The 109,258-nt window shown below is 37.1% G+C and overlaps 3 protein-coding genes and 3 pseudogenes across 5 annotated transcripts in view; 4 read left to right on the plus strand and 2 right to left on the minus strand.

The window, feature by feature from the left end:
• Positions 1-5,882, plus strand: part of LOC140142476 (uncharacterized) — a 22,073-nt gene extending 16,191 nt beyond the window's left edge. For all 3 annotated transcript variants that reach the window (XM_072164461.1, XM_072164463.1, XM_072164462.1), the window contains 3 exons: positions 224-315; positions 937-1,030; positions 4,468-5,882. In XM_072164461.1, coding sequence (XP_072020562.1) covers positions 224-315; positions 937-1,030; positions 4,468-4,679 — 398 coding nt within the window. In that variant the 3' untranslated portion in view covers positions 4,680-5,882. The remainder of the gene's footprint in view (positions 1-223; positions 316-936; positions 1,031-4,467) is intronic.
• Positions 5,883-16,443: 10,561 nt separating this feature from the next.
• On the minus strand, positions 16,444-48,611 carry LOC140142481 (calmodulin-like protein 4). Its single transcript, XM_072164467.1, has 5 exons — positions 48,528-48,611; positions 48,399-48,429; positions 20,391-20,534; positions 18,197-18,379; positions 16,444-16,723 (listed from the first exon to the last, which is right to left on the minus strand). The coding sequence occupies exons 1-5, from the start codon at positions 48,528-48,530 to the stop codon at positions 16,620-16,622; spliced, it is 465 nt and encodes a 154-aa protein (XP_072020568.1). The 5' UTR covers positions 48,531-48,611; the 3' UTR covers positions 16,444-16,619.
• On the minus strand, positions 24,176-29,973 carry LOC140142480 (uncharacterized). The gene is made up of 12 exons (XM_072164466.1): positions 29,801-29,973; positions 28,961-29,263; positions 28,326-28,399; positions 27,939-28,089; positions 27,513-27,755; positions 26,940-27,016; positions 26,617-26,807; positions 26,226-26,345; positions 25,661-25,882; positions 25,371-25,529; positions 25,012-25,201; positions 24,176-24,661 (listed from the first exon to the last, which is right to left on the minus strand). Exons 2-12 carry the CDS (start codon positions 28,996-28,998, stop codon positions 24,357-24,359), a joined length of 1,770 nt encoding a protein of 589 aa, XP_072020567.1. The 5' UTR covers positions 28,999-29,263; positions 29,801-29,973; the 3' UTR covers positions 24,176-24,356.
• A 136-nt stretch (positions 48,612-48,747) lies between the features above and the next one.
• Positions 48,748-92,990, plus strand: LOC140142483 (leukocyte elastase inhibitor A pseudogene; annotated as a pseudogene).
• LOC140142482 (leukocyte elastase inhibitor pseudogene) lies at positions 84,238-88,698 on the plus strand (annotated as a pseudogene).
• A 1,110-nt stretch (positions 92,991-94,100) lies between the features above and the next one.
• On the plus strand, positions 94,101-95,951 carry LOC140142484 (leukocyte elastase inhibitor pseudogene; annotated as a pseudogene).
• The last annotated feature ends 13,307 nt before the right edge of the window (positions 95,952-109,258 follow it).

Raw genomic sequence — 109,258 nt, forward strand, 5'->3', positions numbered from 1 at the left:
GCCACTTCTGGGGGTTCAGTCAGTTCAATAGCTATTAATATAGCCTTGAATTGTTTGTCTGATCTTGTTTTGGTTTTAATTTACCTGTCCCATGAGAAAACTGCCTGCCCAAAATGATGGGTGGACGGGTGGCTAGCTAACACCCTGGGTCAACTACTCTGTCTTATTCATTCTGCATTTAATTTTTGAAAAATTGATTTTAAAGTGATTGTCTAATTTGTAGATGAGAGTCCAGGAGAAGATGATAAAGAACCAGAGTTTGCTGCCTTAGCTGTCATTGATGCAGACACCGTCTCACAAGCTGGCGAATTAGCTGTAAGTAAAGGGTTTCTTTCACCAATCTTTGCACAAGAACAAAATGATAATGATACAAATTACAGGGAATAATCCAAAATAATTAGGGTGATTATAACTGATGCATGCTTGAACCACATTTCGTACTTTAGTTCTCAAAATTACACAAAATGACTCGGGCAATTATCGTAGTTGGGTGATGATATATAATCCGAGACAGAATTAAAAAAAACTAGTAACACACAAGGGACCCAGTGGCGGCACCAGGAATTTTTTTGGGGGGGCATTAGGGGGCAAAGTGAACTTCAAGGGGGGCAAAATCAACCAATTTTGCGCAAAATTAATGCAAAAATGGACATTTTTGTAATTTTTGTTTTGTTTTTTTTTTTGGGGGGCAAGAGTTCTGACTGGAGGGCATTTGCCCCATGCCCCCACCCAGCGTGGTGCCACCACTGAAGGGACCCCTACCCAAACCACCCAGATGGGTTAGGGTTTATAAAGGGAAAATACTTTTGCATTTTATGAGTGAAACATAATAGAGCTATGTGAAGGATGCTTGCAGGCCATGCAGCAAGTATAACTTTCTTAACGCATTTTCTTTTCTTGAACATATTTAGATTGTTTTGTTATTTTCTATCCTAGGAGATGAAGACTGAGAGTACAGAGCTTGCTAATGCTCCGACACCACTGCCACTGGACGAACTTGCACCCGCACCTAACATGGATGATATATTTGGTATGTTTAGCACTGAGGAAACATAAATGTTTCATTTTATGACATTGGCAGTCAGGATAATAATCAAATTTTCATATTTTGTGACTTCAGTGAATAGATTCATCAGGTTTGTAAGACATATCAATTAGAAATTTTCGCTTGACAAAACCAGTAAGTTTTTACTTACTCTCTAATATTTCGTCCTACACGTCGGAGGACTTCTTCAGATGTGAAACATCTGATCCACTTTCCCGGGAAACTGACTTCCGGTTGTGATTGGTCTTGTTTCCAGTCTTCAAATGTGGGTCATATACGTGACTTAGGAAATAAGTGCCTTCCTCTCTGACTTCCGGTTGTGATTGGTCTTGTTTCCAGTCTTCAAAAGTGGGTCATATACGTGACTTAGGAAATAAGTACCTTCCTCTCAACTCAAGAAATGGGTGACTAACTTATCCAAGCACAAACTGTCGGAACCGGAGGAGAATGTACTGCAAAAAGGGCTCAATTTCGCGGTAAGTTGCGATCATATTCCCAATGAAGAATTTATTGTTGCCACGGAAAAAGCTTGCAGTTTCATCCCTGCCGATGAAAGACCGGCGCTTAGAGCTGAAATAGTAGGTGTACTGAGAAATGCAAAGCCTCCTCAGTCTAATATCACGAAGAGGAGAGGCTAGCCATCAATTCCCTCAAGAAAAATGACTCGATCTTGATAATGAAGCGCGAGACAAGGGTAGGTCAACTGTAGTCTTAGATAAAGGAAATTATGAAGAGAAGGTGCATGAAATGCTGAAAGATGAAAGAACTTATGAAAAACTAAAGGCTGACCCCACCCCAAAGTACAAGCGAAAGTTAACTGCCATCCTCGCTAGACTTAAGAAAGAGAACAAAATTGATGAGAAGCAATATAAGCTTCTGTACCCTACTACAGCAAATACTCCTAGACTTTATTGCACTACGAAAATCCACAAGCAAGGCAACCCTATACGACCAATCGTCGATTATACAGATTCCCTCGGCTATGAGACATCAAAAGCCCTTGCCGATTTGCTCAATCCATTGGTCGGTACCACGGAACACCACGTTAAAAATTCAAAAGAATTAGCGGAGGACTTAAGTGGAGTATGTATCGAGGAAAATGAAATATTTAACTCACACGACGTGGTATCCTTGTTTACCAATACCCCAATAAACGAGGCTTTAGATGTGGTTAAACAAAGACTGGTAGATGACAAAGATCTCAAAAAGCGCAATTCAAACTTGAAGTTGAAGATATTATCGAACTCCTTGAATTTATTCTCACCACCACATATTTTGAATTCAGAGGTGCCATATATAGGCAACGGTTTGGCGCAGCGATGGGCAGCCCAGTCAGCCCCATAATAGCGAATTTATTTATGGAATTCCTGGAACAGCAAGCAATCGCGACTGCCCGATTGATTGTAAGCCACGGTATTAGGCGTCGTTATGTGGATGACGTGCTTGAAATCATAACAACAGGTGAAGTCCAGAATTTAACTGATCACTTAAACCAAGTTGACAAAACGGACAGTGTAAAATTCACGTCCGAAGAAGAGAAAGAAGGGCAAATACCATTTCTCGACACGCTTATTGTTCGGAAACCTGATGGTACGGTAAAGCTCCTGGTATATAGGAAACCAACCCACACTGACCAATATCTCAGTTTTAAGTCAGAACACCCTCTCCATCAGAAAATGGGTGTGGTCCGAACTCTATTTGACCGTATGTACAGCGTGGTCACGGAAGAAACGGATAGAGAAAATGAAGAAAAACATGTGCGTGGAGCCCTTAAAAACTGTGGCTATCCAAAAAAAAAACATGGGCAGTAGACCAAGTCAAAGAAAAAATGAAACAAAAATCTAAAGCGACTGTGAAACCTAGCGCTAAGAAAGATCAAAAGATTGAGGACAAAAGCAAGGGGATGGTAGTGCTCCCTTATGTCAATGGAATCTCTGAACGAGTTCAAAGAATTTTCAAAAAACACAAAGTAGACACTGCAATGAAGCCCCACCAAACCCTCAAAAAGATTTTGGTCCATCCAAAGGACAAGAGAGACAAACTTAAGACAGGCAATTGTATTTATGAGATCGGCTGCCAAAATTGTGATCTTAGTTACGTTGGTGAAACCTCTCGGTTGTTCGGGATTAGGCTCGCAGAACATCAAGCGGAGGTTAAGAAAGCGAATGACAAAAGGTTCACTCGGTCAGAGCGAAGGACATCGGAACAAGAACAAACGAAGTCAGCCATATCTGATCATGTCGCTAGAGCAAATCACGTTGTCAACTGGGAGGACTCCAAGATACTTGGCAAAGAACATATCAGAAGATCCAGAGAAGTACGAGAAGTGATGGAGATCAGAAAGAGGGGGACAAAGACCATGAATAGAGAGGAAGGCACTTATTTCCTAAGTCACGTATATGACCCACTTTTGAAGACTGGAAACAAGACCAATCACAACCGGAAGTCAGTTTCCCGGGAAAGTGGATCAGATGTTTCACATCTGAAGAAGTCCTCCGACGTGTAGGACGAAATATTAGAGAGTAAGTAAAAACTTACTGGTTTTGTCAAGCGAAAATTTCTAATTGATATTTTGTGACATTGACATGCCGTCGTTTTGGTGACATGTGTCAACATTATGCAATTATTCATCAGTATAATTCAAACAAATTACTCCCTCCATTTAGCAGGAGGTAGTACATGTATACAAAATATGTATATTGAGCATTGCACTAAATATTTGGGATGCATTGTGTGGAAGATTAAGGTTGCGTCTTCCAAAGGGTGTATGGATTTCATTTGGAATAGCCCATTCCTATCTCTGTGACAGGTGGCAACATTTTTGTTAAAATTTCATAAATTTTGATATGAATTCAACTACATTTTAATCATAATAGTATGTTATATAATCGGCTATTCCAGAAATTAAAGACAATCTCCTAAAGAAGACATGGAATTCCCAAAATTTTTTACCATTTTTTGCTCTGGGGACTCCCAAAAAAATTGTCATTATTTTCACAACCCTAAAGAAGACATGGGAATTCCCAAGAAAAAGACACCAAAAATGTTGGCAAAAATTTGCTTGTCTTCTTTAGGGACACTGGGAATTCCCAATTTTGTAAATCATTTTATTGTCAGAATGGGAATTTCCATTTTTTTGGATACAATTTTGGTCTGGGAATTCCCAAATATTTATGGTACAAACTTACATGTCTTCTTGGGGGGGGGGAATGCCATTAATTTCTGGAATGCTGCCCAATGCTCATTTCAAGGACTGACCCATCTTCAGATACCAAATCTTGGATTCTCCATCTTTGATTGTTTCAACGTTACAAAGACCAGGTTTGAACTTCAATTTAAATGAAGCATATGTGTAAAGTTCTTTTTGAAAAAAAAACTTGTATCTTCAACTAAAAAGATCAACAATAATTTACACTCCACAGGTAACATTGAGCAGTTGAAGCAACAACACGAAGAACAACAGAAGGAGTATGAGAAGCAACAAGAAATTGCTAAAGCTCGTGCAGATCAAGGATTGCAAGATAAACTTGCGCAAAGACGAAGCAGAAGACGACGTATGCAGGCCAATGAAGCTGAAGCTAATGCGCTGGGAGGCACCCCAAATGGTGGAAATGCATATTATGATATGATGTGATGTCATAAACAATTATGTGACATGATCAAGGAAAATGAGTCGGATGTCGCTAATATTGATTTTGAGATATTGACAAAGAAAGTTTTAAAATTCTTTTGTTTTATATTGTTTTCAGTGATTGATTAATTGACATAACTTCGCACAGAAAAGTAGTATCAACATGGGGTTTTCAGTTTCTGAAAGCTCCAAGTGTCCTCTTTTATAGAAACATATATAAAACTCATTTTATATGGGTCGACATGTGATTCATTCCTCTTGATCATGTCACATATTGTGTGTTCATTTATTTGAAGATGCAGTTTTAGTTGCTATTTGAATTCAAGCCATCATGCACATGAATTTTGATTTTTTTTTCCAACCCGATTTTGCTATATATATGTAATAGTTACACATTTCAACTTGCAACTAAATGGAATCAGCCAATTTTGCTGATTGGTTACCAGAGTCATTTTGACATAAGTTGTATTATGACATTAAGATTCCCGTAGAACACCATGTTAAATGGACAATATAGCCAATGGGGTTTCTTTCACTTTAACTTGTTATTTTGGCTTATGATGGACAGAAACCCTTCCAAGCTGTTATTTGCTAAAATTATTTCAGCATTTTGGGTCAAGAATAACAAAATTAAAATTTGACGGAACTCGTTCATTATGGCTTTAATACATCAGCAATGAAAAGTTGATATTTAGGCTTATAGGTTAATGAAACCTAAGAGCTATTATTGCTGGCATTGATATCATTTCGGTACCTATGCACCATATGCAGTGGGGACATCCCACAACTTGGGCTTTAGTTGCTTCCTGGTTGCCTCTCTGACAACTATTTTCGGCAAAAAATTGTTTGAGGAAGGCTGAACCTAGTATGAGTACAGGGTGTTTCCCATATCAGAATATAGTCACCAACAGAGATAAACTTGGAATGTTGCATTTGACACATGTCAATCAGACCAGATATGCTGCACATGCCATCAACCAATTACAGCATATATGGACACAAAATTCTGCTGGCAGCTCTGAACCCAATAATGAATGCATCATTTCATTCTTAAAAAGCAGTAAGAGAAAAATAATTACAAGTTTTTGTAATTCTTATTATTTTCCTTGGTCTGAAACAATACCATAACAGGTAAGTTGTCCAAAGACGTGTGATTTGATATTCACCTTCACTTTAATCACCTTGAAAATATGTAAACATCCTGCACATAAAGCTATTGTTAAAATTGCCAGTGAACATCATTTTTAGTTGTAAGTGGTCAGCTCCATGGACAAGAAATTACTCCTTAGCTGACTAATTTGGGAATTTTAGTTGATTTTAATTTTAATACTTCCCAACTCATTTGTTGTAGATGGTTACAAATATGACAAAACGACTGGCTTTTGATTAATTAAATGAACAAAGTAAAAGTGTAAAACAAGACATTTTCTTGTAAATGAAAAGTTAATAATTTCACAAGTGACAAGAGTTTTAAAAATGGGCAAAATTATCAATTTATCAAAAATACCATGTTGTAAAAATAGTGTGCTCTGCGCTAGTTTTCAGTGAACATTCCAGGTAATAAAAATCCAAAGATGTATTGTGTATTCACCTTGACTTGTATATTAACACCTTGATTAAAATGTGACACAATTAAGCAAAATGTGGACAATCAAACCACAGTATCTTTTGTGGGACATGAGAGCACATCAGATACATCAAGTTACATTCTGAATACAATGAAGGTCCTTCTGATATCAAATTTGTTTTTTTAAATGTCCGATTTGGTGTCTGATGTGCTGTCAGGTCCCACAAATAATACTGTGCAAATGTTGCTATCTGATTCCTTAAATATGATTAAAAGTTCATTATCATGATGTTAAAATCGAATATTTGACAACATTGTCCTCATTTTGGCAGATTGAAATTGTCAGGATGTAAGTGCCTTATAGAATATGTAATATATCACTGTCATCTGTATACTGTGCACTATGGGTAAGTGCTGCCATTCAGGCAAGACTCTCTTTTCAAGCTTGTTTTTCATTCCAGAGGACAATATTGTAACCCTGCAGACCAAAGCCAAATGTATGCAATTGAGGACCATTTTCACAAATCTTTCTCAGTCCACAACCACCATTACCAATGGTTTAGTACAAACAAAACATCCATGTTTTTTGGGGTTTTTTTTGCAATGAGATGCAGGTGATGGATTTAAACACTACAGTTTGTGGCAGAGAGGAACGACAGTTGTTTACACTTTGAGAGCGTGCACAGCGTAAACACAGGAATTGGTTCTGACTGGCTGATTCAATTGTCTGACAATCATAACAACAGACCGATATTCTGATTGGCTGATTATGTTGGTCTGTACAGATCAGCACGCTTGAAGGGAACGCAAAGCTCCATGTATGTCGCTTATTAACAGGGCGCTCACGTCAATCTGAGCAAGGGACTGCCGTTCTTCTCTGAAATAATGGCAATAATGAAAATATGATTGAATCGGATTGAATCACATATTGTGACTTTATTTGACTAATGCAAAAACCCACCCATTTAGTTTTAGAAAAGCATTCATAAATGGCAATCAGAATTCAATATGATATTTTTGTATACATTATATTATATGCATGTACCTTGTATTATTACTTTGTATATAGTGTAAAATATGTAAAAAGATTTTAGTTCACACTACTGTCTATCACATCAGCAAAACCAAAGACTCAATGGCATAAGAAAAGTAGATGAATGAAGAAGTGAAATAGATTGTTAGGCAAAAAAAAAAAGATTTGTCTCAAAGCTTGCGCCTGCATTTGTAAAATCGTGAGATTTGAAAAAACAGAAATGCAGATATTTTTTTTTATTTCAAAAAATAAAATTTAAGTTTTTCGGAAAACCGGAAAAATTCGTGAAAATCAGATTTTTTCTCAAAATACCATAAAAAGTCGGGAATAAAAAAAAATCACATTTCGCATTTGTTTTCAAACCACTTGTGAGCTTTGAGACAAACCTTTATTTTTTTTGGCCTTATGGGCTTGGAAAGTTAATGTATAGTTTTGTGGATTAGTCATATTAATCATGTATAAAACTGAGCAACATTGAAAGGTACAAGTGTAGCAGTCAATGGCAGCACTCAGATATTTTTGGGGTGGGGTGGGGGAAATAAAATTTTGGGGTAGGAAGAAAGTGAAAATTCACAGATTATAAGTGGGGAAGCCCAAGATTGGGGAAGCATGACACCCCTCCCCCTGGTCACCTGGTGCCACCTTTAGTACCAGTGTCATACTTGCAGTTTTGTTTAGATTGACCATTAATTGCAATATCATGACAATTTATTATTTGTTCAGCTTCGATGACACCTGTTACTTTCAAAGAGGTATTAGAGTGGTTTGATGAGACAGGTGCTTTGTGCAATTCCTAGCAAATCTAGGCTGTATTGATAGCAGATTTATTTGCTCCATCGCATTCACACACACACCCCTCAGACAGTGAATGGAATTTGTCCAGTGTAATTTCACAAAGGTGTCACTGTAGTTGGAACATATAATAACCCTATGCAATGATTTAAATTATCATTATGCAAGAATTACCCTCTATTTATATGATTATATGCAAAAGAAAAGAATTGAAAAATGTATAAATTAAGGGGTGTTGTGCTGTAATGATAAAAATAGTTGAGATGTCTTTTTTCGATTATTTATGTCCATCAGGCTGAAGATCAGTTGTAAATCTGTATAAACATAGACTTATGTAATATATTGTAGCATTATTTCAAACAAACATTCCAGCTTAAAGTACCTTGAGATGTGTATTATTAATGTAATCATGTATTATATTTTTATTTTTAAGATGTATAAAGTTTTACTGTACTTGTCCTGTCACACAAGTCAAGACCGAGTTATAGCGCAACATCTTTGCAGGTGATTTTCCATTGCGACAGGTGCAGCAGCATTTTGCGGCCAGCTTCTATACTCGGCTCCTAAAAATGGCCTTAGTGTCTTCTGCTGCAGAAAACATCACAGGTGTTGATCCTGGTGGATGACCCCTCCCCAAAGGAGGATGGTCATACAATCATCCCCCAATGTTAATGCCTGTATGTGGGTTTCTGACCAAATTAAACTCATATTTGGTTATTTTAGTTTAAAAAGTGCCAATGTGCCAATTTTTGTGCTCTTACTTTTCCCACCATATTTCACCATTTTAACTTCAATATGGCAATTTATTCCTTGTGCATGGTTCTGCTTTCACTATACTTACGAATTTTTTACAATCACCCCCCCCCTCCCCATGTCAAAAAAAATCTACATGTACACTACTGGAAATTGTTGAGTAGGAGAACAAATCCTCAACAAAGCTAATCACTTGAGTGGAAAATCAGAGCAGAGTACCAAAAATACAACTTTGTTGCAGTGAAAAATCACCCACAAAGATGATATTTCTCAGCCTTAATGTTATGCAGTCATTTAGACTGCAAACTAAACTTATGTATAAAAGTTGACTTCAATATCTTTGAGTAGTGTTTAAGGAATGAATAATTTGTGGGTACGTTTAAGTTACACTTTGATGGGGAGGTAATGTTGGGATATTCCAGTTGAAATTAGAAATTCAGCAGATTCTACCAAAGATAGTTGTAAACAAATGTGTATAAATCAAACTTGATTCTCTTAAAATTTGTGTTTACACAGTAAAGATTGGGTTCATGAGAATGAAACGATCTCTACTAATATTGCTAGAATCAAGGTTGATTCTTACACATATGCAATGAAATTCTGGTGTGTTTGGAGTGAAATTGTACAAAATTCACATGTACTGAGATGTTGATGCATCTAATACACTAGGGGTGTATTAGATGCATAGACATTTCAGTACATGTGCACTATTTTATACAATTTCTCGAACAACCTATTTCATACACAAGACAAAAATCTTTGCTATTTTTATAACAAAATTGTCACTACAAATGTTGGAAAATGCAAACAAATATAATTGAATCAACCCACAAGAATAATGTATGTGTCCCAAAGCACTGTGCAGTACGCTGAGTGCAAGCCTGTTCATTATACACAATTAATATGCATTTTTCTAACATTTGCTCTGATTGGTTCTTGCTATCTGAGAGTGTATGAAAAGATAGTGGTAATTGAAAAATTTAAATATGCTAAAGTTTCAAGAAGTAAATATGATGATATCATGCATTCAAGATTCATAGTTATGCAATAATACTAAAGCTGAATTTATACTTGATCATGAGCGATTGCGATGCACCACTTTTGAAGTGATGGGCAATCGACAAATTTTGTGATTCATTGCTCATTGCTTTTGCATTTATACTTTAACTTATTACGGCAATAGCAATTGCAGACGAAAATTAAAATGTTCTAAATGCCACAAAATACATTTTAGCTGTCAATAATTATTGCTTTGAAATAATTCGTCACCGAAAGTTTAATCAAGAAAGGTATATTAATTGTTAGTTTGGAAATAATTGGTTGTTGCATTCAAGTGTCAAGCGATAAAAAGTTGAGATTTCCTCAACTCGCAAAAGCGACATCATTTTTGCCTACGCGATTTGTATTGATTGATCGGCTTGACGCTCTGAAAATGGAAGTAAACACTGAGAATCACTTTCCTGCAAAAGCGATCAAGTATAAATTCACCTTAATACATGTACAGGAATACATTACGTTTGATGTACAATACTAGTCCATTGCCAGTCATTTCTTAGGTTAACACAGATGCTGTAGCTTAGATCTTTATGGTTTCCCCTAAATGTAGGGGTGCTGGAAAGATACAGGATTTTGTAACACATCAGATACAGCGAAAATCTTGTTCTTTAAATGTGTGTATGGCACATATGCGGGTTAAAAAACTACTTGAAAGTTTCAAGCAATTTCATGTATTATAACTTAAATACTTCCGTCCAGTAGAATTGGTGCAATTGAATAAATTATGTGACAGAAAGGAATACAAAAAGTCCGAAGTAAATGTTGTTATTGTCTTCTGATATTAAAAATATTTCAATATTAGATTTATGTGCATAGTCTGTCTCATCTCAAGTTGAGAGTAATGCCATGTTGGATTTCGTAGTGGCAGATTTGAATACCTGTTACCTACTTTACACATGCACTAACCTAATGGTGCAGGCCCAGCGCGGGGTGTATACACACACATAGAAGGACAATTTGTCCGTACGCTGGGGATATGGTACTGCGTAAATGCACCAATTCGAATCTGCCACTGCGAAATCCAACATGGCGTTATTCTCAACTTGAGAGGAAGCACAGTAAAGGAACTGTATAATTGGGATTGCTATATTCCAGTACATCAAGACATGGGGGGGGGGGGTATATTAGCCCTAAAATTCCTTTGAAAGAATGTAATAGCAGGATAATCCTCAATGGCATAAACTAGATGCAAATGCAAACTATAATTTGCTCATTGGCGTACAATTGGTAAAAAAAAAGACTCATTACATCACATAAATGGAATTGCGAATACGCATTGCACAATGTGTGACTGGCGCATGTGAATTGAGCTAAAGTTCATTGGACTTGATTGATGCACGTGGGTACAAAAGCTGAATAATTTTTGCCAATTATATTATAAGCAAACTATCCATACAGGGTGACCTTTTCATCATCGATCAGAATCATAATGCGCAACATCGCTGTGACTGATGGGCTAATTTGTGGATGCGTACCACATGCAAACTATTGTATGGGCATGAAACTTTGTGGGTACAGTCATCATTTAGAGCCAAATTTTTGGACGGTCATTTTGGGGTCACAAGGGGACATCTGAGGTCAAATTAGTAAAAACTGTCGGATGGGCATGAGACTTGGTGGGTACAGTCACCATCAGCCAGGTAACTGCCCAATCGAGAACCACCAACATTTAGGGATCAAAGGTCAAATTTCAATATTGGTCCAATCAAGCTCAAATTGAACAGGCAAATCACCATGGGTTGTTTGCAGGTTCATTTACTTCTCCCAAAAGTAATCGCGAAAGCAGGTGGTCGCGAAAGCAGGCGAGACTCGTGGTTCGAGAACTGCCTTGTTTATTGATTGATTGATTGATGAGGCACATAGCAGATATCACTGGCATAAATATGAACACAAGAAACGCAAAACATTTCATCTGAAATATTTTATTCAATTTTTGAGGTACCAGTATATACAAACAAGTTCTATATTTTCATTTCAAAAATGATTTATAAATATTACAAATTACAAATTTATATTTGGTCTTATGTAAATTTATACATATGTATATTTCATTTGCTAGGTTTAACATCAAGGCCCCATATCAAATTGTATCTTTGGATAATTAACAAATAACTTGCTTGAATCTACAAGGATTGGTTTTTTTTTATGATTTGTAACAAAAGCCCCTTTTTGAATATTATTCAATTGAGCAATTATCTGTCACAATTTCAGTGACACCTCATGCATACTGTCCTGGGTAAGATTAGGCCAATGTTCACAGTAATATTCAAAGTAAAGTACTAACACCTATTACAATACCTTGAGAGGTTCATGGAAATTAATGAGGTGTCACCGGAGCTGATAAATAGATAATAATTTCAAAATTCTAATAACTAAATTCCCAAATCTGCATAAGTTCCCTAAACATAAATAATTTACTGCTACATATACATATAAAATAGAATAATTTGAATACAATATATCTTTATGAGTTTGAATATTGATTTGTTATTTTAAGCCCGATCCTGACTCCACATCGCACCGCCATGCGATGCTGGATGCTATAAAAACTGTAATCTTAGCCAGGCTTTTACAAGCTCTGTGTTGTAAATTCTCATCATGCGGTAGAAATTTATTTCGGTCCGCAATGGAGTTGGAAAATGTTCAACTTTTTCGCATCGCACAGCGATAACGCAGTAATGCACGCGCTTGTGATTGGCTGCTGGAAAATCAAGGTCTGTAGAATGACCTTAAAAGGAGATGCAGACCCCACATGATTTTCAAACATCGTGTGACGAAATTAAAATGTACATTTTAATTTCATTGCGCGATGCTGCGATGTTTGCAAAGCATCACAGCATCGCATCACGCTGCGAAATGGAGTCAGGATCAGACTTAACAGTGCAATGCCACAATGTCTGATCCCCTACTCACTAATTCAAGAGATTTTATGAGTAACATGATGAATGAATAGATGAATCAATATTCAGCAGTATGCCAAACTCATGATGATATAATATCAAAGATAGAAATATATAGTATACCGTATTTCAATACAACATTAGGCAAAAAAAAGCCAACATGTGATTGTTCTAACATAGCCTGCTAGTGGTTAAGCCAAAAATAGGACATTTTACATGAAATTCTAATATCTCTACTTAAGTGGAGACATCAGCTACATGTATTTGAATAGGGCTTCACCTTGCCAAATTATCATTCTAAACATACACAATGACTATTTTAATAACTTATCCTTCACTTTTAAGCAATTTTACACAATTATAATTTTAACACTTTCACTGGCATCACTTATTGGGCCTTCAAGAGGCACAGTGGATGTACTATACAGATATCATGGCATGGTATTCTGCTCTTCGGGCATGAAAACTGGTCTTGGAAAAAAAACCACTGAAAACCATGTTTTTTTAAACCATTTTCAGTGAATTTGATTCAAAAATAGGCTGAAAAACACTGAAAACAATTACAAAAAATGCTGAAATCAGCTAAAACGCTGAAATTTTTCATGCCTGGCTCTTGATTGAATTGACCATGGATTCGCATGATCACACACTGAATAGGGCCAGGTATTTATCCAGACTCTATATCCACTTTGCCTATTACCTGAAACTTGTGACTTACGTAACCCTGGTTACTTATTTGGTAACCCAGGTTACCATATGTGATGCGATCAAGCAAAATCAGTCGGAACTCGGAATATTGATTTTGAGATATAGCCAAACAAAGCAAATATTTCCTTTTGTTTCCTGTTGTTTTGGAAACTCCTTAATTGCTCATATCTTTGGAACTGGTTGTTCAATTTCAATGGGGTTTTCTGCAAAATCCAGCTCTACTATCCTATAAGAAACTGAAAATTCAATATTTCCGAGTTCCAACTGATTTTGCTTGATCACATTACATATGTTTACATTACTTATGAAAGCAATATTAGTCTCCTACACACAACATTTTGCCAATGGCAACTTATAACGCCGTTTCCGATTGGCTAAGGAGGGGACTATTAAACAAAGTCTATTGAATGAAGATTGAAAAAATGCTGCATCCAGGAGCTTGAGTGAATTGGATTGAACTGTGAGAATAGCATGATCTGAGCATGATCAATAGCCGAAAACCCACTGGTATTGCGTTTAGTGTTATTGTACAGCACAACAATTTTGACAATGTGTGAATATTTTTACCCAACATAAGTGATATTTACGAGAAACTTTCTGGGCAAATATGGATGATGGGGATACATGTAGCCATGAACTGATAAAGATAAGTTTACGTCCGGGTTAAAATTGCTCATGAATTTGAAGCAATCAATTTAATTAACCAAATGAAACTTCTAACACATTGATCATGCCTAAATATAATTCTAATAGTGGTAAACGTACATTTATTGTAAGAGCTGCAAATTTATGGAATAACTTACCACCATCATATCGTATAAACCTTGAAACTCTGTCTTTGCATCAATTCAAGACGAGCATCATTATTTCTGCTAAATCATAATCATTTATTATCATATTGTATGTATTTTTGATTTATATCGTTCATGTACTTGAGATGCATTATTTTCTTTCTTTCACATTATTATTCATGTTCTTGTATATATTTTAAACATCATGTTATTTTGTAAATATTCTGTAAAAATGTTGTAAATATTGTTGTATGAGGGCCTGCTTGGAAAGCAGTGCTTGCCACTGAAGTAGTTTAAATCCCTCAATAAAGATTTCACAAATCAAAAAAAAGCCTTCGTGCTGGATGATGCCATGGGAAAAGAGTTAGGCAATCAAAAAGGACTTATTTATTATCATTGGCAGACTGTTTATGTGGAGCGGAACCAACTAGCTGCTGAGGAGACTAGGCAATTTGTGACCTGCTACCACTAAATGAGCATGTCAAAAGTTGGTAGTTTCGAGACGTCCTGGCTGCTGCGTTGGTGTTCTTTATTTCACACGCACCTGATCAAGCTAATAGTATGTCCTTTGAGAATGGGGGCACATTGGGCCATTCAGGACTGACATACTACTGGCTTGCTCAGGTGCGCTGCAAAAAAGAACATCAAATTAGCAGCCAAGATGTCTCAAATACCAACTTGTTTTCGTGGTAGCAAGTCATATTGTTTGTATTTCTACGTAAGAGATCACACAAAACATGATGCATTGTTAATTAATAGTAGTACTGATATTAAATTGTTGAAATACAATTCACAGCAACATATTTTTACAAAGAATTGTGTGAATTGACTGATTTTGATGGATAAATATAATTTACATGATATTTCATTTTCCCCACCTTTACATCTTGCTCCCTACTATAGTCTGTAAGGCTTGACATATGAAGTAATGCTACTATATTTTGTGACTTGTTGAGTCTTGGTTCATCCGAATTAAATTTATGACTCACTTTCAGCCAAATAGGATCTTTATTTTGTTGAGCCAAATGTTACACTATTTCATGTTATTGTTACTGATGTTTATAGCGGCTTAACTTAAACCTAGCCTGTGGACACCACAACCCTTGGCTATGCCAGTATGCCACTACACTTTGTTTCACCTTGGGTTTGGTAGTAACCTCAGTGCTTTGATGCTGTTGCATTTCAAGCATGTCAAACCGCCCTTGTATGCATGTGTATACATTCTATGGGATTCATTTAGTGTGTGCTATTTGGATACTGTGACCCGCAAACTACGCACCTACGTCACTACCAAACTTGAGGGGAAACAAATTAAAGTATAACCTAAAGTGTGCAAAAAGTAACGCAGTTGTTATAAATACGCATATAGCTTCAGAACTAATAATTGTTTTCACAATATTTCAATGTACAAAGAAGGATGAGTTATTTACGTGCATTTTGATACCACATTTGTCAAACAATGTCAAAATTAACAACACAGTAGTGCTTTTAAAGTAAAATACCCAAATTTAAAAGTTGCAGATTACAGGGGATGTATTACCCTACATTATCTATCTTTGCTTTGACTTCAAATCAATACAAATAGCTGTAACTTTTAAATTCAGGTATTTTTCTTTCAAAAACAATGCTGTGTTGTTAATATTGAACGAAATTGGACAAATAGGGTATCAAAATGTGCGTAAATAAATCATCCTTACTTTTATGTTGAAATACGGTTAATTATTAGTTCTGAAGCTATAGCCATATTTATATCAGCTCTGTGTTATTTTTTGTGCAGACAGGCTTGTGCTGATGTTCAAAATTTGTTGCACTTGAGCAGTGCAACACAAAATTGGTAATTATTTCATATGTCATCCTGGTTAGATAGAGTATTGGTAACATAAAGTCAGTATATCAGTTGTGTTATTGAGCAATTTCACCTTACACCACCCATGACATAATACAATCATGGAGTACATGGGTGATGAAACCACAGAGGAGTAAGATAAGACAGAGCGCGTACCACCAGTCAAAGTCCCCATGTATTGTATGGTACCAGTTCTCGCATATTCATGAGGGCCGATTGTTCGATCGTGCTGTGTCAAACAATCACGCCAGCGCTGCGTGCCTTGGCAGATATCGCGATAGAGCGTATGCGTGCTTTTCGCGACACGCGATAGACCATGAAAATACGCGGTAATTGCATAGCAGTCTCGCCTGTCGCATTTCATGGAACAATCGGCCCTCATTATCGGATGAGGCGGAGACTTTGACTGGTGGTACGCGCTCTGTCTATCTTACTCCTCTGTGGATGAAACATAAGATTACCCACAATTCAATATCTCAGTCCTGGAAGTACATACATTAAGGCAGGGTATCAGGAATTGGGTTGAGGACTTGAGCGACAAATTCTTTATAAGGAATGCCAGCTTTCTTCTGAATACCCAGCTCTCTCAGCAAGGAGTCAACTGTGGAAGACAAACAAAAATACAGTATATTATTAACCCATCAATATTAATGCTGCAGGGCAGTGGGTAATGGTGGAAATTCCCTAATATGTGATGCGATCAAGCAAAATCAGTCGGAACTCAGAAATATTAAATTTTCAGTTTCTTATCGGATAGTACAAAGCATTTACAAATCTGGATTTTGCAGAAATCCCCACTGAAATTGAGCAATCAGTTCCAAAGATAAGAGCAATCAAAGAGTTTCCAAAACAAAAGGAAACAAAAGGAAATATTTCCTTTGTTTGGCTATATCTTGAAATCAATATTTCCGAGTTCTGACTGATTTTGCTTGATCGCATCACATATGGGAATAATGTCAAATGTTTTTTGAAAAAATTTCAATTTTTTCCCAATTTTTTTGATTTTGTTCTCATTTTCCTGTTCACATGGCGCTCAAAGGTAACACTGTAATGCTTCCAAGTTTTTGCTGCTACTTTTTTCCTGAAAATAATCAGATTTTCTATTTTCCATATAAAAAATACAAGGATAGTATCCAGCAAATTCCTTCAGCAATGTCTGTCTGTCTGCTCTTTATAATTATAAAGAACTGGGTCATGCCATGCTAGGAAGCTTGATCAGCGAATGAGGTGCCGATATGATGACAACGTGTTTCAATTAGCCAATCAAAAACCCACTTCTGTGTTTACGCCATAAACAGAATCAAATCGGCAGATCACTGAAGAACCTTGCTGAAAACTATGGTAATTAGCAAAAGAATTAAGGTACCAGTTATGTTTATCCCCTGTTTACCCTAAACAAACACATATGTGTCATAATTGGAACCAGCAGCCAATAGCTGCATCTTTTAACTCGGATTTAAAACCTCATTCATTTAAATCGTTCAAGAAATAAAGACACAACAATCCAAAACCCAAGGAAGATGCAAATTCAAAAGCTGCAGTTTGCTCCATTGCATGCCCTTTTGATTTGTACACAATGCGTTCTCGAACAAGAGTACTAGCACCATGTTTCCATTGATTAGCATGTTATAACAGGCATCATGCTTTCATCGATAAGAACACAAAAGTGCAACTTTTCTTGTTTTCTTGGTTAGGTTTTAGATTACCGTTTCTTTAATTCTCAACCAATTTCAACAAATAAGGTCTTTAAGGGGTGAACATAACTGGTACCTTAATTCTTCGGCTTACTGTATAGTATTTCTCCTGAAATTTCATTCCCCCCCCTTCATTGCAGTGGCGGCGCCAGGAAGTTTTGTGCGGGGGGGCATTAGGGGGGCAAAGTGAATTTCAGGGGGGGCAAAATCAACAAAGTTTGCGCAAAATTACCGTAAAAAGTGGACATTTTCGTAATTTTTTACTGGGGGGGAAACAGGGGGCAAGAGTTCTGACTGGGGGGGGCATGCCCCGATGGCGCCGCCACTGCTTCATTGGATCTGTCGATGGGCAGTTTTTGGATCCTGTCTAAACCCCTTACCTTCTCTTTCTGATATTTGTTCTCCAAATCTTGTCATTGTATTCTTGAGTTCTGCTACAGGAATGGATCCCATCTTCTGTTTATCTGACATACGGAATGCTTCCAGAATTTCTTTTTGTGCGTCTTCTGTCTTCAACTGGTTGTTCATCACCATCAGAAAATCATTAAATTTGATTTTACCACCTGAAATGATGAAGCAAAGTTGGATAGGAAAAAAATGACGACAATAATAATGAATTTGTAATATATTTGCCATAAAATTACAGTTCTAAATTAAGGCTGGCATTTTCGGGCGGACTCGCGGGTACATTTGTACTCGCCCGAGATTACATTACAATTTTTTTAAGTTATTTTTTTTTGGTTTTGTAGTGTCCCTGGACCTAGACCTAAATGCCAGGATCATTCATGGTTGACCTAAAAAAAAATTTGCATGATGTTTTGTGTTTTTTTAATATGAAAATTGATACTTTGTTTTCATGTCATACTCTATTAATGGTATCAAAATGCATTCAAATTCATTTTTTTTGGGCACAAAATTATCCGAAAATGCCAGGCCTATTCTAAATCCAACTTCAATGGAGTCATTTTGTGGTATGTCATGTGATATAAATAGCAGGGACTGTCTTTTGGAATATGTAGGAGAGCATTGCATTAAAATGCTCCAGAAGAGCTGTTTAAAAATAGCTCTTCTGGAGTCTTCAATGAGAGCTGTTTAGAGCATTTACAATAGAATGTAAGGAGAGAAATACACAAATACATGTGAAAACCTGTAAAAAATGTGAAACATTTCCACTTTTTGCAGCCATTTTGTACAAAATTGGTTGCTTTTGCTCCCCTGAAATTCACTTTTTCCCCTATTCCGCCCCCCCCAAAATCCCTGTTGATGCCACTGTCTGGTTTTGATTTGTGTGTGTGTTGTGTGTGTGAGTGTGCTATTACAAGTTTCCTCTTTTAAAATCTAACCCTAACCACACTAAAGGAAAACTTGGGTGCATGCATCCCACATGATGCCATGTTGCAATCACCTTAAGCCATATATATGCAAGGAAATGCTGGCCGTGCCAGCTAAACCCCCGTGGCTACTGGACTGTGATCTTGTGCTTGACATGTGAGGGGTCTTTATGTTCGATTCCCAGGGTAATAAGTGACTTCTTTGTTCAGCTTCTCTCCTTTTTTGTTCCTTCTTTCCCTTTCGATAGCCATGGATCATACCCCTTAACCCCTTTGGATCCACCGGTGGTTGGGTTAGGTTGAGCTAATGAAAATCTCGACAATTTTTCCTTGGCCTATGCTATAAAATCAAGAAGATCATAACAACAGTGGTGTAGTGTCATAGGTGCAGCCTCAGGACCCCCTAAGGGGCTGTACAATAATTATGTGTACCCCGGGGTGGTGAATTTTCAAAATGGTCTGCCAAAATCGCTTCCCCCCCTTCGGCCGTGCCAAAAATCTTTGCCCCCACTTTTGACGTGCCAAAAAACCTTTGTCCCCCTTTTGATGTGCCAAAAATTCTTTGCTCCCCACCTTACACACGCAAGATTTTGGGGAACCCGAATTTAAAACCTTAAATTGTCTAATCATATAATGCGAGCGCAGCGAGCAGGAAATGCATATTTGAATGTGTTCCTAACGTTTTCCTACACCTTTTTAGGGCGTAATATAGAAATGGTGCCCAAAATATCTGTGCCCAAAATCTCTTGCCCCCCCTTTCGACCTGCCAAAAATTGCTTGACCCCCCTTTTGACCTGCCAAAAAATGCTTGCCCCCACTTTTGGCCTGCCAAACAATCTTTGTCCCTCCCCTATAATTCACCAGACCGGGGTAAACATAATTATTGCACTACCTAATTGATTTGAAAATTTAGAAAATCACAGATTAAATTGCTGAAAAATGACACCCCACCTCCATCAGGCCTGGTGGCCCAATAGGATGACTTATGCTACAGCACTGCCATAACATATGTGCCTATCCACCACAAACTAGTCGTAAAGTCAGCATTTTCCATTTTGAGATTTCTACTAGGAATTTGACCTTTGATGAACCATAACTTCACTTCTAGATGTCCGATGAAGCTGGTTGAGGTGTCATTGTAAAGCTGAAAATGCATTCTTTCAAAATCTGCAATAAACAGAAAATGATCTAGAGCCGACTTTACTACCATTTCGTGGTGGATGGTCACATATGATGTATTTACCATGTTCATACTGCTTGCGATAATCTTTGATTTCTTCTATTGTTGGATAGCTGCCTAGTGATCTCATGACTACAATCAAGTCTTCACCACGTATTCCATCCCGTCTTTCAGATCTATCGTACAGAGAAAAGCACTCTTTGTACTCTGCAATAAACAAACAAACAACAAATATTTATGAGATATGCTTGCTTACTGTAATGTGCCTCGAGCAATTTAATTTGATCAGTTATTTTTGTTTATAATTTTAAGTTATTTCATGAAAGTTGCGAATCTCCTTTGTCATGTAATTCATGACTATTTATGGATTGGGAATTTCCTACAATGTAAAATGGATATGATATCATATTGGAAATCCCCCAGGAAGTGGGGTGAAAGGTTAATGTTTTTATGTTTGGGAATTTCCCAGATTACATCATATGTTGTGAAGATGTGAATGAAGTAGTGGGCTATTAATACAAGGTGGTTCTCGAACCACGAGTCTCGCCTGCTTTTGTGACCGCCTGCTTTTGCGATAACTGTTGGTAGAGAGGTAAATGAATTTGGCTGTTATCGGCTGGGCACGATTATCTGGCTGATGGTAACTGTACTGTACCCACCAAGTTTCATGCCCATGCAACAGTTTTTACTAATATGACCTCAGATGACCCCAGGTGGCCCTGAAATGACCTTCTAAAAATTTGGCTTTAAATGTTGACTGTACCCACCAAGTTTCATGCCCATACGACAGTTTTCACTAATTTGACCTCAGATGACCCCTGGTGACCCCAAAATGACCTTCCAAACATTTGGCTTTAAATGTTGACTGTACCCACCAAGTTTCATGCCCATATGACAGTTTCTACTAATTTGACCTCAGATGACCCCTGGTGACCCCAAAATGAACTTCCAAAAATTTGGCTTGAAATGTTGACTGTACCCATCAAGTTTTATGCCCATACGACAGTTTTTAATAACTTGACCTCAGATGACCCCTGAGTGACCTCGGATGACCCCGTAATGACCTTCCAAAAATTTGGCAAAACCAAAGAACTATTTCATCAAAGTAATAAATCAAAACAGAAAGATGCTTCCTTTACGAGTTATCACTCATTGAAAGTGCTACTTTGCTATAGTTTACAGGAAAGCGACTATCTTAAAGTCCTCATATTTCCTTAATTACATGACCGATCAAGTTGTTATTTGGATATGTGATGCACAGTTGAAAATTAATTATTAAAAGATTTGGTGACCTCAGTTGACCTTTGACCTTGTATGTGACCTTTGACCTCACGAAATTGGATAAAGTATGTTCACCGCTGTTCTCGACCCGTAACTGAGTTCACGCGTGACGTCACATCCGCTTTATTATTTTCCCGCGCAAACTGATCGCTATGTTGCTAAAAGTGCCGCACAGTCATAACAGGGAGCATCGGATCATATCTCATAACTTGAATTTGCCTCGGAATTGCGTTTTACCGGCTATATATTTTTTTTTATCAATAAAATGGTTATATAATTGTTGAAGTTTGTTGGCTTATATCTTTTTACTTCATAAACTTTCTGATATTTAATATTCCCTTTGAAAAGAAGGATTTGTTGATTTTTTTTTGATATTTTTGCACCAAAAGCACAGTATTTATCGCTTTAAATTAATTATTGGCGTGGTTTAGCCGGAATAAATTTTGAAGTTTTCATTTAAAACATCCTTTCAACTTCACAATGCAGTTTACGAAATCCGGGTAGCAGATTTTATTTTCTTGTACGAGTCTTAGATCCTCAGGCCTCATTTACCCGCATGCCGCACGTATAAACGCCATTTCATGATTTATAAAACTTACCGTCATCACTAATCCCAGTATTTATTCTGTATTATTATTGTTGATTGTTTATATTATTGCTGATGCTACATGCTAGTCATGTGAGCTCATGTACGTACTTGATGGGTTATGCACGGTCCTGCAGCCAATCAGAGAAGAGTGTCTGGTCCATGTTGCAAACTTTATTACCGAACAGACGCGCACATGTGTTACAGTTAATATTTGCACAGTGGACGACGGCGCGGTGTTAAACAACGCAACACGATCGTGCTGTTGGCCATGTTGGGTGATTGCTGGTGAAGTTCTGAACGGAATATAACTGAATGCTGATTTAACAGAAAGATAAACCTGTCTTAAACGCAATTTTGCAGTAAACATGCTCCGGGAACTTACTTCATAAAAGGAAAAGTTTGTTTGCCTACTGCTTTTTTGGAAAGAGTGTGGAAAGTCAAGTATCGCATGCCATGGACGTGATGAATATTTGAACCTGTTGAATGTATGGATTCGACTCGAGTGCAGTGCATAACGGGATAAAAAGGCTTAGTTTTTACCTGTGCTAGGAATAATCCCAGATTAATAAAGGCATATGAATATGCAACCCGGGGATGTAACCTCATGTTTTCCAATTGATTCAAGACAAGTAATATTTGAAGTACCATGTGTCGAGTGATCAGGATAATAGCTGTGGTCGTGATTATGGAATTGGATGATAAGCCCGGATAACCTCAAGTTCCAATTGATTCAAGACTCCCAAGTGATCAGGATAATAGCTGTGGTCACAATCATTTTAACTGGAATTGGATGTCAGCCCGTGGATAACCTCAAGTGAGATTTCCAATTGATTCAAGTGATCAGGATAATAGCTGTGGTCACAATCATTTTAAGGAAATGGAATATGTCAGCCCGTGGATAACCTCAAGTGAGATTTCCAATTGATTCAAGTGACCAGAATAATCATTTAAACTGGAATTTTCAGGGCTCATATTATTTAATACATGCTCATGACTTTGAATGACTCATGCTGATCAATGCAATGGTAAGTAGAAAATATTTTTTGAGGCTGTCATGTTGCTTTTTAGGACCTTTGAAAGAACTTTCAACTGGAGGCTTTTTTCCTGCCTTCACAAAAACTTATGTGGGTGTCATCATTTTTGACATATTGAATTGAAGGGGGGAGGGGAATACCGTTTTAACTGTGTTAACCTAAAAATACATTGGATATGGTCATGGTTCAAGGCTGAAAAGGGGAAAGATAGAAAACCATGACATAACGTAAGCTTTAATAAGTATCAATTAAAAGAGTGCATTTTTGTTGTTGTCAAGTTTGAAAAATATTATTAAAAATTTCAACATGCCAATTAATTATAATTATAATAGTATTATACATTTGGCAAAAATACAATCATGGTGAAACTTTACATCAAATATACACAATATTATTTATCATTATTATTATTATTATAATACATAATAAAGAAATGTATAATAATATGTTCTGTTACATTGTTTACACTATATACATGTGCATGTACATTCTATTATCTTACAATATAAATCTCTATTGAGGCCTATAGGATATACAAATAAATATTTACATAAATATGCTTACAATTATAGGCCTAAAATGCTTATGATATAAATATTTACATAAAGATATATACATTATTAATTACAGTTTCTACAATAACAATATTTACAATTGTACATACATTTGTATACACATGCATTTATACCTGTATATTTATAATATTTAGTGCGTCCATTAGGCTATACATTATTATGCATTATTAATATTATACAGTAAATGTATACATTAATTATTATTATACATTATAAACATTATATACATATGTATTTATTGCATTATAGCTATATACGTACAAAAATATGATTATATACATTTAATATTATATACATTGCATACATTATATTTTATTATACAATACATCACTATACATTATTTACATGTATTTATTTCATTCATACCAATACATTACTTTTATACAAGTGCTATATACATATTTATACATTTTTCATTTATTTACAAGTTATTTACATTATACATACATGTACATATAAATAATATATATTATACATCATATTCAAATTAACATACAGTCACACATGAAAAAGGAAAAACCTGTCTAAAAAGTAGTTGTTCTGTATCAATTTACTCCTCAATCATTTTGCGTGTTACCGGGCTGACCTTGATGAGATGTTCTTCCATCACACTACCTAAATGATGCAGCTCTGGATCCTCCCCCTTCACATTCTTGACTCCTTGCATTCTTCTGCCAATTACATTGAATTCGTGGTGCAGTTGTTCACCACCCTGTTCCCCCATCTTCCCCAATCCAACTCCTGTTCTCTGAATAAAATCTGTTACATGATGTAACAGCAGGTGGAATTTTGGTGTAAATTTGCCACCTCCAAATGTATCCTTGTAGTAGCCAGCTAAGTTGTGTATGTTGATTTCTGCAAAAGTAAATAGATCATTGATAAATATGTTAAATGTAGATAGGGCTACAATGTCCAGATGCCACACTAAAAAAATTAATACACATGTAAGGAAATGAAAAAAAAAAAAAAAAAAAAAATATTTTATGGGAGGACAGACCTTTCAAGTAGGGTTGGTTGGTCATGTGTTTTGTATTCTTCTCTGGAGGCTAAAATTACTGTACCCTAAAATGCCACCAAAGATTTTTTTGGCAAAACATACTTTCCAAAAATGTTCCAATTTTGGATCATAAGGGACCGTTCACAAACACTTGTTGGGGGGCCATAAATAAACTTATATAATGACTACCAGTATGCAATGTACCAACCAAGTCTGGACAGATCTGCAGCGGAGATTGACTCAGATTTGCTGTAGCCCTGGTGGCACAAGCTGAAGGCCTCAAACAGTCGTGTGTACTTCAATTTGATCATTTCGGCAAAGTCAATGACCTCGTCATCAGGGCAGATCTCCTTAGCAGCAATGCATATGTCATCTAGTAGTTGACTGTAGTTCTCCTTCTGCAATTAAAATTCAGACATGGATCTTTATCATCAGAATTTTTTTTTTTTTGTATTTCAACATACATTTTCAAAGTATAAATTTACAGATCTTGGGGATTTTTATTAATTTGCCAAAAAAAATTATTTATTTTCACCTTATTTATAGCAAGTAATCTTGTTTTAATACCTTCAAACACTTGTGGACGTGGTTACCCACGAATGTCCCCGAGTACCAGGCTTGTCTTCGAACCTTAAATTTCTTTAAGCTCTCATCCATCTTGTTCATCAGTGGATTTACTGCCTCATCGAGTTTGTTTGCCAGCTTGATATCTTCAGCCTCCTTTTCCTGTAAAATTATATAATATAAATGAATAAAAATGGGTTAGTAATGTAGGCCTACTTTTATAAATCTTGTTTTTTTCTCTTTCCTACACTCTTTCATCCTGACTCTCTCCCTCTATTTCTCTCTTTCCTTACCAATTTCTGAGCCTGACTGTGCAGTTTGGATATGGCCTTATTTTGCTCTTTGTGTGTGGGTGATACTGTTGAACTCAAAGACTGATACACAAGCTGACATTCCAAGTCAATATACTCTTCTCTTATCTTCTGAGCTTCATCTTCTTTGCTCCTAACTTGCTTCAGTAACTCCCTGGTTACCTTGACATGTTTGCCAAACTTGGTTTTTTCTTCTTCAGAATTCTGTTGAATAAATATAAATATTTTGTTTTAAATAAACACTTAAGTAATAAATTAAATGTCCAGGTGCATGGCATAAAATGTATTTATTTGAGCTATCATGCCAACCCTATGATGGAGAGAAACAACATCATTTTTCAAATAAGTTGATGTAGTGTTCGGTTTGTTTGATTTTGTATGATTTTATATGACATTTGACAAGTGCTGGCTTGGTATTATGTACCGGTACAATTATATTTTCCTAACTTGGTCAGATTTTGTTGCTCATTTAATGATTGACTTCATTTTTTTCAACAACAAAAAATACATACAACACCAGTTAATATGTATTATGTGTGATACCTACCTCATCCTCTTCAGCAAGTTTATCAACAATCAGGTTTCCAAGTTTCCCCACATCATTTTCTAGCAGGCTGTAAAACTTATTCCATAGTCCCAAGCTTACATGTAGCCCTGGTATGCAAACCTGTAAAAAGATATTAAAATAAAAGTTGACAGTCACATTTGGCAATTAATGAGTCTACTGTTCCAGACCAAACAAGCAAACATGTACCCGGTACATTGTAAAAATTTGTAATTTTAACATGAACTGCAGAATTTTAAATATATGGTATAACTATAAGTTAATATTACAATAGATCGAACAATGACGAACATAGTCAACATACGATGATACGATCACTTTTAAGGCACGGTATCTCATTTTTCATCTCATGCAGTGTTCAAAATTAATGTACCTGCTCAAGGGGAATTTTGAAGAAGGGTTGGTGTGATACGCTATGGTTCTGTTGTTTGGCCTCTACTGTAAATGCCTTTGCTTCCACTCTTTCAAAATCTGTATGAATTGATTCCAGAGATCTTTGTTCATCCTCTTCTGCTTCGTCTAGCTTCCCTCTCTTGGCATGGCACAACATACATGGATATGTTGCTGAAATAAATAAAGCATTATTGAGTGAAAATACCATTAAGTTTAAAAACAAGAATTGTGCTGTTCATTATCAAGTTGGTGTATTAATCTGTACATTGGTCAAATTATACATCTCAGATGATAATGTCTTACCTGAAGCACCCTGCAATCCAAGAAGTTTGCATATTAGGAGGTAGTCGGCACACAACCATGGAACGATTTTCTTGTCTCTGTGATGTGAAAAATTGAAAGAAACATAAATTTGGATCAATTTTTATATCTTTGGGAATTGTTTTCTTATTTTATTTTAATACAATAAATGTGTGCATGTTCTGGAAGTTACCTTTCACAATAAAACAGACACATAAAGATGGCAACCGCTAACTCTCATGTTTTGAACTGCATTGACTTGACAGTATAAATATTTACCTGCGTTAGGCCGTTAGCTCATGAGGGGATGTGAGTGTGTAAATCTAGGCAGTCAATTAGGCCTTAAAAAATTGTTTGATTGGTGTAACATTAAAAACATTTAGGTAGGTAAGTAGGTAGGGATTTTTTTTTACTCTTAAAGCTGTAAATTGCAATTAATAAAGGCCTTGGCCTTGGAACATTTTTTTTTTTTTTTTTTTGCAAAAAAAAACCAAAAAGTCAGGGTCAGACATATTTTAGTGCTGGTCGGATTACGCCAATCAAACAATTTTTTTACGCCTTAGTATGAATTATTACCTCCATGTAGCAGTCAGCAGTCCATTAACTTGATTCACAAACCTGTCCAATGCTATGTGCAGATTTGGTAGTGATTCATCCGCTGCATATGCGCAGAATACTGTGCTGTTTCTTCTGGAGTTGCACTTCTCTGTGTTTAGAATCTGGTAGTAGAATTTAGTTGTTCCACCGCCACCATCTCCACCTATCTTCACCCAAATCTCATCGTTTGGTATAGCATCATCCCATGTAAGAAGATCAACCCTGGTTTTAAAAAAAGGATATAATATTATACGGTATGATAAATGTAAAGTTATCCAAGAGAGCTAGGGATACTGAAAGAGGGTAGGAGAAAAAGAGAGGAGAGATGTTTTCTTACAATGTACTTTCCAGAGCAGTTAAAAAAGGCTTAAAATAATAAAACAACAACAAAGCTGATCAACTAACCTGTCTAGCTCATCAAGTGTGTGTGTGATGTGGTCTTGTAGATCTGGTATGGAAACCATGGGGGCCAGTTTTGTAATAGTCTCATCTTTCTTGGTTTCTTGGTCTTTTTCCTTGAAAAAGAAAGGTAGCATCTCTTTCTGTATGTTACACCCTGTATGAAAAAAAACCCACTTTTATTAAAATCATAAAATATTGTGTATGCATTTGCTAAAAAATAAAAATGAAGAACTGGTCCTTCCACCTATAGAACAAGGTTTTTTGGTCTCCAGGATCTGATTAAAAAATAACATTATTAAACATCCATCAATCTATAGTTCAAAATCATTCATAGTGTCTTTTTGGCAGCCATGATTATTATCAGCTATTTTTATAAAGTGTAGTACTCACCCTGTAAAATATCTTTCTTTGCTTGTCTAGTTTTGGCCTCACACTGCATGTGAATTTTGTAAGCACACAACCATCTGTAACATAAATCAATATATAAATTTAAGAAAAAAAATTAAGGTACTTGTACATTGTGTAATGTATGATGCCTGCATACTGGAGATCAAATGGATTGCTCAGTTACAAGTACAGTTTTCACTTTTCATATAAATCATATATACGGTATATTTTATTTGTCTATTTTGAAGATGGAAGGTATTTACAGTAAGGCGACGAAAAAAAGAAATCCTGCTCTACGGGTGGGTGGACCTTTCAAGTTGGGTCGGCCGGTCAGCCTTTTTTTTTTTGTTTTTTGAAATGACCAACTAAAATCTTTAAATAATTTGCAATTTGAGAAAATACAAAAAAAAAAAAATTTGTTCCTAAAATTTCTGAAATTTGGGTCGGCATTCATTTGTACAGGAAAAATTTGTTCCCCAATTTGTTCAAAATCTGGGTCAGTCGGGCCCGTAACAGGGTTTTCTTTTTTCGTCGCCTCATATCAAATTTTTTCATTCATTATCAACAGCACATTGTACGTTTGAAAATTATTATATAAATGCATTTAATTTTGCTCTGAATGAAAATACAGCAAATACCTTTTGAGCTTCCTAAGCTCATCCCAGCTCCATCCCATCTGGGTTTTTAAGGCTAATTAAGTGGCCACTGGGGATTCTAATTTTCAGGAGACCGTATTCTATCATCATCTCCTTTAGCTCCTGATTCGTTTTTCCTTTAAGTAGCGCTGCAAGCTGGAATGTGGCAGCCTCTGCGTCATCTTTCGTTGGACTGCTTATATCTTGAATATCTCGTTCCAGTCTCTTCCTCCTGTCCCTCACTGTTTGTTGACTGGCCTTGTTGCTCGCGACTTTAGGCTTTACCACCTTTTTCAGCACAAATTTCTGCAAATAATTTATAAACAATTATATTTTACCTGCTGGTAAATATATAGATGTAACCACTCCAGTATAATCAGGGAGGGGCTAGTTAGTATCGGTACTTGAATTTTTAAAAACTTCCTATCTCAGTCGCTTTACTTACGGTACTGCATGATTCAATGAAAGAAATGGATTCTAGTATATAGCAATCATTACGAAAATCGATTCTGGTCGAATCTGAGTCCCGGTGCGTCTGCACTACTAAAAGTATTTAGACCTGTCTGTTGTCTATGGTAGAGGACAGTAAAAAAAACACAACATAAGAAAATAAATGACATAAAATAGATGCGGGGCTGTGCAATAATTATGAGCCCTGGTGGGAGGGTTAAATTGGGGGGAGCAAGAAATTTTTGATGAGCCAAAAAAAATGGGGGGGGGGTGGGGCAAGCAATTTCGGCAAGACAAGAGGGGGCAGGCTGAAAAGGGGGGAAGCAATTTTTATGATAATATTGTGACTTGAACCCATTTAGTTGACACAATTTACAAGCACAGTATACTTACTGGACCACCTGTTGGCAGTTCAACGGTTTCAGAATTTGTTGACTGTATAATTCCCTTGATGATGCTTGTAGCCACAAGTTTGAGTTTTTTTGTGGGTTCAGCTGCTGTTGGTAGTGCATGCTGCTGTTGGTAGTTCATTATGGTATTGCATGCTGATTCTAGATTGTCCATCTCATCTTGATGCTTTTTGTAGCTTTTCTCCTCTTAGCTGCAACTACTTGCGGCTTGGGTGGGCGACCACCCAGCTGTGTGGTTGTGATTAAATTACATGCTACACATGAATCTGTGTGAGGCTCCCATTGCATAATGAATTTTGACGAACTAGGACGACTCAATGAAGCGACACATGTTTTGCAGATATATTTGGGGTGAATTAGGGCGTCATCAAGGGTAATGTCTATATTATAAACATCCTTAATTCTGACATCGTAGCTCTTCTTGTCGTACCCGAAGTAATATTTCGCCAATGGCTGTTTCACACAACGTTTGCCGCATATGCGGCACAGTATTTTGAGTGCTTTACGATGCTCCTCCATCTCAATCGATAAGTATCTGATAAGTAATTGCAAAGTAAAAAAAAAAGAACAAATTAGCAATACCATTCTGTGACTGATGCAAAGATGTAAATCAAAATCTATCATCAGTGTACAACTTTGACAATCAAAAATTTACTCATTTTACTGTAGGCCTACTTTTTGGATTTGGATACTTTTACAATACCGATACTAAAACTAAAGCAAAATACTTGAACTGAGAGTAAGTGTTGGTCACTCTTCATCACATAAATATCCTGTTTAGGGATTATACAGCATTATCTAACTCCTCAAACGTTTGAAATTTGAACTGATTCAACACATGAACATATACGTACGGTAGGCCTACAATGTACTATACTTTTTTATATGGTTTTTTGTTACAAAATCTGAATATCATGCTTTAATAATGCTACTACCCTAATGATTTTACAATGAGAATTGTTTAAATATATATAAACTTAATGCTTACTATCCAATTTAATGTTAATTCAAAATAAAATTCGGTTTATGTTGTGCCTTTCCGTATTAATGACAAGGTTGCAAAATTCGGAAACTTTACCTTTGTGCTAAAATAATGCCTTAATATACACGCTTATTTGAGAACATAAATAATCTGCTACCCTGATTTCAGGTTATAGACAAGCTTGTTTATATGTTAAATTTTTATTTAATACAAATAGATATGAAATGTAAACCACGCAAGGTAGTAAAAACTTACCATCAATCAGTCAGTACCGCGAGTATCGACGAATGTGTAGCGTTACTGTGTACCGGCAATGGTGGATGCATACGGACTTGGCGCAAATTAGACCGATCACATTTGCAAAAAATTTATCCCCCACATCGAAACCAAATATACTGACTAGTTGCTTGAAATGTATTCTTTTCAGTATATCAAGTAACTTTTGCTAAAATGACGAAAAACTGAAGTTTGCAGCTTGTTTGTCTGCTCTCTTCCGTGTTTACATTGTTACAAGGATATCGCCATGTTGTACCCGCCCTCTCGTGATAGTATAAACGACTGCGCATTTACGGATAAGTCTACGGCGGCGCTATAACTGAATTATCGCTGTGGGGCGATATGAACAGCGGTGTGTTGCGCTGAAAAATCAAATTTGGCAATACCAAAGAACTATTTCATGAAATAAATCAAAACAGAAAGATGCTTCATTTACGAGTTATCACTCATTGAAAGTGCTACTTTGCTATACTTTACATGGAAAGCGACTATCTTAAAGTCGTTATATTTCCTTAATTACATGATCGATCAAGCTGTTATTTGGATATGTGATGCACAGTTGAAAATTAATTATTAACAGATTTGGTGACCTCAGTTGACCTTTGACCTTGTATGTGACCTTTGACCTCACGAAATTGGATAAAGTATGTTGCGCTGAAAATCTAATTAGGTCGAAGTACCACTGGCCACGCTTAACTCCCCACCAAGTTACGTCACTGTACCCCATACGGATCTCCAGATAATCTGTTCACAAGGTATTTTGCTTATTACGCATATATTATGCAAATTAGGTACTTAATACCATAATTTACGCTCAAAATCTAATCAGGTCAAGAACCTCTGGCCCCACTACTCCACACCAAGTTACGTCACTGTACCCCATACGGATCTCCAGATAAGCTGTTCACAAGGGTTTTTGCTTGATACGCATCAAATACGCATAAATTATGCAACTTAGGTACTTAATTACCATATTTTTCGCTGAAAATCAAATCGGGTTGAGATCCTCTGGTCATACTACCCCTACCACGTTATGTTGACCGTACCCACCAAGTTTCGTGCCCATACGACAGTTTTAGTCATTTGACCTCAGATGACCCCTGGATGACCTCAGGTGACCTTGACGCACTAACCAATACAAACTTGTTCTGTCTGGGGTGAAGATGCACCCACCCACCAAGTTTGAAGAACGTGCGACCCCTAGTCTCCGAGAAAATAGGTTTTTGCATTTTATGCATAAATTATGCAAATTAGGTACTTAATTACCATATTTTGCGCTGAAAATCGAATCGGGTTGAGATCCTCTGGTCATACTACCCCCTACCACGTTTCATCATCATAGGGCTTATGGATCTTACGGATCCCCAGATACAGCTCCATAAGGCGGATTTCTTCAGATTTCCAACCATATTTGTAGAATCGTTCGCATAAATTATGCAAATTAACAACTAAATGCGCATACTTTTCACAGAAAAACTAATCAGGTGATCAGCAGGTGTGTATCATTCCTGTCACCAGGTTTCGTTACCATGCGCCCGACGGATCTTGAGATAGTCTGTCCACAAACTCCGCTATCAATTTGCGCTGATTTTTGCATAAATTATGCAAATTAGCTATGTTAATTTGCATATTTTTCACCGAAAACATACGGGTACGGAGCAAACTTGGATACCCTTCCTCCCACCAAGTAGCGTCGCCGTAAGTCTTACGGTTTCTCAGATACAGCTCCGTACGGTCACACATACATCCACACACACACACACCCACACAGACGGACGGACAGACAGAAATAGTGATTACTAAGTCCCATCCTGAACAAAGTTCAGGCGAGACAAAAAAGGGGACACTTTGGTGTTTAGTATATAAGAAAATGTACATGAGTTTTGACAGATATTGTTAATTGTTAGGGGCCGTCCATAATTCTCGCCATTTTCACTTACATTACAAAGCGTCACGTAAGAGGGAGGAGGGGTAAAAATCCTGGGCATGTGTGCGTAAGAAAATGGCGATTTGTTTGAGCAATAAAAAAAATGAAAGTGAAAAATTATGGTATTTTCCAATATTTTATTCATAAGTTATAACCAATTGTTCAATTCGTTTGAACAATTTCTTTAACATGCCATGCAAACAATGATTTTCGCTTTAATTTTGAGTCTAATATGCAGCAGCACAGTGGTCCTATTAACATTATGCTTAATTTATTTCATACCAAAATGCTTTAAAAAGTAGCTAGGATCGATGTGTGGATTGTCAATGTTGCAACAAAAGACATGGAACCCATAGTTTATGTTGCAAGAACATACACCAAACATGCCAAAAGGATGTCCACCTCCCCCCCCCCTATATATGATTTGATGCCGGGGGTTCTAAGTGGAAAAGAGAGTACATATGTTCAGCAGATTTTGGAGTGCATTAGTCATTTAGTTTGGATTCGAGCTGCATTTTAAGCTATATTTTAATTTATTGCTGGCTTTCGATTTCATGAAAATATGGTTTAAAAAGGAAGTTCTTTTTAGCATTTCTCAACTTATCTGTAAAAACATTAATCATGTTAATCCAGGACCAACTGTCCTCCTGGAACATTAATATAACCCTAACCCTAAACATAATCGAACCTTTTACCTAAACTCTAACTACAACCCCAACTCAACATCTCAATTTTACTATTAGTAGTCGTGGAAATCCTTCGCCATTTAATTTGTACGTAACTTGAGTAGGAGCATTGCTGAGATCGGATTAGCGACGCGTAAGTGAAAATGGCGAAAATTATGGACAGCCCCTTACAGACTACAGTGTTGTTGTGGGTAATTAATGTGCTTACAGTCCATACGCCTTCAAAGAAAGGAACTTGCGACCCATACATAATCATATGTAGTCATACTACTATCCAGTAATATACGTCTAGCCCTCTTCTTTTGTTCCATTATCTATTGTATTTCTTTTGTTTAAAGTCTGGCCAACTGTCGATTATATCAAGTAATGTGGACAGGTCAAGATAATCTGGACAGGTCAAGATAATCTGGACAGGTCAAGATAATCTGGACAGGTCAAGATAATCTGGGTCAGGTCAATAGATTTTGAACAAGAGAAGTACATGTTCATATTTAGAAACACTGGCCACATTATTTGACTTTTTGGACATTTCAACAAACTTAAAATGCATCAAAGTTTAATATATTTTACACGATCAGCATAAATCATTATGCAAGTTTATGCATATTATATTTAAATGAAGATGGTAAACAATACTTGTGTGTATTGAATGACACCAAGAACACCTTTATTGAATAATGCAAATTAGTTTGTATTATGTCTCTTAAAGCCTGTATAATTAGGACGAGGATGTCAATCTACCTTTGTCCTCCCTCTCCCAACTAACGCAGATTCCGACAAAGTAGGTAACAAAACAAGAGCCATGAGGTCTTACAAATTAAGTTCAACCAAGGATATTTGCCCCTAAAATGCAGTACATTACAGGCCACAAGACTAGATGTAGAAAAACTACAACAATCTGCGGCCTAACCCCAACCAAAATAGGTCGAGGAGGGTACCCAGGAATATGCGTTGATTTGGTTCAGGACATTTGTTCTGTAAGTATATTAAAGATAAATATAAATTCTATGGTGTTAAATGAGTTACCGTCATGTCTAGGTAAAACACACCCACTTTGATAATTTGACCTTTGAACTATTTACATATATTTATTATTAATATTACGAATATGTATAAAGAATTAATAAGGCTATCGAGTGGGACAGGACCACAAGTGAATTGAATAGAATCTCCCGTTAAAATCAATGCTGTATTGATTTGATTAAATCACTTGCAATTGACATAGACTCGAGCATAGGACACACGGGAAGAATATTACACTGTCTCGGTGTGTTTTTATTTGTGGAAAACCCGAAACGTACACAAGATAATCATATCAGCTTTTCCAGTTTGTCTTTTGGAAAGCGAATAAACCATAACAACAAATTCGTTTATTTTGGCTCACCGTATATGTAAGATAAGCGGTTCAAAACAGACCATTACCATAGATAATCGGTGTCTTGTTGAGGTATGGTTAGCATGTTAGTCGCTCGGAAGGCTCGACCCCTTGAGTCTCGCCTTAACATGCTCACCATACCTCAACAAGAGACCGATTATCTATGGTAATGGTCTGTTTCTCACCCTTTATCTACTACATAATAGAGATGATCTAGAATAACTCAAAGTGTGTACCTATTCCAAGAATAAAGTTTATTTTATCTATACAATAAACAAATTTACCTCCTGTGAAAGAGGCTAACCCTGGTCCATTATAGCTTGTGCTTGGACAAATCAATATGATTGATTTATTGATTGGTTGCCTAGTAATGGCTTTATATAAGCAGGTGTATATTGGCTTTATATAAGGACCAATGAGGTTTAAGGTCTATTGTTTGAAGTAGCCAATGGGAAGTGTTTAATAACCTTCTGACACTGCCAGTGGTTTAGGGATTAGGCACATTTTTATCTGTCATGGAAGGAGAAAGTTGTGTCTCCAATGTGAAGAAAATTTTCCCACCCACCACACCCAAAAATTTAGGTCATATCCCAGTATTCAATACCTTTGTGGACAGTCAACTGGGAGCATTCAATTTGGCTGGGAAGGCATCCATATCGTACGGGGTATAGAGGTACATAGACCTAAAGGGTATTGGAGCCTGCGTTTTAATGGTAGCTTCTGGGCATGGGCAAATTACCAGGAAGAGGGGGTTAAGCTGACCAAGGGAGAGGATTCAATAAGTGCACATTTTAACTTCTCTTGGAGAGGTTAGGCCACATTTGGGTATACAGATCTAGGTGTTCAGGAAATCCTTTTTCAAAAAGGGTTCTGTAGCTTGCCGGTTAATACATTGCTGTTAACTTCTTTAAAGTTGGGCCACACTTGGCGAGTGTGGAAAGGGCTTGAGAATACCCTGGAGGGCCCGTATCTTACATGAAATTAATTTGGGTTAACTTCTCTGCAAGAAGAGGAGTTGGGCCACACTTGTGTGTGGGCCAGGGAAATTCCCCGGAGGGCCCCGTATCTTATGAGGAATTAATTTGGGTTCACTTATGCGAAAAGAGTAGTTGGGCCACACTTGCATGTGTGGGGCCGAGGAAATTCCCTGGAGGGCCCCGTAGCTTACGAGGAATTTGGGTTAACTTCTTTGCGAGACAAGAAGTGGGGCCACACTTGCGTGTGTGCAAAAGGGCTTGGGGTAATACCCTGGAGGGCCCCATATTCATTAATTCATTTTCATTCATTCATTTCTTTCATGCATTTAAAATGTATTGTACAAGGAATTAACTTGGGTTAACTTCTCTCTGAGAAGTTGGCCCCGTATTAAATTCATTCATTTTCATTCATTCATTCATTCATTCTTCATTGCATTTCATTTATGCATCTTACAAGGAATTAATTTTGGTTAACTTCTCTATGATAAGATAAGATTGGGCCACACTTTGTGTGTGTGCAAAAGGGCCCGGGAAAATTCCCTGGAGGGTTCCGTATCTTATACAAGGAATTAAGTTGGGTTAACTTCTCTGTGAGAAGTTGGGCCACACTTTGTTCCGGAGAGGCTCCGTACCTTACGGGTAAATAGTGTAGGCATGAGCTCGGGAAATTATCGGGAGGGCCCGTATCTCACGGGTGAGTAATTTAGGAATTGGCTCGGGAAATTCCGGGAGGGGCCCCAGATCTTACGGGTGAGCCAACACTGTGTGTAGATGGGAACAGACTCTGTATTTACGGGGAAAGTAAAGACTATCCAGGTCAAAAATTGTGGCGGTAAAAAAGGGACAGGGCCACAAATTTAATCTTGAATCCAATTATATGGAAATAATTGGATCACCATAGGTAATTGTATAAGTGTTTACAAATCTATAATAAATTACTGAGTTTGGCGAATTGGTAAGGCTAAAAACTTCTACGTTTTACATTATTTTGGGAAACGGATTTTTGCGTTGTGTAGAGTAAAGTTGTCCGCACCCCAATAAAACGTCCAATTTTGTTTTTGTTTACGTTAAGGGTGTCAAATTATGTTAATTAGTTTCAAAGGCAGGGCAAAGGCAGTGGCAGCGGTCCTGCATGCTAAAATTTTTCACGCCAACACAATACACTACATGTAATGTTGACATAGCCTGAATTAGGCCTTCTATCCTGTCATCGGTGTGAGGATATTATGCCTGTAGTCTCAACTATTACATGACACAGTAGAAACTCAATTAACATCTATTGTTTATTCAACTAATTGATCAACATTAGCATGTATTCTGTGTTTTTATGGAGAACCTATAGTTAAAGTGAAACTTTTGAAGGACAAATTAATCAGGGTTGCAAAACCACACCATGAATAGGCCTACTCTGCTTTGTGGTAGTGCTATGTTTAATGTTATCAGCATAATGTATGATCAGGTATGATCATAACTTTATATGAAATAGAGTGTAAGGAAATGTGAATAAAATTGTTTCAGCTGCACAGTGGTGTAGCCAGGACTTTTTCAGAGAGAGAGAGAGAGAGGGGGGGGCAAGGAAAATTTCATGGGGGGGTTGTCATAAATGGGCTAAAGAGTACGACAAATTTATCCAAAATGGGCTAACAAATAAAAAGTACAACAAATGCATAGAAATTTAAAATATCAGATCAGCCAGCATGCCACAGGGGGCCAAGAGGGATGTGAATAAAATTGTGTTCATCTGCTCAGTGATGTAGCCAGGACTTTTGCAGGAGGCGGGGGCAGCAAGGTACATTTCAAAATGTAAAAAGTACTGTAGAAACAAATGCATAAAAATCTTAAATATCAGAGCGACCAGCATCCCACAGGGGCAAGACATGATCTAATTGCAATTTCAAGCCATTGATTTATATGGAAAAGATACTAAATATTATACTTCTAAGTTCTAAATGATCATCTCCTGTCATACCATTAATCACATTTAAAAATAAAACATTTACATGTACACAAAATGTACAAAATTTACCAACCGCGAAAGACCCTGACCGCGAAAGACGGGTGACCGCTAGTAGTAATAATTCGTAACTAATAAATTTGAGAAATAGTGCATGAGAAGTTGAACGAAATATGTCAAATATCCAGATTACTTTCCTGAATGTTTCCGGCTTCAGGAAAGTAGGATTAATGTATATGCACTTTTCTAAGGAATTTATATTAAAGGATTGACTCAATAAATGTATGTAAACTTCTCGGGAGAAGTTTTCTCTTGAAAAGTTAAGCCAAGTTTGATGTATTATAACGGTACCCTTTGGGTCCGTATTTTATTGGATAAGCTGAAGTTAAATCCAATTCTGGTTTACAAATAAATGGAGATACTCCTCACAGATATGCCAGCAAAACTTTTGAGTAAAATGTGCCTCATTTCATCTGGGGGTAAATGAATATTCTTCTGTAGACTGGCTAAAGTCTGGTTTATGAAACAACACATCTGCCAGTGCCAGTATAAGTGGAAACAGGGGATTGCAAGACAGGCCTATTTCCATAAGAAATTGTGTGAAAGGTAAAAAGAGCACCATTTTGGAGATTGTCATCAGTGCAAGGATTTTATGCAAAGGATATTTAGATCTTCAGTGGACTTCACTGAACAGTGATCTTCACAGGACAAGTGAAATCTAGTTGGATTCGCTGAAGCATGATACAGTATAAAGCAATTTCAGAAGTAAACACAGTCGATCACGGCGGGCGATCACATCAAAAATGTTGCTAACATTGTACTTCAACAAAATTTTGGACTGTTCAAAAGAGGCACTCTTTACTCAAAAGATACAGCACATCAACATAACTTTCATCCAAATTTTGAATAACATCCTTCACAAAAAAAATTATAGCAACATACTTTAGCATTAAATGCATTCCTATCGTCCAAATTCAAAACTAGAGTTCTCAAGTCACATCTGTTACTTTCATATTCGGCAAGGATGACAATTTTTGTCCTCTTTTTCTGTTTACAATCAGAGAAGTAGACAAAATATCTGTTAAAACTGTTCCAGTAAATCTAAACACTCAAATCAACTATTACGGCACCAGGAATTTGTTTGGGGGAGGAGGCAAAATGAATTTTTTTTTTTTTGGGGGGCAAAATCAACAAATTTTGATATAAAATTGGATTGATTGAGCCCATATTTATTGGTCGAGCTATGAGTTTTAAAATATTGGACGAGACGTAGTGAGTGAAGATGGCATTTCCGGGTGTTCCGCCTTCCGTACATCGGATGCATAAGTGCAATTTGGACCCACAAAAAATCAGCTTGGGACCTGCAAATTTCAACTACGGTACTGTATTCATTCCAATAAGCGCCCATCCCCCAATAAGCGCCCACCCAGGGTATTTTCAATTTGGTAAAGGGTACCATTATTAAATGTTGAAGTGACAGATAGATGTCGATACATTGAAATAGCTGCAGGACTACGGTACAAGTCCAATGCGTAAACTTGCAGTAATACATTGTACATTTTCTGCATCAGAAAAGCTAGTATTAGAACGTCTCAGGACCCTTCTATAACATATATGTAAATTCGTCTCTAATAAATACCCGTTACGAAAAAAATTTAGGTATTAAAACAAGGTAAAAATAAGCGCCCACCCAAAATGACTTTGTTAAGCGCCCTGGGCGCTTATTGGAATGAATACGGTAAATGGGATCTGAATGGGCCAACATAAAAAAGTGGACCCGCTTATTTGAGAGCAAACTGTGAACCCTGTTAATGAAAGGTGTATTCAAATTTGCCATCAAACTGCATCATATCAAATTAAAGCCCTTGAGTAAAGAAAGCCAAAACTGAAAACCGTTTTGACATAGCACTTTCCATAGCAAAATTACATCTTGTCAAAGATTGACTTTCATCAAAAATATTCAGCCAACATTTAATGCATCAATTAAAAAACAAAACAGCATAGTCTCATGATAGTGCAGCTTTTCTATCACAATCCCTCTAAAATTCCATGTGCGATTTTAAGTTTTTTTCGGTTTTGGACCTAGGCCTAAATGCTAGGATCATTGATGGTTGACCTAAAAAAAAAATTAATAAAATTTGCACAATGTTTTGTGTTTTTTAAGAAAATTGATATTTTGTATTCATGTCATACTCTATTAATGATATCAAAATGCATTAGTCAACCATCAATGATCCTAGCAATTTAGGTCTAGGTCCGGGGACACTACAAAACCGGGAAAAAATAACTTAAAAAAAAAAATGCGCCCACACCTTGAGTATGCTGCAGGGGCTTGGTGCCCATACAGGAAGAAGAACATAATGTCCTTGGAAAGAATCCAAAGGCAAGCTGCCCGTTTTTGTAAAAGGGAATACTCAAGAGAAAAGGGAACCGTCACAAAACTTCTTTCTGACCTGGATTGGGAGACACTAGAAACCAGAAGACTGATGCACAGACTTTCATTGCTTTATAAGATCCGCCATGAACTAATTGACATCTCCATGAGTAAATATCTCACACCAAATCCAAGATCAAGCAGACCTCATAACCAGAAATACATCAAGCCAGCAACCAGAATTGATGCATACAAATATTCATTTTTCCCCGCATCAATTGAACTGTGGAATAAACTGCCTGCCGAAGTAGTTGAAGCAAAAACCTTGCAGAGCTTCAAGTCATCACTGCGCAGCCATTGCAGTGATGTTCAACTTAAAATAAGGGCATTTCGTGATCCACAACCTCATCCCCCCACTTTGCTCAAAAAAAGTTGAGATTTTTATATCACTGGAAACCTCTGGCTACATAATGTATATGTACAAAATATTTCTTGCAGATTAATTCGTTTAGCAAAGATATCGTGAAATTTGAATTTCGTTCTGGTGCACCAGAACGAAATTACAACGTATTGTCTATGGAGCAGTGTAATACACATAATCATGCATAACTCGCAAACGCAATATCGGAATCAACTGAAATTTTGGGAATATGCTTTTTTCGTGGGTATATACTGAAAAATGTCATAAAAAGAGGATGCTAGGCAGGATCACGAAATACTCCTTTAATACAATTCATTAATTTTTTCTGCACATCTCCATGCGAGCTCATCGCATCGGTCAAGTTGACTTTAATATATATGCTTTTAGCACAACATCGGCTAATTGCTTATAGACAGATAATGGGACAAAGAGACACAAAGTTTGATACAAGGCATTCACCTGCCACACCGAAAGTGCTTTTATTGCCATTACTCACTTCCAATATATAATAATCTTAGCTCAAGAATGTATATATAACTAAGCATCAACAAATATCAGATTTAAATTCTTACTATCAAAAAAGTTATTCAGCATTATACTTTTATAAACCAAACAAAGCTATTAAGCATTACTAACAAAGACTTGTTATCAATTCCAATTTAAATTTTTGTTAATGATTCAATCAAATGGTGGAAAAATGATCAAAATAATCAAATCATCCTACCCAGATCCTTACTATTCCTTGCTGCCACTAATGTTTTTGTTTTATAATAATTACAACAAAATGTACCAATCTTACTACTACCTCATAACAATTATCTCATTAATCATCATTATCAATATCAGTATCTTCCTTTTATACTATACTCCACAATTTGAATAAACGATTTGCTATAATAAAAAGGTTATGCAAACAAATTTTTCATCACGGGTAGAAAAGGGGACCTCAATTCTACCAAAGAGTTCCCTCAGGATATAAAGGAACTCTGCTTATAAACTAAATATACACCACGGGTAGAAAAGGGGACCTCAATTCTACCAAAGAGTTCCCTCAGGATATAAAAGAACTCTGCTTTCAAACCAAACATATACACCACTGGGTAGAAAAGGGGACCTCAATTCTACCAAAGAGCTCCCTCAGGATATAAAGGAACTCTGCTAATAAACTAAATATACACCACGGGTAGAAAAGGGGACCTCAATTCTACCAAAGAGTTCCCTCAGGATATAAAAAGAACTCTGCTTTCAAACCAAACATATACACCACCGGGTAGAAAAAGGGACCTCAATTCTACCAAAGAGCTCCCTCAGGATATAAAGGAACTCTGCTTATAAACTAAATATACACCACGGGTAGAAAAGGGGACCTCAATTCTACCAAAGAGTTCCCTCAGGATATAAAGGAACTCTGCTTTCAAACCAAACATATACACCACCGGGTAGAAAAGAGGACCTCAATTCTACCAAAGAGCTCCCTCAGGATATAAAGGAACTCTGCTTTCAAACCAAACATATACACCACCGGGTAGAAAAGGGGACCTCAATTCTACCAAAGAGTTCCCTCAGGATATAAAGGAACTCTGCTTTCAAACCAAACATATACACCACCGGGTAGAAAAGGGGACCTCAATTCTACCAAAGAGCTCCCTCAGGATATAAAGGAACTCAGCATTTTACTAACCCTTTTTTACTTCACTTGCAGCATAGACCCATTGAAATATATTCCCAAAAGGAAGATTATTTCATGATACAACTGAATATACAATTAACAAATGATTCCAAACAAATTACCATCAAATTAAAATCAACATAATATTATTTTGTTCACCTGACAACAAAATTTATATTTTCCCATTACTTCACCCCTATTTGGGTGGGTGGGTGGGACAAAAACCATCCTTCCGTGTGACAGACAAAAACCAAATGATACCATGCAAATACTAAGCAAAGAGAGCATAGCCAATGAAGATGCTGGAAAGCTGATAAAAATGCTGTTTCTAAGCAACCAGCACCCATGAAGCATTATGAATGACAAGGAACTTTGCTAGGAAGATTTGGCTGCTCTTAAGGACCCTTAAAGATGCATGCATGGCTAACCAAACCCTTGACCCATTATCTACTTAAGCAATTGGAAGTTTTTAAAAGATTCATAAATTCACTTTTTCAAACCTTATTGCTTATAGACAGATAATGGGACAAAGAGACACAAAGTTTGATACAAGGCATTCACCTGCCACACCGAAAGTGCTTTTATTGCCATTACTCACTTCCAATATATAATAATCTTAGCTCAAGAATGTATAACTAAGCATCAACAAATATCAGATTTAAATTCTTACTATCAAAAAAAGTTATTCAGCATTATACTTTTTATAAACCAAACAAAGCTATTAAGCATTACTAACAAAGACTTGTTATCAATTCCAATTTAAATTTTTGTTAATGATTCAATCAAATGGTGGAAAAATGATCAAAATACTCAAATCATCCACCCAAGCACATCGCTCTCGATGAGCTTGCTATAACCCTCCCTCCCTCCCTCCCTCCCTCCCTCCCCCTCCCTCCCTCCCCAGGTTAGTGAACATCATATTTAACTTGTATTCATGATGTGAGCATGGTTGCTAGGTGTTTTGTTTTTGTTTTTCACTCAACAAAGGATCCATGCTCTAGGCAAAATTATTTTATATAATATGCGGGCACAGTCTCAAGGGTCTGTGGTACAGGCCCTAAGTTGTGAATTGTTTAGACTTCACTCACTACTTGCACCAAACAAAACTGATAAACTGATCACTTGCACAGTAATAATTCACGCGATACTTTGGAGAAACCCCGGGAAAAGACAATCACGGTAGCAGCGGGCTACAAAAACTTGGAAAAAAAAACCAAAAACTGCTGAACAATATTTTTGGAGAAAAAATTGAGAATGTACGGAATACGATGACCCCATGCTTTCTACCCCATGTCAACCTGGTGATTGAATTCCGCACTGTATCAGAGCACAGTTGCAACTCTGGGTATCTGACAGCTTTTAAGCTGTCAGCAGCAATTGTTTAGGTTATTTTTTTTTTTTTTTTAAACAATTCCAACAAAACAAAGAGTATTCAAATTTTTTTACTTTACTGTGTGTGCTCTGTAGTGCGACCGGACCTGGATTGATCACAACCACACAACGCCCGACGCCATAGGACCTATTTGTTATGGTGTAACATGAAAAATTCAAATATGGTAATTCGCCAAGGGCGCTCAATGCCTATATTTTCATGTTGCTTTAGAGACTATGGATAATATGCATGCAGCAACCAACAACTCAGTGAATGTATAAATTACAGTATTCTTGAATTACTTTTTCCCCTCATTTTGAAAAATAATACTAGTAATACTAATTCATTTTGATTACCGCGAATACCGTCATTACAAAATGTAGATCAGTGAGCTTAAATATTTTGCACTCAGACCTTCAGATAACTTACTGCATCAAATTAACTCTTACTAATTAATACTTGAATTTAACACAGTTGTTTGTCATTCTTGCTTGAATGGAAATCCATTCCATTGATTTGAATAAATTCTGAAATCATTGGGCATATAATTACTTTACCAAGTGCTATTTACCCAAACACCCTAAGAAAATAGAATGACTCCCAACCCAATTTGACTGAGAATCATTGAACCAATCTGCATTGAACACTATGATTTTTGTTGCCTTTTAGTATTGGTGATTGAGACTATTCCACTCTTTGTTCACTAATAGGCTAACAATTTAAAGCTGTTCTTAACTTTGAAAGAATCTCAAAATCTAAAATGCATTTTCCTTCCAATTGGATTCACATTTCTTACTGGAGAATCAAACAACTTCTCTGGATAACTATAAACACCTACAGGAATATTGAAACAGGCTATCAGCACTTTTAAATGAGATATTTTCGAGGATATAGTAAATTGTTATCTTCTCCCAGACACAACGGCAATATGACAAGAACATTTTATTACTAGTAAATTAATGAAATAAAAGGTATGATTAAACAAACAGAACCATGGATCAGGTAATACAAACTTAACCAAATTTAAATTAAAAGCATGCAGAGATTAAAGAGTTACAATACATGTAGTCATAACAAGGTGGGTGACTGACAAAATAAATAAACAATTTGAGAAGATAGTGATTCTTGTCAAGATCTAGTGCATGTAACAGGAATAACGCTAACATATAAACATCCAGTCATAAAGCAGTATGCAATTTTTAACCAATTTAAATATATGTCATATTGTTATATAATACTAATGACCATTTGTTACATTAACCTAATTTAAGTAACTATGATTTGTATGTGTATTACACAAAGTATATCTAGACTAATTGTAGCTGCACTTATATCCAGATAATTAAACAAAAATTTAAAAAATACATTACAGTACATGCAATACCTTCATTTAAATCATATATACATTTTGTTTGAATTCTGATACCTATTATATTTTCTTGATGATTAAATCCAAGTCACTTTACTGATGGTCCACTTCCGATTTATGCAATTTATTTCAGCAATTTTGTGTCATTGTCTGTAATAGTCTCCATCCCCATATTTAGTTTCATTTTCGATTCCTATAGAATTTCCTCCATTGTAAGGAACAGCTTAGACAAGTAGCTTTTGTGCTGTTAACATCAACATAAAGTTTATGATCCCAATGTCAATCACAGCATTCCCCCTCCACACTATTATTGTATGGACACCTTCAAAGAGTAGTTTTTGCTCTGTTAACATCATCATCGAGTTTATATGATCGCAAATGTCAATCATGATGTTCCACCTCCACACACATAAGCATGTTCCCATCACATTGGTACCAAAGTTCAGTTACATTTACACATGATGATAACACTTGATGTCTGTAATACTGTATGGCCATGTATCTAATTTGTTTGCTATTGATAATTCAATATATATTCGCATGATCATTTTTTGCCCAATCATCATCCTCATGCATATTTGCAATTTGCAACCGGTATGTGCAATTTGTCTATTTAATGTTCTCACAGTCACACAGAAGTGGGCTGCAGGAGTCTCTCCCCACAGCTGATCAACCTTGTAGGGCAGTCTAGCTGATGCATATAAATGTTTGTCACTTCAGAACTGACGGTTTTAATTCAACACTCTCGATGTCCCCAAAAGTCAACATCAAAATCAATGTTAGTATACATCCCATCCAGCATTCCAGCTCATACCAGCTCTGAAACAAAACACAAAAAACAGACAGCAAAGAGCAACAACGCCAGTGGGATATATCCACTAGACTATATAGGCCTAGTTGTTTTGTTGTTTTTTACTTCTACAATGACAAATGACCTGTTGAATGTAACTTGTCCAGGGTGATTGTTACCAGTTCCAACTAACAAACAGATCAGGGCCTACAATTGTATTTATAAACATACCAGCCATGTTTTTCCATGCTCAAACGAGTTCAAAAACAACATACTTAATTGCTTATTAATTTTGTAATTTATTCCAAGTTCCAAATAAAAGACATAACAGGGTCTACAATTGTATGCATTAACATATCAGCCATATTTTTTCCATAATCATACTTTTTACATTCATTCCAAGTTCGACTGATGATAGAACAGGGCCTACAATTGCGTTTATAAGCATCACCCATATTTTTCCGAGTATAGAAGCAATTTACCCAACTCTCAAAATACTTGCCTATCGCATAAACAGGAGAATTATAATGCTCAAGATAACCGAGCACTTTTTCCATCTACACTCGACAATAAGAGATCTTAGGCTTACGCCTCTGAAAAACTAGACAATTTACTTCATTTATAATCAGTATTGAATCAAATTGAATCTACTCATAACTAAATTAGTTGAATTAAAAAGTACTTGCCCATTCAGAAACATCTTCCACTATGCAAAGTCCAGCTATCGATGATACGCTGTAGATCTGCATGTTGTGCTGTGTCTGCTTTTACTCTAAACAATTACTAAAGCAGAGCCAATAGTCATCACCATTGAAGCAATCTATAGTAGACCCACAACAGTACTTAGTTTGTAAAGTAAAACCCTGATCATATCATTGTGTGAAAATACACCAGAGAACACAAAACAAAAAACCATCCTTCCGGTGTGACAGACAAAAACCAAATGATACCATGCAAATACTAAGCAAAGAGAGCATAGCCAATGAAGATGCTGGAAAGCTGATAAAAATGCTGTTTCTAAGCAACCAGCACCCATGAAGCATTATGAATGACAAGGAACTTTGCTAGGAAGATTTGGCTGCTCTTAAGGACCCTTAAAGATGCATGCATGGCTAACCAAACCCTTGACCCATTATCTACTTAAGCAATTGGAAGTTTTTAAAAGATTCATAAATTCACTTTTTCAAACCTTATTACCAGAACCAGACCCAGAACCAGATCTATTCTTTATAAATGCAAATCACAGTTCATACATACGCGCTATATAACGGCGCGCGTGATTGGTCGAGAGCCGGGCATAAACAGCGTTTATGCCCGGTGGCCCGGATGTACCCTGAGTAAAGATAGTCACTTGCGCTAAGCATCAAATTGGTCACTTATCGCTCACTGTTCAAAATGTGACATCTACACCAATTACAGTCCCCGAAACTGTCTACTTTTTAGCCGACCTCAATTCCGAAACATTTAGTGATAGTTAAAAATGCGATCCTCAACCCCCTTTGGACGAATTTGTAGAAATCTCCGCGGAGTCTCCGTGTCTGAAATTCCCGGTACAAACATCGAAAATGTCGCAAAATCTCAGTTCCGTGATGATACTATATCCGCATCGCTGTTTTCATACATGAATATGCATATCTCTGACCCCTGTAAGGTCAAAAACGTGGCGTTGATTTCAACCCATCCGATCCACCGTTTAATAAGCAGCTTGATACTGACGTCATATCTGAGGTGACCAGGAGGCAGGAGCTACCATTTTGGTAAACTGAACTCGACTCGTGCGTTCTTTTGGTTCACATAAATCGAACAAAATTTTCAATAACGGGTAATAGTATGATTTCAATTTTTATTAATGAAGTTACTTGTAGTTTTGAGGAATGACAAAGTTGTTTTTGGAAACTTAGATGTTTGTTTCAACTGATGATGTAGGATCGCAAGGTGAGTGAATTCGTGAAGAGATTTGCTTGTTTGAGTGATAGTAGGATACGGGATGTAGGCTAGTCCTCTGTGTTTGACCGCTCCGACGCCTCAATTCACGACGTCTCAATTGCACCTGCTTACCAGACAGCAATACTGCGTATTGCTGAATGGAACCAGATATAGCCCGGATGTGCGATCTCGGGGTAAAGAAAACGAAGGAAATTCATCGTTTTTTATGATGTTCCTTGTTATCTTTTGTCATTATTTTGATGAAATAAGAATCACAAAATGTTCTGGTATGTATGAACGGGGTTCATTCATATATTTTCATGACTAAACGGTTGTTTATGCCCTCGGGCCGCAAGCGGCCCCTCGGGCATATAAACAACCGTTTAGTCATGAAAATATATGAATGAACCCCTAATTCACACATTATATACACGTTATAAATTTATATTGTTTTTTAAATAATTTTATAATAAATCTACTTACCATCTATCTGTTTTTGACTGAAAACATGAGCCTGCAAAGACACAAAATACATCAACACATTTAGTAATAGTTGTCAAACATGATAAGTATATCTACATTAACAAATATATTATAAATAAATAAGCTTACCATCTTTGACAATTCTTGTACTACTCGGCACAACCTGTATGAACGAATCAATCAATTAACCTTTGACCCATGAATCACTGGAGGGCGTGCCTCCCATTTCTTTCACAAACTTTATGGATTCACTTTCTATATAGGGACACCCAGTAACGTACAGTCCAAGTCTGTCATTGAGACTATTATTTAGCTGCTGGTTTGTTTACGTGCACTGGCAATGGTGCAATTCCCGTATTCGCATTGCAACAGTGAAACCTGCTGATCGAACATCGCATTTCCTGGTTGACATTGACAGCATTCTTTCGGATCTGGGAGTTTCAAATATTGCACCTCACCTCAACTAGCTACATCTTGAAGTCGACGAAGTCACACAGCACTGGCAGAAGAAAATTACAGTTTGAAAGTAGGTTAGGTATTTTCCTACATTACTTTGTTATTTATTTTCCATGCATTTCATTGATTCTGTGTGTTTACCTAGCTGGGGGGTTTACACCCCCAGCTAGGTACTGTAATGCTCTCCGCTCCGATTCTTACCTAGCCGGGACACCGGCTAGGTCTTGTGATGCTATCGGATCTTTACACAGCCGTGACGTTAGTCACGGCTGTGTGTTTTTTCTTACAGGTTCTTTCTTCTTTCTTTCTGCCGACCACTACATTTGCTCTAGCACTTACATGCTTACACCGATTTTGACCTAACTTGGTCACAACCATCATTGACCAAGCCCCTACATGTCATATGAAACTCGTGGAGTCAAAGGTCACGCAGGGGTCATAGGGGTCAAAAACGTGATTTCAACTCAAAATGCTTCTTCTCTCACAGATTACGTAGGACATTGACACCACTTGCACACATGTATTGTTATTATCCAGTGTCTATGGGGTCCTCACAGATTTGGGGTCAAAGGTCACGCAGGGGTCATAGGGGTCAAAAACGTGATTTCAACTCAAAATGCTTCTTCTCTCACAGATTACGTAGGACATTGACACCACTTGCACACATGTATTGTTATTATCCAGTGTCTATGGGGTCCTCACAGATTTGGGGTCAAAGGTCATTAAGGGGTCACTTCCGGTATAAAAAGAAAAACCTTCAAATTTTTTTATTTGCTAAGAAAAACATAGGACAGTAACGGTATGTTCACACATAAATTGTAGTTACCCTGTGTATATGTGGTATTTTTATATTTAGGGTCAAAGGTCATTAGGGGCCACTTCGGTATAAAACGAAATACCTTTAAAATGCTTCTTCTCCCACAAATTACGAGGACAGTGACACCACTTGCACACATGCATTGTTATTACCCAGTGTCTATGGGGTCCTCACAAATTTTGGGTCAAAGGTCATTAAGGGGTCACTTCCGGTATAAAACGAAAAACCTTCAATATTTTTTATTTGCTAAGAAAAACATAGGACAGTAACGGTATGTTCACACATGAATTGTGGGTACCCAATTCATATGTGGTATTTTTATTTGGGGTCAAATGTCATTAAGGGGTCACTTCCGTTGTAAAACGAAAAACCGTCAAAATGTTTTATTTGCTAAGAAAAACATAGGACAGTAATCGAGTATGTTCACACATGAATTGTGGGTACCCAATTCATATGTGGTATTTTTTTATTTGGGGCCAAATGTCATTAAGGGGTCACTTCCGGTCTGAGACGAAAAACCTTCAAAATGCCCTTCTACCACCAGTAACATAGCAAAGTGGTGCCACATGCACCCATGCATTGACATTAGCCAATGTCTATGGCCGTTTTCATATATTTTGGGGTCAAAGGTCATTAGTGGTTACAACACGGCTGTGTTCGTGGGTTAGACCACAGCTTAGTCTAGTTCTTTCTTCTTCTGGCAACAAATTCAAAATGCTTCTTCTCCTACATGTTACATCCTACAATGACGGCACTTGCACATATGCATCGGCTATATCCAGTGTCTATAGGATGTTCACAAATTTGGGGTCAAAGGTCATTAAGGGGTCATTTCCGGTATAAAACGAAATATCTTCAAAATGCTTCTTCTGCCAAAAATTACATAGTACGATGATGTCACTTACACATATGCATCGGCTATATCCAGTGCCTATAAGTTATTCACAGAATTTGGGTCAAAGGTCATTAAGGGGTCATTTCCGGTCTGAAAGCTAAAAATATTCAAAAATCACTGCTTTTACAAATTACATAGCAGAGTGTTGTCATTAGCACACATGCATTGCTACCAACCAGGGTCTTTGGGGTGTCTACAGTTTTGGGGTCAAAGGTCATTAAGGGGTCGCTTCCGAAAAAAAAAAAAAAATCATCAAATATGTTCATTTTTTTAAATCTCAAAACGTAACCAGACCAGAGTGATATAAACTTCATATAATGCATTAGTGTTACCCGATGTATGCACGGTATTTTTTTTTTTTGGTCAAAGGTCATTTAGACGTCATTTCCGGTTTTAAGCTAAATAACTTCAAGAATTTTTATCTCCATAACTAAGCATAGTATATTTTTTAATTTAAACTGTAACAATGCATTTTCTCGGTGTATATAGGATTTTTTTTATATTGGGGTCAAAGGTCATTAAGGAGGTCAAACGTCAAATTTGCAAAAAAATGTTTAAAATTACGGAAAAGTAGCTGTATCTCAGCCTATTGAAGACGGATAAAGCCCCTACATGCTACAGTGATGCACCATTAATGGTGTGAGATGTCCATAATAGCCGCTTAGCCGGTCAAAGGTGAAACTTTAAGTTAAGACTGGCATTTCCGGCCCGGCTAGGTCCAGATCTGTAACCAGATCTAGTTCTTTCTTTCTTCTTCTTCTTCTTCTGGCAACAAACTTCAAAATGCTTCTCCTCCTACATGTTACACCCTACAATTACGTAACTTGCACATATGTATCACCTATATCCAGTGCCCATATGGTGCAAACAGCATTGGGATCAAAGGTCATTAAAGGGGCATTTTCGGTATATAACCAAATATCTTCAAAATGCTTCTTCTGCCACATATTACATATTACAATGACGTTACTTACACATGTGCATCGGCTTTACCCAGTGCCCATACCTTGCACACAGAATTGGGGTCAAAGGTCATTAAGGGGTAAAATCTTACAATTGCATTATCTGGACATCTGTAAGGAGTATGGGGCTCAAACTCGATACAATAAATCTCATGACCAGGGGAACATTTTATGGGGTCAGGTCAAAGGTCATGCAGAGGTCAAATTTTAGAAACGCATTTCCTGGACATCTGTAAGGGTGCAGGGCTCAAACTTGGTGGCAACAAACTTAATGATCAGGGGAACATGTTGGAACACTTTGCAGGGGTCAGGTCAAAGGTTATCTGGGGTCAAATCTTTATAACTTCATTTTTTGGATATCTGCAAGGGGTATGGGGCTCAAACTCAGTGACAACAAATCTCATGACCAGGGGAACATTTTGCAGGGGTCAGGTCAAAGGTCATGTAGAGGTCAAATTTTCTAAATGCATTTTCTGGACATCTGTTAGGGGTACGGGCTCAAACTCCACAACAACAAACTTACTGACCTGGGGAACATTTTGGAACACTGTGCAAGGGTCATGTCAAAGGTCATCTGGGGCCAAATCGTAGAATTTCATTTTCTGGATATCTGTAAGAGGTACGGGGCTCAAACATGGTGACAACAAACCTCAAGACCAGGGGAACATTATGGAACATCATGCATAGGTCAGGTCAAAGGTCATCTGGGGTCAAATCTTAGAATTGAATTTTTTGGACATCTTTTAGGAGTACGGGACTCAAACTCGGTGAAAACAAACCCCATGACCAGGGGAGCATTTTTGGAATATTTTGTAGGGGTCAGATACCTCCACAACACCAACATGCCCCAGCTAGGTTTGTGGTCTATGACCACCATTTGCCACTAGTTTTATTTGTAATTGTATCAATCAATCACATGATCATATGTGGGGGGGGGGGTCTCAACTGTGGGTGGGGATGTGCAACTAAATGGAGTTACCCTTCAGGAAAAAGACTCGCACTCATATTTGAATTTGGGTGTAGAGATTGCAAAAATAAATGAAAAATTTAAATGGAACGAACACATTGTCGATGACCACATGACAGCAAAGGGGAAGATATCATCCTCTTTTTCAGTAGATATGCACAAAGAAAGATTATTCCCAAAATTTCAGTTGATTCCGATTTTGCATTTGCAATTTAAAAGTAAGAATGTAATTTAAATTTCACAATATTTTTGCTGAACAAATTGAAGTAATATTTTGTACATTTAAAGGGCTGAGTATTTTGTGATCCTAACATCTGACATTTTTCAGTAGATAACAAAGAAAAAAGCTTATTTCCAAAATTTCAGTTGATTCCGATTTTGCGTTTGCGAGTTATGAATGATTAAATGTGTATTACACTGCTCCATATAGACAATGTGTTGTAATTTCGTTCTGGTATACCAGCACCAAATTCAAACTTCACGATATCTTTGCTAAACAAAAAAAAACGCAAGAAATTTTTTGAACATAAACATTATGTACACAGAGGTTTCCAGTGATATAAAAATCTCAAATTTTTTTGAGAAAAGTGGGGGGATGATGCTGTGGATCACGAAATGCCTAAATATGTACATAAACATTTACGTAGCCAGAGGTTCCCAGTGGTATACAACATTTTCGCGCACATTTCAGCGCAAAATCAATTGAAAGAACATTTCAAGACCGATATTCAACTTCTAGTAACCAAAATTAATTAGTTGTATGTAGGCCTTATTTGTCCAAAATTTCACAAGAATTGTTTCAAGAATTGAAAATTCTCGGTGGGGGGTAGGGGCGCCAATTTTGTTTCTTGCCCCGGGCGCTACCAACCCTAGTTACGCCACTGTCTCATACCAAGTCATTCATCATTTTAAGATTGGAATTTATTGCACACACAATTTTGGACTCGCCTAAGTTCTCCACCTGGAGTGTTGAGCCGTAATTTTAAGAACTGGGTCCTGGACTTAGAAAAACTACCCAACTTTAAACCAAATTTGACGATAATACTATAGACCAAAATTATATTTTGGAAAGTTTGTGCAAATTTTGCTAGAAATTGATGAAAAATGGATGCTTTAATTACGACTGAGAAAATAAAATGGAGGGCCATGATGATAATTAATCATTCAATAAGCCAAAATGGCTGAAAATGTACCCCTGAGTTTATGGCTGAAAATGCACCCAAACCTGCAGCACATCCTCATAGTCCTTTATTAGTTCGAGGACTTTGTACAGCAATTTTGCACAAAATTGATGATTCCTCCATGCCCCCCTCCCCAATATTTATGGTGCCATCCATCACGGGTGAGAAGTCAAAGTTGTTTTTGGTGCATTACATGGGGTTTGATGTGGGAGCTGTGTGTGGGGATGTGTTGCAAGTTGTTTGGGTAGAGAAAGTGACTAACTATAGTGCAAGTTATCATATTTTGTGGTTTTAAGGATATGAAATGAAACATTTAAAAACGTATTTAAACTAGAGCGGTTACCGCACCATAGCTGAACCATGGGGCTTCGGCAATATATTGTGGTACATGTATATATATGACCTTTGACCCCTTTATGACCCCTTAATGACCTTAAATGAATATTACATTATTTTAAACATATTTAGAATGTCATAAGGATCATTGCATTTAAATTTCAGCTCAATTGGAGCATTTTGAAAACTTGACCTTTGACCCCTTTATCACACCTTAATGACCTTAAATGAATTTAAAAATATTTTAAACATGTTTAGAATGTCATAAAGATCATTGCATTTAAATATCAGCTCAATTGGAGCAGGTTTGAAAACTTGATTTTTGACTCCATTATGACCCCTAATGACCTTAAATGAATATTAAAATATTTTAAACATGTTTAGAATGTCATAAGGATCATTGCATTTAAATTTCAGCTCAATTGGAGCATTTTCGGTTAAAATGACCTTTTTTGACCCCTGTGGATGACCTCTGACGTTAGGAAATATTTGTATTATATTCTTTGCTCCTTCCTCTTTCATTTGACATCACTCGAGGTTCAGACCTTTGTGGCATTTAAAGATATGTCCATTTCAGACCAAAAGGTTAGTTAGGGACCTACAATCAAGTGCAAATTTCCCAGGGACACTTGTTCACATTTCTCGCCCTCTGTTCAATAAAACCGGTCATATGAAGTTCACCATGTGATATTTTATTTGTATAGTTTCCAACCTATTTCGAATCCCCACCCTCCCACAACAACCAATGTTGGAGCAAAAATATAGGCAATTTAAAAAATGAGGCGTTTGGTATACAACATTGAATAAGGGGTGCGGGGAGGGTCATTGAACTATGAAAGTGTCCCAGCAAATTTGCACTTGATTGTATAGGGGCAGTGGCGTAACTAGGGTCGGTAGCGCCCGGGGCAAGAAACAAAATTGGCGCCCTACCCCCCCAGAATTTCAGTTAATTCTTGAAAGAATTTCGCGCGAAAATTTTGACTTTCATCACTTGGAGGGCGCAGAATCGATGCTGGCCCTGGCTGAATTGGTCAATTTGGCGCCCCTAACGGTAGCGCCTGGGCATGTTGCCCCCTGCCCCCCTAGTTACGCCACTGTATAGGGGATGCGAAAAAATAATCTATTAATATCAATAAAATCGCCATAACTCTCGAACACGTTGTTCGATTTTCATAATTTTTTCAGTGATGTCAAGATAACTTCATTATGCATTACATGATTAGCCAATTTTTACAAAATTTATTAAAATAAACATTTTTTGAATGTCAAACCCTGCAATGCATGCATTTTTCAAGGAATATTTGACACATTGATTGCTTATATTAGAGTGGACATATAAATTCTCCTTTGGAAGAATTTACAAACATAATAAAAGCAAACCAAATAAGAAATTAAGAAAATATAGAAACAAATAGAACAGAATCATGATGTTTGTCTCATCATTGATCTTTCAAACTCATTACCCTATTTCAAATGCTATTATCGGAATGCACGTTAAACTCTTTAATATAGGCCTTCAAATACCCATCACAGACACGCCAATTCAACGTAACAATGCCATGCCAAAAAGTGTATATACAATTATACAGTTAGCATCCTGGACAACCGATTCTTTTGTTATGCAAGGCTCACTCAGTCATTTAATGAGGCAATACAAACGATCGAATTTGGTGTTGAAATGAGCTAAATTTTTAGTTACACCTTTTCGATGTAAAATTAATTTTCTCGGCCAAATGAAAAGCAATCATTTTCATTTTTTCAGTAAATGTCAGGAAAAATTGTAGTGCTTGATACTGTATTTTTTTTTCAAATTCTAGTGTTAAACTTAGGCGTGAAATTTAGTCATTTAGTGTAAGATTTTCGAATTTGATAGGCTTAAACTCTGCCTGCGAGCCTTTTTTTGGATCACCATTTTAGCTTTTCAAAGTAAGATAGTTCGCTAATGAAGGATTTTTCCCAACTTTCTAACGCACATCACCGTGAGCGATATATCATAGTTTTGTCAGAATTTGCGTTTTCATTTCACCATTTTTACTGCCGGCTGACCATTTTTCAAAATCAACGAGTGAAATCTAAGGCTAATACTATAGCATTGTGGATCGATATCCCTGGGTTTAATAGGAATACCGGCATGGCTACAGTGTTGCTAGAACTTCAATATAGCAAAGAAATTCCCAGGCCTATAGCGCTCACTACTGATCATGTTTAACCAGAACACTCAATTGGGGATTTGGGCTACCAAATCGCTGGTCGGGCAATTTGCTTTCAATGGAAAATTGACCTGGATAAACAACAAAGGAAATATCGACTATTTCTGCTGGTTGCTCTCGAGATAAAAGTACTGAGTTAGACATGTTCGAGCATGAAGGGAAAAGGGTAAAACAAAACGGAAATTCTGACAAAACTATAATATATAGACCCACACGATGTGCTTTACAGAGGTGGGAAATATCTTTCTTTAGCAAACTATATTAGTTTGAGACGCTAAAAAATGAATTCCGTAAAAAGCTCTCGGGCGAACTGAAAGCCAATAAAAATCAAAAATATCACACTAAAAGACACAATTTGTCAATTTGATGCTTAATTTTAACACCAGGATTAGTAAAAAAAATGTATATCCAAGCACCAAGTTTTTAACTGACATTACTGAAGAAAAAAAAAATTGCTTTATATTTGACCGAGAAAATTAATTTCATAGCAAAAGGTGTATCTCTGCATTGTGCTGATTTTAACATGTATCGATCGACTTTTAGCGCGACTAAGCATTTCTAAAGAATCGGTTGTCCAGGTTGCTAACTGTATATACAATTACACATTTTAAATGTGCTTATTGGTATTCAAAAAAAAAAGAGATAAAGAGTTTAAAAGGAAACATATCGGCGACAATGAGCTTCGAACCATAGCCCTCATGATCACAAGGCAGTAAGCAAACCACTACACCATGGTTGAGCTGTTGTTATTCATGCGAATTTATTTATAACAAGGATAACAAGAATTAATGACGCAATAACGGTCTACCAGAATAATATAACTTAAAAGGTAATATATATTTATTTAACATTATGGTAGACCGTGCACATTTGGCTTAAATGGAGGAATAATTACTAATAAACATATCAAAGTTAGGAAGGTATGTATAATGTGACCGTGTATATTCAAAATATACGTTAGATAAAAGCTGAATACGACCAAAGCATGAGTTTTAATGAATGAATTCATTAGATCGAAGCTCAATAACACAATACAGTAGCATTGCAATGATAGGATTAAATACGCTGAAATCGAGTGCAATTGTCATCAGTCTCCCGGTGGCATATAGTTACTGGTCTTGCTTCTCACCCCCGAGATGTCGAGTTCGAATCCATGTAATGCTATTTTTCTTTCTTTCTTTTTTATTTATTCTTTTTGTCTTTCTTTCTTTCTTCTTTCTTTTTCTTCTTTTTTCTTTTCTTTCTTTCTTTCTTTCTTTCTTTCTTTCTTTCTTTCTTTCTTTCTTTCTTTCTTTCTTTCTTTCTTTCTTTCTTTCTTTCTTTCTTTCTTTCTTTCTTTCTTTCTTTCTTTTTTCTTTTTTTTCCTTTATGTTGCCAATTGACATTTACATTTACCAATGAACTAAAAGGAAACAATTGTTTTCTTTTATGATTTTTTTTGTTATTTCAGTAGGTATTTTTAACCGATTGTACTCTATATTTCCAATATGATTTAATTTTGATTAGTTTTAAATTGTTTTAAAAGTGAATTTTGAGATAATGCGCTTATACCGTAACCACCCGGGTATAAGCCCACCTTCAGGTATAAGCCCACCCCCTATTTTTCAAAACATTCTGGGAACAAGGGTGCACTCGGCTATAAGCCCAGTACTAAATGTTGGCCAAGTTCATAAATCAAATCAATGCTTTTCTCTCACATTAAGAACAAATATAAAAAAATATCAGTTGGTAATTAACATTCCACACTTAGAATTTTACGAAATTGACATACATGTAGATGATAGAAATTACTAGTACATTGGGCATTATACAAATGGGGATGATTAATTTCTTATTTCTAAATTCAAGTACTACATGTAGCCCTCCCCGGTTATAAGCCCACCCCCATTTTTTAAGTGAAATCTGCCATCTAGGGGGTTGGGCTTATACCCAAGTGGTTACGGTAATAGCAATCATGTGTCAAATATGCCTTAAATAATGCATATATTACAGCGTTTTGATACCTAAAAATATTTAGTTTGACAAAAAATTACAATTAAAGTAACCAAAAAATGCGCAATGTTATTTGTTTTAAATTAGTGAAAAAATTATGTCAATCGAGCAATGCATTTGCGAGTTATGGTAATTTTACTGAAAGTAATAGATTATTATTTGTCTTTCCCAGGGACACTTGTTCATATTTCGCGCCCTCTGTTCAATAAAACCGGTCATATGAAGTTCACCATGTGATATTTTATTTGTATAGTTTCCAACCTATTTCGAATCCCCTCCCTCCCCCACCAACCAATGTTGGAGCAATAATATAGGCAATTTAAAAAATGAGGCGTTTGGTATACAACATTGAATAAGGGGTGCGGGGAGGGTCATTGAACTATGAAAGTGTCCCAGCAAATTTGCACTTGATTGTAGTAACCTAGTAACATACACTGTTATAGGCTGATACCATTTCATGGTTCAGCAAAAAGACGTATTTACACAGCCGTGACGTTAGTCACGGCTGTGTCTTTTTTCTTACAGGTTCTTCTTTCTTTCTTTCTTTCTTTCTTTCTGCCGACCATTCGCTACTTGCACGGTTCCGCCATTATGCACTATGTGCGGGGAGAGCCTCGAACTGGCAGCATACATGAATGGGAATTGAACTAGTCATAACGTTCTGTGTAAGGTTACATAATTCTTCCTTTCATGTATGCTGCCAGTTCGAGGCTCTCCCCGCACATAGTGCATAATGGCGGAACCGTGCAAGTAGCGAATTACATTTGCTCTAGCACTCACATGCTTACACCGATTTGGACCTAACTTGGTCACAACCATCATTGATCATGCCCCTACATGTCATATGAAACTCGTGGGGTCAAAGGTCACGCAGGGGTCATAGGGGTCAAAAACCTGATTTCAACTCAAAATGCTTCTCTCACAGATTACGTGGGACGGTGACACCACTTGCACACATGCATTGTTATTATCCAGTGTCTATGGGGTCCTCACAGATTTGGGGTCAAAGGTCATTAAGGGGTCACTTCCGTATAAAACGAAAAACCTTCAAAATTTTTTATTTGCTAAGAAAAACATAGGACAGTAACGGTATGTTCACACATAAATGCCAGTTATCCTGTGTATATGTGGTAATTTTTTATTTAGGGTCAATGGTCATTAAGGGGCCACTTCCGGTATAAAACGAAATACCTTTAAAATGCTTCTTCTCTCACACATTACGTAGGACAGTGACACCACTTGCACACATGCATTGTTATTACGCAGTGTCTATGGGGTCCTCACAGATTTGGGGTCAAAAGTCATTAAGGGGTCGCTTCCGGTATAAAACGAAAAACCTTCAAAATTTTTTATTTGCTAAGAAAAACATAGGACAGTAACGGTATGTTCACACATGAATTGTGGTTACCCAATTCATATGTGGTATTTTTTTATTTGGGGTCAAATGTCATTAAGGGGTCACTTCCGGTCTGAGACGAAAAGCCTCAAAATGCCCCTTCTGCCACAAGTAACATAGCAAAGTGGTGCCACGTGCACCCATGCATTGACAGTAGCCAATGTCTATGGGCGTTTTCATATAGTTTGTGGTCATTAAAGGTCATTAGGGGTCACAACACGGCTGTGTTCGTGGGTTAGACCACAGCTAAGTCTAGTTAAAACTTGTTCTCTAAAATCAATTAAATTAGCAATTAAATATCCCAGTGAGAGAAATGTTGGTGCATTGAATATAGCTTTACATAATTATTTTTGTACAATGTATGTCACAAATTGTCAGAATCCCTTTAAGGGAAGGGGTATGAACGTTTGGACAGTATTTATTATGGGACATTAGAGCACATCAGACATATCGAATTGCATTCTGAATACGAAGAATGGCCTTCTGATATCAAATAATTTTGATTTTTGAAATTCGCAATGTAATACACATTTTATGGCAAATCATTAAAATTGATATTTTTGATATTTAACAGTACTCAAGTAAACTTTATAAATCTGATGATTTATACCTAAAGTGTATGTAGGTGGGATGAAAAACCGACGATCAATTGAAAATTTTGACCTTTCGTATTGAAGATATGGATTTTTTTCCCAAAACACCAAAAAAATAGGTCTTTTTGGAAAAAAAATCCATATCTTCAATATCAAAGGTCACAATTTTCAATTGATCGTCGGCTTTTCCTCCCAGCTACATACACTTTAAGACTATATCATTAAATTTATAAAATTTACTTAGAGGACTGTTATATCTCCAAAATGTGAAAAATATCAAATTTTAATAATTTGTCATACAATTTGAATTATATCGTGAATTTCATAAAATGAAAATTATTTGATATCAGAAAGACATTCTTCGATTCAGAATGCAATTGATAGGTCTGATGTGCTCTCATGTCCCACAAAAATGCTGTCAAACGCTTCAAAACGCTCATTCCAGTTCCCTTAAGGATGTGGCAATATTTTCTGCCAGGAGTGTATAGTACCGTACTGGTAATCACTTTTTCTGTCTGTTGCTCGTCCCTGACCATCTGTCTGGAGCTGTATCTCGGTATCTGTAGTGTAACCCTATCAGGACGCTACTTGGTTGGAGATAAAGAATATAAATTATGCAGTTGTGCTCTGTACTAGTACAATTTTGGTGAAAAATATGCCGATCCGCCAGGCACAGTGTCAACACCCTGTATTATAAATATTTTTTTCCATACAGCTCAATACTCCGTTGAAATCAATATTCTATTATTGACACAGATAAAGAAAGTTTCCATATGCATTGTGTTATAGGACGGCACCTGGAACTTAACTAAATGGGCTAAACGCATTCCTTTATACCTATAAAGTATAATTGTCATTCTCAAAATTAAATATATCTCAATTTTTACATTGGTTTTCAAATTGTTTACATTAAAAATGCAGTAAAAGATATCCACAGCAAGCTGCAAGGCCCCGCTAATTAGTGTACTGCTTTTCGAGTGAGTGTACTGGAAACAAAACCCTGGTTTTACCTGAAAACAAATTTTTTCTTGTAATAGAAACATCATATGGGGTACTAGAGCATGCACAAATCGTAATAATGTGTAGAATATAGAAACGCTGTGGTATCTCATATGATAGTCATGGTATGCTTAGCCTGAGTTGCTCGGCCTATCTCGAACAAAATCGCGATGCGTAGCTGTTAAAAATCGAGAGGATTCGCTGTACTATCACGGCAATTTTTAACATGAAGATATAGGGATGATGACGATGTGCCAGGTGCATGTTAGCAAAATCTGGTTGAAGGAAACTTCACACACATGGCCTAATTAATTTTTTTTTGGCAAAAAGTGTGCAATTGCATAATTTATGCAAAACTCTTCCACAAAAATTGTTGACAATACATTCAACCTGGGGTGGGTAAGTGGTAGGGATCAGGGATTATTGGGATATTGGGGTGAGGTGGGGTCATTCCCTATTCCAGAAAAGTACAGCGCTAATTTCATTTTTTTTTTTTTGGATTAAAAATATAGTACCCTGTTTTGCCAGATGAACCTAGCTAAATCCCAATCCTTAATTTCTAACTGGCAATAAAAGTCAAATTTGAATATTTTTGCAATTTGAGGAAAATGGACCAAAATGGGCTACAATCTTACAATTGTAGTCACAAAATTCTAGACTCGGCACAAAGCTAAGCATTCAAAATCCTGAGTGATATTTGCCACAAAAGGTAGACAGCCTGACTGGCTGTGACTGAAACAAAAACATGTGAGTTTTACTTGAAAATGAGGTGTTGTAAAAAACTAATGATGTAACATAGACATAGCTGGATGATGTTTTTGCATTTGTTGGAATCGGTAATTGCTACACAAAATTACATAATGAGTGCAACTTGCTCACAATGGCTGCCTTCTGATTTTGGCTTTGACATGATACAGAATCCATAAATATATTGCATGAGTTAGCGGTGCTTCTTTGGATACTTTTAGTTGACAGATTTAATCTCTAGAAGCCAGGAGTCAGCTCAAATGCAAGAGCACCTACCAGAGACGTACTGACCGGCGGTGGCGGGGGGGGGCAAATGGCTCTAAATACCAGGGCAAAACCTTCCTTTGACCTGGTTTTAGGCTACAATTGTCCTAATTTTGGCCCATTTTACATTACCACCCCCTTTTCTTATGCACCCTGGCAATTTGGGTTAACATTTAACAATTGTTGACAACCACCTGTCAGCGGGGCCATACCGGTACTACCTACATTATTGTGAGTCCCTGGCAATTGCCCTGTCAAGCTTTACCCTCAATCCCCTATTCTTGCCCAAAGCAACTGAAAAATTCAACTTTTCTGACTATCATGTCCACCCTACTCCGCTTTAAGTGTTTTTTGTTTGTTTTTTGTTGTTGGAAATATGAGCATGTTTGACCTACATCTACCAGGATACTCAGTAAAGTTGCCAAAAGGCAATTTCTGACTGAGAATACAATATCAACTGACGCCGGTCATCAGACACAAATTAAAAACAGACCTGTATTGTCCAGAAAAAATAAGGAATGCCACCAGTGTTTTATTGAAATTCAAATAGCATATGGCAGCTATCTTGTTATGTAACTTTTTTTATTTATCTGGAATACATGAGCATGTTTCCTGGTGACCTTTAGCCTACACAATTCTGTAAATTATGCACATAAACAAATAATCATAAATGTGTTACACAAAATGTTATTACTACCGTAGCATTAATATTAAGAATAATTGTGCCAGTTTGTGAATGGCACCAGAAATATGTTTTTAGTTAAATGCATGGCTTTTTTTGCGCAAATCTCTCCTTGAAAAATTATTCTTATTATTAATAAGTGCAAGTAAATGTAGAATACTACTGTAGATAAATATAGGTTTGGCGACGTTTTGGGCATTTGTCACAGCCACTTATTTGCATACATATAAAGAAACAACATTTTGTAAAAACAAAAACAAAAGACTTGACATTTTGAAGTTCAGAAGCAAACTGTAAGTGCAAGAATGGGAGCAGGTTTGAAATACTAGAAATCTATTAGTCTGTTATAAGGTCAAAGGTCACAACCTGATTGAATGCCATCTGAAAATTGTTATGTAGGAATTGAAGTTGCTGGTTTCAGTGCCTTTTCTGCTATCTCTTCTAACATGCTTATCACATGGTACATGCATAATATTTTAGTGAAATTGAGACACACTTGTTAAAATTAAAAAATGCACTCTTGGCAAAAAACAATTGCAAAGGTCCAAAATGGAATATACCCCTTCAGCAAAATGCTTTAAGAAAACCCTGATCAGCAGTAGACAGCATAAATGTGTAGTTGCTATCAGTAGTAGGCAGCAGGATTATGTAGTTGCTATCAGCAGTAGACAGCAGAAATGTGCAGTTGCTATCAGCAGAATTATGCAGTTGCTATCAGCTGTAGACAGTAAAATTGTATAATTGTGTAGTTACTGCAGCTGTAGACAGCAGAATTGTGTAGTTGCTATCAGCAGTACAGTAGACAGCATAATTATGTAGTTGCTATCAGCAGTAGACAGCAGAAATGTACAGTTGCTATCAGTAGTAGGCAGCAGAATTACGCAGTTGCTATCAGCTGTAGACAGTAAAACTGTATAATTGTGTAGTTACTAGCAGCAGTAGACAGCATAATTGTATAGTTGCATCAGCAGTAGACAGCAGAATAGTGTAGGTGCTATCAGCAGTAGACAGCAGAATAGTATAGTTGCTATCAGCAGTAGACAGCATATTTTTGTCTCGCCTGAACTTTGTTCAGGATGGGACTTAGTAATCACTATTCCTGTCTGTCCGTGCGTGTGGGGGTGTGTGTGTGGGGGCGTGTGTGTGTATGTATGTGTGTCCGTCCGGAGCTGTATCTGGGGAACCGTAAGACTTTCGGCGACGCTACTTGGTGGGAGGAAGGGTATCCAAGTTTGCTCCGTAACCGTATGTTTTCGGGGACAAATATGCAAATTAACATAGCTAATTTGCATAATTTATGCTAAATCAGCGCAAATTGATAGCGGAGTTTGTGGACAGACTATCTCAAGATCCGTCGGGCGATGGTAACGTAAACCTGGTGTCAGCTATGATACACATCTGTTGATCACCTGATTAGTTTTTCGCTGAAAAGTATGCGCATTTAGTTGTTAATTTGCATAATTTATGCGGAACGATTCTACAAATATGGTTGGAAATCTGAAGAAATCCGCCTTGTGGAGCTGTATCTGGGGATTCGTAAGATCCCTAAGCCCTATGATGATGAAACGTGGTAGGGGTAGTATGACCAGAGGATCTCAACCCGATTCGATTTTCAGCGCAAAATATGGTAATTAAGTACCTAATTTGCATAATTTATGCATAAAATGCAAAACCTATTTTCTCGGAGACTAGGGGTCATACGTTCTTCAAACTTGGTGGGTGGGTGCATCTTCACCCCAGACAGAACAAGTTTGTATTGGTTAGTGGGTCAAGGTCACCCAAGGTCATCCAGGGGTCATCTGAGGTCAAATGACTAAAAACTGTCGTAGGGGCACGATACTTGGTGGGTACGGTCAACATAATGTGGTAGGGGGTAGTATGACGAGAGGATGCACATTAGTACCCCCCCCCCCCCCATGTGGCCCCTCCCACACACTCAAAGTGGGGGGGGGGGGGTCAAAAATTTAATGAAATATTGTTTTTATATTGCGCATTATATATATCAATTTCGGTCATGTAGGCCAAGTCATTAGGCCAAAAAAAGACTTTGAAGAATGTCTCTCATGTACAAAAGTATAGGAAACTGAAAATTTAAAACCACCTTTTTAGGGTGAAGGAAGCATTTTTTCAAAAAAATGTCTAAAACGGGTTTTTATGTCAAAAATGTCTCTGTTGGGGTGCTACATCGAGTCAAGGGGGCGCAACACTAAATAAGCGTCCCATAGGATAACGTGTGATTTTGGCCTACTTCGAGCGCCATTCCTGGCGTCCCTGCAATACTTGACAAAATAAATTTGGTATCAAATTAAAGCTCTGTTTCTGTAGATTCCAAAACTTTTGTCGGCATATATCGATGACCGTTGACTTTTTTCGCTATTTCGGTGCAAAAAATATGGCCTAAAAATATACTAAATTCACCACTCACATTTCAAAATCGGAAGTTGTCTTCATCCGCCACAGAGAATTGCTTTTGAGATAAAATGTCCGGTTTTTTCTGCATGTTATCATTGAAGACACTTGTCGAATTCATATGAGCTGATATTGAGTGATTTAAAGTGAAAATGTCGGTAGATATGGTTGCTACAATCTCATACTCACTATGGACTATATTAGCCGAATTTCGTTCTTACATAAAATGCGTAGTGATTTAGTGTTGCGCCCCCTTATAAGGATTTAAAAGTTTTCAAAATCCACATTTGTCACTTATTAATTAAATTAGAGACAATTTGTAGCTCAACACCGAAAATTTCATGTCTCTGCGACATTTCGCTCAAGAGAAATGTTGTTTTAAAGATCAGTGCCGAAACGCGGAAAATCGCATATTTCGACTTTTCCTCCAATATGCGAGAGTTTGCACAAAACTCACTAAAACTAGTGACAGACAACAATTTAAGCACGTCTTTGAACCAAGTTTAATTTCTTTTCTAGATTATCTGTCTTGCCATTTTGTTTTGGAAAGCACTTGTTAATGAGTGTGAAGTACAAACACCCCCCGTTTCAGTAGTACAACAATTATGGTCTTTTTGCATAGGCCTACTGAATATGCAGCAAAACGGCTTCATGCAGATTAACAATGCCTATTAACTTAAAAACCCATTTTGAGCCTTTTGAAGATTTTTGGATACAATTTCTAGACTTTGCAGGCGCCTGCTCGGCCAATAAAGCATTTTTCCCAATAATAATTCATCAGGGTGACTTTTTTTTTTTTTTATTTATCATCATGATTGAAATAGAACACATTTCATGACGCGCATTTCTTATTTTACGCGAAGAATGTAAAAAGAACGCGCTCATAGCAGTTTTCAAAATCCACATTAGTCACTTATTAATTAAATTAGAGACAATTTGTAGCTCAACACCGAAAATTTCATGTCTCTGCGACATTTCGCTCAAGAGAAATGTTGTTTTAAAGATCAGTGCGAACGCGGAAAATCGCATATTTCGACTTTTCCTCCAATATGCGTAGAGTTTGCACAAAACTCACTAAAACTAGTGACAGACAACAATTTAAGCACGTCTTTGAACCAAGTTTAATTTCTTTTCTAGATTATCTGTCTTGCCATTTTGTTTTGGAAAGCACTTGTTAATGAGTGTGAAGTACAAACACCCCCCCTGTTTCAGTAGTAACAATTATGGTCTTTTTGCATAGGCCTACTGAATATGCAGCAAAACGGCTTCATGCAGATTAACAATGCCTATTAACTTAAAAACCCATTTTTGAGCCTTTTTGAAGATTTTTGGATACAATTTCTAGACTTTGCAGGCGCCTGCTCGGCCAATAAAGCATTTTCCCAATAATAATTCATCAGGGTGACTTTTCGTAATCCTTATTTATCATCATGATTGAAATAGAACACATTTCATGACGCGCATTTCTTATTTTACGCGAAGAATGTAAAAAGAACGCGTTCATAGCGACGGCCGTTACAAGGGGCGCAACACTAAATAAGCGTCCCATAGGATAACGTGTGATTTTGGCCTACTTGAAAGCGCCATTCCTGGCGTCCCTGCAATACTTGACAAAATAAATTTGGTATCAAATTAAAGCTCTGTTTCTGTAGATTCCAAAACTTTTGTCGGCATATATCGATGACCGTTGACTTTTTTCGCTTTTTTTGCGGTGCAAAAAATATGGCCTAAAAATATACTAAATTCACCACTCACATTTCAAAATCGGAAGTTGTCTTCATCCGCCACAGAGAATTGCTTTTGAGATAAAATGTCCGGTTTTTTCTGCATGTTATCATTGAAGACACTTGTCGAATTCATATGAGCTGATATTGAGTGATTTAAAGTGAAAATGTCGGTAGATATGGTTGCTACAATCTTATACTCACTATGGACTATATTAGCCGAATTTCGTTCTTACATAAAATGCGTAGTGATTTAGTGTTGCGCCCCCTTATAAGGATTTAAAAGTTTTCAAAATCCACATTAGTCACTTATTAATTAAATTAGAGACAATTTGTAGCTCAACACACATTTCATGTCTCTGCGACATTTCGCTCAAGAGAAATGTTGTTTTAAAGATCAGTGCCGAAACGCTTGAAAATCGCATATTTCGACTTTTCCTCCAATATGCTAGAGTTTGCACAAAACTCACTAAAACTAGTGACAGACAACAATTTAAGCACGTCTTTGAACCAAGTTTAATTTCTTTTCTAGATTATCTGTCTTGCCATTTTGTTTTGGAAAGCACTTGTTAATGAGTGTGAAGTACAAACACCCCCCTGTTTCAGTAGTAACAATTATGGTCTTTTGCATAGGCCTACTGAATATGCAGCAAAACGGCTTCATGCAGATTAACAATGCCTATTAACTTAAAAACCCATTTTTGAGCCTTTTTGAAGATTTTTGGATACAATTTCTAGACTTTGCAGGCGCCTGCTCGGCCAATAAAGCATTTTTCCCAATAATAATTCATCAGGGTGACTTTTCGTAATCCTTATTTATCATCATGATTGAAATAGAACACATTTCATGACGCGCATTTCTTATTTTACGCGAAGAATGTAAAAAGAACGCGTTCATAGCGACGGTCGTTATAAGGGGGCGCAACACTAAATAAGCGTCCCATAGGATAACGTGTGATTTTGGCCTACTTCGAGCGCCATTCCTGGCGTCCCTGCAATACTTGACAAAATAAATTTGGTATCAAATTAAAGCTCTGTTTCTGTAGATTCCAAAACTTTTGTCGGCATATATCGATGACCGTTGACTTTTTTCGCTATTTCGCGGTGCGAAAAATATGGCCTAAAAATATACTAAATTCACCACTCACATTTCAAAATCGGAAGTTGTCTTCATCCGCCACAGAGAATTGCTTTTGAGATAAAATGTCCGGTTTTTTCTGCATGTTATCATTGAAGACACTTGTCGAATTCATATGAGCTGATATTGAGTGATTTAAAGTGAAAATGTCGGTAGATATGGTTGCTACAATCTTATACTCACTATGGACTATATTAGCCGAATTTCGTTCTTACATAAAATGCGTAGTGATTTAGTGTTGCACCCCCTTATAAGGATTTAAAAGTTTTCAAAATCCACATTAGTCACTTATTAATTAAATTAGAGACAATTTGTAGCTCAACACCGAAAATTTCATGTCTCTGCGACATTTCGTTCAAGAGAAATGTTGTTTTAAAGATCAGTGCGAAGCGCGGAAAATCGCATATTTCGACTTTTCCTCCAATATGCTAGAGTTTGCACAAAACTCACTAAAACTAGTGACAGACAACAATTTAAGTAACGCCTTTGAACCAAGTTTAATTTCTTTTCTAGATTATCTGTCTTGCCATTTTGTTTTGGAAAGCACTTGTTAATGAGTGTGAAGTACAAACACCCCCCCTGTTTCAGTAGTAACAATTATGGTCTTTTGCATAGGCCTACTGAATATGCAGCAAAACGGCTTCATGCAGATTAACAATGCCTATTAACTTTAAAACCCATTTTTGAGCCTTTTTGAAGATTTTTGGATACAATTTCTAGACTTTGCAGGCGCCTGCTCGGCCAATAAAGCATTTTTCCCAATAATAATTCATCAGGGTGACTTTTTGTAATCCTTATTTATCATCATGATTGAAATAGAACACATTTCATGACGCGCATTTCTTATTTTACTCGAAGAATGTAAAAAGAACGCGTTCATAGCGACGGCCGTTACAAGGGGGCGCAACACTAAATAAGCGCCCCATAGGATAACGTGTGATTTTGGCCTACTTCGAGCGCCATTCCTGGCGTCCCTGCAATACTTGACAAAATAAATTTGGTATCAAATTAAAGCTCTGTTTCTGTAGATTCCAAAACTTTTGTCGGCATATATCGATGACCGTTGACTTTTTTCGCTATTTCACGAAGCGAAAAATATGGCCTAAAAATATACTAAATTCACCACTCACATTTCAAAATCGGAAGTTGTCTTCATCCGCCACAGAGAATTGCTTTTGAGATAAAATGTCCGGTTTTTTCTGCATGTTATCATTGAAGACACTTGTCGAATTCATATGAGCTGATATTGAGTGATTTAAAGTGAAAATGTCGGTAGATATGGTTGCTACAATCTCATACTCACTATGGACTATATTAGCGAATTTCGTTCTTACATAAAATGCGTAGTGATTTAGTGTTGCGCCTTATAAGGATTTAAAAGTTTTCAAAATCCACATTAGTCACTTATTAATTAAATTAGAGACAATTTGTAGCTCAACACCGAAAATTTCATGTCTCTGCGACATTTCGCTCAAGAGAAATGTTGTTTTAAAGATCAGTGCCGAAAGGCGGGAAATCGCATATTTCGACTTTTCCTCCAATATGCGAGAGTTTGCACAAAACTCACTAAAACTAGTGACAGACAACAATTTAAGCACGTCTGTGAACTAAGTTTAATTTCTTTTCTAGATTATCTGTCTTGCCATTTTGTTTTGGAAAGCACTTGTTAATGAGTGTGAAGTACAAACACCCCCCTGTTTCAGTAGTAACAATTATGGTCTTTTTGCATAGGCCTACTGAATATGCAGCAAAACGGCTTCATGCAGATTAACAATGCCTATTAACTTAAAAACCCATTTTTGAGCCTTTTTGAAGATTTTTGGATACAATTTCTAGACTTTGCAGGCGCCTGCTCGGCCAATAAAGCATTTTTCCCAATAATAATTCATCAGGGTGACTTTTCGTAATCCTTATTTATCATCATGATTGAAATAGAACACATTTCATGACGCGCATTTCTTATTTTACGCGAAGAATGTAAAAAGAACGCGTTCATAGCAGTTTTCAAAATCCACATTAGTCACTTATTAATTAAATTAGAGACAATTTGTAGCTCAACACCGAACATTTCATGTCTCTGCGACATTTCGCTCAAGAGAAATGTTGTTTTAAAGATCAGTGCCGAACGCAGGAAAATCGCATATTTCGACTTTTCCTCCAATATGCGAGAGTTTGCACAAAACTCACTAAAACTAGTGACAGACAACAATTTAAGCACGCCTTTGAACCAAGTTTAATTTCTTTTCTAGATTATCTGTCTTGCCATTTTGTTTTGGAAAGCACTTGTTAATGAGTGTGAAGTACAAACACCCCCCCTGTTTCAGTAGTAACAATTATGGTCTTTTTGCATAGGCCTACTGAATATGCAGCAAAACGGCTTCATGCAGATTAACAATGCCTATTAACTTAAAAACCCATTTTGAGCCTTTTTGAAGATTTTTGGATACAATTTCTAGACTTTGCAGGCGCCTGCTCGGCCAATAAAGCATTTTCCCAATAATAATTCATCAGGGTGACTTTTCGTAATCCTTATTTATCATCATGATTGAAATAGAACACATTTCATGACGCGCATTTCTTATATTTATAGAAGAAGGTAAAATGAACGCGTTCATAGCGACGGCCGTTACAAGGGGCGCAACACTAAATAAGCGTCCCATAGGATAACGTGTGATTTTGGCCTACTTCGAAGCGCCATTCCTGGCGCCCCTGCAATACTTGACAAAATAAATTTGGTATCAAATTAAAGCTCTGTTTCTGTAGATTCCAAAACTTTTGTCGGCATATATCGATGACCGTTGACTATTTTCGCTATTTCGCGGTGCAAAAAATATGGCCTAAAAATATACTAAATTCACCACTCACATTTCAAAATCGGAAGTTGTCTTCATCCGCCACAGAGAATTGCTTTTGAGATAAAATGTCCGGTTTTTTCTGCATGTTATCATCGAAGACACTTGTCGAATTCATATGAGCTGATATTGAGTGATTTAAAGTGAAAATGTCGGTAGATATGGTTGCTACAATCTCATACTCACTATGGACTATATTAGCCGAATTTCGTTCTTACATAAAATGCGTAGTGATTTAGTGTTGCGCCCCCTCAAATGTTCGGAAGATTATTTCGGGGTCATCTGAGGTCACCCAGGGGTCATCTGAGGTCAAATTACTCAAAACTGTCGTATGGGCATGAAACTTGGTGGTTACAATCAACATTTAGAGTAAAATGTTCGGAAGATTCTTTTGGGGTCATCCGAGGTCACCCAGGGGTCATCTAAGGTCAAATTACTAAAACTGTCGATGGGCATGAAACTTGGTGGGTACAATCAACATTTAGAGTCAAATGTTCGGAAGATTATTTCGGGGTCATCCGAGGTCACCCAGGGGTCATCTAAGGTCAAACTACTAAAAATTGTCGTATGGGCATGAAACTTGGTGGGTACAGTCAAGATTTAGAGTCAAATGTTCAGAAGATTATTTCGGGGTCATCCGAGGTCACCCAGGGGTCATCTGAGGTCAAATTACTAAAAACTGTTGTATGGGTATGAAACTTGGTGGGTACAGTCAACATTTAGAGTCAAATGTTCGGAAGATTATTTCGGGTCATCCGAGGTCACCCAGGGGTCATCTGAGGTCAAATTACTAAAACTGTCGTATGGGCATGAAACTTGGTGGGTACAGTCAACATTTGGAGTAAAATTTTCGGAAGGTTATTTCAGGTTCATCCGAGGTCACCCAAGGGTCATCTGAGGTCAAATTACTAATAACTGTCATATGGGCATGAAACTTGGTGCAGTCAACATTAAGAGTCAAAGTTTCGGAAGGTAATTTCGGGGCCATCCAGGTCACACAGGGGTCATCTGAGGTCACATTACTAAAACTGCCATATGGGCATGAAACTTGGTGGGTACAGTCAACATTTAGAGTCAAAGTTTCAGAAGGTAATTTAGGGGTCATCCAAGGTCACCCAGGGGTCATCTGAGGTCAAATTACTAAAACTGTCGACGGGCATGACACTTAGTGGTTACAGTCAACATTAAGAGTCAAATTTTTGTAAGGGCATTTCGGGGTCACCCAGGGGTCATCTGAGGTCAAATTACTAAAAACTCGTATGGGCATGAAACTTGGTGGGTACAGTCAACATTTAGAGCTAAATTTTTGGAAGGTCATTTTTGGGTCATCCAAGGTCACCCAGGGGTCATCTGAGGTCAAATTACTTGAAACTGTTATATGGGCATGAAACTTGGTGGGTACAGTCAACATTTAGAGTCATATTTTTGGAAAGTCATTTCAGGGTCATCCAAGGTCACTCAGGGGTCATCTGAGGTCACATTACTAAAAACTGTCGTATGGGCATGACACTAAGTGGTCACTGTCAACATTAAGAGTCAAATTTTTGGAAGGGTATTTCAGGGTCACCCAGGGGTCATCTGAGGTCAAATTACTAAAAACTGTTGTATGGGCATGAAACTTGGTGGGTACAGTCGACATTTAGAGCCAATTTTTTGGAAGGTCATTTTGGGATCATCAAAGGTCATCCATGGGCATGACACTTGGTGGTTACAGTCAACATTTAAAGTCAAATTTTTGGAAGGTCATTTCAGGGATATCTGAGGTCACCCATGGGTCATCTGTGGTCAAATTTCTAAAAACTGTCACAGGGGCATGAAACTTGATGGGTACAGTGATCATTTAGAGCCAAATTTTTGGACAGTCATTGCAAGGTCATCTGAGGTCACTCAGAGGTCATCTGAAGTCAAATGACTAAAGACATGTACAGTCAACATTTAGAGCCCAATTTTTGGAAGGTCATTTTGGGGTCAGTAGGGGTCATCTGAGGTCAAATTAGTAAAAATTGTCGGATGGGCATGAGAATTGGTGGGTACATTCACCATCAGCCAGGTAATTGTGCCCAGCCGAGACCCACCAAAATTTAGGTCAAATTCCAATATTGGTCCAATCAAGCTCAAATTGAACAGGCAAATCGCCATGGGTTGTTGCAGGTTCATTTACTTCTACCAAAAGTAATCGTAAAAGCAGGCGATCGCGAAAGCAGGCGAGACTCGTGGTTCGAGAACCGCCTTGTTGTAGTTGCTATCAGCAGTAGACAGCAGAATTGTGTAGTTGCTATCAGTTGTATGCAGCAGAATTGTGTAGGTGCTATCAGCAGTAGACAGCATAATTGTGTAGTTGCTGTCAGCAGCATACAGCATAATTGTGTAGTTGCTATCAGCAGTAGACAGCAGAATTGTGTAGTTGCTATCAGCAGTAGACAGCAGAATTGTGTAGTTGCTATCAGCAGTAGACAGCAGAATTGTGTAGTTGCTATCAGCAGTAGACTGCAGAATTGTGTAGTTGCTATCAGCAGTAGACTGCACTCACTGCAGAATTATGTACACCAGGCACAAAAAGAAACTCGTCAGTTATATTCATCCTTGCTGTTCAATAAGGCCAATGAAAGTCAATTCCTTGTTTCCCGTTACACAATTTTTCATGACTGTGCAGGTGACCATTTCATTTTTCATTATTCATTATTTCATACCATTTCATTATTGCATCTGTTACAGGTGTAAACCAATAACTACCTATGTATACATGTGATAAATCACAGTTTGTAGTTTACAGATGTAGTTTACAACCACATGAAGGTGATTGTACAACTATTATTAAAAGTTTCACAATATTTTCACAAAAAGTGCGGGACAGAGAAGTGAGTAGGTATTCATTATTAATTCATTATTAACCATATGCCATGCTCCTACTGCAAAGAAAATCCCTGAAAATCAACAGAAAGAGATTTATGATATATTTAAAACCACAATTATTTATTGGTATGTTAAAGTTTGTTAGAAATCAATGTTTTATTCAAAATAATGAAATATTTGCCCAGCAATTGGTTTTGAGCGGAGTAGGGTAACGGGAAACAAGGAATCGACTTTCATTAGCCTAACTTGATAATTTGGGATTATTCTGAAATATACATTTTGTTAATTGACTTTTCTTTCTCATTTGACACCCTGCTCGTGAACATTGAGCAAGAATTGACTAAGATATCCTCCTCCAAACTCTCAAACCCCAAAATGAAAAGTTGCAATTTTAACGATTCAATTGTGCCTGTTACACTGTGAGCTTTTATTGATTGGCATGATTGGCCTGTGGTGCTTGAGTGCAATTCAACGATGTGAAAATCGTTGAAAATGCAACTTTTGATTTTGGGGTTTGAGGCTTTGGAGGCGCATATCTTGGTCAATTCTTGTTCGTTTTTCACGAACAGGGTGTCAAATGAGAAAGCAAAGACCAAATAACAAAATGTATATTTCAGAATAATCCAAAATTGTCAAGTTATTGAACAGCAAGGATGAATATAACTGACGAGTTTCTTTTTGTGCCTGGTGTAGTCGCTATCATCTTTAGACAGCAGAATTGATTAGTTGCTATCAGCAGTAGATAGCATAATTGTGTAGTTATCTATCAGCAGTAGACAGTATAATTGTGTAGTTGCTATCAGCAATAGACAGTAAAATTGTGTAGTTGCTATCAGCAATAGACAGTAAAATTGTGTAGTTGCTATCAACATTAACAGTAGACAGCAGAATTACAGCTGTAGATAGCATAACTGTGCAGTAGCTATCAGCAGTAGACAGCAGAATTGTGTAGTTGCTATCAGCTGTAGAGAGCAGAATTGCATAGTTGCTATCAGTTGTAGACACTAGAATTGTGTAGGTGCTATCAGCAGTAGACAGCATAATTGTGTAGTTGCTATCAGCACTAGACAGCATAAATGTGCAGTTGCTATCAGCAGTATATAGCATAATTGTGCAGTTGCTGTCAGCAGTAGACAGCAGAATTGTGTAGTTGCTATCAGCTGTAGACAGCAGAATTGTGCAGTTGCTGTCAGCAGTAGACAGCAAGAATTGTGTAGTTGCTGTTAGCAGTATATAGCATAATTGTGCAGTTGCTGTCAACAGTAGACAGCAGAATTGTGTAGTTGCTATTAGCAGTAGACAGCAGAATTGTGTAGTTGCTATCAGCAGTATATAGCATAATTGTGCAGTTGCTGTCAACAGTAGACAGCAGAATTGTGCAGTTGCTATCAGCAGTAGACAGCAGAATTGTGTAGTTGCTATCAGCAGTATATAGCATAATTGTGCAGTTGCTGTCAACAGTAGACAGCAGAATTGTGCAGTTGCTATCAGCAGTAGACAGCAGAATTGTGTAGTTGCTACCAGCAGTATATAGCATAATTGTGCAGTTGCTGTCAACAGTAGACAGCAGAATTGTGCAGTTGATATCAGCAGTAGACAGCAGAATTGTGTAGTTGCTATCAGCAGTATATAGCATAATTGTGCAGTTGCTGTCAACAGTAGACAGCAGAATTGTGCAGTTGCTATCAGCAATAGACAGTAAAATTGTGTAGTTGCTATCAGCAATAGACAGTAAAATTGTGTAGTTGCTATCAACATTAACAATAACAGTAGACAGCAGAATTATGTAGTTGCTATCAGCTGTAGATAGCATAACTGTGCAGTAGCTATCAGCAGTAGACAGCAGAATTGTGTAGTTGCTATCAGCTGTAGAGAGCAGAATTGCATAGTTGCTATCAGTTATAGACACTAGAATTGTGTAGGTGCTATCAGCAGTAGACAGCATAATTGTGTAGTTGCTATCAGCACTAGACAGCATAAATGTGCAGTTGCTATCAGCAGTATATAGCATAATTGTGCAGTTGCTGTCAGCAGTAGACAGCAGAATTGTGTAGTTGCTATCAGCTGTAGACAGCAGAATTGTATAGTTGCTGCTATCAGCACTAGACAGCATAAATGTGCAGTTGCTATCAGCAGTATATAGCATAATTGTGCAAATTGCTGTCAGCAGTAGACAGCAGAATTGTGTAGTTGCTATCAGCTGTAGACAGCAGAATTGTATAGTTGCTGCTATCAGCACTAGACAGCATAAATGTGCAGTTGCTATCAGCAGTATATAGCATAATTGTGCAGTTGCTGTCAGCAGTAGACAGCAGAATTGTGTAGTTGTCATCATTTCACATTACATATGGCACAAAAAGCTTGCCTGGCCAAGGTACATGCTCTTCATCTTCTCTCTGTCTTCCTTCCTTCTTTCCTTCCCCTTCACCAAAAAGTACCTGGGGTGTTAGGTTTAAAGGAGCACATCAGTTTTAGTGTATAACATCCTCCCCAGATGTCGTGCTATTGTACAATTACCAGAGACTTTCTACAATCACCAATAATGTTGACAGCAGACTTGTCTTGGCATGGTGCTGGAGATTTCCTGCCTTTGTACAATGTATACTATTCTAGGATAGGTTAGACTGTCCCACAGTCTCGGTTCGGTCCGGCCTGGATAATGGAACGATAGGCCTACATAACAACATAATAGCCTATCAAAATATGCCATAGTCCTTCACCCCCGATTCTAAATACACAGCGCCCAAAACCAATTCACAGCGCCCAAAACCAATTCCTCTTTCTACACAAATTGATGCCACTACACTAATCACACCTCCTATATTGAACGCTAAATTTCAGTGACCGCTCCCCACGCCGAGACTGTACCAAAGTGTTAGAGATCTCACTTCCAAAAAATCGTTCAACTAAGCCCGTGATTCTGGTGTCAATTATATGATAGCCCCGCCCCAGTTTCAATTCAATTATGGTAGCACAAAGCTATGCCGTGTATGTAATGCGCTGTGCTGGGCGAGCTTGGGACACTTGTAAACAACTGAACGGTATTGAGCTCATCTGGCACGCGTACGCGGTCTGGGGACATGGTATGCGCAAGGCAACAATAAGTTCACTGCATAAATAAATCCTATTCATGATGATTTTATTTAGCAAGTTGAAAATATGATGTTTAAGGTTGTATTTAAAGGGGCATTTCGTGATCCACAGCCTCATCCCCCCACTTTTCTCCAAAAAAGTTGAGATTTTTATATCACTGGAAACCTCTGGCTACATAATGTTTATGTACAAAATATTTCTTGCAGATTAATTGTTTTGCAAAGATATCGTGAAATTTGAATTTTCTGGTGCACCAGAACGAAATTACAACGCATTGTCTATGGAGCAGTGTAATACACATAATCATGCATAACTCGCAAACGCAAAATCGGAATCAACTGAAATTTTGGGAATAGGCTTTTTTCGTGGATATGTACTGAAAAATGTCATAAAAAGAGGATGCTAGGATCACTAAACACTCCTTTAAAAAAAGACTATGCAAAGAAAGTGTTAACATGAAGGTCTTGTTTGCACGTTTTCTCTTCTCATAGTTCTACAGTTTCTCAGGGCTATTAACGTGTTTTATCTGTCATGAAAAGGCCGTAAGCTAGTGTTAAAAATGCGTAGAAAATTACTCTAAGTTTAATGAACATTATGCATAAATTTATACACTAAGTATGGTAAAAGATAAAGTTTTTAGGCCTATCTATTGTGTCGATCAGCATTTCTATCTTATTTTAGCCAATATATCAGGATACTCAAAGTACTAAAACGATTTATGCAGCCGTATTATGGCCTTTTTTTGGACAATCTCCCTCCCTTCAGGGGCTGTGCAATAATTATGAGCTGGGGATTTCCAAATAGCGCACTCAACAATCTCTTGCCCCCCGGCCTGCCACAAATCACTTGCCCCCCCAGTTTGCATATGTCAAATTGGTGGGATCCCAATTTGCAAATTTTAAAAGGTCTAGATAGGACCTACCTATATTGGAAGAAAACATACTTTACTATGGGGCAGTAAAAGCAAAGATAAGGGACCTCAGGGGCCCGTAAATGGTAAAGAAAAGATACCTTGTAAATGTAATGTAATTAAGGCATATTTTCTTTGCTTTACTAGGCCTATATACGGGCCACCAAAGGTCTCTTTTCTTGTCCATTAGGCCCAAGGTATCTCTTCTTTGCTTTTTACGTGCCCTCTGAGGTCTCTTTTTTCTTTTTATGGGTCCATTAAGGTATATCTTTTCTTTGCTTACATACTCACTGAGGTCTCTTTTCTTTCCTTTACGGGCCTATGGTATCTTTTCTTTGCTTTTTACGGGCCCACTACGGGCTCTTTTCTTTGCACAGGTCCATTATAAGGTCTGTTTTCTTTGCTCTTCTTACGCGTACGGCTCATAAAAATCAAACAAATAGCGGGCCCGTAAAAAAAAGAAGAAAAAGAAAAAGAGACGTGCATTGAAAAAAAACCCAAGATAGCCTTTGAAGCACATCCTCTAATAAATATTTCACTTGATTTTCTGTTTGATCATCCTCGATATAATGAAATCTTTGAGAAATCAGGAGAGTGCAGCTTAATCGTGGGAACACTAATTGCACATTTTCGCCCGCATTGTGCCCATCAGTTTATTATTTGATCATTTACCTAAAAATTGGCAACTTTTCCGCGCTTCGCACGGAGTTTGTTTCAATATTCCTATGGTTTCAATAAGTCCAATCTGGGAGCAAAACTCGCTAATTCAAATTGCAAATTTTGACCAAGTTAACGATTCATACTTGGATCATTTTAGCTTAAATTGGCTTAAAATTGGCAATTTTTTTGCACTTCGTGTGGGAGTTGTTAAGAGACAGGGGCGTCGCCAGACCTTTTTCATTAGGGGGTGTATAAGAGTCAATGATTGCCGACGAGCCGCTAGCCGTCTGTGTGCCAACATACCAAATAGGCCTACTAGAGCGGTTGTCACTATATAGCTGAACCATGTTGCATCAGCCGGGGGGACTTTGTTTTCATTTGACACCTTGGGGATCGTAGGCATATACCTTCTTGGCATTTCGCGCAGGTTTTTTTTCATTTCTTGGACAAGTTTTTCCTATAAATTTATTGTGACGTGATTGGGGCTCGAGCAAACTGGCATATGAAAATATTGAGAGAAAAAAATCAGGACTCAGCGGGGATTGAACCCCGGTCGCTGGATTACCGGTATGCCAGTTTGCTCGAGCCCCAATCACGTCATTTAAATTATAATTTCTCGGCCTTGCATCGTTTATTTCCGATCCTCGCATATATTTATCTGTGTTTCGCATTGTCTTACGCCCTGCCAGGTGAAGCATATAGGCCGCCTCCTTCTTCATTATAAATTTATTGTGTTAAACATGTTTAACAAAAATTGGTAAATGTCGAAAGCAGAAACGAAAAATGGTAATTTGTTTGACCACAACGCAGGGGGGTGTCTGAGGGGGGGATGTTCCTCCTGAGGAGTAAGAAACTTGTGCAAAATGAAGACCTAATTGAAGCAATTTGATGGACCATTTTGACACTATAGAGTGTACAATTTTAGTTCGAAAAAGCCCAAAAAATTGTGAAATGAGCGGTCCATGAAACCTTTTGCGCGAATTTCGTGGACAAGTTTTCCCTATTATTGTAGGCCTATAAATTGTGTTAAACAAAAATTGGGAGATGTCGAAAACAGAAGCGGAAATGGTAATATGTTTGGCCACAATGCAGAGGGGTGTCTAAGGGCGGATGTTCCCCCCTTAGAAGTAAGAAACTTTTGCATAATGAAGACCTAATTGAAGCGATTTGGTGGACCATTTTGACACTATAGGCCTAGAGTGTACAATTTTAGCATGTTTAGTTTGAAAAGCCGAAAAAATTTGTGAAATGGGCGGTCCATGAAGCCTTTCGTGCTAATTTAATGGACAAGTTTTCCCTACATATTAGCTTATATAAATTGTGTTTAACATAAATTGGAAAGTGTCGAAAGCAAAAAATGGCTACTTGTTTGTGCACTACAGGGGGGTGTCTGAGGGGGGATGTAAGAAACTTTGGCTAAATGAAGACCTAATTGAAGCGATTTGGTGGACCATTTTGGCGCTATTTTGTGTAAAATTTTAGTTTGAAGTCTGGCAAATATTGAAAGCAGAAGCGAAAATGGCTACTTCTTTATCCACTTGAGGGGGTGTTTGAGGGGATGTTCCCCCCTCAGAAGTTGCGAAATTGTTCAAAATGAAGGCCCAATTGAAGCCATTTGGTGCATCATTTTTACACTATTTAAATCATTGCTTTACAAGACTTGAGAGTTGAGACTCACAATATTAAAGCATGCATGTATTGGTGTTAAAGTCAGCACGGAGTCCGTCTTAATAATAGGCCCTACTGACTTGGTGACAAAATGTGACGACGGGCCCTGCATATTGGCGGGCCGGCAGTAATTTTCACATGCTTTTAGGACGAGGACCCGCCTTCAAGCAATGCCTAAAGTAATTGCAGGCCTATTATGAGACCTACTTCCGATCGACCCGACTGTATGTTTTTTAGGCATAGGCCTACTATACGTGCAATGTTAACTTTTTTTCTCCTCCTTTTTTTCTTATCTATTTCTCTTTTTCTCCTTTTTCTTCTCTTCTCTCCTCCTTCCCCCTCTTTCTTTTTCTTTCCTTTTCCTCCTTCTCCCCCATTTCTCTGCGAATTGCCGACGGCACGATTTTGCCGACGGATTGGCGAGTGTCACCCCCAGTGGTGGCGCTTACGAGGGCAAGGGGCATTTACCCCAAAATATTTTCCATCCCCCAGTCCCCCCCCACTTTTGAGGCAAAATCACGTAAATTTCCACTTTTTATGGCAATTTTGCATAAAATTTGCCAATTTGGCCCCCTGACAATCACTTTGCCCCCCCCCCGAAAAAAAATTCCTGGCGCCGCCACTGCCCCCCCCCCCCATACCGCCCCCTCTAGCGACAGCCCTGCATAGATAGAATTTTAGAAAACTCCACAAAATGAGGAATCTTTACTCCTTTTTTTTGGTGCAAATTTCCTTCTTCTACGCCTTCTACATCCCCATGAAAAGCCAAAAGTAAAGCAAATATAAATGAAGTAAAAGAATATTCTGATTTATGGGCATAATTGTTTTATTCACAAGGATTTCTCGATTTATAGTAGCCCTTTTTCTTGGTAGGTTAATTTTCCTTCACCGAAGACACACTATAACTTCACCGCCCAAAAATGAATTAAAAACAAACAAAAACAATCAAACAATATTTTGGACATACTTTCTTTCAATGTTTTTAATACTGTTTGCCAATTGTTCCGTCTCCAATCCCACCTCAAAATCCTTCGGGAACCGATCCCATATTCCATTCAGCAGTAAAAAAACAGACCTAAAACCCGGGCCTACAACATTAAATATAATTACTGGTAACAAGTTACTCCATTCTTTAAAGTTTCAAATCAGTAGTAAAGACACTGTACCACTGTCAAAATCAATCAACATTACGAGTATTGTAAATATACCACTCGACTTGACTTAGTCCTATTGTCCATATGCGTACATGTGCGCGTGCGGTTTGCAAATGTTTGCTCATTATTTATCAAGGGAAGCTTCTTCGAATATCGCCACGCCGCCAAGCTGTATTGATTGGTCGGTAATTGTAGACGCTTACACAAACGCTGGCACAAACGGTGAGAACACGGACGTGGTATATAGAACGATTGCGTGACTCCAAATCCGTAAAAGTGAACTCCCAGCATTTTGTGGGAGCTGGAAGTCAAATTGCTTACAGACTGGGAGGGTCCGTGTATTGGGTTGATTTTTAATGCTATGTAATCTACATTACCAGTCGTTCTCCACGGACCCGAGGGAGGGTCTAGGATAGGTAGACCATAGTTAGAAACTCATGCTATGGGTCTAATGTGCATATTCTTTATTATTTTCAAATTTCATATTTTCTTTTAAATATTTTCCAAAAAAATTCACAAATTTTGTACCAGTATAACAATGCAGTGAATGGGAAATTCTAGTTTTCTTTAGAAAGATGCAGGGAAAATTCGCTGCTGGTTTAGCTAAACTATACCATGGTCATTTTTTCATCTTTACAAGGGGTAGACACTGGTATAATGCCATTAAAACATCAGAAAAAAAGTAACAAATAGCAACAAAATTGTCAAAAATCGTTTTTATCATGAAATGGTAGGAGTAACTTCTGCTATTTGGCTAAATTAAATTAAAAATATATGTAAACAGCACCCTCAATTTACACACAGATATACAGTTTAAAGTATGAAAATAACACAAAACAGCAGATGAATAAGATGAAAAAGAAATGAAATTCTGTGTTTTAAAAGAGCTGAAAATATATGTACATATCAGTGTGATAGTTGTCGGTATTATCCAGGTCTAGTATAGTCATTTGTTTTTTGGACATGGAAAATGTATTTATATAAAGATTGAGGTCTACAATTTAAGAGTAAATCAAGACACAAACTCAAAATGTTCTCTTGAATTATGTTCTCTTGTAGACTGATCATCATCATGACCACTCAAAGAAGTCAAATAGCTGCAAAAGTCAACAACCAATTTGGTCTGCAGTTGTATAACTCTATCAACAAACATCTTGGAAGTGATGACAATGTCTTCTTTTCTCCTCTGAGCATTACCACAGCTCTTGCAATGACCTACATGGGAGCCAGGGGAGACACAGCTAAACAGATGGAGAGTGTCATGAAATTAGAATCACTTGGCAAAGATGTCCATCATGCTCTCAAAGATCTAAACTCTGAACTTATCCCAACCTCACCATCTCTGCAGCGTACTATGTACCAGTTGAAACTAGCCAATCGTTTGTATGGTCAAAAGGGTTTCAACTTTTTGCCTGAATTCCTTGCATCTACACGCGATCTATACAGTGCCCAGCTTGAAGCGGTGAATTTTGTCACAAAGACTGAAGCTACACGGAAAGCCATTAACTCATGGGTAGAAGAGCAAACAGCAGGAACGATACAACAACTTCTGGCACCAGGAGTTCTGTCACCCGATTCTCGTTTGGTTTTAATCAATGCCATATATTTCAAAGGTGAGTGGCAGGAGCAGTTTGAGGAACACAATACCAGAGATTTGCCCTTTCACATCTCGACATCAAACACTGTGACTGTCCCTATGATGCTCCAACAGGAGAAATTCAAATACTACCATGATACATCTCTGCAGTGTAAAATTCTTGTCATGGGTTACAAAGGACACAAAGTCAACATGATGGTAGCTCTTCCAGATGAAATTGATGGCCTAGCAAAGCTTGAATCCACCATCAATGAGGAAGTCTTAAAATCGTGGAGTTGCAATGGAAGAAAAGTGAAGTGCAGAGTTACCTTTCCAAAGTTCAAATTTACCAAGAGCTTCAGTCTTGTAGATCACCTCAAACAGATGGGAATGTCTGATTTGTTTCAAGATGGCAAAGCAGATCTCTCAGGGATAGCAAAAGATGATGAGCTTGTTGTGTCTGAAGTTATCCACAAAGCATTCCTTGATGTCAATGAAGAAGGAACAGAAGCTGCTGCTGCAACAGCTGTGATTATGACAAAAAAATGCAAGCGACCAAGACCAGAACTCCAGAACTTCAAGGCAGATCATCCGTTCATATTCTTCATTTGTGACAATACTTCAGGGGCTGTCATTTTCATGGGCCGTGTCATGTGTCCAGTTATTGAGTAACTATTAGCTTCCGAATTGGATGGACTCATATCTAAGCAATCTGTAGGAGGTGGTGTGACTGTATTTGAACATTTTGCCCTTGGTGGAATTTTCTACCCTTCAGGACTGTCATTTTCATGTCAAGTTTCCAGCTATTTTGTAACTATAAGCTTCTGGATTGGCCTATAAAGAAGGACATGTATCCCCCTTAAAATTTGACCAAAATTTTGTATAAGGCTTTAATCATAACAAAGATCACCTACATGTTATTACCTGTAGTGGATCTTTGTTTTTACACAGTCATGTACACCCGGGAGTACACCCAACATATATATATTGGGTTTGGGATAATTATTAATGTTGTGCACCTAGGGCTTAAGGGCTAGCATTTAATATTATGTCGAATAAAGCATGTTTGTAACAAAAAGTTCATGCATCGTTGAGGGAGATTATACTCTACATAATATGTACAAAAACAAAGTGAAAATGGGTGGCTTTGTTTCTACTGGTCAAGTAATATGGTACTACATGTTTAGGGGTTGCAAAAACAATGATCATTAAGGAATAGTAGTTTCTGCATCATCTTGAACTTTTCGTGAACAAATTAAAAGGAGGACCAATGACATCCACATGCTATCAGCATTAGTACCCGGGGGGGGGGGGGTACTCAGTACAAATGACCATACAGGGACGTGCCGTAAACATGGGTAGCATTTTCGGCCTTCTGGTATATCAATGACCCCTTTTTCAAAGCCTATTTTGGTATATGAATGGGTCCTTTTTTCAAGATTTTCTCAATTTTTTCGGAAAACAGCCCAATTTGTCCTTAATCTAGCCAAAATTTTCCCAAAATTTTGGGAAAATTTGTAAAAACTAAGACAATTTTGGTTAAATTCGGCTGAAATTTTTGACTTTTGGTATATCAATGGGTCCAAATTTCTTGAAAAATTGGTATATTTATGGGTCCACTTCCAAAATCTCAGAGGCACGTCCCTACCAAAACCAAACTTGAGTACCCCCCCCCCCCCCGGGTTTAGTACATTCTTGATTTTTTTTATTGGGGTTGTAGCATACAATATTTTGACATCTATTTTATCTAGCATCCATATAAACTTCCAACAACTTGGCATTCACACTAAATAAAAATAACATAAACCCCAATAATACATAGAGGAAGTATTATGTACTTTCCTATGGGACATACACGTTATGCTTCTCATATCAAAACCGTTAGAGCAATATTTTTTTCTGTCTGCAAATACTTTCCAAAATGTTGTTTTTATAACATTAAAAATTTAGCACCCCCCCCCCCAATTAATGTGTAATAATATAGCTATATGTGTAGGTTATTAAACTAAGTTTGATGAAATTTGTGTCAAAAATTCCTATCCTTTTCTGTCTAGTAGCCAATTGCATGGGGATTTGCTTCTAATTGGTGGTCTTGTTATGGTGGTGCCATATTGGTCATTCGCATATTTATAATAAATATAGTTTCCCTCCCTCTCTATTTCTTTCTCTTTCGAATACCTAGGGGAATGGGAATTATACTGTGTCTCATCTCAAGTTGAGAGTAAGGCCATGTTGGAATTTTTAGTGACAGATTCAAATCGTGCGTACTAACCTAATCCTGCAGGGCTTATACACATGCCCGGAAGGGCAAGTTGTCTGTACGCTGGCGACGCAACCACTTAAGCACACTGATTCGAGTCTGCCAGTACAAACTCTAACATGGCGTTACTCTCAACATGAATTGAGACACAGTATATTCATTTGTTTTCTGACAGTGAAAATGTATTTCAACAACTCTTCCTATACCTTTGTACAGGAGCCAACTATTGTTAATCCATGATGAATCCACACTCTTACCGTACCGTAGCGTATACGCGAACGCGAGCGAGACTACGTGTTACGCGAGAGCGCGTAAAATTTGTCATGCCTGGAACCTTTGTGTGTATGCAAACTTTCAATTTGAATTCAGTATTTTTCAGGTAGCGGCTAAACATTGCTGTTTTATTCTGTAGTTTTATTGCTGATATCAACAGAGAAATCATCAAAGTTTTTGTAACGCTGAGTGGCAATGATTGACTGACATTCCTCGTAAAATAATTGTGAATTATACGATCTTTAGCTTCTTTTCGTTGTTGAAAGGGATTCAATCATGTTTCACCGTTGTTCACCGATTAACAACTCGCGTCCGGCGCAAAGCTGCCCTCGCGAAGTAAACCACGCAGACGCATCGTTGTTAATCGGCGATGAACAACGGTGAAACATGATTGAATCCCTCAATAAATATTGAGATCTATAATTTGGGAGTAAGTCAAGACACAAAACTCAAAATGTTCTCTTGAATTATGTTCTCTTGTAGACTGATCATCATCATGACCACTCAAAGAAGTCAAATAGCTGCAAAAGTCAACAACCAATTTGGTCTGCAGTTGTATAACTCTATCAACAAACATCTTGGAAGTGATGACAATGTCTTCTTTTCTCCTCTGAGCATTACCACAGCTCTTGCAATGACCTACATGGGAGCCAGAGGGGACACAGCTAAACAGATGGAGAGTGTCATGAAATTAGAATCACTTGGAAAAGATGTCCATCATGCTCTTAAAGATCTAAACTCTGAACTTATCCCAACCTCACAATCTCTGCAGCGTGCTAATTTGTACCAGTTCAAACTTGCTAATCGTTTGTATGGTCAAAAGAGTTTCAATTTTCTGCCTGAATTCCTTGCATCCACACGTGATCTATACAATGCCCAGCTGGAAGCGGTGGATTTTATCACAGAGACCGAAGCCACACGGGAGGCCATTAACTCATGGGTAGAAGAGCAAACAGCAGGAAAGATACAACAACTTCTGGCACCAGGAGTTCTGTCACCCGATTCTCGTTTGGTTTTAGTCAATGCCTTATATTTTAAAGGTGAGTGGCAGGAGCAGTTTGAGGAACACAATACCAGAGATTTGCCCTTTCACATCTCGACGTCAAACACTGTTACGGTCCCAATGATGTTTCAACAGGAGACATTCAAATACTACCATGATGCATCTCTGCGTTGTCAAATCCTAGGCATGGGTTATAAAGGACACAAAGTCAACATGATGGTAGCTCTTCCAGATGAAATCAACGGTCTAGCTAAGCTTGAAGCAAACATCAAGGAGGAAGTCTTAAAATCGTGGAGTAGCAATGTGAGGTCCGAGGAGTGTAGAGTTACCTTTCCAAAGTTCAAATTTACCAAGAGCTTCAGTCTTGTAGATCACCTGAAACAGATGGGAATATCTGATTTGTTTCAAGATGGCAAAGCAGATCTCTCAGGGATTGCAAAAGATGAGCTTGTTGTGTCTGAAGTTGTCCACAAAGCATTCCTTGATGTCAACGAAAAAGGAACAGAAGCTGCTGCTGCAACAGCCGTGATGATGATGTTGGCATGTGCCATGGGGATACCAAAAGAACCAAAAACTTTTAAGGCAGATCATCCCTTCATGTTCTTCATTTGTGACAATTCTTCAGGAGCTGTCATTTTCATGGGTCGTGTCATGCATCCAGTTATTGAGTAACTTCCAAGTATTGGCTTCTTATGTGTTGGCTTCTGGACTTGTAAAAAGTAGGCCATGTATCCATGCAGTGACTGGTAATATGTAGTAATGAGATGTGGCTAGTAACTGTATAAGTTTTAAATGTGCATAACACTGTCTGAGAAAAAAAAGCGCAGTGATTTTTAGTGCGCTACGCACAGGCACAACGCCTAGACGTTGATCCACAAGCCTCAGCACACAAGCCTCGACACACTTTACAGAACCAATATTTAGTTCAATATTTTGCATGCATTTTGCTGTTGTGGCAAATTATGAAGTGTTCAAGTCTTTATTGGCCACCATAAACATTCTATTAAAATATATTTGAAATTGGCTAAGGGATGTTAACAAATCTTTGACTGATTTAATGCGGGCCTCTAAGTTTTATTTTTGTACCATTTGGTGACAAATTGTTAATGATAATCTTGATTCTTTTAATTTAATTGTTTTCTTTATAGTAGTAGTAGTGGTAAATCTTTATTTATTCAGGGTTACTCAGTTCAGTAATACATACTGGTCTCTCCATGAGACCGTGATTAAAATTATACAAAATATAAACATTTAACATATTAGATCAAATTCAACATAGCAATAACAACATGTATAATGAAACAAAATTAAAAGATAATTACTTGATTACAGAAGATTTAAAAGTATTGACACTCATATTTGACAGCTAGGTTGTATCTAACATCAGTTAGAAGTTTATTCCATAAGGTTCTACCTCTATAAAGGAAAGTACGTTTCCCTTGTATGATTTGCCAGACTGGAATTACAAGTGAATTTGATGATTGGCTATGGGTATTTTTGGAATGAATGAAGTGAAAATAAATTTAGATGACAAGTAAGATGGCGCATCATGTTTTTAAACATGATGCGCCATCTTACTTGTAAAACATTTAAAAACAAGCAAATTAAAGAAGCTGATTTTTCCATCTTTTGTCAAGTTTATCCCAATTAAGGGATGCCATTAAAACATCAATTGGGGTTCTGATATCAGCAGATAACAGTACATGAGCAAGCTTATTTTGAAGAATTTGAAGAGAATTTGAGTACTCAACATGCATAGATGTTAGACCAAACAGGACTGCAGTTTTAAATAGTGGCCAATCGCATGAGGATTTGCTTTTACTTGGTGGTCTTGCCATTGTGGTGCCATATTAGTCATACGCATAATAAATATAGTAAAAGCTAACTGCTTGCACTTTTCCATCCGTCTCTATATTTCTTTCTCTTTCAGATAGCCATGGGAATGGGAATTATGCTGTGTCTCGTCTCAAGTTGAGAATAACGCCATGTTGGATTTTGTAGTGGCAGATTCAAAATGCATGCGCTAACCTAATCTCACGGTTTATTATATACACACATGCAGATGGGCGACTTGTCCATACGCTGGTGATGTAACCGCATAAATGCACTGATTTGAGTCTGCAACTACATTGAAATCAAACATGGGGATACTCTCAACTTCAGATGAACTATATTCATTTGTTTTCTGACATGAAAAATGTATTTATATAAAGATTGAGGTCTATAATTTGGGAGTAAATCAAGACACAAACTCAAAATGTTCTCTTGAATTATGTTCTCTTGTAGACTACTCATCATCATGACCACTCAAAGAAGTAAAATAGCAGCAAAAGTCAACAACCAATTTGGTCTGCAGTTGTATAACTCTATCAACAAACATCTTGGAAGTGATGACAATGTCTTCTTTTCTCCACTGAGCATTACCACAGCTCTTGCAATGACGTACATGGGAGCTAGAGGGGACACAGCTAAACAGATGGAGAGTGTCATGAAATTGGAATCACTTGGAAAAGATGTCCATCATGCTCTCAAAGATCTAAACTCTGAACTTATCCCAACCTCACAATCTCTGCAGCGTGCTAATTTGTTCCAGTTGAAACTAGCCAATCGTTTGTATGGTCAAAAGAGTTTAAATTTTCGGCCTGAATTCCTTGCGTCCACACACGATCTATACAATGCCCAGCTTGAAGCGGTGGATTTTGTTACAGAGACCGAAGCCACACGGGAAGCCATTAACTCATGGGTAGAAGAGCAAACAGCAGGAAAGATACAACAACTTCTGGCACCAGGAGTTCTGACACCCGATTCTCGTTTGGTTTTAGTCAATGCCATATATTTCAAAGGTGAGTGGCAGGAGCAGTTTGAGGAACACAATACCAGAGATTTGCCCTTTCACATCTCCACATCAAACACTGTGACTGTCCCAATGATGTACCAACAGGAGACATTCAACTACTACCATGATGCATCTCTGCGTTGTCAAATCCTAGGCATGGGTTACAAAGGACACAAAGTCAACATGATGGTAGCTCTTCCAGATGAAATCAATGGTCTAGCTAAGCTTGAAGCAAACATCAATGAGAAGGTCTTAAAATCGTGGAGTAACAATGTGAGGTCAGAGGAGTGCAGAGTTACCTTTCCAAAGTTCAAATTTACCAAGAGCTTCAGTCTTGTAGATCACCTGAAACAGATGGGAATATCTGATTTGTTTCAAGACGGCAAAGCAGATCTTTCAGGGATCGCAAAAGATGAGCTTGTTGTGTCTGAAGTTATCCACAAAGCATTCCTTGATGTCAATGAAAAAGGAACAGAAGCTGCTGCTGCAACAGCATTATGGGGATGTGCCCCGGGGATACCAACAGAACCAAAAACTTTCAAGGCAGATCATCCTTTCATGTTCTTCATTTGTGACAATTCCTCAGGAGCTGTGATTTTCATGGGTCGTGTAATGCATCCAGTAATTGAGTAACTTCATGTGCTGGCTTCTAGACTCGTAAAAAGAAGGCCATGTATCCATGCAGTGGTAATCTATAGTAATTATGAGATGTGGCTAGTGACTGTATAAGTTTTAAATGTGCATATAACCCTTTCTGAGAACTAATATTTAGTTGAATATTTTGCATGCATTTTGCTGTTGTGGCAAATTATGAAGTGTTCAAGTATTTATTGGCCCTATAAACCATTCTATTAAAATACACTTGAAATTCGTTAAGGAATATTAACAAATCTTTGACTGCTTTAATGTGGGGCACCTCTAAGTTTTATTTTTGCACCATTTGGTGACAAATTGTTATTGATAATCTTGATTCTTTTAATTTAATCATTTTCTCTATTGTGGCCAATCGCATGAGAATTTCCTTTTACTTGGTCATGGTGGTCTTGCCATGGTGGTGCCATATTAGTCATGCACTTCTCCATCCGTCTCTCTATTTCCTTCTCTTTCAGATAGCCATGGGAAATTGAATTATACTGTGTCTTATCTCAAGTTGAGAATAAGGCCATGTTGGATTTCGTAGTGGCAGATTCAAAATGCATGCGCTAACCTAATCTTGTGGTTTGTATGTATACACACAAGCAGATGGGCGACTTGTCCATACGCTGGTGACGTAACCGCATAAATGCACTGATTTGAGTCTGCAACTACATTAAAATCAAACATGGCATTACTCTCAACTTCAGGTGAACTATAATCATTTGTTTTCTGACATGGAAAATGTATATAAATATTGAGGTCTTCATGTATAATTTGGGAGTAAATCAAGACACAAACTCAAAATGTTCTCTTGAATTATGTTCTCTTGTAGACTGATCATCATCATGACCACTCAAAGAAGTCAAATAGCTGCAAATGTCAACAACCAATTTGGTCTGCAGTTGTATAACTCTATCAACAAACATCTTGGAATTGAGGATAATGTCTTCTTTTCTCCTCTGAGCATTACCACAGCTCTTGCAATGACATACATGGGAGCTAGAGGGGACACAGCTAAACAGATGGAGAGTGTCATGAAATTAGAATCACTTGGAAAAGATGTCCATCATGCTCTCAAAGATCTAAACTCTGAACTTATCCCAACCTCACAATCTCTGCAGCGTGCTAATTTGTACCAGTTCAAACTTGCTAATCGTTTGTATGGTCAAAAGAGTTTCAATTTTCTGCCTGAATTCCTTGCATCCACGCGTGATCTATACAATGCCCAGCTGGAAGCGGTGGATTTTATCACAGAGACCGAAGCCACACGGGAGGCTATTAACTCATGGGTAGAAGAGCAAACAGCAGGAAAGATACAACAACTTCTGGCACCAGGAGTTCTGTCACCCGATTCTCGTTTGGTTTTAGTCAATGCCTTATATTTTAAAGGTGAGTGGCAAGAGCAGTTTGAGGAATGCAGTACCATGGATTTGCCCTTTCACATTACAACTTCAAACACTGTAACTGTCCCTATGATGTACCAACAGGAGACATTCAGCTACTATCATGACAAATCTCTGCGATGTCAAATCCTTCGCATGGGTTACAAAGGACACAAAGTCAACATGATGGTAGCTCTTCCAGATGAAATCAATGGTCTAGGCAAGCTAGAAGCAAACATCAATGAGAAGGTCTTAAAATCGTGGAGTAGCAATGTGAGGTCAGAGGAGTGCAGAGTTACCTTTCCAAAGTTCAAATTTACCAAGAGCTTCAGTCTTGTAGATCACCTTAAACAGATGGGAATATCCGATTTGTTTCAAGATGGCAAAGCAGATCTCTCGGGGATCGCAAAAGATGAGCTTGTTGTGTCTGAAGTTGTCCACAAAGCATTCCTTGATGTCAACGAAAAAGGAACGGAAGCTGCTGCTGCAACAGCCGTGATGATGTTGTTGGGATGTGCCATGGGGATACCAAAAGAACCAAAAACTTTTAAGGCAGATCATCCCTTCATGTTCTTCATTTGTGACAATTCTTCAGGAGCTGTCATTTTCATGGGTCGTGTCATGCATCCAGTTATTGAGTAACTTGAAGTATTGGCTTCTTATGTGTTGGCTTCTGGACTTGTAAAAAGTAGGCCAATATGTATCCATGCAGTGACTGGTAATATGTAGTAATGAGATGCGGCTAGTGACTGTAAAGTTTTAAATGTGCATAACACTGTCTGAGAAAAGAAAAAGCGCAGTGATTTATAGTGCGCTACGCACAGGCACAACGCCTAGACGTTGATCCACAAACCTCAGCACACAAGCCTCAACACACTTTACAGAACCAATATTTAGTTCAATATTTTGCATGCATTTTGCTGTTTTGGCAAATTATGCAGTGTTCGGGTATTTATTGGCCCCCATAAACATTCTATTAAAATATACTTGAAATTGGCTAAGGGATGTTAACAAGTCTTTGACTGATTTGATCATGTTGATATGGGCCTCTGGGTCAATTAGTTTTATTTTTGTACCATTTGGTGACAAAATCGTGAATGGTATGATTTCATTTGAAATGTTTGTTATATTCTGAATATTGATTATCTTGATTCTTTTAATTCAATCGTAACAACCCAGCAGTTAATGCAAAACATTTTACAGGAAACATTTAAATGTGGGGTTATAAAGGGTATAAAATGTTTTAATAACATTCAGAAAGCAGTTTGAAAACTTCAGGTAAAATTTATGTGTTGACAAATATTTTCCAAATATGTTTGCCAAAAAATATTCTACAATAACATTTTAACAACATTTTAAAAATGATGAAGAAAGTTAAACGATTACTCAAAGCGTGTTTTTGCTTACCTGAGAGCTTTCGGAATGTATCACTATTCCTTGTTCACTCGGTTGATGGACTGGTGAATATGATGCTTGCTACTGGTCAGAAACAGTCGGGTGTCTGGTACTGACGGAGTAGGGATATGTAGGCTCCAGAAAGTCTATGGCGACCCTGGTCCCGATTCAAGTCACTTTTATTAGTCCTGATGTGTATGGAATCCTTCACGCCCCTCCGGAACCAGTCCGTTTCTCTATCGAGGATTTTAGCCCTGTTCCAATCAACAGTATGACCTGATGATCTCCCACAGGCGAGGTGGTAGTGCTGGGTCTGCGGTGTTCAGCGATTCGGGTGTTCAACTGACGGGCTGTACCAGACACATGACTCACGTCACGGTCCGACGGTTTCTGACCAGTAGCAAGCATCATATTCACCAGTCCATCAACCGTGTGAACAAGGAATAGTGATACATTCCGAAAGCTCTCAGGTGAACAAAAACAAGCTTTGAGTAATTGTTTAACTTTCTTCATCATGACTCAACCAAAGCAGCTAAGTCTACATCAACATTTTAAAAATGTTATTACAGTGTTTTCATGACCTTTCAAGTTAAAACTTGACATTTAAAACATTTTGACCAAAACCAAAAAGTGTTTATAACATGAAGAGCTTTGTTTCAAAACCCCTTACATCCACTTTTGGCCAAATTGAGTTATTGGCATAATATTATAGTGTGGGTAAAAATACACATTTTGGTGGTTGTTTGACCTTCATACTACCTTCCCTTCGGAGTTATCGCATATTTCCGTTTGGGAAATCTTAGGAATTTCCGAAATCTGAACTTAAAATAAATATAGAATTGTTTTGTTTAAAAATTTTTGATGTATAATGGTAGCCTAGAATGTTCTTTACCTATTAAAACCAAAAGGAACTGTTTTTGGGTCACTACATTTGAAAAAAATCATTTTAATTAACAAAAGGTGTAGCTTCGAAATACCCAAAAATGCCATTTTCCGAATTTAATTAAAAATTCATAATTAAAAAAGTAAATGAGATATTTCAATTTTTCTTTTTGATTTTCAAAGCATTAGTCAAGTTACATAATGTAGTGCAAACAAATGGGCTCAAATTTGATTGCAAAGGTGGTTTCTAGAAAAGGGGTAAATTTATTTTGTTGCAAAACCCTTACATCCACAAAAGGTGCGATATAAAAGAAATAATAAAATAAATAGGAAGCCTTGAAAATTGTCCCAAACCTATTCTTTTAGTTTCTATTCATCAACACTTTATCCAATCCCGAATTGAATCAAATCGAACAAGTAATACTTGCACAATTAAAAAAAGCTGTTTTTCTCAAAAAGTCAAAAGTGGATGTAAGGGGTTTTGCAACAAAGCTCTTCACATGTTGATAACATTTTAATAACATTTTTTGTGTTTGCTGGAAAAGGAAACCTAATTGTCTGTACACGTGGTAGATCTTTGTAGTTTACAGTTGAGAGCACAATGTGTGAGTTTAGAGTGTAATTTGATATCAAATCAAGACTTTTAAGTCAAATTTGTAAAAACTCAGAATGTACCTTTAATTTCTTTTATAGACTGCTCATCACCATGACAACTCAAAGGAGTAGAGTTGCTGCAAAAATCAACAACCAGTTTGGTCTACAGTTGTATAACTCTATCAACAAACATCTTGGAAGTGATGACAATGTCTTCTTTTCTCCTCTGAGCATTACCACAGCTCTTGCAATGACATACATGGGAGCCAGAGGAGACACAGCTAAACAGATGGAGAGTGTCATGAAATTGGAATTACTTGGAAAAGATGTCCATCATGCTCTTAAAGACCTGAACTCTGAACTTTTTCCGATTAGACTATCACCATCTTTGCAACGTCATGCTAATTTGTACCAGTTGAAACTAGCCAATCGCTTATATGGTCAAAAGGGTTTCAAATTTTTGCCTGAATTCCTTGCATCCACACGCGATCTTTACAATGCCCAGCTGGAAGCAGTGGATTTTATCACTGAGACCGAAGCCACACGGGAAGCCATTAACTCATGGGTAGAAGAGCAAACAGCAGGAAAGATACAACAACTTCTGGCACCAGGAGTTCTGACACCTGATTCTCGTTTGGTTTTAGTGAATGCTTTATATTTCAAAGGCAAATGGAAGGAGCAGTTCAAGACATACAATACAAGGGCTTTACCCTTTCGCATTACAACTTCAAAAACTGTAACTGTCCCGATGATGTTTCAAAAGGAGACATTCAGCTACTATCATGACAAATCTCTGCGATGTCAAATCCTTGTCATGGGTTATAAAGGACACAAAGTCAACATGATGGTAGCTCTTCCAGATGAAATCAACGGTCTAGCTAAGCTTGAAGCAAACATCAATGAGGAAGTCTTAAAATCATGGAGTAGCAATATAAGGTCAGAGGAGTGCAGAGTTACTTTCCCAAAGTTCAAATTTACCAAGAGCTTCAGTCTTGTAGATCACCTAAAACAGATGGGAATGTCTGATTTGTTTCAAAATGGCAAAGCAGATCTCTCGGGGATTGCAAAAGATGAGCTTGTTGTGTCTGAAGTTATCCACAAAGCATTCCTTGATGTCAATGAAGAAGGAACAGAAGCTGCTGCTGCAACAGCTGTCGTGATGATGGCACAATGTGCAATGGTACCAAGAGAACCAAAAATCTTTAAGGCAGATCATCCCTTCATGTTCTTCATTTGTGACAATTCCTCAGGGGCGGTCATTTTCATGGGTCGTGTCACACGTCCAGTTATTGAGTAAATTCAAGTTTATATATGTGACCCGCTCTGACAACACCAGGAACAAATCGCATTTTTGACATTTCATGATTTGAATAAAAATGTTAAGCACTAGACAATAAGCTTTAACTTTCAAAGATATGATAATTTTGTAAATGATACCTTGATTTTTTTCCAAATTGCTATTCTGAGTATTGGGCCAATTAGTTTCCTGTCTTACACAGGAATGAATTGGGATTATCATAGTTCAACTGTTATTTATTGATTAAATAAACCTATTTTTAATAAGTACTTTCAATGATTTAGTCCACTTTATCCCACAGTCAAATACCATGAAATTAAGAATCCCAAATTTCATTTTTTTATGCGAGTGTCATTTTTAAAGGCCTTTAACTAAAAAATATGTCTGGCGACTTGTTCCGGGTTTAGTTGGAGCTGGTCACCAGAAAAAGGTCAAAAATTTAATCAATAATCCATGTAAAACTAGAGCGATAACCGCACCATAGCTGAACCATGTGGCTTCGGCAGTATATTGTGGCAGGCCAATACCTACAATTGAAGCATTTTGAAAACTTGACCTTTGACCCCTTTATTGCCCCTTAATGACCTTAAATGAATTTTAAAATATTTGCAACATGTTTAGAAAGTCATAAGAATCACTTGCGTTTAAATTTCGGCTCAATCGGAGCATTTTGAAAAACTTGACCTTTGACCCCTTTATTACCCCTTAATGACCTTAAATGAATTTTAAAATATTTGCAACATGTTTAGAAAGTCATAAGAATCACTTGCGTTTAAATTTCGGCTCAATCGGAGCATTTTGAAAAACTTGACCTTTGACCCCTTTATTACCCCTTAATGACCTTAAATGAATCTTAAAATGTTTTTAAAATGTTTAGCATGTCATAAGGATCATTGCATATAAATTTCAGCTCAATTGGAGCATTTTGAAAAACTTGACCTTTGACCCCTTTATGACCCCTTAATGACCTTAAATGAATTTTAAAATATTTGCAACATGTTTAGAATGTCATAAGGATCATTGCGTTTAAATTTCAGCTCAATTGGAGCATTTTGAACAACTTGACCTTTGACCCCTTTAGGACCCCTTAATGACCTTAAATAAATTTTAAAATGTTTTAAACATGTTTAGAATGTCATAAGGATCATTGCATTTCAATTTAAGCTCAATCGGAGCATTTTTGGTTAAAATTACCTTTTTTGACCACTGTGACCCCTGGATGACCTCTGACGTTTGGAAATATTTTTATTATATTCTTTATGTTTTTCTCTTTCATATGACACCACTCATGGGGTCATACCTTTGTGGCATTTAGAGATATGTCCATTTCAGACCAAATGGTTAGTTAGGGACCTAGTAACCTAGTAACATACACAGTTATAGGCTGATACCATTTCATGGTTCAGCAAAAATCAAATACTTTTGAACATATTATTCCTTGGATCAGGAAAGTTACTCAACTTTCCTGCTTGGATAACATGTTGTTTTCCACAAAAGCTGATTCTTCTGAGCTGTAATTGAATTTTCCATTGAAATAAACATGAAATTACCTCTAGCTGAAAATGTTTTGATGTATATTAAGTAGATGAAGACAAACACATGAAAAAGCTACGCCATTCTTATTTGCATGCACAGAAATTGTGACCAAATCAATGGTTAATCAGGATATTTTCATTTGAAATAAATAACCTGTGAAATCATTGTAAATCTAAAAGATATCCAAATTCATGAAATAGATACATTTGTAGGATTGTAGAATTAAAGTTGATTAGATTTTTTTAATTGCCAAATCCAAAAATACTCTAGTTTAGATTTTCACCATCTTGGCTGATGGCTTCTTCAAAATGACCACTGGGAATCCACTTTTCCTGTGGGATTGCAATTTTTGCATCTCTGTAGGCTTATTATAGTTCTTATAATTGGATTGTATATAAGGTCTAGAGAGTCCCTATTGACGGTTTTGTCCCCCCCCCCCTTCTAATCCAAATTGCATCATTTGTTTGTTAATTGGTTACCGTCTTTCTCTTTCCTGTGTTGAGTAATTATTCTGCTACTGACATTATGAGTATATTTTAATAATATTTCATTAGATTGTACATTTTTTGGTGATTGTTTATAGCAACAAGTTTATGGTTTGGTATAGTGTGGGGTTATACTGTATACACATGTTCGAATGACCAGAAATATTCATGAAATGGCTTTATGCATGCATGTTTGACTAAAAATGGTTGAAAAAGGGTTGCCTTTTTCTAGAATGGGCAAGTACCTTATGTTGGATAAATTTAACACATATGACTTCAGATTTATAGTGTGTTTCATCTCAAGTTGAGAGTAATGACATGTTGGATTTGCAGTGGCAGATTTGAATGAGTGCGTTTACATGATTGTGTCTCAAGCGTACGGACAAATCACCCTTCTACGCATGTGTATATGCCCGCTTTATAAAGTTTGAATCTGTCTGCAAAATTGCAACATGACGTTACTCTCAACTTGTGACGAGTCAGGCTAAATAGGATGGATAAAATGAAACTTGTCACTATATGAAAGTGGAGGTCTATTGACAAGTATGATGTTTGCTTTAACATGTTTAATATACCGTACTGACGCGAGTATAGTCCCACCTTCGAGTAAAGTCCCACCCCAAATTTTTGAAAATTTCAGAAAAAAAAAAAAAAAAAAAAATTAAATTTTTTTTTAAGTTATTTATTTTTTCGGCTTTGGAGTGTTCCAGGACCTAGACCTAAATGCTAGGATCATTCATGGTTGACCTAAAAAAAAATAAAAGATGTTTTGTATTTTTAATATGAAAATTGATCAGTTGTATTCATGTCATACTCTATTAATGATTTCAAAATGCATTCAAATTCAATGCATTTTGAAATCATTAATAGAGTATGACATGAATACAAATTATCAATTTTCATATTAAAAATACAAAATATCTTAATTTTTTTTTTTTTTAGGTCAACCATGAATGATCTAGCATTTAGGTCTAGATCCAGGGACACTACAAAACCAAAAAAAAAAAAAAAATTAAAAAAATTTTTTTTTTTTTTTTGAAATTCGAGTATAGTCCCACCCCCCCAATTTTGACAAATGTTCACCCAAAAACGGGGTGGGACTATACTCGCGTCAGTACGGTAATTATAATGATTGCTCGGTCACCCACAGTATTTTTGTGTGACCTCTGTGACTCGAATACACCAGACAGGTACACCAAATTGCATTCTGAATACAAACTAAAATTGTTAGGTCTTTTATGAAACTTCATGTATATCTTCAATACGATAGGTCAAATTTTTTTATGGTGGTCGGCTTTTCCTCCATATCATCAAGATTTATAAAGTTTCAAAAATGTCAATTATAATTTGCTATAAAATTTGTACTATATCACAAATTTGGAGTGTCTGATGTACTCTCAGGTTCGACAAAAAATACTGTGCAAAGGTCCCTTTTTTTGTTAATATAAGGGCCCTTTTATGGTTAATATAATTTCTCATATTTTAACCCCCCCCCCTTTTTTTGTGCACTGAGTGAATTCTATAAATTCATCTGTGCTGATAATAAATCACCCCCTGAATATAATTTACATGCACACAGAAACCAAAGCCAATGTGCACATGAAGAGTACTATGTTATATTATTTTTTTTTTATAGATTTTGACATAAATATTTTAAGCCTGCATGTATATATAAGCTATTAGAATAAAAAATGTATTATTTTGACAGCAAGAGTATATTTATATTATAAACCTGGATATATGCTATTTGAATGAAAATATTGTTACTCATATGTTAAGCATTTTTATTTACCCAGTCTATGCATGAAGGGTGTAGCATTGTAAACGTGGAAGAAATGAATGAAAATATTGTTACTCAACTCATATGTTAAGCATTAAAGCAATTTTATATACCTGGGCTATGCATGAGGGGTGTAGCATTGTAAACGTGGAAGAGATGTGACACGGTCTGATCCAATCAGAATAAAGGAGGCAAAAACTAAGTTATCATCTTAGCCCATTGACCAAGATTTATATTAGAAATTTTATTTGAATGAACACAGCTGCCAACAGCATAACGACTATCCATACACTGTGTGATAAACGCCCACGTCCACATGTGCGTATTAAACACAGAAGTGAAAATTGAATGGCAACTCACTCGTGATTGGTTAGCATTGTCATGTCCACGGTCGTGCATTCACATGGAATTTGAAAATATGTTACATACGATCGCAATCGGATTGCACACAGCTGTATTCATTCAAATGAAATTTTTACTATTGTGCTCTTATGCTGAAATCCTAAAGCGTACATCTGGTTGCAAAGTACTATGAGTGTTCAAAGGGGCATGACCCCGGGGGCATGACGAGATCAACACCTGTGTCTCCCACTCTATCCTATCAAAATGAAGATTTTGAGATCATAAGAAAGCTATGATTTTACTCATAATCCCAGGGAAAGTTTAGGCATGAGATGTTTTATGAATGGTAACATATGATAGCCTCATCCCCTATGCTACTATAGTGGTAATACCACACACCCATACTGTTCTATGGGCTGTTGTGAAATACAGTTTTGCTCCTAATATCAAAACTGCTATGAAGTTTGACTCAAAACTTATGAATCAGATTATTTTGGTACAGGCTTCAATATGGTGTATTGTACAAAACTCAATATGATAAAAATCTGCATGACTGCAAATGTTGTATCTCATTCGTTTTTATGTTGTACTTTTGCAATTGTTACCTTTTTCTGTTTCTAAGAGCTGGGTTGGTTCAGGTCACAGATTGTCCCACTCAGAGGGTTAACAAAATTTGTGAAATGTGTACATTATAAACATGTCTATATAAACTGGTCTATGTACTTCAGTGTTCTGTAGCCTAATATTGCCAAAGTGTTCATTAGAACTATATTATTTTAGTATATTTGGTAAATTCAAATGATAAAATCTGTGTACAATTTATGATTTTCAAAGGCTTCAGATTTTGTATAGGTGAGGTGACCACAGTCACAGTCATTGTAAACAGGTTTGGGTCTGTATTTAAAAACTGGTTATCAACATGCTTTAGAGAGAACAGTATAATGAGTATTGCACTGTTCTATAGCCCAATATTGCCAAAGTGTTCAATATAAAACTATATTATATCTAAAATCAGCGTCACAGTCAGATTTTTTTTGTATGCGGGTGTAGATTTTGTAGATCATCCAAATGCAGACCTTTTCAAGAGAAATCTTCATTCTGGTAAAAAGTAGACCTTTATCCCCCTCTGCAATTTATTTTTGGATCCTAGTTTTTAACAAATTTTACAAAAAGTTCAAGATTTGTGGTATATTTTTTGACATTTTTTTTGCCCTACATGTATTTTGCATTTTTTTGCAGACAATGCAGACCTTATGCAGATTTATGGGAGGCACACCCCTGGCTACGTGCCTGCTAGTGCTATCATTGATTGTGCCTTTAATACAAAAATGTTGATGATTTGTGAAAGGTGTATATTGGAAACATAAAATATGTGTATAAAATTGTGTATTCATACGTAGTGGTATAAATTAAATTGGACAAAATTTTTGACTTCAACACTACTTAAAATTTGATCGCTTACCGGGAGCGCTTTCACAGTACCAACAGGACGTCATCGAAGGTTGTCAACAAGCCATATCCGCCTGAGGATACAGTTGGTACTTTGAAAGCTCCAGGTAAGGGATCAAATTTTAAGTAGTGTTGAAGTCAAAAAATTCTTCTAATATATAATATGTATATTTGATAAATTCAAATTAAATTTCAAAATGTGTATATTGTAAACACATCTATATATATTTGATAAATTCCAAGTCTGACTCTATATTTCTTTATTACATATTTATTAATTATTAAGACTTCATGTTTTGTAAAGATAAGTTCTAAACATAGGTCATGATATAGATTCCATATTATTTTGCAGCATTGGGAAATGGTTTAAGGCACTGATACTATGTTTAAAATCTTAATATATGATTTTGGTAAGATTTTAATTTGGTTTTTCTTCGCTAAGTATTATAAAATATAGTCCTAATTAGTAACAACTGTCAGAAATGTATAACCTAATGTCACACATTAAGTCCACAATAGAACTCCATGTTCAACTGTCAATTTAGCCATTGGGGGTTCTTTCACTTTATCTTGTAATGTTATTTTGGACAGATTAAATTGGACAGAAACCTTTCCAGACAGTTATTACTGCTATTATTTCAGGATTTTGAGTGAAGAATAATTAACAAAGTTGAAATTTAAAGGAAATTGTACATTATCGCTTAAAAGTTTAAGTATATACCTGATGTACTTGTACCTATATTAATGTTGCATACTTATATTAACTGTACCAGTTTGTGATTAATGTTAAAATAAAATTGATTAATTGATTGAAAACATAGGCTCTCATTCTCAATATGCCCCAGAAGGTGATGTTCCATCCCCAGCAGTAGTAAGTACTGGGTGAGTATCACAGGGTGCAGATTTAAAAAGACTGACGCACCCCTTGTGTACGGGCCTGAGTGTGCTTGATATTATGACTATGCCTCAACCCTAAGTGTATCAAGTTGTTTTTCACATCTTATATACAAGTTTAAGTCTATTATACATGATGGTAACAAAAATGATTTGATTCATGAAAGGAATATCCCAATTGTAGCCAATGCACCTTTAGGGTTTCTTTTCCGGATGTCAATTTGTACCTAAATTCCTTTCCATCTGCATGCATATTGCATAAAAATTGAGATGTTAAAACCTCTGAACAGTATCTATTGGTATGTGTTATGCAATATGCCTATTACCTTGTGGGAAGGAATTAAAGGCCTACTCGGTGATTTGATCATCCGGACGATTGTAAAAATCATCAAAATTCAGATTTTCGTACCTTTGTCATTGTCATAGATGTGCTAACATAGCCTGCGAGTGGTTCAGCCAAAAGCCATGTATTAATGACAAAATTAGACATTTTACTCAAATCTGTAATTTATATACTGACAGTATATAAATTAGATACATGTATTGTAATGTGGCCTCAACTTTTTTCAATACTGCGGTTTTCTTTGCAAAATTTTGCATTTCAAAAATACCAAATGCTTCACTTTGAACTTTGAAGCAATTTATATTAAAAAAAAATTCCATTTGCGCTGGGATCACTGAATGGGACTTTAACCCTTACGCCCTCGCTGCTTTTTGGCGAGGGAGAAGGAAAGAAGGAGGAAGGAAAGAAAGAAGAAGAAGAGAAAACTTTTTTCTCTGGTGCGGTTTCGAACGTGCACTGGCCTACCTTGCCACAGGGGAGTAGCTTGCCCGGCCAAGCTTTCTGTGCCCATATGACTGTTCGCGTGATGACGCAATAGCATCACCTGGGATACCTGCTTGTGCCTACGCTTTCTGAATTGAGGTTTTTTGGTGTTTGGTACGGTTAGGGTTAAGGTATTTATTTATTTATTTTATTTTACAAATTCGGCTAAAAATACATCAAAAAACAAAGTAAAATTACGCAATACATACAAAAGCCTACATGAAGGAATACAGAAAACATTCCCAAACCAGGCAACCCGGGGACGACCCCAAGCGACTGGGACCCGGGATGAGTCCAGCATCTACCCAAGGCCAACAAATGAAAAGAGACACATGCAGCAGCCGACAAGCCCACCCTCCCGATATGGATGTACACATTATTACAAGATGGAAATCTGCTCAGTGACCCCTACCTATCAGACACATGGATTTACCCCCCCCTCTCCTCCTCCCGGCCCATCTGAACCCAACCAACCCACCCAGCAACACCGCCCACTCCCACCCACCAGACCAACACAGGCCATGAAAGCGGATAAAGTAGGTCACTGAGCAGAAAACCGAGACAACAAAATTTAAGAGTCCCGCTCTCAGTACTATTATTTACTAAATAAGTTTTCAAATGTTTTTTAAAAGACTTTGTGCCCATGTACAAGATAAAATGATCCTTTACAGTAATCAACATCCAGTAGAGAAACCTAGTAAAGGTGCGTATTGCTGAAGGCATTATCTAGCAAAAATATTCCAGTTGAGTGCAAAATTGTGCATGGTTGAGGTCAAAATTTAATTTAAATCATTATTCAAATTGATTTTGATCGATAAGTTGATAAGTCAACCCTACAAAAAAATTCACTTAGGACTGACTATTGAACTTGAGAAATTACTTCAAATATATAAATGTTAAAATGCACCATTTTTTTGCACCAGCATTGTTGTTTTTCTTGATCATCTGGTACAAATTAAAACAGTTTGAAGAAGATCATTCACATCACTAAATGCAAAAATAGTACATTTCTTTAACAAGTCAATAATTGTTAAAATAGTTTGATTGTAATTATTTATGCTGTATTAAAGGTTGGTTTATCACATGCAAAATTAATCAATTTTGATCAGTCTGAACCACAGTTACTTTTTGGCCAGGGGGAAGGAAAGAAGGAAGAAAGAAAGAAAAAGAAGTGAAAACTTTTTTCTCAGGTGTGTGTTTTGAACTCCCGACCCCTCGGGTGCCACACCTTTGCACAGGCCTACCTTGCCACAAGGATCTAGCTTGGCAGGCCAAGCTTTCCGTGGATATATGACTGTGCTAGTGTGCTTGATGATGCAATTGTATCACATGGGATACCTGTGCATACATATCGCTCATTCTACAAAATCCGGTGCCAATAGCCTTTTTTCCATTCTTTGGTCCACAAACACTTTGTCGAGCATTTAGGGCATCAAATATGTTGTTTTTCTGGTAGAACTCAACGAGATCTACACGGACATATATAGTTTTCCATACTTTAAATGCTTTCTTCAGCCTGATTAACCCTTGCAAAGGCTCAAAAATCGCTAAAAATGTGTTTCCACTGCTCAAGTGTCACATCTAACCCTGAATATTTTCTTTGAATAAATGCGATTTCTTTACATATTTGTTGTTTTTTAATTAGATAACTCACCATCATATTGTTTATCAACATTATTTTTAGTGATTAAAACGTCTTTGTGTAATTCTAAAATAAATTGCACTTTCCACCAAAAGCTGTGAGCTACGTTACCCTTTAACCCTTTTTAACAAGCGTTATTGGAAAGAAGTAAAACAGAGGTATCAATGTAATTTTTGCGGTTTTTGAAAGGAAACACTCATACGTTTTAAAAATCACAGTAAAATTGTGATGCTGTAGCATTTTGGCATAGAAATGTTGTAAACATTGAAATTTCAACCGACCATGTTAAGATTGGTGAGCTACGTTACCAGAATTCTATAGTATGCACTTGTATTACATGTACTTCCTAATAATATGTGAAAGCTACCAGTGGTCGAACCCCATTTATATTAGAATTAACCGACATAACTTTCTAACGTTCGCAAATCACATTAAAAACATTAAAACCAGTGAACTACGTTACTGTGAGCTACGTTACACACTCATTTACGCATCTTCAAAACTTCCATGAAATGGCGAAATCAGTTTTACATTTCACTCAAGTGATCTTTAGTTTGCTTTTTATGACCTTGGATTAAGTAAAACCTGCCCATTTTGTAGTCGGTAACGTAGCTCACATTACATTGAGTTTTAGTGTTAAAAAAACATCACGACTTCCTGACAGAAAAATATGCAAGTGGTGTTGGCAATTTTTTACATCTGAAAGTAGTGATACATTTACAGGTCTTTTTGAACAACTTTTATTTTTTCAATTTTTATAGTGGATTGGCACCGGATTTTGTAGAATGAGCGATATGCTTTGTAAATTGAAGTTTTTTGGTTGGGGCTAATAATATACCCATATAGGAGGATAATTAAGGTGGTATTAGCCATAACGTCTCAGTTGTTTTTTGGCAAGGGAGAAGGAAAGAAGGATGAAAGAAAGAAAGAAGACAATTTGGTCCTGGTATCATGTGGGTTTGGTACTCGACATACATGTATACGTCCTAACATTTGTGTACCATATTTAAAATTATGTTTGAATAATGTTAATTTTTATCATTAATAACAAAATGACAAAATTGGATGACTTAATTGTTCAAGAAATGCACCATGTTTAAATCAGCATCATTACCCAAGCCCCTGCAGACAAGCTGACAATTGTGCTGTAAGAACCCTGAACACGTTAAGCCAGAAGAGGCCATCATTTTGGATAGAGGAGGTGGAGAAGCCATCTGGGAGAGAGTGGAACAGTCTGTTAATGTTATCAGTATATCTGCAGCCAGCTTCCACATAAAAGCAATGCAAGACCTTCCTCCCGCCATCATATATGCCAATCAGATGCCTGATGAAGTCTGATGGTATTAGGCACAATGTAGCAAAGTAAGTTGCGAAAATGTATTTTTTAAATTCCAAAAAATAATACTCTGTGTGCTGTTCAGGTACCCTAGTCCCCTATTGTGCAAAGTGGCGTTGACAGTCCCACATCAGTTTCCATGTGAATTTGTACAAAATGCATCATGTGTTCGGTACTTTACACTTTTTCTTGCCACCATGTGAAACTCTGGTAACCTGTTGAAGGATAATATTCTTGTTCTCTACAAGCGATAATAGATAAAAGCCACGTCAAAAATATGCAATCCATAATAATTGCCTTTCAATCACATTTATTCAGCAACAATGATGATTTCTTTTTACACTCAAATCATCTACATATCTGATTGATGGAGCTAATTCCTCATTGCGACCCGCTTGCTAGCATGCCCCAAATTCAACTGACTTTGTTTTGATCAATTTATAGGACATTCCTTGTTTACCACTTTCAACCAATCGGCGTCTGGCTAGAGCGCATGCGATATGCTTTCAAATTATATCGCATCGTCATTTTGTTTTAAAGCATGACATTAAGGGTGCACTCCACTAACTGATGATTAGTTTTAACATACACAATATTTGGATGAACCATGTAAATCATTTATTGATTTTAATATTACTCATCACAACCTTTTTTATTTTCAGGGCTCACACTTTGCAGTGAACGGCATGCTAGGAAACAGCTCAATGGTAATTGGCACATATTTTGCACGATAAAAGAGAAGTCTTGTTTACCCGATGAAGACCTTGGCGTCTTGCTTGAAAAACATGGCACAATATTGCATGGCTGTCTCTCTTTGTGCATACTTGCCATACGCTCAGGACATATGTGACATGATCAAGGGGAATGAGTCACATGTCGGCCCTGGTCGAAAATGAGTTTTACACATGTTTTTTAAGAGGACATTTAGAGCTTCCAGAAACTGAAAACCCCATGTTAATACAACTTTTCTCTGTGAAGTTACATCAATTTATCAATCGCTGAAAACAATATAAAACAAAAGAAATTTAACACTTTCTTTGCCAATATATCTCAAAATCAATATTAGCGACATCCGACTCATTTCCCTTGATCGTGTCACATATATTTGCACTTTGAGTGATCAGATTTAAAGCCTAGCTTACTTGAAGTGAATGAACTGGGGATTTAACAAGGAATAAGTAAGCTTTAACAGCATTTAAAGGCAAGTTAGTTAGGTCCACTGGCAAACCTCAACAGTTCAAATTGTAATATTATTTACTAGCATGTTTGTTTTGTGATTGTTTTTTGAAACGCTCACAAAAACGTTTGTAAAAAAAATTTCAAAATAATCTCATTTAATTATACAACCGACAGAGGAAAATCCCTAAATTGAAGTAAATTTGTTATGCACACCACCTGACTCTCATATGGTCCATAATATTTCAGGCTTCCAATTTCAGGCCCCCAATTTGCATTATCCGCCCCCTCACCCAAGACAAAGTGTTTGTGAACAGTTCCAAAATATGGTCTATACTCAGGCATGTTTAACATATATTTTTGCAGTGTATGTTACCTTTTTAAATCTAGACTTGTTGATATCAGCAATAAAACTACTGAATAAAACACCAATTTTTAGCCCCTACTTCCAAAATACTGAATTTAACTTGTAAGCGTGTATATACACAGACATTCCAGGCATGACAAATTTTTTGAATAACACATATGCGACAGTCTACGGATTCATCACTGATTAAGTACATGTATGGTGGGCTCCTGTACAAAGACATAGGAAGAGTTATTGGCTTTAGTTTATCCCATCAGGATTCAGGATCAAAGTGTGTTTCCACACAGTATCGTCCCCTATCCCTCCCCTTCTTCCCCTTTCCCTTCTCTATCTCCCCGATCTCCTTCCCCTTAATATTTCTCTCTTTTCTCCCTTTTTTTCGTCCCCATTTTTCGGCTTCTTCACCCCCCTTTTAGGTGTCCGGGGGGGCAGTCTGCCTCCCCCCCCCCCCCCCATTAATTTGTGGTCAACCTTTTTTTAAATATTGTTTGTGGCAATACCGTAAATGTTTGCCTAATGGCGCACATGGGCTCCTTTGCCTTCATGTATTAATAGAGAGCTCCCTCCTTTGAAAATTCCAACAAGAATTAAGGGTTTGTGCCCTTATTTGCAGGTGGGATTTTTATGGCAGGGCAATACAAACTTTTTTAGACTTATTGTGTTATATAGCCTATGTGATACTGATATCATATCCTTTGCACCCTGGCTTTTGCTTTGTTGAATTATACATGGTATATCTCTGGAAAAAATATTTTTGATACACACCATGCATGAACCAACTTTGACTCGGTCAAAGTTGGGTTTTGTTTATTCTAAGACACTAAAACATGTTGTACTTTGTATATTGGCTCTGATTATAATCTATGTAATGGGGAGGTAGTGAGCTATTCCAGTTGAAGTCCATACACCCCCTATGGAAGACATGACCTTAATCTTCCACACAGGGAGTGTGAATTTCAAATGGGATTACCTGAATGGGTGATTCCATTTGAAATCTACACCCCCTGCGTGGGAGATTATAAAGGTCATGTCTTCCATAGGGGTATGTGTATCAACTGGACTAGCCCAGTTATCATTCATATTTCCTAACACCAACTATTAATTGGCGGGAATAGGCTTTTACCACTGCGCCAAAAAGTAGACCCATGGTAAGAGTGAAATAGTTGACCTTGCTGGTCTTTATTGTGCACGTTAAAGAAAGCAGACAAAGTATAGGACTTGAATTAATAATATGTGATGCTTCTGAAAAGATGCCAGGACAAGATGTCAAAAGACAATTCTCAAATAAAATATATTGATATTAATCCGCTATGTAACAAGGCCCACCGATTGCGAGCTAATAAGAGACGTTAAACACCAGCTATTGAAGGAAAGCCATGGTATTTTCAAAGGTATTTATTAGTTTGAAATCTATACAATATTAGTAAACTTATAGGTGTATATTTGCTTTGACATTGGTACATTTTGTAGCTTAAAGCTATGTACAATTTCAATCAAGTTTAAATTTTGTTATTCTTGACTTAAGGGATGGGGTATGAACGTTTGGACAGTATTTATTGTGGGACACTAAAGCACATCAGACATCGAATTGCATTCTGAATCTGAAGAATGTCCTTCTGATATCAAATAATTTTGATTTTTGAAATTCGCAATGTAATACACATTTTATGGCAAATCATAAAAAATTGATATTTTTGATATTTAACAGTACTCGAAGTAAACTTTATAAATCTGATGATTTATACTTAAAGTGTATGTTGGTGAGATGAAAAGCCGATGGTCAATGGAAAATTTTGACCTTTTGTATTGAAGATATGGATTTTTTTCACCAAAACACCAAAAACAATTAGGTCTTTTGGGGGAAAAAATCCATATACGAGGGGGTATCCAAAAGTTTTTGACATCACCCAGAAGGGAAGGAGCTATATCGATGAA

This window comes from Amphiura filiformis, chromosome 20, assembly GCF_039555335.1.
Source record: "Amphiura filiformis chromosome 20, Afil_fr2py, whole genome shotgun sequence".
Taxonomy (NCBI): Eukaryota; Metazoa; Echinodermata; class Ophiuroidea; order Amphilepidida; family Amphiuridae; genus Amphiura; species Amphiura filiformis.

Coding starts and splice junctions, on each gene's coding strand:
- LOC140142480 (XM_072164466.1), bottom strand. CDS start 28,998: ATGGGATGGAGCTGGGATGAGCTTAGGAAGCTCAAAAG. Junction 28,400..28,960: donor GAGCTTAGGAAGCTCAAAAG/GTATTTGCTGTA, acceptor TTTATGTTACAG/ATGGTTGTGTGCTTACAAAA. Junction 28,090..28,325: donor AAAGAAAGATATTTTACAGG/GTGAGTACTACA, acceptor TTTTTCATACAG/GGTGTAACATACAGAAAGAG.
- LOC140142481 (XM_072164467.1), bottom strand. Junction 20,535..48,398: donor CAGTCAAAAACAGATAGATG/GTAAGTAGATTT, acceptor TGTTTATTGCAG/AGTACAAAGAGTGCTTTTCT. Junction 16,724..18,196: donor ACAAATATCAGAAAGAGAAG/GTAAGGGGTTTA, acceptor TGTCTTCCACAG/TTGACTCCTTGCTGAGAGAG.